Below are 144,179 nucleotides of genomic sequence, written 5' to 3'. Positions count from 1 at the left end.
AATGCGCTAGTTATGCTAAAAAGTGAGCATACGTGACAGATTAAGAATATTTAGAAATCCAGATTAAGAATATATAGAAATCCTGTATGAAGTTTATTTCTTTATTTCTTTATTGGATTTATATGCCGCCCCTCTCCGCAGACTCCGCCCAACTCTGCAGCTCTGACCATTAGTACACTCTGGCTTTTTGATGTGCTATATTTAACCCATTGATCTCAATGTCTCAGAAGTTCCCTGGAAACAGAGCAAGCTCCACAGGTTGCTATGATTGGGAGTGATCATGTAAAACTCCTTTAAAAAAAGAAGTCCTTAGTTGGATTTAGGACACTAATAGGAAAATCTCCCCAAAGTATTCAGGAATCTTTCAGAATCTGCAAACATCAATGAGTAATCCCCACCTCACAATAAGAGTTTGATTAGGTGGGATAAAACTTCACTAAATATTGGTCTGACCATGACAATGAGCGAATATCACTTTCACTTCCATGGCAACCTTTCATGTCCCAAGACAAAGACTAAAACAAAACCATGATTTACTCTAAATGTTGGACAATGTCCAATTGAGTGTTTAATAATCCTCTCATCCAAAGCTTGCTCACCCATAACAGCCTCAACATGAATACTAACAATTTTCCAAGAGCAATCATCTTAGACATTCTCCAATGCCACCCTAGAAATCACCCCAGGTGAGAAAATTGCAAAGCAGGAAACCAGCAATGTCCAAAACTAATTTATTGACACAAAAACTGGTAAAGGCCCTCAAAGTTTGCATCATCTGGAGTTTCATCTAAGTAGGATAATAAAAGCAAACAAACTGGGCCCTTGGAAAAAAAACCTGACCTTCCAATTTTGTGATGAATCATCAATAGGCAGATGAGGGTCAAAATGTAGAGAAACACTGTGCTTATCTGCTACTTTGTTAAATACAAACCTTTGTGCCAAGATGGGGGGGAGCTGAAAAGTAAAAAAATAAATACAGAATAACAAATACCTTGTGAAACAGAACCAAGATAATCACATAAATCAAATTTATCAAATAGAGCAGAGGAAGGAATACACAAGCAGGGTATGTGTGTGTGTGTGATGTGTTATAGAAACCATAATTTCAAAGTTTCTTCCCCAAAATGGTTGTGGATAAAATATGCAAGGATGCAAAATTGATTTTGCCCTGGAGCATGCTATTTTTCTCTGTGAGATGAGATGCAAAATACAAGCAGGGAAACAGGATAAAATATTAAAGTAAGGATACATTATTAACTGAACCTACTAGAGATGACCTCAAACTAATCCTAAAAATGCAAGGTTTTTCTGAACTAATTGGAAACAATAAATACAAACGCTTCAGATTTCTACCTAACTAGAAAATTGCCAAGGCAATCAGTTGGGTGCTAAAAGAAAGGAAACTTCTAAATAACAGATTGGTAAAATGGAAGTTGAAACAGAAACTTGAGGGGTCAATTCTCTATTGTTCAGGGTTATTCAAAGCTAGAAATAGAACAGCTAGTTCAGTATATGTATGTGTGTGTGCATTGCAAGAAACATCCTGCCAAACCCAATAGGTCACCAGTAATTAAGAAAAATGTCAAATTAACTATTTGATGAGTAAGGTTTATTTCCAGAAAAGTTTCCAAACAAGGAAAAAAAGAATGTAACCTTGCACAAATATGCCAATCTTCAAAATGGAAAATCTATTTGGAAGGCAATCCAAAGCTATCTTGAAGAGCTCCCATCAAAAACAACTAAACTCATCATTTCTCATCTTTCCTATCACCCATCACCTCTCACTTATGACCTTATGACTGTAATTTATTGCTTGTATCCTTAAGATTTTTATTAATAATTTCCCAATTGCTTATTTGACCCCTTTGACAATCATTAAGTGTTATACCTCATGATTTTTGACAAATGTTTATTTTCTTTTAGGTACACTGAGAGCATATCAGTTTCCGGTCACAATTCAAAGTGTTGGTTATGACCTATAAAGCCCTTCATGGCACCGGACCAGATTACCTCAGGGACCGCCTTCTGCTGCACGAATCCCAGCGACCAGTTAGGTCCCACAGAGTGGATCTTCTCCGGGTCCCGTCAACTAAGCAATGTCGCCTGGCGGGACCCAGGGGAAGAGCCTTCTCTGTGGCGGCCCCGGCCCTCTGGAACCAACTCCCCCCAGAGATTAGAACTGCCCCCACCCTCCTTGCCTTTCGTAAACAACTTAAAACCCACCTCTGCCGCCAGGCATGGGGGAATTGAGATCCTCTTTCCCCCTAGGCCTTTATAATTCTATGCATGGTATGTATGTATGTATGTTTGGTTTTTATATTAATTGATTTTTAATCATCAATACCAAATTACTATTGTACACTGTTTTATTGTCGCTGTTAGCCGCCCCGAGTCTCTGGAGAGGGGCGGCATACAAATCCAAATCCAATAAATAAATATGCACCAAAGACAAATTCCTTGTATGTCCAATCACACTGGGCCAATATAGAATTCTATTCTATTCTATGAAGGTCGCTCAGAAAGTAATGCACCACATTTTTTTTCTCAGTCTACAGCAATGGTACAAATGTGAAACTTTAGATATACATTATTTGAATTATTAGGGGTGCGTGTGTAAATTTTGTTTCTTCAGACAGGTAGCATAGCTGCAGCAGTGTTTCGAAATGGCGTCTGTGAGGTACGCTACAAGCATGTCGCCATTGAATTTCTCACTGCGGAGAAAGAAATTGTTGGGAACATTCACAAATATTTGTGTACAGTTTATGGAGAAACTGCAGTCAACAGAAGTACGGTTAGTCACTGGGCACAGAAAATGAGGCCATTACAGTGCAGAAATGGCTTCATGACCAGAGCAAGGAGTGATACCAACATGGCATACACACCTTTGTCTCGCTGGAGGAAGGCCATAGAATGGGACGGAGATTAGAATAGAATTCTTTATTGGCCAAGTTTATTTATTGCACACACAAGGTATTTGTCTTTGGTGCATATGCTCTGTGTACATAAAAGGAAAAGACACATTTGTTAAGAATCATGAGGTACAACACTTGATGATTGTCATGGGGTCAAATAAGCAATGAGGAAACAATCAATATTAATCAAACTTTTAAGAATACAAGCAACAAGTTTCAGTCATACAGTCATAAGTGTAAAAAATAAATAAATAATTCCCTCACCACTGTCAAAACTGTTCACTAAGGTTGCCACATATTAAGATTATATGGAAAAATAGGGAGTGTAGAAGAAACATCATTCTTTCTCATGTTTAAGTTTCATTCTGTTCAATAAATAATTGTTGAAGGGAAAAAATGCGGTGCATTACTTTCCGGGTGACCCTCGTATTCTAAATTCACCTCAATTATGACTGTCTGCTGTGTATTCTGCTGCTGTGAAGCCTGGGGTGATTTTTCCGAGTTGCAGGCTAAGTTTGCCTAGATGCGAGTCGCATTACTGGCTGGAAAATCACACACACACATAAAAACCAGGTTTTTGGAGATAAGGCGCAGCAGCATTTATGAGAGCTCTTCATGTTTTAATCAACTTAATGGGAGGAAGAGGAAGCACGCGCATCAGCCACAAGGTTAAGCCTTGTTTGTTTTGCATGCATTCGACAGGCAGCTGACAGTAACCGCGGGACGGGCGGGAGAGCGTCCGCGCTGGAAGTTTCCTCCTCCCATTTGAAAAAAAAAAAAAGCATCGCTGCGGCCACGCAACACAAGCGCTTCCAATTGAGAAATCGGAGGGATCGCTCCATTCCGCTTTCACCCCCCTCCCCACCTCTCACTGTCCCACGTGACTTGGGCACAAGCGCTCAAGCCTCCTCCTTCGCTTCAGTTTACAAGGCAGGGCGGAAAGTGACTACGTGCCACTCCCCACGTGGAAACAGCACCCCCCCTTCCACCACCCCCCGCGACAGATCAGCCAGAGTTGCAGGTTGGGGCTTATGTCAAGGGCGGCGGCCCAACAGGGGGGGGGGAGAGCGGCGTCCAATCAGAGAACCCAGCGACCGGGGCTCCTATCCAATCGCAAGGCTCAAAAGGAGGAGTTGGGATGGGAGCTTTCGACCAATCCGGAACCAAACCGGGAAGAGTTGGCGCTGTGGAGGCCAAGAGACGAGAGGATGGGAAGGAGGAGACCCAAGGGAGGGCGGCGGGGGCGGGGGGAGGGGGAGAAAAGGGAGCGAGCCAATCACGAGAGAAGAGCCGCTGGCAAAGGAGCTGAGAGGAACCCAACCTTATCACTAAGGGCGGGAGCACGTTCAGTGGCTAAAATAGCATCCAGCTGCAAAAGCGCGCGATCGAGCTGCCAAGGCAATAGGGAAAGGCACCTCCTTGGGAAGGGGGCGGGGTTTGCTATTTTCGACACGGGGCGGGAGAGCGTCCCTTCCCCTCGCCCCCTCCCGCTTGAGAGAGAGAGAGGCGGTCGGTTGGGATTCCGTCTCTCCTCCCCCTCCCCCCTCCCTCTCTCGCGCACGCCCAGTCATAAAAAGCCCCAGCCGCGAGGCTCTTCTACCGCCGTTGGGTACACATTTATCATGTTTGACAGCCGAGTTTTTGCAGGCTTGTTTACTTCGAAGCGATTCTGGCGGGCCTAATCTTTCCATTTCCAGCCGCGCGCACGTGGAAAGCCTGCCCTAGAAGAAGAAGAAGGCCAGGCTAAGAACCCTTCGGACGAATCCTTCCATCTTTGGGACGGATGGGTCGTGTAGTGTCGCCGTCGTCAGCGGGACAACAGAAGAAAATCCAAGTCTAAACAAACAAACAAAAAACAACCACCCCAAAATGGCAGACCTTTTAAAATGGTGCGTGGTTAAAAAGAGTGTAGCCGGTCGTGCCCGAAAGAGGCCCCCCAAAATCCCACAACTTTTCGAGAAACACGGGACGCTTTTCGGTGCCGAGCAATGCATTTTTCTGAGGGGGCAGTTTGTAGCCTTCGTCCTGAATGGCCATCCCGAGTACCCTTATTATCCCGACTATCCGGAATACTGGAAATCCTTCGATACCCGGAGGGACAGGACAGGAGTATCATTTGGCAGGCTCTTGAGTGCCGATGGTGGGGGCCAGGTACTAAAGACCCCTATTGGGAAGGAACTGAAGCCAGTGGTGAGTGGGGTCACCTCTCCTTCAGACATTTAACTTTGTCTTTCTTATTTCCCACTTCAGTGGCTTTTTATTTATTCGACTTCTATGCCGCCCAATCCGAAGGACTCGGGGCGGCGTATAATAATAATATAACTAGAATACAAATACAGTAGATACAATAAAAAGAAGTCGAATATAATCTAAAATTATAACACTCCGTATTAAAAAAGAAAGCCATTTATTATAAAGTCATAATCCCATACATACGTGCCATGTCAAATACCACGTCAAATTCCAGAACTTCAGGTTTCTTACTCCTAAGTAAGGAATAAACAGACCATAATAGGATCCACAATGCTTTTTTTTGTTGCCACAAAATCTCTGTCACTGGAAATTTATTTGTTTTATTATTCGATTTCTACACCACCCTTTTCCTGAGACTCAGGGTGGTTCACAACAAGTAAATACAAAACATGTAAGAAAGTTGTTACAAGCCAGCTTTCTCCCCCACTCCTGTTTATAACAATGCACCCATCTTTTTGTTGTTGTTGCCAGGGTTGCTGGAAAGAACTAATCTTTCCCCTTCCTCCTGGTCTATCTTTGACGATGTGCATGTGCCCTTACAACATTTTTTTTTAAGCTGGCTCCCAAACTGCCTTCATCTCATTCCCAGTTCATGAATACTGGAAGACAAGCCTAAGCCATTATTAGCTGCAGTGGTGTTCAGAGTAGGTTTTTCCCCCCCTTCTTGCAGAATGTGCAAGGGCAGCCTCAAAAATATGTAAAGCTATTAGGCTCCCACCCCTTCCTTTTACTTGAAGTCAGATGATTGGGAACAGAACTGAAAAGAGGCACAGCATTAGGGACAGCAAATGTTAGTATTCTATTGCTTTTTGCCAGCTTAGTTTGAAGGAGAAATGGATAGCACTTTTAAATCAGCAGTGGGTAAATAGGACCTCCAGGCTATGATTTGTACAGCCCTTTTCCACTGTATTTGCATTGCCAACAATTAGCCAATTAAATAAAGACAGTGCATCACTACACCAAGACATTTGTCTATCCCCACAGCAAAGGCAGACTGAGTTCCACCAAGGATTGCTAATCAGGAAGAGCTCAATGACTGGTAGAGGGCAATTAATCCAGAAACCAAAATATTTGGTAGAGTTTGAACCTGGAGGTCATTTAGTTCAATTCCCTGCCAAGTGCAGGAATCCTCATCTCAGAAAAATGATTGTCCACAACTTCAACATCCTGGGATGAAGAGCTGAACTAAAGCCTGTGAGGAGGAACTGATGTTTAAAAAAGAAACACAGAGCAGAGAGGGATGGTTATAAATATGGGTTTTCCAGAAACCTCACAAGGGGAAATTGATCTAGTGTGTCGTCGTGTTGTTTTTGCCATGTAATGTCATAGAAACATAGAAGACTGATGGCAGAAAAAGACCTCATGGTCCATATTGTCTGCCCTTATACTATTTCCTGTATTTTATCTTGGGATGGATATATGTTTATCCCAGGCATGTTTAAATTCAGTTACTGTGGATTTACCAACCATGTCTGCTGGAAGTTTGTTTCAAGGATCTACTATTTCAGTAAAATAATATTTTCTCATGTTGCTTTTGATCTTTCCCCCAACTAACTTCAGATTGTGCCCCCTTGTTCTTATGTTCACTTTCCTATTAAAAACACTTCCCTCCTGAACCTTATTTAACTCTTTAATGTCTACCTTTTCCCCCCCTAGTGTTTTCCCACAGTGCAGGGTTGAAGATCCATTGGTTGCAACAGAAATTGACTAACTGGCTAATTGAGGCAGAGATTGATTGGCTCAAAATTACACAGCTGGCTTTCATACCTAAGGAAGATTCGGTACTCTGTCTACAGCCATGATGGCAAACCTATGGTACACGTGCCAAAAGTGGCACTTAGAACACCCTGGCACTTATGCGCTGTGCCACAGGTCAGATTTCAGTGGCATTTCTTTCATGAGCTACAAACGAAACAGGAGCTCACCCAAGAAAAGAAAAAGATCTTGCCCATTGTTGTGCTGCAGGTGTTGGGATGCCTGCCTCCCGCTGGCCAGCTCTCTCCAGGTCTCTGCTGCGCATGCATGTGTATGTCTGTGCATGCACACACCTTTCAGTTTTGGCATGCGCATGCACACAGTTTGGGCACTTGGTGTCTAAGAGATTTGGTGTCACTGAACTATAGTTTCCAGCCCAGTGGTTCCCAACCTTTTTTTGACCATGCCTCACCTAAGTATCTCTAAAATCCTGATCCCCCCCATGATATACAGTATAATTCTTATTAGTCAAAAAGTGAATTCCTACTAACCTGGAGGAAGCCTAAAAGCCCATTAACTTTGTTTGAATAAGGTTACAGTCACCCCCTTTAAAAATCAAATTGCCCCCTTGTGGGGTGTGGGCCTGATGTCTTAACCACTTGACCCCTGGTTCCCAACCCCACAGGCCGGGGAGGCAATTTGATTTTTAATGGGGGCAACTGGAACCTTGTTTAAACCAAGTTAATGGACTTTTAGGCTTCCTTCACATGAGTAGGAGTTCACTTTTTGAATAGTAACAATTATATGGGGCGGGCATCAGGATTTTAGAGATACTTAGGTGGGGCATGGGCAAAAAAAAAGTTAGGAACCACTGCATTAGACCAAGCTGGCTCTCCTGTCTACTTGTATGCTTCAAAAAATCTACATACTCTAATATATCAAGTGGAGATCTCATCATGCCTTCCTAACCACGATGTTTACCACTGAAAATCCCAGAAATGAAACCTGACATTGTCTGCATATAATGGTTATGCACCGCTGAAAGCTACAGGCCTTCCCAACTCATTTTCTAATTTCCAAAGCAAAACTAGTTTGTGGCTACCTCTAGGCTAAGTATCAATACATTCCGTAAGTCAATGGCCAACTTTCCTTCACACTTTTCACCAAAGGAAAAAAATTTTTTTTTTGCCAAAATTCTGTGCTTTTCTAACAAAATGAGCATGTGCAACACAGCTGATTCTTGTATTTAACCAGTTATAAAATATTGAATGCTGCCACTAAACAAAGTACTGTATTACAAAAATCAGATTTTTGATGTCTGCCTCTAAGTTACCTAGCAAATAAAGAATTTAATAATTACTATTTCAATTACTGGAAATCTCTCACCATTAACTTTTAAGCTGTTTTACTATGTTATTTCATTGGGGCTTCTTTATTATATATATATATATATTTGACCTGAGAAGTATGTACAAAAATAAAAAAGAATCAACAAAATAAAAATAATACAAACATTAACATGGAAATTGCTCAGAAAAGTAATAAAACATATTAAAATGAATTTTTAAAAAAACAATATCTCTTATTGATCTGTTTCTTTTATTTTTAAAAATTTAGTGTAAAAAGATTTTTACTTCCAATACTTGACATTCTCTTTACTTTGTTTTAACTAATCTGGAAGACTGTTATTCCTCATAATTGGGATTTTTAGTTAAAAAGCATATACTGAATAGATTGAACGAATTATTTGATAGTTTAATACTTAACAGTAAAATACTTAATCTATGTTAACTGGTCTTGTGCATGTTTGTTTATTTATTTATTTATTCGACTTCTATGTCGCCCAATCCTGAAGGACTCAGGGCGACTAAATGTTGTCACATTTATCTAATCTATGTTCTGTGTAAAAGGTTTAGAGGTGATGTGGCCACTGCTAGTTATATAACCACAGTTAACAATGCTCTGCAAAACACCCTGAGGCATCCCTCTATTCTACAGCAAGATGGAAAGCCCTCTGTATTTCATTCAGAAAAGCCAACACACAACATACAGGATAAGTGTCAGGCTGAAGCCATTTTATTGGGGAGTTTAGGCCATTACAGTATACTATTTCACTATGCATTTTATACTGTGGGAAAATGGGAGGAGAGATTGTATGAGGTTGTTAATATGGAGCCATAACAAATTCTAGAAAGCCAAGGTCATCCTTTGTCTGTGCATCTCTGCATATGCACGGAAGGAGATGGGTGGATTCTGCCAGTATGGTAATAGGAAATTGGACGTGATGGATTTGTGGGTGTGGGGGCAAAGACTTGAACTTTCAACTAGGTGGGTAAAACCTGGAGGACTTCAGATTCGGGTTTCACCCAGATGTACCAACATGGCTCTGTTAATAAATTGGAAATTTGAGGAATACTTTACCTTGGACTGTGCTTTAATTTTGGATGCTATTTGGAACCCTGACAATAAGTGACTATTGGACAAGTGAAATTTTCTGGTATTTGATTTTTAACTATTTGATCACTGTTTTGCACTCTGCAAAGCAGATCTCTATAAATGTGAATGCTAGTAGCTATTATCTTAATTTCCTGGTACAAGAAGTGAATGGGTATCCATATGACTTGATGGCCGAAATTAACATTTTCTCTATCTCCGTTATTTGATCCTGTAAGAATTTTGCAGTCTGGTAGCCTTAGGGTTCTTGTAATATACTAAACTGATATTAAGAACATATATTTGGCGTGTTCATATGTCCCCAAACAAATAAGCTATATTATGGCCTAATGTGATAGACCAGTTCATACAGCTTTCTAAAATAAGGACTGGGTGCCCCCAATGTATCATCACCTACCCAATTCTAATAAGGCATCAACAAACGTGTTGCACATTTGCTTGCTATCAGCATGTTCTACTTGCTATCAGCAAGTTCTATTGTAAGTCGGTTGATAAATTACCGGTATATAGATCTCTACATATCTATTCACTGAGAAAGGTTTAAGTCCAAGGTGCTTTTGTAAAGCAAGTTAGACAGCAGAAAAATCAGAATACAGCCTTTGTATTCGCAACACTCTGCTCCAGTCAGTACTGATGAATGATAGATGGATGAATGTTTTTAATATTGGGAATTTGGGGTTTTAATTTTTGTATTTTGTTTTATTGTACACTGCCTGAGTCCGTCAGGAGATGGGCGGCTTATAAATTTAAATATCAGTTGCAGGAAATGCAGGAGACATGTTAAAAGCTGGAGTTCAGATATAATAACACTGTTGTATTGAGTAGTTTAGAAGTAGATATGTTAAAAAAGCTGGGGATATGTTGGAGGTTTTTCTAAGAAGGCTTCCATTTGAAGCATGGATATTGACAAAACAAAAGCTGCATTTACCAAAAGGCAAACTGCTGAGATCCCATCACCATATTCTTATCACCCAAACTTAATTCTATTGTTTTTCCAGGTAACTGGGCACTCTGCCAAAGCAATGACACTATTTACCTGGTTCACTGAATCCCAAACTAGCTAGCCTAGGTAAAATATCCATAGTTATCTATTATGCAACTTAAACTACTTGGGCTGAATAAATCATATTCAGATTAGCAAAGTATAAGCCTATCAGCCTAACCATGTACAACATCAAGACAATTTTCACTGATCTGCAAAACCAAACAAACACCCCTTGTGGGGACGTGCTATCACACATGCGCAAGTGCCCACACCCATAATTCAATGCCTGGGTAGGGCGAAAACAACTCCCCCCGCCCGCTGGAGGGCCTCTGGAGGCCAGAAATGGGCTATTTCCCAACTTCTGGTGGACCCAGTAGGCTTGTGTTTCACTCTCTCCAAGGCTCCAAAGGCTTCCCTAGAGCAGGGGGGAGGTCAAAGCGCCCTCCCCCATCCCTCCGGAGGCTCTCCGGAAGCCCAAAACACCCTCCCAGAGCCTCTGTGTGAATCAAAAATCATCTGGCCGGCACATACATGCTTGTTGGAGCTGAGTTAAGGCAGCTGCTCGTGTGCCAGCAGATATGGCTCTGCATGCCACCTGTGGCACCCATGCCATAGGTTTGCCATCACTGATCTAGGGCAATGATGGCAAACTTATGGCATGCGTACCACAGGTGTCACACATAGCCATATCTGAGGGCACGCAAGGTGTTACCCTATGTCAGCTCCATCTGATTGCCAGCCTACGTTTCAGCTGTTTTTGCTCTCCCCAGACTTCAGGAAAGCCTCCTGAAGCCGGGGGACAGCAAAAAACAGCCCAACAGGACAACTGGAAGTTCCAAAATGAACTTCTGGTTGAGCTGGTTTTTGCCGTCTCCAGGGTTCAGGAAAGCCTTCTGAAGACTGGGGATAGTGAAAAACAGCCCAATTGAAAGTTTGGAGGCTTTCCTGAACCCTGGGGAGAATGAAAAACAGCACAACGGGCTTAGCAGAAGTCTGGACGCTTCAGTGAGGCCTGTGCGTATGCACCAGTGAAGGCCTACTACCAGGACAGTAAGGTGCTACGTTCCAGTAGATATCTTGGAGATACGTGCACAGCTGTGCATCCTGATGTGCACATGTGTGCACATGTGTGAGATTTGGCTGCTGCGCAAGCACAGCAAGCAAAATCTCACAGGAAGATGCTCGTGTGAACGAGATTTCAGTGATTTTCACTGATTTTTTGCTTCTGCACATGCACAGAAGCAAAAATATCAGTGGAAATTGCCAAAATCTCTCTCTCGCATGCATCCTCACATGAGATTTTGCTTGCGCATGCGCAGCAACCAAGTCTCACATTGATAGATGGCATGAGCCTGGTGAGTGCACGCACACCCACAACATCCTCAGGGAGCGCAGCGGTAGCACTGAAGATGGCAGGCCTTCTCTGGTATGCACATGGGGATTGTGAGCATGCGGGGGGGAGGGCATTGAATTATCAGTAAGGGCACACGTGTGCATGCTATTGCACCTGTTGCACCCTGTTGGCACCCACCATCACTGGCCTAGGATGTTCAGAATAGTGTATGATAGACTGGGACGTCTTTAAAACATTCCAAAAAGTGAAAGCATTTGGTGTTGCAGAAAAAAAATACAAGAACAAAGCCATGTTGTGCCTATCCACAAGAAGGGCAGTAGAGAAGAAGCTGGAAACTACAGGCCAGTTAGCTTGACATCAGTTGTAGTTAAAATGATGGAGACTCTACTCAAAAAGAGGATAAATCAGCATCTAAAAAACAATAACTTATTGGACCCAAATCAGCATGGCTTTACTGAAGGCAAATCGTGTCAGACTAATCTCATTGAGTTCTTTGACTATGTCACAAAGGTGTTGGATCAAGGTGGTGCCGTGGATATTGCCTATCTGGACTTCAGCAAAGCCTTTGATACGGTTCCACATAAAGAGCTGATAGATAAATTAGTGAAGATTGGACTTAATCCCTGGATAGTTCAGTGGATTTCAAGCTGGCTGAAGCATAGACATCAGAGAGTTATTGTTAATGGCGAGTATTCTGAGCAGAGACAGGTTACAAGCGGTGTGCCACAAGGGTCTGTTCTGGGTCCTATTCTTTTTAATATGTTTGTGAGTGACATAGGGGAAGGTTTGGTAGGGAAGGTTTGCCTATTTGCCGATGACTCTAAAGTGTGCAATAGGGTTGATATTCCTGGAGGGGTCTGTAATATGGTAAATGATTTAGCGTTACTAGATAAATGGTCAAAGCAATGGAAACTGCAGTTTAATGTTTCCAAATGTAAAATAATGCACTTGGGGAAAAGGAATCCTAAATCTGAGTATTGCATTGGCAGTTCTGTGTTAGCAAAAACTTCAGAAGAGAAGGATTTAGGGGTAGTGATTTCTGACAGTCTCAAAATGGGTGAGCAGTGTGGTCGGGCAGTAGGAAAGGCAAGTAGGATGCTTGGCTGCATAGCTAGAGGTATAACAAGCAGGAAGAGGGAGATTGTGATCCCCTTATATAGAGCGCTGGTGAGACCACATTTGGAGTACTGTGTTCAGTTCTGGAGACCTCACCTACAAAAAGATATTGACAAAATTGAACGGGTCCAAAGACGGGCTACAAGAATGGTGGAAGGTCTGAAGTATAAAACGTATCAGGAAAGACTTAATGAACTCAATCTGTATAGTCTGGAAGACAGAAGGAAAAGGGGGGACATGATCAAAACATTTAAATATGTTAAAGGGTTAAATAGGGTTCAGGAGGGAAGTGTTTTTAACAGGAAAGTGAACACAAGAACAAGGGGACACAATCTGAAGTTAGTTGGGGGAAAGATCAAAGGCAACATGAGAAAGTATTATTTTACTGAAAGAGTAGTAGATCCTTGGAACAAACTTCCAGCAGACGTGGTTGGTAAATCCACAGTAACCGAATTTAAACATGCCTGGGATAAACATATATCCATTGTAAGATAAAATACAGGAAATAGTAAAAGGGCAGACTAGATGGACCATGGGGTCTTTTTCTGCCGTCAGTCTTCTATGTTTCTATGTTTCTATGTTAGTCATCAAGCTCAACTTCGGCAACAATTACAAGGCTTGCCATGTAAGAAAAGCCATACAGTTACATCCATGCACTATTCTCTCATTCTAGGATTGCTTATGAGGCCAGTATTTGGGCTTTGCAACTTATCAGCCTTGCTTCAAAATGTCAATAGAATTCTTTAAAAACCTGAATAAGTGAGGAACTTTATCAAAAGCCAATGAGATTGTCACAGGTACATTACCTACCCCATGATTAGAGGGTGAGGTCCTTGGAATTACAATATGTCTGCACCAAATATCAAGGCTTGATAAAGGCTTGCCTCTCAGGTTGTACTCCTTCAGTCACCTAAGTGTAATAACACAGGTTGGGTACATTCTAGTTTGTGCTTTATAGGCTAAGTACATCCTGGTTTGTGCTACCTCTACCTACAAACGCCTCTACTTACAAACATTTCTAGATAAGAACCAGGTGTTCAGGATTTTTTTTTTGTGCCTCTTCTCAAGAACCATTTTCTAGATAAGAATCCGAGCCTCCGAAATTGTAACCGGAAAAGGCAGGGAGAAGCCTCCATGGGGCCTCTCTAGGAATCTCTTGGGAGGAAATAGGGCCAGAAAAGGCAGGGAGAAGCCTCCATGGGGCCTCTCTAGGAATCACCTGGGAGGAAACAGGGCCTCCACCCTCCCTGTGGTTTCCCCAATCACACACATTATTTGCTGTTACATTGATTCCTATGGGAAAAATTTCTTTCTTCTTACAAACTTTTCTACTTAAGAACCTGGTCACGGAACGAATTAAGTTCGTAAGTAGAGGTACCACTGTACAGCCTTGAGCTTTTTTGCCTGGTTTGTTCTGGTTTTGTTCTGAAGCAGAAACTACCTGTGTTTACTCCATGTGCTATTTCTTTTGTGCTTTTCATTGCACGTGTTTTGCTCTTTTGCCCTTGATGTGCATCTTTACACTTACGCAAGTTCTCAGAGACTTTCTAGCACATTAACTACCTTTGCATGAGATTTCATTACATGTGATTCATCTAATGGACCAAATTTCAAAGAAATTAGACCAACCTTAGACCAAACAGCCTTTAGAAGAAGAGTAAAATAGAAATGCTTACACAAATATCTCACTAAGTCACTCGCTGGCTGAATACTTTCCTAAGGAGTTTTGAATTGCCTGTTTTTATTCACCAAGAGCCATTTCTTTGCTAAAAAAAGTTTTTATCATAGTCCTGAGAACTTTCACCACCGCCGCCACAGTGGTTAAGGAAAGGAACAGAAATTAAACCCACACATGTTTTTTTTTTCCTTGCAGCTGCCAAATATTTTCTGAGCCAGAGAGATCCAGTCTCAGCAGGCTGGATATATAAACGTGATGAGGGAGGGGGTCTGTGTTGTTTGGCTTGGCTCTCTCCGCTGTAAAGACACCCACACTGGAGCCAAAAGAGGGCTGAACTTTTCCTTTCCTTAAAGAGACAACATCAAGAAAGCTGGAAAGGGGATCCAGAAACACATACGCTGTTTTTTTAGATCAGTGATTTTCAACCTTTTTTGAGCCGCGGCACATTTTTTACATTTACAAAACCATGGGGCACATTGAGGGGGGGGGGGCGGTGGGGCGGCTAAAAAAAGTTTGGACAAAAAAGTTCTCTCTCTCTCTCTTCCTCCCTTTCGCTTTATTTCTCTCTCCCTCCCTCTTTCTCTCCCTCTTTTCTCTCTCTCTCTCTCTCTCTCTATCCCTCTTTCTCTCTTCCTTCTTTCCTCTTTTTTGCTCTCTTTCTCTCACACTCTATGTCCTTCTCTCCCACCTTCCCTCCCTCTCTTTCTCTCTCTCCTTCTTTCTTTCTCTTGCGCTCTCTCTCTTGCTTTCTTTCTCTCTTGTTCTCTTTCTCTCTCTCTTGTTTTCTTTCTTTCTCTCTCTTTCTTTCTTTCTTTCTTTCTCTCTCTCTTGCTCTTTCTTTCTCTCTCTCTCTCTTTCTTTCTCTCTTGTTTTCTTTCTCTCTCTGAGCTTCGCGGCACACCTGACCATGTCTCACGGCACACTGGTTGAAAAACACTGTTTTAGATGATGTCAGTTAGCGGAAGATTTACAATTTTCAGCTTTCATGGCACCCTGTACTTCCAGCTTTGTTTCCAAATACTGGCTCAGTTGTGATTGTCAGAGAGATAATTTTAATTTCTTGAAAGCTTCGGTACTGTATCTTAATAAAAGGCTTCATTTGATCCCACAATTTTGGCCTTGTCAAAACGAAGATATCATCTGATCTGCAAGACACTTTTTCTTTACAGGCCAATATGGCTATCAGTAACATTTAGTTCTATGAGAAAGCAGGAAAAATGAGATAAACACTCCGGTGTTTCCTTTGACATTTGTCTAGAGAAAATAGGAGTCCAGCACTTCATATGAGTTTTTCATATGACATTGAATCAAACAGGACCTAGACATCTTCCAGGACTCCGGCAATACTTTAATAATCCCAGCAAATCCTAGTGTGTGTTTTAAATAGATATTATCTCTTGGAAAGGAATTCTGGGATTATATGGTTTATGAATTACATTTTATGTAGCAATCAAGATATATTTTACTTTTATTCCATACCTCGATAGTTCAAGAGAGGTTGTAATAATAAACTATATAAAAAATACTTTGTAAAGTGGGCTACAGTTAGAGATAGCAGCTGACCTGATGTTTCAAAGGAAATTCAGAGCTAAATCAGTGTCCCCATAACTTCAGTTCAATAAACTATGTTTTGAACTTGGCTTATTTTAAGAAGCCATAATTAAATTTAATCATAGCCTCTCCATATTTAAATTCATAGCTAGGCCTGCGCACTGGGTAGAGTGCTGTACTGCAGGCCACTGAAGCTAACTGTAGATCTGTAGGTCAGTGGTTCAAATCTCATCACCAGTTCAAGGTTGACTCAGCCTTCCATCTTTCCGAGGTGGGTAAAATGAGGACCCGGATTGTATAGCCGCCCTGAGTCTAAGGAGAAGGGCGGCATAAAAATCAAATCAAATCAAATCAAAGAATGAATGAATGAATGAATGAATGAATGAATGAATGAATGAATGAATAAATAAATAAATAAATAAGACACCTTTGTTTATTTGTTTCAATTTATAAGCCGCCCATCTCTGGACTCAGGGCAGCTGGTTAACAGTTTAAAACTGTTTCACACTTAATATGTGAGTGCAGCAAAATCGCGCAAACTGATTACAAAGCTAGACATGATCGAGTTGCTAATTTAGTCCACTGGTCATTATGTAAAAAAATACGACATACTTGTAATCATCAGAGCACAAAGTGGAAAAAGTTACTGAAAATGAGACGGTGAAGACCTTGTGGGACTTTCGAATGCAGATGGATCGTCATCCCGGACACGACATGCCAAATATCACGGTTGTCGAGGGCCAAAGCGTACAGTGTATTGATATCACTGTACCAGGAGATGCCAAAGTCGAAGAAAAAGAACTGAAAAACATGACGAAATAGCGCAACCTGGCTATCAAAACTACAGGCTATGGATGAAACCTGTAACAGTAATACCCATTGTCATCGGGGCACATGGCACCATGTCCAAGAATTTCACAAAACACATCAAGAAATTGCAGCTGCATGCAGTAACACCAGAGGAATTACAAAAAACTGTGCTACATATATCTTAAAAAGATACTTGGTTGATACCGAGGAGGCTGACAGCAACCCATATCAACCATCAGCACCAGTCGATATTTGTGACACATTTTAAATGTTCAGTTGACTGAGTTTCGTGTTTAATGAATAAAAGAGAGAATGATAATAATTAAGGCAAGCACTGGGCAAATTTAGTATATGATGTGTGAAAGCTCGTCACATGTACTAAATCTTTAACTGAGCAAGCTAGTGTGCTACAATTAAAGTTATTAAAGCTCTGAATTTCTCTGGAGAGGAAATAATACGTTTAAGATTGGCAGTGCTTTATTTTGTTAATGTGGTTCATTGCATAGCCAACCAGATGTTCATTCTGGATTTGGCATTTTTAATACATCTATCGAGTTCTTCCCAAGGACCTGGGATAGGCAGATGTGGATGCTTGATGGTGTTTAAAGATATTGTTTGAGGGTGTAAGCTGTTCTGAGAAAAGCTGCCTTTTGCAATTGACTGATGGGGATTTTGTCAGTGCCAATGTTGTTCAAGTGGTACTTCAGTTGTTTTGGGATTGCACCCAAATCACTTATAGTACTATTGGTGCTACTTTGCATTCCTTTGTTATGGTCCTTCTATTTCTATTTGCAGGTCTTGTATTTGTCATCTTCCCCAATCCTTTCTCTTCCATTTTGCTGTCTCCAGGTATTGCCACACCCACTATCCAGATTTATTTTTGTCTTTCTTATCGACAATTGTTAACTATGGTGTGATATGTGGCAGGTGCCATTCTAAAATCCAGGGCAGTTTAGTGTCTTCATTTTCTATTACTTTCTCTACTTTCTGATCCTACCAGCTCATCTTCTTATGCTTATTATTATTTTTAGGTAAGGCTACCAGATCTGGGTGGGAAACAGCAAGCTATCAACAAACAGGCAATTGGAATTTGTTCCAGCCATCTGGTGGCCCTCTAAATGTTTACAACATAAATCTGCTGGACTATGTATCAACCACAACTAGTCACATCGTTTTTCTTTCTTCCACATATTACACAATTTTTGAATATGAGAAATAATCTAAAGTATTAATTTTATTACCAAGAAGGGTGCATCTAAATAATCTGTAAAACTACAGCGAACCGCACAAAAATCTAAAAAAAAGTGCAGAAATAATCTAAAACAAGTACCTACACACTCATATTCTGCACATTGACACAAAATGTGTATCAATATGTAAGTGTATTTCAGTATGCATAGCAACCCTTTTAAAATCTTTTTATAACAGATGATGCTTTAATTAAAATATTCAAAAATGCCTAAAATTTGAGCTTTGCAACTTAATATTCAATATCTTTTTGTGGATGTTATTGCATATTTAATGTTTAGATTTTGATGAGATCCCCATCTTGGATATGTAGAATAGGTATGAATATGAATGAACAAAAGTTCATTCTAGCATCCAGTGTCTTTACTCATACTGCTAAACATCTCTAGAACATTTATTTTAATTTCCTGAGTTAGGAACCACTTTCAATTTACCAGTAATTTCCCAATAATTCTGTAATTGCATATACTTATGTTCGGAGACATCAACGTGTATTTAAATTTTGGACTTTAATTTCAATTTATTCCATTCTGATTTAGCATCTGTTCCAGTGAGGATGCAGAATGTATTCTATCTCAGGGGCTGGCACTAGACTGTGGCATGCTAGAAACCAGGTCACACAAACAAGTGAAGCCCCATATGCTGTAGAGATGGAGGCCATGTGGAGGTTGGGTACAGCAAACTGCCTACCTCAAACAGTCCTCTCATGCCTACATAATCTCACCCAGGTCACATAGCCAGGATGATGAGACGGGCTACAAGAATGATGGAAGGTCTTAAGCATAAAACGTATCAGGAAAGACTTAATGAACTTAATCTGTATAGTCTGGAGGACAGAAGGAAAAGTGGGGACATGATCGAAACATTTAAATATGTTAAAGGGTTAAATAAGGTCCAGGAGGGAAGTGTTGTAATAGGAAAGTGAACACAAGAACAAGGGGACACAATCTGAAGTTAGTTGGGGGAAAGATCAAAAGCAACATGAGAAAATGTTATTTTACTGAAAGAGTAGTAGATCCTTGGAACAAACTTCCAGCAGACGTGGTAGATAAATCCACAGTAACTGAATGTAAACATGCTTGGGATAAACATATATCCATCCTAAGATAAAATACAGGAAAGAGTATAAGGGCAGACTAGATGGATCATGAGGTCCTTTTCTGCCGTCAATCTTCTATGTTTCTATGTTTCTATGATTTAGGACATTATCCCTGGCTGGTACGTGATCTGATCTAGGTTGTATCAACAGGATGTTCTTAAGGATTTGCTGAGATAATTCACCAATGAAAACGCTGTTGCTCTTTTCTACCTTTTGCTGCTTGGAAAAATGTATAATAAGCAATAAATACTGTGAAGGCAGACAGACATCTTAGCATCCTGCGATGACTTGTCTCTAACTCCATTAGTATGCGGGATGCAGACAGCAACCCTGAGCAAACAGGCAGCAAAAGAATCCCGGAACCCACCCCTGCCCTGGAACTTACGTTCCCCAGCATTGTTACTCCAATATTTCCTAGATATTTTACATAGAAACATAGAAGACTGACGGCAGAAAAAGACCTCATGGTCCATCTAGTCTGCCCTTATACTATTTTCTGTATTTTATCTTAGGATGGATATATGTTTATCTCAGACATGTTAAATTCAGTTACTGTGGATTTACCAACCACGTCTGCTGGAAGTTTGTTCCAAGCATCTACTACTCTTTCAGTAAAATAATATTTTCTCACGTTGCTTTTGATTTCCCCCCCAGCTAACCTCAGATTGTGTCCCCCTTGTTCTTATGATCACTTTCCTATTAAAAACACTTCCCTCCTGGACCTTATTTAACCCTTTAACATATTTAAATGTTTCAATCATGTCTCCCCTTTCCCTTCTGTCCTCCAGACTATACAGATTGAGTTCATGAAGTCTTTCCTGATAAGTTTTATGCTTCAGACCTTCCTCCATTTTTGTAGCCCATCTTTGGACCCGTTCAATTTTATCAGTATCTTTTTGTAGTTTTAGTTTTCTAAAAAATTGTTCTGTTTGGTGCTTTAAAACAAAACCAGGCTACATAAAACAGGACTTGCATGTCTCTCTATATGATCCATTGTTTATATATATATATATATATATATATATATATATATATATATATATATATATGTGTGTGTGTGTGTGTGTGTGTGTGTGTGTGTGTGTGTGTGTCTGTGTGTGTCTGTGTGTGTGTGTGTGTGTGTGTGTGTGTGCGTGCTGCGGTTCAGCCTGAGCCAGAGCAAAGACCAGCTGCATCTCTGCTGGCTCCATGCCCGGGGGAGACTGAGACCGGAGAGGAGAGTTCTTGGCAGCCAGACAGGGGAGATAGCAGTCAGGAAAGTGATGAGGAAGAAAGGCCTGGGAGCCCTGGGGGAGGGCTATCTCAAGCAAGTAGCTTGGATTCTCTGGAGTCCCTGGAGTCATTGGATGACGAAGCACAAGCTATCATTTGTATGCGACAGAGACACATAGATCAAAGGAGAAATCAACTGAATAGATATTATCAGCATTGAATGGGAACACCAGGGGGTTGGGTGTGGTCCTCATTAGCAGGGAAGGGTTTATAAGGCAGGCAAACCCTTTCGGCAGCGTGGAGTGTTATCAAAGTGGAGTTGCTGTTATCTGCATTTTCTCTCAGCGTTTTTGTTCCTGGCTCGTGGCCCAGCAGTCTTGAAGACCCGTGGGAGGTTGGTGTCTGTTAGCAACAGCCTCGTCTGTGTTGTGATTCAGCCTGAGGCTCCTCAGGGAATGGCTGGAACTCTGCCGGATCCATGCTCAGAGGGGGAGGATGATGAACAGAAGGGGGAGGACCAGGCAGAAGAGGAAGAGGAGGAGGGAGAGCAGCCTGAGACCCCGGGGGGGCCCTCTCCCCAGCGAGTAGACTGGATTCATGAGATGAAGACGCCCAGGCTGTCATAGATATGAGGCAGAGACGGGCAGCCCAAAGAAGGGGCCAATTAGCAAGGTATTTCCATCCCTGAATTGGTAACAGCTGGGTTTGGGTGTGGTTCTCCTCAGCAGGGTTGAAAAGGCAGGCCCGTCCTTACTGTATTGTGGAGAGTTATCTATTGGGAGTCCTGTGACCTTGCTTCGATTCTTGGCGTCTCTGATCCTGGCTTGTGGCTTCGAAGGCTGAAGACTTGGGGGAGGCGTGGGTTTTATTACCTCCAGTGTTGTTTTTGCCAGCAAGAATCCTGTTTTATTACCTGGCCGTCGTGAAACCTCTGTGAAGCTTCATAACGTTCCTGTCTGTAAGAACAGTTTTTGTTACCTGTGTTTGCTTTCAAATATATAAACTGCCTTTGCTTTTTACCAGTGTGTTTGGATACTCTTTTTAGTTGGTGTTGGCGTCTGGGGGGACCCAGACAGAACAGTCTGGCATTAAGAATCCTGTGTTTCTGTATGAACAATTGCCTTCGTGTATCTATTTGGAGTTCCAGTGTTTTCCTGATCTGTAAGGACATTTTCTGTTGGCTTCTTTTCTCTTTATCATTATAAAACTGTGTTTCTGTCTGACCCAGACAGAACAATATATATACAGTATCCAATCTCTTCAGCTCTGCACCAGGGAAGGGTTACATATTTTTGTGTCGAATCACCCTGGTATATTGAAGGAACATCACAGCTCCTTATTTGCCTCTCGGCCCAACCCAGGACCATTTCCAAGGCAGTTAATTTTATTGATAGCCGACAATTCTATCTGTATGTGTCACATGTACTTTTTGCGGAATTTGAAAATTAAGGGAGACTAGGATAGATCTATTTTGGCCTTATTTATAAAGTATATATATATATATAATGTGCCCCCTTGGCCTTGATTTTCTTCAGTTTGTGGATAACAGAGAAAGTAAGTGTAGTATACAGATTTCTTGTGCTATAGGGCATTCGCTGGCTGGGGAATTCTAGGAGTTGAAGTCCAAATATCTTCAAGTTGCCAAGGTTGGGAAATGCTGCTATAGGGACACTGTAGAGCACTTTCGCCTTCCTTCCTTCTCCCTACATCTTCAGGCCCAGCAACCGTAGGCTGACTTGTGCAGATCAAATGCTAAAATCTGCTCCAGCTTTAGTTCAAGTCTGGCAACGCAAGGGTTGACTTGTTCACTCCTCCTGCCCACCCCCACCCCGCTGATTTTCCTCTGTAGCTCTCCCAGCTTGAGCAATCTTGGTCAGATCTCCCCTCCCTTCCAGTTTCCTGGCTCCCTCCCAAATCTTCCCTTGCGGTTCTTGCTCGGGGACATTTGTTTGCCACATGCTAAATTGATCTCTCTCCAGAGGCAAAATTAACCCACAGCCACTGGCACAATTTTGCAAATGCGTGAGCGTATACATGCGGAGAGACACAGGCAATATGTCTTAGATTTCAGAAACACAACAATCTCCGGCGTTGGGTGAAATCCCTTCCCCAACAACCCAGGAACCTCACGCATTCTTTTCTTTCCAATGCTAGCAACAGAAAGAAAAGGAACGGCTTCTCAATTCCTCATTGGTCCGGAAGGAAAAACGATTGGCGAAGCCCTCCCAGAGGCTCTGGAAACAGAGCGTTCCCTCTGGCTCGCTTTGCTGGAATGCTACACTACTAGTCGAGCTATCTCCTGCTTCTAGCCCGCCCTGGAACAGTCTCTGCACAACAGTTGTGAAAGCAAAGAACCTCAATGGCTGCAAGGGGAGGCTTTTAATAATACTTAAAAGTTTGCACTACAGAATACCACAACTCTAAGATAGATGAGGGTACTCTGGGGCAGATATCCAAGGGCAAGGCATTTGGGTGTGGGTGTTTTTTTTTGCATGTATGAATGGTGCATGGCGTGCGCCTTTAAAACGCAGTTTACAGAGAGACCAATTGTGTGTGGGGAATGTGCCCCGCCCCAAACTTTGGCTGCTGAGCATGAAATTGTTCAGTACTATATTGCCACATGAGGATTCCTTTGCAGACATATACAAGGATATTTTTTATTAACTTTAAAATGGAGAGTGCAACTTCTTTTTTTAAAGCAAAGGCTCCTAATTTTTCTCCAAGGGCTGCAGTAGATGTGATCATACTGAGGAATGGACCCCAGAATATTGACCCCAGAGTATTGGAATTTTACCATGTTGAGTTTTTAAAGTGACAAAGAAATCACATCACCAACAGTTGACAGCTTTGGATACGAATATATTGCAAAATGGGAGAGGAAGGAGACAGGAATTCCCCTTTCCCGATTTAAAATACTCTTATGTCCACCAATTCACAAATGCAAAAATATCTATTTGGGGTTGTTTTTATGGTACTGTAAGCTGAAGAAGTAGAAACCTATATTTTTTGAATTGATGATTTAAACATGCGAGATTATTAAAAATGCACATAACTAAATCACAGTGTTCAGAATTCCCTCTCTAGCCAGGAACTGGAGCTACCAAAAGCTACTCCATCTTACTTATTTATTTATTTGTCTGTCTGTCTGTCTGTCTTTCTGTCTGTTTGTTTGTCCAATAGATAACACACATTGAAGAGAATAGATATGTAGTAATATAAATAAAGAAAAGAATAGAAGAAAAGATATAAAAGTATAGGTGAACATATTTGAAAGGAAGCAAAGAAAAATGAGATAAGGACAGACAATTGGACAGGGGACGGAAGGCACACTGGTGCACTTATGCACGCCCCTTACAGGCCTCTTAGGAATCTGGAGAGGTCAATCATGGATAGTCTAAGGGAAAAATGTTGGGGGTTAGGGGTTGACACTACTGAGTCAGGTAATGAGTTCCATGCTTCGACAACTCGGTTGCTGAAGTCATATTTTTTACAGTCAAGTTTGGAGCGGTTAATATTAAGTTTGAATCTGTTTCGTGCTCTTGTGTTGTTGCGGTTGAAGCTGAAGTAGTCATTGACAGGTAGAACGTTGCAGCATATGATCTTGTGGGCAATACTTAGATCATATTTTAGGCGACGTAGTTCTAAGCTTTCTAGACCAAGGATTGATAGCCTGCTTTCGTAGGGTATTCTGTTTCGAGTGGAGGAGTGAAGGGCTCTTCTGGTGAAGTATCTTTGGACATTTTCAAAGGTTATAATGAATAAAATGCTTAGATTTCAATGGAAACTTGTGCCCCCCCCCCTCCATGTCAACCCGGTTAACTCCTGCAGGATGTCCTTCCTGTTTTGAAGCACAGACAATATCTCAGTCTCAGAAAGGCTGATACCAAGGAAGAAGAGAGAGTACAGTACGGTATCTTGCAGCCAGTTGCCTTGCTCAAATGTTGCAGAGTCTCTTTGTGACTCAGAGCAGATTTCAGGACTTGTCCCGTAGTGTGTATGGAAGGGCAGAAGTCTCATATTACATCACTGTCAACGGCCTCCATTTGCCACTTAGCGCATAAGCTCGTACATAAACAGGTCAATTAAACCAACTGAAAAGTGACATGAAGCTGGCTGGGGCGATGGCATCCAAAGCATTTTCTGCTGATTCAGGGTAACAACATCCCCTTGTGACTAAGAGGAAGAAACACAACGGATTATAAATCCGTACGTGTGTGTAAGCGAGTAAGTGCCAAGCAGAGAATGCAACAGAGGGAGAATTGCTGTAACTGTCGCAGAAGTTGGGACATCCCATCAGGGTTAGCAGGAGCAACAGAACTGAATCATAGGCAGGATAAAGGGTAAATCCGGGAAATTTATTGCTGGCTTGCTGACTGTCTTGTTATGTCACTTTTACAAGTCAGGGACGTGCATTTTGACTGATCAGCACTCGGGACTAGGGCAGCATTCAGCACATTCATTGAATATGGGGCAATGGGATAGGGATTATCTCTTAACCTTTGTTATGGTAGAAGTGGAATTTTTACATAAAAGAGTGGTAGGAGTTGCAGTCAAACATGATAATAATGAAAAGAAGGCTGCTCAAAAAGTAGATTTTGGGCCAATTGTTTTGCATTAAATGATGTCTGGAGCATTTTCACTTAAATGCCATTGATAACATTTTCACTTAAATGCCATTGATAACATTTTCACTTAAATATCATCGATAATTTGTCTTCTGAGTAAACTATATTTTTTATAATAATAACTACAGAGTTGGAAGGGACCTTGGAGGTCTTCTAGTCCAACCCCCTGCTTAGGCAGGAAACCCTTTAAAATGCAAAAGCAGATCTCCCAATAAAAACACAAGAACCACAAACAAAATACGATGGGTTAAAAAGTGATACTTATGAAAATATATTGAAATCTATATGCATTTGAATAATATTTACATTAGCTAAGATATAGAAAATTTTAACTGTTAATTGCTATACTGATATACTTTGTTTCTTTTTTGTGTAGTGTTTTTACTTCATTGAACTCTTTTTTATGTACGGTTTTTATAAGGATTTGCATTATAATGATCTATGACAGTGATGGCGAATCTACGGCACAGGAGCCACAGGTGGCACGCAGAGCCCTATCTGCTGGCACACAAGCTGTTGCCCTAGCTCAGCTCCAACATGCATGTGTGTGCTGGCCAGATGATTTTGGCTCGCACAGAGGCTCTTGGGAGACTGTTTTTGGCTTCCAGAGAGCCTCTGGGGGGTGGGGGAAGGTGTTTTTACCCTTCCCTGGCTCCAGGGAAGCCTTTGGAGCCTGGGGAGAATGAAACATGAGCCTAATGGGCCCACCAAAACTTGGGAAACAGGCCATTTCTGGCCCCCAGAAGGCCTTTGGGGGTGGGAGAAGCTGTTTTTGCCCTCCCAGGCATTGAATTATGGGTATGGGAACTTGCGCATGCACAATAGCACACGCCCATGCTCTTTTGGCATTCAAGGAAAAAAAGATTCGCCATCACTGATCTATGAGTTTTCGGTCCCCGTCCCCCCCCCAGTAATTTTTTTTAACAGAAATAAAAAATAGCAGTTTTTGATTGGTCATGCTCTCCAAGACAAGCAACCCTTTTACAGAGCATCCACACATTCCAAATAGCCTCGCTGTCTGAAAAGGGAAACTATCCCTAACTTGGAGGATATTCCTTTGAGTTACAGAATAAGAGATAAGGTAAAGTTAGAAATTTCCCTGTCCAGTGGTGTCCAACTCTATGGCATGGTGCTCGTCTCTGTTTCTTGACCAAGGGAGCCAGAGTTGTCCAAAGAGATTTTCCGTGGTCATGGGCCAGCATAACTATATGCCAAAGGTGTAAAGCAGTGGTCCCCAAACTACGGCCCGCGGGCCACATGCGGCCCACTGAGGCCATTTATCCGGCCCGCTGGTGAGTGACAAGAGCACAGGGAAAAGAGAGAGAGAAAGAAAGAAAAGGGAAAGAGAGGGAGGGAAAGAGAAGTGGAGAGGAATGAAGGAGGGAGGGAAGGAAGGAAGGAGAAATGGAGGGAACAAGGAAGGAAGGAAGGAAGGAAGGAAGGAAGGAAGGAAGAAATGAATGGAGGGACAGAGGAAGGAAGGAAGGACTGTTTTGGGGGGGGGGGTAATTTTGTTTTAAAAAATTCTCAACATACATTCAAACAACACAGTGTTCCATCTAATTTTCCATGAATAAAATGCAGTATTTTGTTAGTAACTAATATCAATCATCAAAAAAGTTGCAAAAGTTTTTTTTCCTAATTTTGTCATCCAATTACATTCATTTTTTAAAATTAAATTTCCTCCTTAATGTTCCTTCAAAAAATGCAACACCAATTATATTTCTAACTTATTAACCATTATGCCAAAGTGCTTCCTTCTTTCTTTATACATTTTTCATAAGCCAAGAAAACCTTGTATAGCCAATCAGATGTCAACAAAAGAAAATTAAAAACAAAACATAAACATATATGAATTTCAGACCTTCTCCCCCCCTCTAAATAGTACATTCCCATTTTGTTTTTTACTTTAAAACAAGGTATGTGCAGTGTGCATAGGGATTTGTTCATAGGGTTTTTTAATAGTCCGGCCCTCCAACAGTCTGAGGGACAGTGAACTGGCCCCCTGTGTAAAAAGTTTGGGGAACCCCTGGTGTAAAGGAACACTGTCACCTTCCTACCAAAGTGGTACCTATTAGTCTACTTGCATGTTTTCAAACTGCTGGGCACTCCATTGCACTGCTCTTAGTTCATGAACCCGAGCTGTGAGCTTTACAGCTGAACCATTGCACTTCCTATGAATAAGAGATAAGACACCCCGATTATGGGATGATGAAAGTGATCTCAAACCGACTCTTGATTTTGTAATTTTTGCAACTCCCATCTAGATTTCAAATGAATTATTCACCACTCTCTCTCGGTGTGACAGATTCTCTTTTGGAAGTGGAGAAATGAATCCCCTAAGAGAGAGAAAAAAGCAGAATATCTAGCAAAAGTATAATGAAGGGCAGTTGGTCCATCCCACGCATCACGTTTCCAGTTTTAATTTTAAGAATTTTATGCAGTCTTTCTAGAAAGAGGAATAAGTCAAAAGGGTAGCTCCTATTTTATCTATTCATTTTGTTTTTTAAAAAAAGTCTTGTTCCTGTTTTTAAGTGCTCTTACCTAATCAATTGTCATAGTAATAACTGAAATACACTGTAAGTTATCTGAAGTTCATGGTACATTTTTCACTCAAAGGAAAATTTAGTTGTGCCTTTTTTGTTTTATTTTTATTTTGCTTAATGGGGGAAAATTGCTGTCTCCGTTGAAAAAAAGCAATTACGGTAGGTAATCTAGGATTATGGTAAACTGCTTTGGCAGTTGTGTGCCTATCCAAAAACAAAAGGAAAACACGAAGGCAGGAATTTAAATTGTTATTTTTTTCAGAGTTTCCATTTTTTTAAAAAATAAACCCCAGCAATATAAATACTGGTAGTTCGTAAATATGCTTATCTATCTATCTATCTATCTATCTATCTATCTATCTATCTATCTATCTATCTATCTATCTATCTATCTATCTATCTATCTATCTATCTATCTATCTATCTATCTATTGGACTTACTGGTATATGCCGCCCTACTCCCAAAGGACTCTGGTAGTTTACAACCAAATACGCATAAATTATAATATAAAACCCCTTAAATAGTTCAAAACAATTAAAACCAACAATTTAACAGTTAAAACAATTTTAAAAAACCATGTATATCTTTCCTGGTCAGATCCCAATGGGCTGCCCTCTGATCAACCACCCCAGGCCTCCCGGAAGAGCCAGATCTTTACGGCTTTTTGGAAGGCCAGTAGGGTAGGGGCAATCCGGATCTCGGGAGGTAGCTGGGATTCAAAGAGATGGAGCAGCCACCAAGAAGGCCCTCTCCCGTGGGCCTGCCAGCCAACATTGTTTAACTGACGGGACCCAGAGAAGACCAACACTCTGGGCCCTTATTAGTCCTATGCATAGTTGCTTACAATTCAGAATCAGAACCAAAATCAAATACAGTGTTCCCTCGATTTTCGCGGGTTCGAACTTCGCAAAAAGTCTATACCACGGTTTTTCAAAAATATTAATTAAAAAATACTTTGCGGGTTTCCCCCCGCCCGATGACGTCATATGTCATTGCCAAGCCCTCATCCGCCTTTAACAAATATATTTTTAATAAACTTTAATAAATAAACATGGTGAGTAATAATCTAAATGGTTTCTAAGGGAATGGGAAATTGCAATTTAGGGGTTTAAAGTGTTAAGGGAAGGCTTGTGATACTGTTCATAGCCAAAAATAGTGTATTTACTTCCGCATCTCTACTTTGCGGAAATTCAATTTTCACGGGCGGTCTCGGAACGCATCCCCCGCGAAAATTGAGGGAACACTGTATAGTCTTATGTATTTGTTTCAGTAGACATTTGTTCCTGTAGAACAGTATGGATAATTTTCTGTTTTGCCCAGAGCCAAGCATAAATGGTCTCTTGCCCAATCGTACAATTATTTTTTTCTTCCATTTAATTGTGTCCAACTCTAAGAAACTGCCTGGATAAGTCCCTGCAGTTTTCTTGGCAAGGTTTTTCAGAATTGGCTTGCCATTGCCTCCTTCATAGGACTGAGATAGTGATTTGCCTAAGGCCATCTATCTGGTTTTATGCCTAAGGCAGGAGTAGAACTCGTGGTCTCCTAATTTCTAGCCTGACTACCACACCAGTCTGGCTCTCCAGTCTTAACAATAGATCCAATCAAACAAAATATTCAAATAACTATTTCTAATTATTTACGGTAATTATATTCACAGAACATTCACCAAAGGAAAATAGCCTTTTACAGCCCAAGTTCAGAAAAGGATTTGAAATCTTTGCCTTCATTCACAAGTTTGAAATATTGATGGGATCAAGTTAAAAGTGAATAGACCCCATCCCCTCCACACACACACACCTCCCCTCTGTGTACAAATTAGGATAATACCCAACATGGCTTAACAAACTTGTAAATAGGAATCTTAAAAAAATAAATTCCTTGCCCTTTGTATGAAATTGTACCCTGGCATTAAGTAGGATTGCACAAATCTGCATCCAAGCTGTTCAGACAAACTTCTTCCCCACCATTTTCGGAGAAGTACAAGTTATATGCTGGTTAATGGTATAGAGATGGGGGATAATTGCTTCATGAAATGCTTTTCTGACAATTAATTTCTTTTTTTGCAGCTCAGAGACATATGGCTAGAGGTTTTTAGCCTGAGCTATAGCAGAAAAGATAACAAATTCAAAGTTTGTCACAGGAGAAAAGGAAAATAAACAATACCCCATGCTTTTAATTTTAAATATCCAAAATGCAAACATTCAATTCCAGGAGAATCAGTTGGAGAAAATTTATAAAAGAAGTTGCTATTTGTCCTCTACAAAGAAGATTTTTGTAACCCAAATAAAGAGAGGGGAGTTTTATTATCATCCCCATCTTTATTTATTTATTTAAGAAGTTTTATATGGCCATTCAACTCAGTCTCGATGACTCTACAAAGATAACCACAAGATGAGTTTTAAAGAGGGAAAAAATATTAGATTTTCAGGAAATCTCTGTCTGGGAGAAATTGAATCAAGTTCAGAAAGCAATCTAGGTGCCCATAGAAGGGCACATAAAACTCCATGAACTGCACTGGGCAGTGGATGCCAGTTTGCTTCCTGGTCCAATTCAAGGTATTGGTAATCACCTACCAATATAAATCCCTACCTGGCATATAGCAGATTCACATACAGAAGCAGATTCACCCTTTGATTGATTTGAACATGTACAAACAATATTATGCCAAAAAGTCAAGTGTTTCCATTTCTTTGTCCACCCCCTGTAGTAGGCAATGTATATTTTTGTGTGTCTGTGTTAATATATATGTACATATATGGCATATATACATAGAATTAAATAGTATATTTTGGATGTTCAGTAATAGTAAGGGAAATTGTATCTCTTTGAGGCAAGGAGAGGCCAGGCACCCTAACCCTAACCCAAATGCTTGACATGAGTGATGTCAAGTTAGCCATCTTTAAGCCAGTCACTTGACCTTTAAGCCACCCCCCCCAGTCACATGATCATCAAACTACTCCCACCTGGTCACATGGTTGGCAAGTCACATCCACAAAATAAGCCACGCCCACAGTGTGGTAGTAAAATTTTCTGCAGCCCTTAACTGGTTAGAGTGCAGTACTGCAAGCTACTTCTGCTGATCACCGGCTGCCAGAATCTCAGTAGGCTCAAGGTTGACCTGGTCTTCCATCCTTCCAAGGTCGGTAAAGTGAGGGCCCAGATTGTTGGGGGCAATATGCTGACTCTCTGTAAACTGCTTAGAGAGGGCTGTAAAGCACTGTGAAGCGATATATAACTCTAAATACTAATGCTAATGGCGATAGAAAAGCAAACTTATGTTTAAAATCTAGTGGCTATCTTGTTTTAAATGAAACTGGTACAGTCACACACAAAAAATCTCAATCCTTCAAATCTGTGAGCTCATACGGATTCTTCAGAGTTTCGGATGAGTCTTTTCAGTTTCATCTTATCATGCTGGGGGAATGAACTAAGGAACTTTATAGACAGAGCAGATGTTTTTTTAATTTTTAATTTATTTTGTCCAATACACAATGAGAGTTTTAGTGTGTGTGTGTGTATGTATGTATATATATATGTATATATATATGTATGTATGTATGTATGTATGTATGTATGTATGTATGCATGTATGTATGTAGATTGTTCTGAGTTCGGGTTTTGCCCCGTGTAATATTTTGAATGTCTATGCGACGTTTCGGTGAAATCACATTCACCATCATGAGGCTGAAGTTGTAAGCTTTGTGCTGCTGTAAATATAGTTTGTTTGCAACTGCCATTTGTTCCTTATAAATAGTGGTGGGGGTGGAGATTTGGTTTGAATGTAGCAAATAGATTGGGTGGCTGTGTTTTAATGATTTGATTGGTTGGTGGAATCACATTTTGTTGAAGGACTGACATGGTGATGATTATGATATGTTTTTTGTTTAGGGCTGGTTTCCAAATTTCTGGTAGGCGGGACGTGTCATCACGTTTGTTCATGCTGAGGAGGTGTTTTTCTATCTCTATGGCTTCCATGATTATTCTTTTATATACGTGTTCTGTTTTGGACAGTAATTTAGTTTTTAGGTTTTTTTAGCTTACAACTTCAGCCTGATGATGGTGAATGTGATTTCACCGAAACGTCGCATAGACATTCAAAATATTACACGGGGCAAAACCCGAACTCAGAACAATCTACATACATATATACGTGAAAATCTACGAAAACAAATATATATACATATATATATATATATATATATATATATTTATTCTTATGTCGGATCACCCTGGTATACATAACATATACCCCTCCCTGGTACAGAGCTGAGAGGATTCAGATCGGATGGGTCTAATTGCTAGCTCTCTGCTTTACAATGCAGAAGCTTCCCAGATCGAATCCCAGTAAAAGAGTGGGTGTGGCCAGCTGATGAGGCCTAATAAGGCCGAAATAGATCTATCCTGGTCTCCCTTAATTTTAAAATTCCAGCTATAAACATTTAACATATATATATATATATATACACACACACACACACACACACACACACACACACAGAGAGAGATAGTAAAATACATGATGAAAGTTATAGAAGAGATACTCATAGTAAAATATATCTATGAAAGAATAGAAAAGAAGATATAGTAATAGAACATATCAATGAAAGAATAGAAGAAGAGATATAGGAATAGAAGAAAGGTATAGGAGATATAGGAGAGCAATAGGACAGGGGACGGAAGGCACTCTAGTGCACTTGTACTCGCCCCTTACTGACCTCTTAGGAATCTGGATAGGTCAACCGTAGATAATCTAAGGGTAAAGTGCTGGGGGTTTGGGGATGACACTATGGAGTCCGGTAATGAGTTCCACGCTTCGACAACTCAGTTACTGAAGTCATATTTTTTACGTTAAAATACAATGTATTATGGATAATATACTTATGCACAAACTAGTTTGCAAGTCAGTATTGCTGCAAAGCTCTCTCTAGCATTGAAGCCCAGCATCAAAGTTTGTTGTTTTTTTACATTGTTGATCACATATCACCCTATTTGCTTCTCTGATTTCATTTTCTGTCCTCTTCCTTCTTTGTTTATCTCCAAAAAACAGTAACAAGATGTCCTCTTGTTCTAAAATTGCCCATGAAAGCTGCTCTTTCAAAACAAAGAATCTTGTCTTGGAGATGAAAAAAACCACATGTACTCATGTGCGCAGATACAAAGAGAGTGCTGCATTCTGAGAAGGGCGTAGAAAGCACCACTTATTCTTGGGTTTTTCTGGGAATTGTAGACCGGACATATCTCTAAGGCAGCATATTAAGGAATACAGTGATACCTCGTCTTACAAACTTAATTGGTTCCGGGATGAGGTTTGTAAGGTGAAAAGTTTGTAAGATGAAACAATGTTTTCCATAGGAATCAATGGAAAAGCGATTAATGCATGCAAGCCCAAAACTCACCCCTTTTGCCAGCCGAAGTGCCCGTTTTTGCGCTGCTAGGATTCTCCTGAGGCTCCCCTCCATGGGACCACCTCTGGACTTCCGTGTTTTTGTGATGCTGCAGGGGAATCCCAGTAGGGGAATCCCAGTAGCGCAAAAATGGGTGCTTCGCTGGCAACGGAAGTCCGGAGATGGGGTTTCCCAGCGAGGGGAGCCTCAGCGAAATTGCAGCATCACAAAAACACAGAAGTCCTCGAAACCCCACCTCTGGACTTCCGTGTTTTTGTGATGCTGCGATTTCGTTGAGGCTCCCCTCGCTGGGAAACCCCATCTCCGGACTTCCGTTGCCAGCAAAGCGCCCATTTTTGTGCTGCTGGGATTCCCCCGCAGCGCAAAAATGGGCGCTTCGCTGGCAACAGAAGTCCGGAGGCGGGTCATCCCAGTGGCGGCTGCTTGGGTTAGTAAGGTGAAAATAGTTTGGAAGAGGCAAAAAAAATCTTAAACCCTGGGTTTGTATCTCAAAAAGTTTGTATGACGAGGGGTTTGTAAGATGAGGTATCACTGTACTTACTATCTCTTGTCTGCATGGCAGGGTTACAATGTTTTCAGTCCTTGCAACCTGAAACTCAGGCTGTCTAACTTGTGGTTATATTCCATACCTTTATCAGTTATTTCTTCATTTACAACTCAATGGTTGATAAAAGTTTGGAAATTAAACCCCATTCAGGGCTTCCTTTGCAAAAACCTTTGGCATGTGGCTGGCAATGTGTACAAAGTACATCTTCTGCTCAGAGTAAATACAGGCCTGTTTGTGCCAGGGAAAAGTTTTCAAAAGTCTAGATATAGCTTTATAAAAAAAACTATGCATTTTAACATGAATTATGATGGGTAATTCACATCTGAAGTATACAGTAGGTACCTCCCTGCCTTACGGGTTTGATAAACAAGCAGCATCACAAAATTGGAAGGGGACATTGAAGATGTCAAACCCAGCCTTCTGCTGCAATACAAATTTAAGCTTCTCCCACAAGCAGCTTTTTTGTTTTTGCCCAGTGCTTATTTATTAACACCTTTCTCGGTCACTTGTTCTACTATCAAAATATTTATGTGAAAATATTTACTGACCCCTCGCATCCTGGACATAAATTGTTTCAATTCCTACCCTCAAAACCACTCTATAGAGCACTGAACACTGAGTCCTTCGTGATTGGAGGGCATAGAAGTCAAAATAAATAAATAAATAAAAATACCAAGATAAACTAGACACATGAACAATTTTTCCTGAACACCATCACTCTGCTAAACAAATAATTCGCTCACCATTATCAAACTATTCACTAAGGCTGTGCTACTATTACTATTAGTCTTCTCATCATTCGTATCACCCATCTTCTCCCACTTATGATTATGATTGTAATGTTACTAGTAACGTTAAAATTTATATTAATATTTATTGTTTCCTGATTGCTTATTTGTACCTCATAACAATCATTGTTGTACTTATGATTCTTGACAAATGTATCTTTTCTTTTATGTACACTGAGAGGGTAGTGTAGTGTTTCTGAATGTTTGACTTTTAAATGTTTAGCTTTTAAAAAATATTTTATATTAATCATTCTGTTAATTAGATTCAGAAGTGTTTTATATATTGTATTTTTATTGAAATGTTGTAAGCCACCCGAGTCCACGAAGATATATATAAGATGCAATATGAATCTGACAAGATCCATTCCTAAGAAATTAATGCTGATTTCTGACAGTCATCTTATTACACTACTTTCAAGGTCTCTGATTACTTTATACTGGAAAGTCAATATCTGTGTGAAAATAGGGATATTTGATTCCTTCCATTCAACTGTCATTTCACCAGTTCCCCAGACTTCTTAACAACAACGCTCAGAGGTTTTTAGTAGACCATCAGCAAGTGGCTTCAGCTACTCCAGGATGTAGTTTTCAACTTGCAGTATTTCCCAATTGTATTTCTCTTAACCTCAAGCCACAATCCTGCCTCCTCAATCAACTGCCTGATTTGGAGAGAAGACTCGGCCAAAGGAGGATATGAATATTTGTTGTGTGTTTGTATACGTGCGCATGCCTCGTGAGCATTTTGCTGGGGTGAGGTTTCCATTTATTTTGAACATACCTGGAGAAGACACTTCTGTTAGTATTAGGATTTTATTTATTTATTTATTTATTTACTTACTTACTTACTTACTTACTTACTTACTTACTTACTTACTTACTTACTTACTTACTTATTGTTAGAGTTGAAAGGGACCATGAAGGCCACCGAGTCCAACCCCCTGCCCAAGCAGGAACCCTATAGTACACCAGTCAACTGGCAGTTCAATCGTCTCTTAAAAATGTCCAGAGTGTTGGAGTTCACAACGTCCGCTGGTAGGTTGTTCCATTGGTTGATCGCTCTGACCGTCAGGAAGTTCCTCCTTATCTCCATGTTGAATCTCTCCTTGGTCAGCTTCCAGCCGTTGTTCCTCGTCCGGCCCTCTGGTGCCCTGAAGAATAAAGTGATCCCCTCCTCTCTGTGACATCCCCTCGTATACTTGTAGACTGCTATCATGTCCGCTCTGGCCCTCCTTTTCTCTAGGCTATCCATGCCCAGTTCCCTCAGTCTCACTTCGTAAGTCTTGGTTTCCAATCCCTTAATCATCTTGGTTGCTCTTTTTTGCACCTTCTCCAGAGTTTCAATGTCTCTTTTGAAGTGTGGTGACCAGAACTGAATACAGTACTCTAAGTGTGGTCGGACCAGGGCGTATTAGAGTGGTATTAAGACTTCCCTGGTCTTGGAGTGTATTCCCCTGTTGATGCAGCTTAGGATTGTGTTGGCTTTTTTAGCTGCTGCTGCACATTGTTGGCTCATGTTTAGTTGATTGTCCACCAAGACTCCAAGGTCTCTTTCGCAGTCGCTACTGCTAAGAGGGGTTTCTCCCAGGTTGTATGTGTGTCCAGGTTTTTTTTTGCCTAGGTGAAGGACTTTGCTCTTGTCGATGTTAAACATCATTTTGTTGGTGTGGGCCCACTGTGTTAGTCTGCCTAGGTCTTTCTGTAATTTGAGCCTGTCTTCTAGGGTATTGGCTACCCCCGCCAGCTTGGTGTCGTCTGCGAATTTGATCAGTTGCCCTTCTATTCCCTCGCCCAAGTTGTTGATGAAAATGTTGAAGAGCACAGGACCCAGGACTGAACCCTGTGGTACCCCACTGCCTACGTTCTTCCATGTGGATTTGGAACCGCTGAGGACAACTCGTGGGGTGCGGTTGGTCAGCCAGCTATTGATCCATCTGCATGAGTTATTTATAACATTAGAGTTATAAATCATAAATGTCATAAACGTGATAACTGGTCATAACTCATTTTTGCTGTCCCGTTGCAACTTCAAATGGTCATTAAATGAATGGTTGTAAGTCAAGGATGACCTATATGATTGCAGCCAGTCAACGGTCTCTTTTCACATTCTGCCCATTTTCATGCTTGCGTTGAGGAGATTCTGTGCAAATGGGCAGCCCATTTCAACACTCTTGCATGGGTTTTGTTGTCTCAGTTCCCCACATAACTGCTCTTTTTGCCATATTTGTATAATGGTTTCATGGGCAAAGCTCTTAAACAAACTTGACTGTGTTTTCTCAACATGTGCCAAGTCTGTATGGAGCAAGAAAGCTAAAGTAGATAATGAGAGCAAGTGTTGGCCAAGGACTATAGTAATGCTAGGAAGGACCAGATATTCCAGATGTCTCGTCCAAGCGAGGGAAAAAGGCCTTGTTGGGAAGACAGACTTGGAAGTATAGCAATGATCCTAAACCACCTTTCTCATGTTTGTGCCTTCAATGCACACATATAACTGCAATTCAGCACACCCAGAAGGGACACATTGAGAAAGATATTGTGAGGGGGGGAAATCCCCAAGGAGTTTAGTATTGTAAATTGTAAAATTCTACCCTCCACATTGGCAAAAAAAATCCGAACCTCATATATAAACTGAATAAACAAAATCTCACAGCCAACCCCCACTCAGTAAAACATCTTGGAATACTAATATCAAATGATCTAAGTGCCAAAGCCCACTGCAACAATATTGCCAAAAAGGCTTCTAGAGTTGTTAACCTGATCCTACACAGCTTCTGCTCTGGCAATCTCACACTACTCACCAGAGCCTACAAAACGTTTGCCAGACCCATCCTCGAATACAGTTCATCTGTCTGGAACCCATACCACATCTCGGACATCAACACCCTTGAAAATGTCCAAAGATACTTCACCAGAAGAGCCCTTTACTCCTCCATTCGAAATAGAATACCCTACGAGACTAGACTTTCAATCCTGGGCCTAGAAAGTTTAGAACTAAGACGCCTTAAACAAGATCTAAGTATTGCCCACAAGATCATATGCTGCAACGTCCTGCCTGTCAGTGACTACTTCAGCTTCAACCACAACAACACAAGAGCACACAACAGATTTAAACTTAATATTAACCGCTCCAAACTTGACTGTAAAAAATATGACTTCAGTAACCGAGTTGTCGAAGCATGGAACTCATTACCAGACTCCATAGTGTCATCCCCAAACCCCCAACACTTTACCCTTAGATTATCTACGGTTGACCTATCCAGATTTCTAAGAGGTCAGTAAGGAGCGAGTACAAGTGCACTAGAGTGCCTTCCGTCCCCTGTCCTATTGCCCTCCTATATCTCCTATACCTTTCTTCTATTCCTATATCTCTTCTATTCTTTCATTGATATGTTCTATTACTATACCTTATTTTCTATTATTTCCTAGATATATTTTACTATGAGTATCTCCTCTATAACCTTCATCATGTATTTTACTATGTGTATATAGATATATAGCCACTAAAACCCTCATTGTGTATTGGACAAAATAAATAAATAAATAAATAAATAAATAAATAAATAAATGAATGAATGAATGAATGAATGAATGAATAAATAAATAAATAAATAAATAAACTGAAGTCCACATGTCTTAAAGTGGTTTAAGAAACATTAGTTTAATATTGCCACACTCCAAATTTCATTGGCTTTTCCCTCTCATTTCCTGAGGTGCTGTTTTTCTATTTAAAAACTTAAATAATCAAGAAGAATCAGATTTTTATAAAATTTGGGAAAGGATTTATACATGGTTGAATAAAAAGAATACTAAATGAAGGGAATAAAAAGAAATATGTATATGAATTGATTTTCTTACAAAAGTTTTAATATATGAAAAACTTAAACAATTTTTAAAAATCTTTTTTCTATTCTCTGTATTGATCTTACAAATTCTAGTGTTTTCTTTTCTGTATTAGAAAGACTTCTATTTTGAGCGGGGCAACTGTAGCCCCTGTATATATTCGATGTTTGTTTGTCTTGTTTGTCTTTTTATGAAAAATTAATAAAATATTATTATTAAAAAAAGGTTATCCATTGTACAATGAGCCTGCACCTGCCCACAAAAATGGAAGCGCAGCAAATATTGTTTTACAAAGAATACATACCAGTGATAGGTTCCTACGGGTATGGTCAGGTACGCAGAACCGGTAGAAAAATTTTGATTTCTTTTTTCTTTTTTCCCCTTCTGGGCTCTGGGTATATTTTTCCTATCGCAGTAAATGAGTTTGAATGTGTATAATTTTAGAAGAGCTGTGCATGCGTGCGTGTGTGTACATACACATACAATTTATATAGTACATAATGTATATTTTTGTGTGCCTGTGTGTAATATGTATACATATATGGCATATATACATAGAATTAACTAGTATATTTTGGATTTTCAACAATAGTAAATAGATAGGGAAATTGTTTCTCTTTGAGGCAAGGAGAGACCAGGCATCCTAACCCTAATCCTAACCCTTGACATGAGTGACGTCAAGTTAGCCACCTTTAAACCAGTCACATGACCTTTAAACCACTCCCAGTCACATGATCTTCAAGCCACTCCCACCTGGCCACATGGTCAGCAAGTGGCACCCACAAAATAAGCCACTCCCACAGTGTGGTAGTAATTTATTTTGCAGCCCTTCACTGATACATACGTATACAAAATCACCACTGGCAGAAGTAATTGACTTTGATCCATCTCCTTAGATCCAGCAAATTAAAAATACAAAGGGGCAGATTGAAGGTTAACAAGCCAATTGGCAGTGACAAGAAATGTAGAGGGCCTCTGTAAGAACCCCTCATTGCTGCATATCATCTCCTTTTCCTATTTCATTATTCAGCAACTTATTTACTTATTATTTATTGGATTTGTATGCCGCCCCTCTCTGTAGACTCGGGGCCAAATTGTTGGCCAATCTTAATCGCAGGGCAGTAGGATTTTTCCAAAGTTTGAATTACGGTACATTGCAAATGTATGAATGAGAGGGGACTCAAATTAAAGTGTTATTTTTACACGTGTTTGTAATTCCCACCCTAGAAATAAAAGTGCCTAGCTGACAGGGTAAAATGTACTGATAAAACGATTAACAGGAGCAAGTCTAAACCTGCTGCAAAAGGTTGCTCAGGTATGACATGCTTCTGTTGAAAAGGTGTGACCATCAGTCTCTTCCAGTCTCTTCCCTTGCATTCTCTTTCGTTCTTTCTCTCTCTCCAGATTTCTCTGACCAGGGAGCATGCTCAGTCCTCATTCTGTTCAGGTGACCAGGAGGCAAGTTACTGTCACAGAGATGTAGCCCTGCAAAGTCGGGAATTCCTCTCAGCAGCTTTTAATGCATCCTTCGGTATCTCTGAAGCATGCAATCCACTTAGTACCCAGTAGCTGGATCCATTACTAAAAGAAGCATTGGCAATAATATTATAGAAGCAGTGAATAAAAAAAGCAGCCAAACAACCTGGAGGGGATTAAGAATTCTTAAATTGATTGGTGTAATGGTGCTTCCTATAATAATATTTTATTTTTATAGCTTAATAGCAAAGAGAGCAATGCAGCACGACTAGCAGAGTTGCATGGGTGGTCACCAGAAAGATGTTTCCAGTCATCAGACACAGCATGCTTACCTAAATCACCTGCAGAAAGGTGAGCAGGGATGACTGATAGGCATGAAGTTCAGCTTTTGATATGTGCTGCTCAAAAGCTGGCAAGCCAGAACAAAACAGAACAGAACGTCGTTATCTATCATGCCTTGCTCACTTTCTGTTCTGCCGGGCTCTCTGATAGGAGCCTCCCGAAAATTCAAGGATACAAATTTCAGACACACACACACACACACATTTGAAAATTCAAAACAATGTTCTTTATCACAAAATGCAAAATAAACAAAGCACTCATCCCCAAACAACCGGGGAGTCTGTACAACTACCCTTAAGCAGTCATTAAGTACTTAGCTAGCAGCTGTGAAGAAACTTCACACCCCTTCTTCCAATGAACTGAGACACACACACACACACATGATATAGATGATTGATGATATAGATGATTGATCTCCTCCTGGACTGTCTGCCAAACTCCCCTCTTCCCTGTCACTCACGCTTCCTTGGTCAGAGGAGGCTTCATCAGCAGATTCCATCGGGAGCAAAACAGGCCTGTGGCATGTGGATGTCTCCCCCACATCCACCTGCACATTCCTTGGGGCAGGAGCTGGGCCAGAGCTAACCACAAACTTTCTAGAATCCATTTAAAAAAAGAAGAAATACCATCTGCAGAGATTATATTTCTTCTTTTTTTTGGAGAATTATCTGCCTCCTGCAGATGTTGATCATAGAAAGATTAGATTACATCAGTATATTGCAGGGGTGTCAAACTCAATTTCATTGAGGGGCACATCAGGGCTGTGGTTGATCCCGGGGGGGGGCTGGGTGGTAGTGGTGGGATTGAAAAAAATTTACTACCTTTCTGTCAGTGAAGGGCTGCAAAAAATTTTTACTACCACACTGTGGGCATGGCTAATTTTGTGGGTGTGTCTTGCTGGCCATGTGACCAGGTGGGAGTGGCTTGATAATCATGTGACCGGGGGATGGCTTAAAGGTCATGTGACTGGCTTAAAGGTGGCCAACTTGACGTCACTCACATTAACGGTTTGGGTTAGGGTGCCTGGCCTCTCCTTGCCTCAAAGAGATACAATTTCCCTGTCTATTTACTATTGCTGAACATCCAAAATATACAATTTAATTCTATGTATATATGCCATAGGTGTACATACATATTACACACAGGCACAGAAAAATATACATTATCTACTAAATAAACATACATTATCTACTAAATAAACTGTACATGTATGTACACACACACACACACACACACACACACAGCTCTTCTAAAATTATATACATTTAATCTCATTTACTACGATAGGAAAAACATACCCAGAGCCCAGAAGGGGAAAAAAGAAAAAAGAAAAAAATCCAAATTTTTCTATCAATTCTGCGTACCTGATCCTACCCGTAGGAGCCCATCACTGCTTTTAGTGGATGTAGCTTGGTGAGCATGGCAGGGGAGGGATACTGTATGATCTCCATTCCCTCCCCACTCCAGGGGAAGGCTACTGCAAAATCCCCATTTCCTCCTGATCAGCTGGGAGTCGGGAGGCAGAGAATAGATGGGGGCAGGGCTAGGCAGAGGTGGTATTTACCGGTTCTCCGAACTATTCAACATTTCTTCTGCCGGTTCTCCAGAATTGCTGAATACCACCAGTGGGCGGGCAGGTGAGGCCGACTGAGTGGACATGGCTAGCTTGACACTGCTCACTAGGAATGGTCAATTGGATGGATGTGACCAATTAGGTAGGTGTGGCCAGCTTGATGCCACTCCACAAACTGCTGGAATTTTTCCTCTTTGCAATGGGTAGTCGGGGCCAAAGCTACATGGGTATTAAATAATTATTACTGGATGACAGGTGAGGTACCAACATTTGCGGAGGGCAAATGTTATTCCTACCTCCAGTAGACAATTAGAGATATCAGTCAGTCTTGATAACTGAGATGATTGATACCTTATATCATATAATGGATTGATCCATAAACACTCAGAAACAATTCACTGATAGTTTTGTCAAGAACGAGATTGTCAAACTAACTTTATTTCATTTTTAAGAAACTTCTTCAATAACGATAGATAGTGGGAATTCTGTGGATGTAATACTGTATATCTTGACTAACAAAGCATTTAATAAAATAAAAAGTTTGAAACGTTATGATCTTCAACCTATTTAATTATAGAAAAGATGGTATGCCTATTTAGTGGAACCATAACTAGCAGAAAAAAATATTTAAAGAACTTATTGTGTTATTCATCAAACTGGAGAAAGGTAAAGGATGATGTCATGGGATTCTGATTTAATAAGAATTATAAGAATAATTAATACCCAGGACCAAAAATAATGTTTCAAAATATAATATAAAATATAATTGCAAAAGTATTACAAAAGTGGGCTGAAAACACCAGATTGAAATTTAATAGAGATAAATACAATTTTTTTCATTTAAAAAACGAATCAAAATACAGGAAACCTGGCTCAGTGGTAGTATCTATAGAAAGGTGATTAGATTTGTGATGATTCACAGACTGAATGGCAGCTGGCAAATTGAATAGATTGCCAAAGAACCAAACAAAATTTCAGGTTAATTGATGGAAAGAGAGTTTATTCTACTATCTTGAGTACTTCTCCCAGTGCTGAAGCTGCGGCCCAATGATCTTTTCTGCAACCTTTCTTATTTATTTATTTATTTTATTTATTTATTAGATTTGTATGCCGTCACTCTCCGTAGACTCGGGGCGGCTGACAACAATAATAAAAACAATGTACAGTGATCCCTCTATTATCGCGAGGGTTCCGTTCCAAGACCCCTCGCGATAATCGATTTTTCGCAATGTAGGGTTGCGGAAGTAAAAACACCATCTGCACATGCGTGCCCTTTTTTTCTATGGCCGCGCATGCGTAGATGGTGGAGTTTGCGTTCCCCGCCGCCCACGCAAAGGGGAAACCCGATTCGGCTCCTCGCTGCTGCTGCGCTACCGAGCAGATCAGCTGCTGGGCGGCCGAAGGAACCTTTCCTGGGTCTTCCCCCTCTTGCTGGCGGGCGGGCGAGCGGCGGGCATCAGCGAGGAGCCGGGGTTTCCCCTTTGCATGGGCAGCCGGGAAGACCCAGGTTGGGGGTTCAGGGGGGTGCTGGGAAGCCCCCCAGGCCGGCTGCGACCTTTTAAAACAGCCGCGCCGTTTCCCAGCTGAGTCCTGAAGCCAAATGCGGAAGTTCGCCTTTGGCGTTTGGCTTCAGGACTCAGCTTGGAAGCGGCGCGGCTGTTTTAAAAGGTCGCAGCCGGCCTGGGGGGCTTCCTAGCACCCCCCCAAGCCCCCAACCCGGGTTCGGGGGGGTGCTGGGAAGCCCCCCAGGCCGGCTGCGACCTTTTAAAACAGCCGTGCCGCTTCCGAGCTGAGTCCTGAAGCCAAACGCGGAAGTGGTTTTTTAAAAAATTAATATTTTTTTAAAAATCGCGATATAGCGTTTCGCGAAGATCGAGATCGCGAAACTCGAGGGATCACTGTATAGCAAATCTATTTTATTTTATTTTATTTATTGTTAGAGCTGGAAGGGAACAGGCGGGTCATCAAGTCCAACCCCCTGCCTAAGCAGGAACCCTATAGCATCCTAGCCAAATGGCAGTCCAATTTCCTCTTTAAAATGTCCAGAGTATTGGAGTTCACAACGTCCGTTGGTAGGTTGTTCCACTGGTTGATCGTTCTGACCGTCAGGAAGTTCTTCCTTATTTCCAGGTTGAATCTCTCCTTGGTCAGCTTCCAGCCATTGTTCCTCATCCGGCCCTCTGGTGGCCTGGAGAATAGAGTAATCCCTTCCTCTCTGTGGCAACCCCTCGTATACCTGTAGACTGCTATCATGTCCGCTCTGGCCCTCCTTTTCTCTAGGCTAGCCATGGCCAGTTCCCGCAGTCTCTCTTCGTAAGTCTTGGTTTCTAGACCCCTGATCATTTTGGTTGCTCTTTTCTGCACCTTCTCCAATATTTCTCTAATATTTAAAATATCTAAAAAACCCTTATTTAAAAAGCAAGACATACACACAAACATACCATGCATCAACTATATAGGCCTGGGGGAGATGTCTCACTTCCCCCATGCCTGAAGGCAGAGGTGGGTTTTGAGGAGTTTACGAAAGGTACGGAGGGTGGGGGAAGTTCTAATCTCCGGGGGGAGTTGGTTACAGAGGGTCGGGGCCCTTATTGGATAGAAAGAGGTGGCGAGCAATCCTTTACTGGATCTGTTTAAGAAGCGGTGTTTTAATCTGGATTCCTGCACTGAGCAGGATATTGGGTTTCATGACTTCAATGGATCTGTTCAGACAGAAGTAAAATAAGAGACATAATTTCTGCTCCATAGACTGTGAGGATAGGATGGAGAGTGACTGGATTTTTACTTTTGTGGCTTATTAATATTTCCCAAATAGTGGAGCACTACTACTGCATCTTTGAATACGTCCCAATCTCTTTCTTACTCAAAGTAGTAAATTCTTCTGCATGTGCATATGAAGGGAAAATGGACTAATTACTATCCTTGATCTCGGAGGGGCTGTGGGTTTTTTTCTCAGCTCCGAATCTAAGCAGTGTCAGGTCTGTTTAGAAGTGAGACTATCGGGATACTAAGGTTTTGTATCCTAGGTTTAGGAAGCTTGGAACTACGTCAAATTAAACACGACCTAAGTATAGCCCACAAAACCATCTGCTACGATGTCCTCCCTGTCAACGACTACCACAGCTTCAACCACAACACGCAAGCACACAAGAGATAAAAACACAAAGTAAATCACTCCAAACTAGACTGCAGGAAATACGACCTTAGTAACTGAGTAGTTGATGTATGGAACTCACTACCAGATTCTGTAATATCATCACCTAACCCCCAAACCTTTACCCTTGGACTATCTACTGTTGACCTCTCCCGATTCCTAAGAGGTCAGGAAGGGGCGTGCATAAGTGCACCAGTGTGCCTTCCGTCCCCTGTCCTAATGTCTCTCTCTCTCACACACTAGTATCATGTATATAAATACTGTATTGTTACATCTTTGTATACCACCAATACTTGACTAAGGCCATAGACAAACAGACTGAAAAAAGGCAAATTAAAAAACAAAACCAAAACACTTTCCATATTGTTGCCAAGAAAACTGCATGGACCAGCCCATGAAATCAACTGTGATTGAGCACAATGGGAAGGAGTCATTTCCTTGTTCGATCAGGACAGACTTGTGACTCAGAAGCCTAGAATGCAAACAGTCGGCAAAGATACTTCTTACAGGTATACGTGATTAAACTCACCCAAACGTACCTCATTGTCAAATCAGTAGACTTCAAGAGTTCCATGTGAAATAAATATACGAGTCTACCCATTAGAACAGTGTTTCCCAACCTTGGTAACTTGAAGATATCTGGACTTCAACTCCCAGAATTCCCCAGCCAGCATTCGCTGGCTGGGGAATTCTGGGAGTTGAAGTCCAAATATCTTCAAACTGCCAAGGTTGGGAAACACTGCATTAGAAGCAGGAGATTAAGTCCAAAGTTTTGCAGAGTGACAAAAATTGCCTGGTTATGAGTATACTTACAGGAGCGTCTCCTGCCTCATGTATCCCAGAGGCCGGTCAGGTCCCACAGAGTCGGCCTTCTCCAGGTCCCGTCAGCTAAGCAATGCCGGCTGGCAGGGCCTAGGGGAAGAGCCTTCTCTGTGGCAGCTCTGGCCCTTTGGAATCAACTCCCTCCAGGGATTTGCACTGCCCCCACCCTCCCAGCCTTTTGTCAGGTTTTAAAACCCTGCTTTGCTGGCAGGCCTGTGACCATTGAGCGCTGACATCCTGCTCCAGCCGATGACATGAGTGTATAATTGTGGTAGGATGAATGTGGGGTTTTGGATTAGATTTTATGTTTGGGTTTCTTACATGTTGTATTTTGTATTTATTCTTGTTTTGTAACCCGCCCTGAGTCTATGGAGAAGGGCAGCATAGAAATCCAAACAATAGATAGATAGATAGATAGATAGATAGATAGATAGATAGATAGTTATAGTTATAGTTATAGTTATAGTTATAGTTATAGTTATAGTTATAGTTATAGTTATAGTTATAGTTATAGTTATAGTTATAGTTATAGTTATAGTTATAGTTATAGTTATAGTTATAGTTATAGTTATAGTTAATTAGATTTGTATGCCACCCCTCTCTGAAGACTCGAAGCGGCATACCCGACTCGGGGCGACTCGGGGCGGCATACAGATAGACAGACAGACAGACAGACAGACAGACAGACAGACAGACAGACAGACAGACAGATATAGATAAAGTCTGTTTTAATCAGAGAAAAATGGTTGTGTCGGTGCTGTGGTTAGCTCTGGCCCAGCTCCTGCCCCAAGGAATGTGCAGGTGGATGTGGGGGAAACATCCACATGCTGCAGGCCTGTTTTGCTCCCAATGGAATCTGCCGACGAAGCCTCCTCTGACCAAGGAAGCGTGAGTGAAAGGGAAGAGGGGAGTTTGGCAGACAGCCCAGGAGGAGATCAATCATCTGTATCATCCTTGGATTCTGAACAAGAATTAATGACACATCCACGCATGCGTAGAGTGATGCATAGGAGACAACAACTGAAGGATTATTACAAGAGAAAATGAGGCCACCTGTGGTTGGGTGGGGCTGCTGTAATTAGTGCTACAGACAAAAAGAACAGCGTGCTGGTTTAGCCTTGTTTATCTGATTCATTGTTTCATCAAGATCGTGGTTTTTGTGCTGTTCAAGATTGTGTGTGGACTCTCTGGACTTTAGAATTGGACTCAATGTCCCAGTTATTGGGTGAGCAATTCGATTGCATTTAATCTGTGCCTTGTGTGTACCAGAAAATCCCTTTGACATTTAAAAAGGGAGCTGTTTCTGTTTTTCTGTTTATAAAAACTTTTGGGGTTTTCCTTTTATCGTGTGGTCTGTGTCTTCCTGGACTAATTACCCTGTAATTACGGGTGGTTGAGACACACCGGCAGAACAGGCGGGAGGAGGGAAACCCAGCTTTTAGGGCAAAGGTGATGAGGCCACCCGCTCATCTCACTTTCAGCTCCTCTTCCATGCCAGGCTTTCCATTCTCAATGCCAGCCAACCCTCAAACAGGCAGCAACGTCGGGGTTATCCCGGAGTCCTAATTCTAAATGCTCTCGCTTTGTTCTAGCCCAGGGCTGGCCAGTACATTAACATAGTGTTCTTCTGTTGCTTTAGAAGACAGATAGCAGCCAGTATTCAGAAGTGTTGGGAGGGAGAGGGGAAGTAGGGCAGAAGACAATATCCTCTTTGATCTCGGAGCGATGGGACAAGAGTAACACTGCAAACTGAAAGCAGTTGGCTTTTCTACGCACATTTTATTCTTGAAGTGCATCTGAAAGGGGAATGGGGAATCTTTTTTACTCTTTTTTCATAGTAATTTTTTTCAAATTCTAAGTACCCAAATACGAGGGTTGCTCAGAAAGGAATGCACCATATTTTTTTCCCTAAGCCTACAGTAATGGTACAAATGTGAAACTTTAGATATAGTTTATTTGAATTGTCAGGAGTGCGTGTGTAAATTTTGCATTTCTTCAGACAGATAGCGTAGCTGCAGCAGTGTTTTGAAATGGCGTCTGTACGTTACAAGCAGTGTGTCGTCATTGAATTTCTCACTGCAGAAAAAGAAACTGTTGGGAACATTCATAAACGTTTGTGTACAGTTTATGGAGAATCTGCAAGCGACAGAAGTACAGTTAGTCACTGGGCACAGAGGGTGAGGCCATTAGGCATGCATGGAAGCAAAAAAAATTGGCAAAATCTCTCATGCGCACATCCCCTTGCAATATCTTGCTTCCTGCAAAACATGTGCACAAACGCAGGACAACAGGAGTTGCGCATGCAGTGCACTGGTAGCAGTGAAAACGGGAATCCGCCCCGGGGAGGGGTATGCGTAATGTAAAACAGTGCGGCCCAACTTGGTCAACTTTGAGATGTATGGACTTCAATTCAAGTTTCAAGTTTCAAGTTTAATTGGATTTTATGCCGCCCCTCTCTGAGGACTTGGGGTGGCTCATAGCATATACAAAGAGACAGTAGTAAAACAATCCAATTAATACACATAAAAACAATGCTTAAAAAATTATAATTTTAAAAAACTTCCATTAACATTCATTCAGCAAATCATACTAGAAAACATTTGTTGATCAGGGGGAAGATCTAGTAACAAAGATGAGTTTTTAAACTTTCGGAAGGCAAGGCGGGTGGGGGCAGTGCGAATCTCCAGGGGGAGCTGATTCCAGAGGCTGGGCCCCCCACAGAGAAGGCTCTTCCCCTAGGACCCGCCAGCCGACATTGTTTGGTCGACGGGACCCTAATGAGACCAACTCTGTGGGACCACACCAGTCGCTGGGATTCATACAGCAGAAGGCGGTCTCGGAGATAGTCTGGTCCTATGCCATGTAGGGCTTTATAGGTCATAACCAACACTTTGAATTGTGTCCGGAAACAGATCGGTAGCCAGTGCAGACCGCAGAGTGATGACAAGATATGGGCATGTCTTGGAAAGCCCAAAACCGCATGCACGGCTGCATTTTGGATGATCTCAAGTTCCCAAACACTCTTCAAAGGTAGCCCCATGTAGAGAGCCCAGAACTTTATCATTGTTACTAGCCAATTATAACAATTGTGGCATTTGTTAACATTATAGGAATCGCTCTTGTGTGGAGCGGTCTTGAGGCTTTCGAGCATGAACAGTCTCCTTATGATTTCCTGCAAATCTCTAGCCTAACAGCACATAAAGAAGGAATGTCACCAAGAATAACCAAGAAGAATCAGAATTTTATGATATTTGTGGTATCACAAATTTGTGATACCTTCTATTTGTGGCAGAAGGTATATACTTGGTGGGAAACAAAGAAAAAGAGATAAGTGTGTTGTTATATTACTTTGAATATTTGAATTTAGTTGTTAAATTGTATTAGATGGTGATTATTTACAATATAAATGTAAATTCTTCCTTCTTCTCTTAAAAATTTCTATATATATTTTCATAAACTTTTATATAGGCTTATATTTACTATTTTAAAATTGATACTTTCACATAGTTCGTAGACGATGTTAAATAACAAAACGACTCTTTTTTTTTCTTTTTTATTACAATGACTTCCACTTTGAGCGGAGCGACTGCAGCTCCACTAAATGTTGTATGTCATGTTTGTTATGTTTGTTTTTGAAAACTAATAAAATATTATTTTTTTTATAAAAAAGAAGGAATATCACAGTAGCCTCTTCCCAGAATTCTTTCCCCATGCCTGGGAAATTCTGGGAGCTGAAGCCCACACTTCTTGAAGCTGTCCACGTTGGTAAACACTTATTTAACCTCCCTCGGGCAGATAGATTCCTTCTTTCAAAAGTGCTCTGGGAAAAGATCTTTTTCACCCTCCTAGATTGTCAAGTTGGAGGCATCTTAAACTTTGAACTCCAGACTTGGCCCTTCAGCACAGCTCTAATCTTCCCACCCCCAAGCTTAGATATTAATTATTTATCTATTTATTTATTTATCTATCTATCTATTTATCTATCTATTTATCTATCTATTTATCTATCTATTTATCTATCTATTTATCTATCTATTTATTTATCTATTTATCTATTTATCTATTTATCTATTTATCTATTTATCTATTTATTCTTTATCTATTTATCTATTTAGTTATTTAGTTATTCGATTTTTATGCCGCCCTTCTCCGTAGACTCAGGGCGGCTTACAACATGTTAGCAATAGCCCTTTTTAACAGAGCCAGCATATTGCCCCCACAATCCCGGTCCTCATTTTACCCACCTCGGAAGGATGGAAGGCTGAGTCAACCTTCAGCCGGTGATGAGATATACTAAACTTAAAAATCATGAAACACAAAAGTGTTCGGAAACTTCAGATCGTGCAAAATGCAGCTGTGAGAGCAGTCATGGGCCTACCTAGGTATGCCCATGTTTCACCAACACTCCGCAGTCTGCATTGGTTGCCAATCAACTTCCGGTCACAATTCAAAGTGTTGGTTATGACCTTTAAAGCCCTTCATGGCACTGGACCAGAATATCTCCGAGACCGCCTGCTGCCGCATGAATCCCAGCGACCGATTAGGTCCCACAGAGTGGGCCTTCTCCGGGTCCTGTCAACTAAACAATGTCGGTTGGCGGGCCCCAGGGGAAGAGCCTTCTCTGTGGCAGCCCCAACCCTCTGGAACCAACTCCCCCCGGAGATTAGAACTGCCCCTACTCTCCTTGCCTTTCGTAAGCTCCTTAAGACCCACCTGTGTCGTCAGGCATGGGTGAACTGAGACATCTCCCCCGGGCATATACAATTTATGAATGGTATGTGTGTATGTATGTGTGTTTAGAAAATGGGTTTTTTAAATGTTTTTAGTAGAAATTTAGATTTGTTGTGAATTGTTTTTTTTTTTCACTTTGTTGTGAGCCGCCCCGAGTCTGCGGAGAGGGGCGGCATACAAATCTAAATAAATAAAATAAATAAATAACTCTATGATCATGTAGTATTGCACAAGCGCAAAAGACCAAAAGTCCCTTCTAAAACCAAGAAAGCCAAAGACAAATTTCATTACCAATAGGGAAAATAATCACACAGAATTAGCTAAACTAATTTCTGATTATCTCTTGGATTAAGCTCTTGGATTTTAGCACATGTTCATTCCCGAGGGGACATCTGGGCCTCCTGCTTCTATATTTCTAGACAGACCCTCTGTGTTCCTTCTTCCTCTATCCACAATCCCATGAATCCAGAGTTTTATATAAAGAGGAGGATGCAAATGTAAGGCCATCTTTTGGGGAACAGTGATTGTTCATTGCCTCCAATGCACTTGTCTGTGTTTTTGTGGGTTAGCCACCAAAATAGAAATTATTTGGGAACTAACCACACCTTCCTTATGTCCTTTGGAGGAATTAAAAATACCCAATCTAGTTTTCATCAGTTCTGCTTTTCTATAAATGGAATTACATGTTTCTGTTTCAGGAAAACTAAGCAAGAAGGTAATTTATTATGCTTTAGGAGGCATAATAATTGTGCCATAGCAATGCAAAGAGCAAAACTCTTCATTTTTATAGCCATGAGATACTGAGTTATCTTCAGTTATCTCTTCTCTACTAAAAGTATTGCTATTAACCATACATGAGTCTAGCCAACCATCATCTAGTTAGCTACCCAGCTAGAAGAATGATTAAATTGTTCATGGGAAATAGCTCTTCCCTTTTAATTTTCTAATTCTCACTGAAATTGTTTTTTCTCTGCAGCGTACCCCTGAAAATTTCAGGTACTAGTCCCAAAGATCAATTTTAACTGAGAAATATTCAAGTAAAATGCAATGTTTTATTTATTTGTAAGGTTTATATAGCTCATCACTCTGATTGGCTCAAAATGGCAAACGGTGCTTCTGAGCAACAGTAGCAGATTACCAGCGTTAATATCAATAAAACAGCACGTAAAGCATCAGTGTTTCTATTAAAAACAAACCACATTCATTGCCAGTGCCAATGTATTTACAAAAGCCTTCTGAGGTGGCCTTTTCTCTCAAATAATAGAAGACCAGCACGTTGAATGAGAAGGATTTTCCCTGAGAAGTTTCATTCGAAAAGAATAAAACCACAACAGAAAGTTCATGGTTCAATTAAATACATAAGCCCCCACCTATAATCAGAAGGGGTACAGTTCAGTCACAGGTCACCAGGACATCAATGAGAATTAAGCCTTGAACAGCTGATCGCTGACACCTGTTGTGAGAGTACATCAGTACACAAATCTCAGGAGATTAGTCATATTAAAAACATTAATTCCCAAAATACATAGCCGACAAGGATGAATATTTGGCTGGCTGCTATTTCATTTCCACATTATGAATTAGTCATGATATTCAAATAATTACATTATACGTCTAGGCACTGAGAGGGAAAGGGAGAGTGGGGTGGAGGAGATAAAAATGCATCCAATCTCTTGAAGATGTCAAAACCAGGCTGTTCTTGTTTTCTAGGTACATTTATGCAACACACTCTGGAAATTGCAATAGGTTCCACCCTTCTGCTAGGTGGAATCACACTGTCAATTTAATGTGAGAAGATCAGAGAACAAGGCATAGTTTGCCCATGTTACTCCAACACTCCGCAGTCTGCATTGGTTGCCGATCAGTTTCCGGTCACAATTCAAAGTGTTGGTTATGACCTATAAAGCCCTTCATGGCACCGGACCAGAATATCTCAGGGACCGCCTTCTGCCGCACGAGTCCCAGCGACCAGTTAGGTCCCACAGAGTGGGTCTTCTCCGGGTCCCGTCAACCAAACAATGTCGCTTGGCGGGACCCAGAGGAAGAGCCTTCTCTGTGGCAGCCCCGACCCTCTGGAACCAACTCCCCCCAGAGATTAGAATTGCCCCCACCCTCCTTGCCTTTCATAAGCTGCTTAAAACCCACCTCTGCCGCCAGGCATGGGGGAACTAAGATACACTTTCCCCCTAGGCCATCACAATTTTATGTATGGTATGTTTGTATGTATGATTGGTTTTTATATAATGGGTTTTTAACTGGTTTTTTAGTATTGGATTTTGTTGTACTGTTTTACTGCTGTTGTTAGCCGCCCCGAGTCTGCGGAGAGGGGCGGCATACAAATCAATCAATAATAATAATAATAATAATAATAATAATAATAATAATAATAATATTCCATAGTTTACTAGTCTGCTGCCCCAAAATATCAACGTCTTTAGTATAAGCTATAGAGTGGTATGTCTATCCTCTAGAGTCGCTAATATCTAGGGCAGGGGTAGGCAAAGTTGGCTCTTCTATGACTTGTGGACTTCAATTCCCAGAATTCCTGCTAGCTCTGGAATTCTGGAAGTTGAAGTTCACATGTCATAGAAGAGCCAACTTTGCCTACCCCTGACCTCTGACCTCTGATCTAGGCATTTCATAATGTCAAGTTTGAAGGCCTCTGTATTGGGGAGTGAAAGAATATACTGTAGCAAGCTATGCCTTGTTCTCTGATCTTCTCACATTGAATTGACATTTTATTTATTATTATTTATTTATTATTTTGATTTCTAGGCTGCCCTTCTCCGAAGACTCAGGGCGGCTTACAACACCGCCTAGCAGAAAATGGAACCTAGCAGAAGATTCCACTTAGCAGAATGGTGGAACATATTGTAATTTCCAGAGAGTGTTGCATAAATGTATCTAGAAAATAAACATATCTAGAAATTGATGCAGAAATTAAGTAGTGTGCCTTCCACATGCAGGAGGTATATTGTGTCTTTGGAACAGTTATGAATTCCTGGGTGATACAGCCCCACACCCCATAATAATTGGGAATGGTGTGGCCTTTAAACTGTATGACTAAACAAACAACAATCAAGCTACTGATGGTATTCAAGTCCATTTTAATTTTATTAGCTGCCTTGATTCCTTTGTCAATGCAAAAAGTGAAGATAAGTTAGTTTAAAAAAATAGATTAAATACATATTTAAAACACATGAAATAGATTTGATGTATCTGGAATATTACAATTTGACAGAATGCAAAATGTCCCCTATCATTTGTATAATGCAGTTTCTCATTTGAGTGCGCAAAATAATTACCCAAAGATGTAGTTAATAGATTGTATGTTCCAAGACTGAGAAATTATTTCTTCCCTCTCCCCTCTTTAAGAGTTCTGGGAATTAAATTATGGCAGAGTGTTGGACAATTCTGAACATACATATTCAAACAGGAGAGCCACAACTGAGCAGTGATATAAAATCTCACATTAAAACTTCCTGGCTTAGAGTTACTTAAAACTACTTTCCCCAATCCTAGTCTTTTTGGGTATATGCTAATACATATTTTACTGTATGCCAATGTCATCATCTGGGTTATATTTGCAGATTATGGAAGGTTTGGGATTATAAAACCTATAATCCCCAGTATATTCTCCAAGAAAGAACCCAGATTTTGGGGAGTCCAATATCTAACAGTCTTGGAGACCTCCATAACCTTCACAGCATCCTCCCTCGTGGAAATGATAGAGTCGTAGTCACAAAAAGTACCAAGTTGGTAAAAAAAAACCTGAAATTGACTGCTTCCCATCTTGAATGTACAAATCACTCTTACTTTCTATGAAGCTGTAAACTCCACCCACTACTAATAACAATCCTGCTCTTTCCTTAATTGCAAGATGAAAGACAGGTGAGTTTAAAACATAGTTATGCTCACAGTTGTTCAGTCCTTGTCAGCTTTCTTCTAAAACACACTTTCCGCATCCATCAAATTAGGGGTTGAAATGAGTTCAGGGGAATTATCATATGATGGACATTATCTACACACCACAAAGCTAAATTGGTTTTAGCCCCTTTCCCCAGGGAAATCAGAACTTTGTATTAAATTTATAGCCAGTTTTACTATACAGAATTTAACTTTAATAATTTTTACTTTTCACTGTTTTGTTCTGGCATGCTGCTAATAATGTCAAAGTCACCTGGGTCAATTATAGCAAGTGCACATGTTCTGCAATACTTCCCACAAGTTGTTCCCAGTTCAATATTGTTGCCCTTGTAGTAATGCATAATAGTTTTGGCCAATATAGCACAGCACTCAGTTTCTGACTTTCTCAAAGCAGGACAGTTATTGATTAGGATAACTAACTTGGCCTTTGCCCTGCCAAATCATTTTCAGGGTTTGTTTATATCCAAGTACATATTTAACACTTTTGGTAACCAACTGAAGTCTTGAGTTTGTTAACTCTAAAGACCTCTTCATCTTTTGGGTGGCCACTGTCTTGCCGGCTTTACATTGGCCCTGCCGTTGCCAGAAGAGCGCTTCCAAATTGACCGGGCAATGAGAAAAAAGGCCGAGAATTGATGTCAGGCTGGGAAAAAGTGTTTGCTACAAAAGTGGAAGAAAAAGGTAGAACTTTCCACTACCAGGATTTTGGGGAAGAGGGAAAATAGTAGCAAGTTTGAATTTTTTTTTTAAAAAAAGCTTAGATTTCAGACAACTGTTTGCTAGCACATATATACCACAGTGTTTTATGAATACTGTATGAATATATATCACTGACTTTTTGACATAATGGATGACACTTAAAGTTGCTTAAAGAACATACAGTACACCTTTCAGTTTAGAAAGAGATGCAGCTACGAGCTCCCATCCTGCCCCTCACACACAACCTTCAGGCTTTCATAGATGTGCTCAAAATGCTTTTCTGGAACGGGTGGCGGTTCTTCCTCTTCCTGTTTCTTAGGCTGGTCGCGATTTTCAGGTTGCACTGGCTGGGATGCCTTGGTTCGCTTGCACACTCGCGCATACATGGCACTTAGTCTCCTTGAGTCGGGCTCAAGCTGAGCCTGTGGGGCCTCTTTCTCAGGTGGCGTTTCCTGCAACTGCCCACATGACTCCTGGCCGGGTTGAGCTGGAGACAACTGTGCATGCACCTTGATGGATCTTGGGACTTCAGAATCTTTCCCACCGAGTGCCACAGGCCTTGCTCCAAATCCATGAGTCACGGCACAGATGGAATTATCATTTGCTTCCATCAGACAGACTGTTTTTTCTTCCAGCCGATCCTTGCTGTATAATTCCTCTTCTTTGATAGCAATGCTTTCGTAAACTAGGTTGTCTAGGTTATGGGTCAGTGGTGACATTGTAGATAGGCAGGCCTCTTTGGGCGTCGCAGGGAGTTTCCTGAAGTGCAGTGGACTTGGGGATGATACGTTGGAACCTGGTGCTTCTGGACTTAGGTTTCTCCGTTGGTTCGTGTTCGGTTTCTCCATCGTTTGTTGGCTTGAGATAACTACCTGTGTGTATTTTGGAGAATCTGCCTTTCCTTGCTGAAGCTCTGAAGGAAATCCATTTGATTGCTCCTGTGCTTGGTGACTAGGCAAAGTGTTACCTGTAGAGAAAAAAAAATATGACTTTAATTATAGATTGCTTGAGATGCTTTTGCAAGAGATGGGTTAGGCAATTTCATACACATTAGAAGTGCACTGTCCTCTGTCCCAAAGGATCCATCCCTCCTGCAACAAACTCAGTCAGCAGACATGTGTGGGTTGGCTTTGATAAGCACATTCAAGAGACCAGCACAAAATGAATAAAATCTTGTTAGGCCATCCATAACAGTCTTTGCTGCCATGAATGAGAAAAGCTTCAACCGCAATAACACAAGAGCACGCAACAGATTCAAACTTAATACGAACCGCGCCAAACTTGACTGTAAAAAATATGATTTCAACAATTGAGTTATCGAAGCGTGGAACTCATTACCGGACTCAATTGTGTCAACCCCTAACCCCCAACACTTCTCCCTTAGACTATCCACGATTGACCTCTCCAGGTTCCTAAGAGGCCAGTAAGGGGCATACATAAGTGCACTGGTGTGCCTTTCATCCCCTGTCCAATTGTCTTTCCTTTCTTTCACCTATCTTATATATTCTCTTCCTTTCATATATCCTCTCCTCTAAGTCCACTTTCACCCTCTTTTATATTATCACATGTCTATTTTTCTTCCTATGTATTTGTGTATTGGACAAATGAATAAATAAAATAAATAAAATAAAGGATATGTCTGCGGAGAAGAGCGGCATCAAAATCTAAGTAATAAATAAATAATAATAAGTATGGCACAAAGGGAGGGAGCCATAAACTGGATGAGAACCAACTTCCTACCAGTGGTGGGTTCTAAATTAGATTGCCGCCAGTTCGTGCATGTGCTTACGCATGCGCAGAAACATCGCGGGTGAGTGGGCGGAGCCTCCCGTTGCTACCAGTGTTTTTAAAAAAAATAATATTTATTAAATTTCTACAAATAAAAAAAGGCAAAACAAACAAAACATACAAAGAAAAAATAAGAATGAGAAATGAGAAAAAATAGACAGACAAATCAGCTTAGAACATATAAAACGTTTGGTTTCAAAGGTGTTCGATATATGCACCTATAAAAGACATAATTTGTCAACCGTATTGTTGACTATCACTATCAAGTGACCTGATATTAGGTATTTGTGTCTAGTATGTGGAATTGTGTGTTTATTTTCTTTAGTTCTGTATACTATATTTGTATTCATTTTGGATATTTCTGAGGAAGGTACGAGTTCATTTTTAGGGGTTTTATTTTCCATCAATTTATGGTGCAGTGTTTCTATATTTTCATTATGTTTGGGTAAGAAAGGAAAACGTGTCTAGTTTTACTTTTCCATTAGGTTTTTTAATGTATTTTTTTCTGTTTGAGCCATTTGTACCAACTTTCCCATATTTTGTAAAATTCGGATTTATCTTTTTCCTATAATTCCAAAGTCATTTTGGTCATTTCTGCATATTCAGGGAAGCTTTAAGCTTAAAGTTGTGGGGGCTGTTTCTGTTTTCCAATTTTGCGCATATAGTAATCTTGCCGCCGTTATAATATGGAGGATTAAGAATTTGTCTTCATTTTTAAATTTCTGCCTTGCAATACCAGGAAGGAAAAGTTCAGGTTTTAAAAGGATTGTTTTAAGAACCAGTCCGAACTGGGAGCAACCCACCGCTGCTTCCTACTACAAAGTATCAGCAAACTTTAATTACTAAGAGCATCTCTCAAAAGATGACTAATCCCCAAGTATAAGATTTAGATTTTTAGTTTTAGAGTCAGTTGGGAGGGATTTATAGGGATTCTATTAGATAACTGGATAGAGAAGAGGAATGTGGACAGATATGGACTACAGCGATCCCTCGAGTATCGCGAGGGTTACGTTCCAAGACCCCTCGCGATACTAGATTTTTCGCAATATAGTGGTACGGAAGTAAAAACACCATCTGCGCATGCGCGCCCTTTTTTCCATGGCCGCGCATGCGCAGATGGTGTTTTTACTTCCGCACCTGGGAAGACCCAGGGAAGGTTCCTTCTGCTGCCCAGCAGCTGATCTGCTCGGCAGCGCCGCAGCAGCGAGGAGCCGAAGATCGGGGTTTCCCTGCCGCCCACGCAAAGGGGAAACCCCGATCTTTGGCTCCTCGCTGCTGCCGCGCCCGCCGCTTGTCCGCCCACCGCTTGTCCGCCGCCTGCCCGCCCGCCTGCCCGCCACTTGTCCACCCGCCGCTTGTCCGCCGCCTGCCTGCCCGCCGCTTGTCCGCCCGCCGCTTGTCCACCACTTGTCCGCCCGCCGCTTGTCCGCTGCTTGTCCGCCCGCCGCTTGTCCGCTGCTTGTCCGCCCGCCGCTTGTCCGCTGCCTGCCCGCCCGCCCGCCGCTTGTCCGCCGCCTCGCTTGTCTGCCCGCCGCTTGTCCGCCACCTGCCTGCCCGCCTGCCCGCCGCTCGGTGCACGAGAGAGGGAAAGTGAGAAAAAGAGGGAGAGCAAGAGGGGGAGAGATAGAGAAAGAGAGAGAAGGAAAGAAAGAAAGAGATGAGAAAGGAAGGAAGAGAGTGAGAGAGAGGAAGAAAGAGAGAGAGAGAAGAGTGGAGTATTTTTTAATTAATATTTTCTGGAAAATCGCGATATAGCGTTTCGTGAAGATCGAGATCGCGAAAATCGAGGGATCACTGTATTTTGATAGGCTGATAATAAATGAGAAAAGGATAGAATATGCAGGAAAAAGGAAACTATAAGGAAAATTTTGACCAGGATGGAAATTATATTATTACAACACTGCCTAGCAATGTCCAGCAGAGTAGTAAGCCAGAAGAGGCAGCACAATCAATTGTTAGAGACAGATATAGAAATAGCCACCAACTCTGCTTTTATTTTAATTTTAAACCTTGTCTACATTCTTATCACACTGTTTTATATAATTCGTTTTTGATTATTTAAATGTGTTTTTCGTGTTTATTTTAAGATAGAAATTACCAGTAATTTATGGAGATTACAATGTTGAAACAAATAAAAATCAATAAATAATCTTCAGATTGATACTAGTCTTCTACTTTCAGCATCATTTAAACAGTTAGCTACTATCAAGATTAGATATAGACATTTTGACTTTCTGTTTAGGCACCTATAAATATCTAGCAATGCATAGGGAAGTAAATATACTGCTCAGAGGTGGGTTTTAAGCAGCTTATGAAAGGCAAGGAGGGTGAGGGCAATTCTAATCTCTGGGGGGAGTTGGTTCCAGAGGGCCGGGGCCTCCACAGAGAAGGCTCTTCCCCTGGGTCCCGCCAAGCGACATTGTTTAGTTGATGGGACCCGGAGAAGACCCACTCTGTGGGACTTAACTGGTCACTGGGATTCGTGCAGCAGAAGGCGGTCCCTGAGATAATCTGGTCCGGTGCCATGACACATCCTAGATCTGAATGAATGAAATATTCTCATTGAATACTTTGTACTGTACAAAGTTGAACGTGCACAACAGCATGTGAAATTGATTGTCGATCAGTGTTGCTTCCTAAGTGGACAGTTTGATTTCACAGAAGTTTGATTTACTTGAAGATATATTGTGTTGCTTTAAGTGTTCCCTTTATTTTTTTTGAGCAGTGTACAATGGCCCTTAAGGGGAAAAAAAGTATTAAAGCAGGAGAGCTATTGCGATGAGCATCATCCAGGAAACCGAGGCACAGAGCAAACCTTGGGAAGGGAAGCTCAGATCAAGAGAGGAACAACTAATGTATTTGTAAAGTATCCTGTATACCTTTTCTCCCATTGAGCAGAGCATCAGTATGATAAGAGTCAAACTCTGTTTTAAGGGGCTTTTGAGGTGGGGGGGGATTAAAATCCAATGAGGCAAGCCACACGATCCCCCCCAACTTGAGTGGGGTCTTGTCTACATTGTGCTTCTGTGCCAGTTAACACATGCTTCAGGAGGCAGGCAAAAGAATTAGCACAGGGCAGAATCTGGGCACCTTGTGTGTAGCTTGTCAATTCTCCCTGCACCACAGCGGCCAAGCACATTTGGCCGAATGCCAACACTTGTAATGAGTTTGTTCCTTTTGTTAAGTACTTAAGCGAAAGAGCAGGTTTCAACACTGTCTGCAGAAGCTGTCAAGAGACTTGCTGAGCAGGTTTCTTCTCCTAAAGATAAAATAACTAAGAGCATTTGTGTCTAGCAGGCTGGCCTTGAATCAGTCAGACTCTAAAGGCTGTTCCTGTATTCCTCCTCCCCCCCAGCCCCACAAGCTTACAGCAGCTGGCCTGGGGTGGAGGGTGCGGGGTGGAATAGGGAAATAGTGCACGGGGAAAGCTCTAATCCAGTCCAGCAGCTCTGATAAAAATCAGAATTTGACATTTCCCTAAGTCAACACAACATTTGAGAAGATTCTACCATGCCTCACTGTTGCTGGAACGGTATCTTGGTGTTTTCTGCCTTTGAGTATCGCCCTCTGTTTTTTTACATGTGAAACAGTGAAAACTTAAAAGCATAGTAAAACTCTTCTACCGTCATTCCGTCTCTAGTTACTTAACACTTATATTTCATACACACACATCAGTACATCAAAGGCGGCAAAGTATGTCTATATTTTGCTCCACAAATGCCAAAAATGTCCTTCTTCCTAAACTGGTAAAACTATTATGGGAGGAGAAACAGGATAACTCAGTAGCTAGCTGCAATTCACAGAAAGTATCTTAAACGGTAAGATACCAAAAGAATAATTCATGTTTATTTGTGTTGAAAGTCACAGGTGGCTTTTTTTTTTAAAGAGTAAAAGAATGTTGTACCACACAGGTTTCTAATAAAAATAAAAAACAGATGATGTGGTAAAATATCATATCAGAAATCACATCTTCATGCAGCAATTGAGACTTTACAAAATATTGTTTTATTTTTTTAATAGTAATATCAATATATTGCTCAAAAAAAATAAAGGGAGCACTCAAAGAACACATCCTATATCTGAATGAATGAAATATTCTCATTAAATACTTTGTTCTGTACAAAATTGAATGTGCACAACAGCAGGAGAAATTGATTGTCAATCAGTGTTGCTTCCTAAATGGACAGTGTGATTTCACAGAAGTTTGATTTACTTGGAGTTATATTGTGTTGTTTAAGTGTTCCCTTGATTTTTTTTTTTTTAGCAGTGTATATTACTTAAGTCACCCAACTTTATCATTTTATTTAAAGTTTTATGAAAGAACATTAAAAACCAATAATACAAACTAACATAAAGAAAGGAAAAAAGATAAAATCAAAGAGAAAGTTACAAGAAAGAAAAAAATTAAAAGCAAACTATAGAAGAAAGAAAAAATATACTGTGGCTTCTGATCTTCTTTAGAACACTTATAAGTACAATGATAAATTTACCTCTTTCTATAAAATTGCAACATCTCTCTTCTTTTTATAATCTATCCCAAGGATGTCAAACTTGCAACCCACAGGCATCATGGTGGCCCCACTCCCGCCCAGTTTAGCTAAGTGGGGAAAAATCCCGATACGTCATGTGACGATGCCGTGATGACACAAGTTTGACACCTCTGATCTATCATAAAAAACAAAAATCACAAGGTTTCTTTTCTGTTTTATACATAAAGTCCGTAAGAAGTTTCCAGTCAGCAATAAATGTGGATATTGTTTTTTTTTAATTAAAAAAGCCAATTTGTCCATCTCAGTGAATTCCATCTTCATCAAACATTCCTCCATTGTGGTACCTCTACTTATGAACTTAATTCGTTCCGTGACCAGGTTCTTAAATAGAAAAGTTTGTAAGAAGAAGCAATTTTTCCCATAAGAATCACTGTAAAAGCAAATAATGCCTGTGATTGGGGAAACAACAGGGAGGGTGGAGGCCCTGTTTCTTCCCAGGAGATTCCTAGAGAGGCCCCACGGATTCTTCTCTCTACCTTTTCCGGCCCTGTTTCCTCCCAGGAGATTCCTAGAGACGTCTCACAGAGGCTTCTCCCTGCCTTTTCCGGCCCTGTTTCCTCCCAGGAGATTCCTAGAGAGACCCCACAGAGGCTTCTCCCCGCCTTTTCCAGCCCTGTTTCCTCCCAGGAGATTCCTAGAGAGGCCCCACAGAGGCTTCTCCCTACCTTTTCCGGTTACAGTTTCGGAGGCTCAGTTTTTGTAAGTGAAAAATGGTTCTTGAGAAGAGGCAAAAAAATCTTGAACACCCGGTTCTTATCAAGAAAAGTTCATAAAGAGAGGCGTTTGTAGGTAGAAGTACCACTGTATTTGTAAATATCTCTCTTTGTGCATACAATAATCTTGTTGCAGTTATGACATACAAAAATGCCCCGCCCAGTTTAGCTAAGTGGGGAAAAGTGCAATATGTCATGTGATGCCACTCTAACAATGCAAGTTCGAAACCCCTGATCCGGGCGCAATTCAACCTGTTGGTCATACCTTTAAAACCCTACATGACTTAGGGCCAAACTATCTTTGAGATCGCCTTCTACCATATAGTTCCCAGAGACCGATAAGAGCCCATAGGGTTGTGTCTTCTCCGGGTCCTGTCAGGTAAACAGTGTAGGCTAGCGGGTCCACAGGGGACGGCCTTCTCTGTGGCTTATCCAACTCTCTGGAACCTCCTGAGACCTGGACTGCACCTACCCTACTGGCCTTCCGGAAAACTGTAAAGACCTGGCTTTTCTGGCAGGCCTGGTGCCGTTGATGGGATGGTGTATCATTGAGATCAGGTCATAAATGGTATGTATGTTTTTTAATGCTTGGATTTAAATTGTTTTTAAATTGTTTTTAGAGATTTTAATATTATCTGTATGTTTTAATTATATATATATATATATTCCCTCTCTGTTTCTCTCTTTCCATCTCCCTCTCTCTCTTTCCATCTCCCCATCTCTCTCTGTCTCTCTCTCCCTTCCTCTCCACCCATCTCTCCCTCCCTCACCCCCCTCATCTCTCTCTTTCTCCCTCTCTCTTTCCTTCTCTGTGTGCTGAGAAACGATCACCACTTCCGGCTTCTCTTTGAGCGACCCTCCTCCCCTTCTTGCGACTCCCTGGCTGGCTGTTGTGCATGTGGGTAGACCCTCCTCAAGATGCACATGGAGGGCTGGTGGTGGACATCTGCTCGCTTAAGGAGGGTCTTTGGATTCAGCTTCTCTCCTGCCCTAAGGATCCGGCCATTGCCTTGTAAACCCTATCCCGTTCCTCCCCTGCAGGTCTTTGGCTGAGCAGGGAGGGTGTGAGATTCCCCCTGAAGCAGCAGGAAGCGAAGGCTGCCTTATTTATTTATTCATTCATTCATTCATTCATTCATTCATTCATTCATTCATTCGATTTTTATGCCGCCCTTCTCCTTAGACTCAGGGCGGCTTACAACATGTTAGCAATAGCACTTTTTTAACAGAGCTAGGCTATTGCCCTCACAATCCGGGTTCTCATTTTACCCACCTCGGAAGGATGGAAGGGTGAGTCAACCTTGAACCGGTGATGAGATTTGAACCGCTGACCTTCAGATCTACAAGTCAGCTTCAGTGGCCTGCAGTACAGCACTCTACCTGCTGCGCCACCCCGGCTCATGCACAAGTGTGGTGTGAAGGCACCTCTAGGACTGCTTCTCTCCTGTCCTAAGGATCTGGCCATCGCCTTCCCATCCCCCCAACACCCCGCATGAGAGAGAAGGAGGGGGAGGAGGGTCATCAGAGTGAAGGCAGACTTTGTTTCCTGCTGCTTCGGGCTGGAGCTTACGCCCACCCCCTTGGCTAAAGAGTTACAGAGGGGATAGAACAGGACACAGCAAGGCAATGGCCAGACCCTTAGGGTAGGAGAGAAGCCGCATCCAAAGGCCCTCCTTAAGCGAGCAGCCGCCCATTCTCTGGGCACACCTTCACTGCATTTTGGCACACTCCTGCCCCCGCCACAGCTAGCCAGGGAGTCACAAGAGGGGGAGGAGGGTCGCTCTCGCGGAGGAGGGTCGCTCTCGGCCGGGGGTGGCTATGTTCTTCAACCAGTGCCAGAAAATCATGCCCAGCTGCTTCTCCATTCACGCCGTTGCCCTAACCTCCCCAGGCCAGGTGAGGGAGGGGAGAGTGAGGCCAACCAGTGATGGGACAGGGAGCCACAGCAGGGGCCCCAATGTGCCGCATGTGGCTCCGGAGCTGCGGGTTGCCAACCCCTGGCCTAGGTAATGGTTCTCGCACATTTCTGTCAAGATCATATTTCTTACTTTCTATTCCCCCCCCCCCCCCCCGCGCCTTCGTTTTGTTTCCTTTGTGTGTATGGATTCTCTTCTCTCCTCCAAAGGCAATTTCTTACTTGACGGGAAAAGATTTGTTTTCTCTGGGCTTCTTTCCACGGACAAATATAGGACACCATGCAAACAAACCAAAGCCAAAAAGAGCTTTTCCCACTTGTGTTTTGTGTTTATTTCTAAAATATATAATGGCCTTAGCTGAGCAAACTAGACCGGCATTTCAATATGGAGTTTTTGATAGTTTCTCAACTGTCTCATCTCCCCTGATTCATGTGACTCTGTCTAGCATTACTTTGATATGCTCATTTCATTTGGCAGCTCCAATACTTTCGCTCCTCCAGCGTGCTTTTAAGCCTGCAGAGGAGGGAGGAAAAATAACTCTTTCCTGAGCTCCTTGGAATTCCTGCCCCTTAGTCAAGATTTCCTCACTCCCACAACCACTGGGGTGGATTGCTATTAGAAACATAGAAGACTGATGCCAGAAAAAGACCCCATGGTCCATCTAGTCTGCCCTTATACTATTTCCTGTATTTTATCTTAGGATGGATATATGTTTATCCCAGGCATGTTTAAATTCAGTTACTGTGGATTTACCAACCACGTCTGCTGGAAGTTTGTTCCAAGCATCTACTACTCTTTCAGTAAAATAATATTTTCTCACGTTACTTCTGAACTTTCCCCCAACTAACTTCAGATTGTGTCCCCTTGTTCTTGTGTTCACTTTCCTATTAAAAACACTTCCCTCCGGAACCTTATTCAACCCTTTAACATATTTAAATGTTTCAATCATGTCTCCCCTTTCCCTTCGGTCCTCCAGAGTCCAGACTATACAGATTGATTTCATTCACAATTTCATTGTTCTCATACTTATCTGCCACTTGTACACCACCTAATATAGGCAGTATCGTGGTAAAAGAACGGATGCATAGAAGGCAGCATTCATTTGAGTTATTGTTGGGTTCAGTGCAGGGGGTGAAATGATCCCAGTTCGGGTGTGGGTGGTCGGAGAGCCGGCACCGATGGTAGTGCAAGGCTTCGCCCACCCGCCCGGACACCACCATTTGGGTTCTTTTACATGTGCAGAAGGCTTTGCGCATGCATAGAGGGTAAAAGAACCCAAATGGCGGCGTCTGGGCGGGTAGGCGAAGCATCGCACTGCCATTGCTACAGGCTCTCTCACCGGCAGGTATGCCCGAACTGGGAGCATTTATCTCCTGGTTCAGTGTGGTTTGTCCTGATAGATGTTGCAAAATTCCCTTCATTTTAGCTGGCGCTGCTTTGAATCCCAGCGAAGGGAGCCTCAGGGAAATCGCAGCATCGCAAAAACACTGAAGTCCGGAGGTGGGGTTTCCCAGCAAGGGGAGCCTCAGGGGAATCCCAGCAGTGCAAAAATGGGTGCTTCGACTGGCAACATAAGTCTGGAGGCGGGGATTCCCAGTGGCGTAAGGCAAAAGGGTGAGTTTTGGGCTTGCAAGCATTGTTTGCTTTTACATTAATTCCTATGGGAAACATTGTTTCATCTTACGAACTTTTCACCTTATGAACCTTGTCATGGAACGAATTAAGTTCGTAAGACGAGGTACCACTGTACTGACATATTTAATATATTAATATATTTCATGTATTTAATCTGTATTTGACCAGATTGTTCTTGTCAGATCTTCAGCTGCAGATATCTCCTCCAATGGTGCCTGAATTCACAAAGCATTTCAGTCCGTGTAGCACAAATACAACACCAGCTACATCCAACAACCTCTACCGTTACCTGAAAGATCTGCCTTTAATCTGGATGCCCCTTGCTAAATTAGGAAAGGTTTGTTTTCGGTATTTGTATTTCTGTATTTTTACAAAAGGCAATTGGGACAGGGGTGGATTGCTATAACCACTGCTACCAGTGTGCGCGCGTGCAGCTTTGGTCTCTTTCGCGCATGTCCTAATGTGGTTTTGCTTCTGCGCATGTACAGAAGGCGAACCTTGCGAGGGGACACACATGTGCGATTTTAGTGATTTTTTTGCACATGTGTACAAAGCAAAAATACAGAAAAATTATGGTGGTGCCCATAGAACTGTAGTGGCCACGTGCAAATTGCGCAATCTGACGGCCGCTACGGTTCACCATCTCCTACTGTACCAGTAGCAACCCACGACTGAATTGGGCCCACTCCTCGGCATCATAATTAGGCAGGATTTGTATGGTTTGGACAACAGACTAAGGTTACAATTCTCTTCCAAATCACAGCATCTTATTTATCACAATATTATACTCTATAATGCTGTTTTGTTTTTGCATTTTTAAAAAACTTGTACACTACTAAGAAGTGGTCAATTGAATAGTTTTTTTTTTTTAAGGTTAATTGCCAAGACAAAAACAAATACAGAAAAAAAACCTTTCCTAATTTAGCAAGGAGCATCCTATCTCTTAACCTTCACCACTGAAATGAGTAACAGCTACACAAATTCTATTGGTGATGATGGACTTGTGGGGACTTGTGCTTAATCATTTACTTAATAATATACTCTGTGCACAAATGATAAAATTTGGGAGAGCAAGGCTGTTAATATCTAAAACTACTTGCTGCGCAGCAGAAAGAGAACTCACTAGCCCCTAGAATTCACAAACCATCTTAGTAAGTTTAAAGAGAGGAACACAAAAGAAGTAGATTCCCACCATCTGATTGACCCAGCCTGTTATTAAGAATATAAACAGGAGACGGATGTCCATGACGGAAGGAAGGCAGGGAGGCCAAGAGGCTCAGAGGCTTCCTTGAAGGCCAAGATGTTAGTTGTGCCAACTGGCCAACATCAACTTCTCCCTTCACTGCTCACTAAATGTCTCCTTCTCCTCACTATGAAACATTCCTGAAGGAAAATTCCCACTGCAAATCTGCTTTATTGCTGCAAGAACTGAAACTTATAAGTGTTTCTTTCTGTTGTTTCTTCCCCTAATCACAAAATCTTCAACCTTACGTTATCTACAATAGACATCTCCCCTTTTCTAAGAGGTCTGTAAGGGGCGTACATAAGTGCACCTTTGTGCCTACCATTCCTGTCCTAATGTCTTTTTATCTTTTCTATCTCTACTTTATACTTATAGCCTACAAAACTTTTGCCAGACCCATCCTTGACTACTGCTCATCTGTCTGGAACCCATACCACATCTCAGACATTAACACCCTAGAAAACGTCCAAAGATATTTCACCAGAAGAGCCCTTCACTCCTCCACTCGAAACAGAATACCCTACGAAAATAGACTAACAATCCTGGGTCTAGAAAGCCTAGAACTACGGGGCCTAAAACACGATCTAAGTATTGCCCACAAGATCATATGCTGCAACGTCCTACCGGTCAATGACTACTTCAGCTTCAACCGCAACAACACAAGAGCATGCAACAGATTCAAACTTAATACGAACCGCTCGTATTGACTGCAAAAAATATGACTGCAAAAAATATGACTTTAACAATCGAGTTGTCGAAGCATGGAACTCATTACCGGACTCAATAGTGTCAACCCCTAACCCCCAACATTTCTCCCTTAGACTATCCACGATTGACCTCTCCAGGTTCCTAAGAGGCCAGTAAGGGGCGTACATAAGTGCACTAGTGTGCCTTTCGTCCCCTGTCCAATTGTCTTTCCTTTATCTCATATATCATATATATTTTCTTCCTTTCAGATATATCTTCTCCTCTATTTTCACTTTTATCTTTATATATATTAATTACTTCATGTCTATTTTCTTCCTATGCATTTGTGTATTGGACAAATGAATAATTAAAAAAAAATGTTAAACATACTACAATACAATACTATATTTGTATGATAAACAAACAAACAAACAAATAAATAAAAGTGCTATTGCTTAGGTTCGATACTGAAGTTCATTTGGTCCTATAGCTAAGTACTCTGATAATGTATAGCAGTGTCCCCCCAAATCTTTTGGGGACCAAGGACCAGAGAGAGGTTTTTCTGCAGACCATAGGGAGAATGCTTTCATGTGCTGCCAGCATCCCGTAGATGGGGCTTGGCTTGTTTGTATGGCCTGGTTTCTGGCATGCCGTGGTCCAGTGCTGGTGCACGTACCAGGGGCTGAGGATCCCTGCACTATAATATTGGCCAGATGTAAGTTCAAATCTCACTCCATTTGTTTGCTTGTTTGCTTGTTTGTTTGTTTGTTTGTTTAGTTTGTATAAACATAGCATTAGAAAAAGTACTGATAAAAAGTAATGATAAAAGACAATAAGATAGGACAGGGACGGTAGGCACAATGGTGCACTTATGCACGCCCCTTACAAACCTCTTAGAAAATGGGAACGATCAACTGTAGACAATCTAAGATTGAAGATTTTGGGGTTTGGGGAAGAAACCACAATCAGGTAGTGAGTTCCAGGCGTTGATCACTCTATTGCTGAAGTCGTATTTTTTGCACCGGCTCAAGGTTGACTCAGCCTTCCATCCTTCCAAGGTGGGTAAAATGAGGACCCAGGTTGTTGGGAGCAATATGCTGATTCTGTAAAGTGCTTAGAGAGGGTTGTAAAAGCACTATGAAGCAGCATATAAGTCCAAATGCTATTGCTATTGCTAACTCCCCAGCACTTCCCACGCAGGCCAGGTTGGATGGGAGAAATTCAAAGTGTTGGTTATGACCTATAAAGCCCTTCATGGCATCGGACCAGAATATCTCCGGGACCGCCTTCTGCCGCACAAATCCCAGCGACCGATTAGGTCCCACAGAGTTGGCCTTCTCCGGGTCCGGTTGATTAAACAATGTCGTTTGGCGGGTCCCAGGGGAAGAGCCTTCTCTGTGGCGGCTCTGACCCTCTGGAACCAGCTCTCCCCTGAGATTAGAACCGCCCCCACCCTCCTTGCTTTTGGTAAACTCCTTAAAACCCACCTCTGCCATCAGGCATGGGGGAATTGAAACATCTTCACCGGGCCTATACAATTCATGTATGGTATGTTTGTGTGTATGTCTGCTTTAATAACGGTTTTTAAAAAATGTTTTTAAATTATTAGATTTGTCTTGAATTGTTTTATTGTTGCTGTGAGCCGCTCCGAGTCTACAGAGAGTGGCGGCATACAAATCTAATAAATGAATGAATGAATGAATAAATAAATAAATGCATGGGAAGAGCTCCAGTGCCACGATTGCCCATGTGCTTTCTTTGCAGACCAGGCCGGGTGGGGAAAACGCACAGGAAGAGCTCTGGTTCCAAAATCTCCCATGTGCTTCCCTGGCAGGCCAGGTGGCTGGGAGAAACGCATGGGAAGAGCTCGAGTGCCACAATCTCCCATGCGCTCCCTTCTCTCTCCCTTCCCTCTCTGCATGCATCGATCCACCCGCTGCTAACACCCCTCTACCAGCTCTCTCTCCCCCACCCACCCTCCCGCTAGCCTGTGCCCTTCTACCTTACCTTTCCCAGCAGCAGTGAGCAGAAGAAGTACGCGGGGCAAGAATCTGCAAGTAGTGGGTGGGCGAGGCAAGCAAGCATTGGGCAGCAGGGGAGCAAGCTTTGGGTTGGGCAAGCGAGTAGGGATCCATTCGGGGGCATGGCCAGCCAGAGATCGCTACCAGTTTGGGGAACCATGCCAAATTTCTGCTAACAGTTCTACCGAACTGGTAGCAACCCACCACTGCTTTTCTGGTGCTTTCAGGTTCATCTTGACTCCTGGAAACTGCCTGGCCAAATCCCTGCAGTTTTCTTGGCAAAGGTTTCCACAAGTGGCTTGCAGATGCCTCCTTCCTAGGGCTGAGAGAGAGCAACTCACAAAGGTCACCCAGCTGGCTTCAAGCCTAAGGCGGGACTAGAACACATGGTCTTCCTGTTTTAATTCTGGTGCTTTAACCTCTACAGCAAACTGGCTCTCATATATGTAACTTGACTCCAACTGGATCTGGCCACTAAACGAGATGGTTTTTTAATGGGTTTTAGATTATTTTTATATTTTTTTTACATATTGTACGCTGCCCAGAGTCCAGAAGGAGTTGGGAAATATAATTAATAAGTGTAATTAATAATATATACTGTTAAACCATAAAACCACTGTTGATAATCCACAGTGGCTGGATTCACATACGGAGAGGGGCGGCATACAAATCTAATAAATAAAATAAAATAAATAAATAAAAATAAATATATCTGTAAAACTGAAATCAACAATACAAGCCTAAACAATAAGATGTGTGTGTGTGTGTTTAAATTGAGTAACAAAACACTACACACTGGTGTAATGCCTTATGTGCACAAATGAGCCCTCTCTTCATTGCATCTCTGTTACCCCAATCACTTGTTCTGTGAAAGTTGAAGCATACTGTCTCTTTTATTATCTTTGAACAATTCTTCCCATGCTGTTTGTTATTTTATCAATCTTTCTTCACTGGCAGCACCAACTTTTCTCCAGAAGCTTAATCTGCCAAAGTAAAGCCTTAAATCTGGGTAGGTCAGGAACTGTTAGGATTCAAAGCGGAAACTTCTGAATCTGTAACTTCCCTATGCCCCGAGTGTTAGAGCTTAAAGGAAGAGGAATGCACAATTAAATATCCTCAGCTCCAAGCCAACTCTTCTCCAGTTTGGCCCATGGACTTTCTGGACAAGCCAGAATACCTAAAGGTCTTCCAGGACATATTAACTTTTGCTGAGCAATAAAATCTTTCCCAAGCGGGTTTCTTCTTGGTTTGACCTCAGCTGTGACCCATGCCTTGCTCTTAGATGCTAGTTTTTGACTCTTCCCTCAGCTGTCTGTCTGTCTGTCTGTCTGTCTGTCTGTCTGTCTGTCTGTCTGTCTGTCTATCTATCTATCTATCTATCTATCTATTCCAATACGCAATACATATTGAAGAGGATAGACATAAAGTATTATATATAAAGAAAAGATATAAAAGTAGAGGAGAAGATATATGAAAGGAAGAAAAGATATATGATACCGTGTTTCCCCGAAAGTAAGACAGTGTCTTACTTTCTTTTTATCCCCAAAAGCCCCACTATGTCTTACTTTCGGGGTATGTCTTATATTGTTAAACGGGCACTGACAGCTAAAAAAACTGTGTAAAATGTGTTTTTTTAGTGTATATGCATTTTACCTTCTGTGACGGGCGGGGGGGGGGGAGGTTTCTTTGGAGTAGGGACGTGCCCGAGTAAATTTGCAGAGGCGACAGTGACAAGTGCAGGGGACGGCGCGGCGACGTATGGAGAGGGGGACGGTGCGGACGTGGGCAGGAGGCGACGCGCAGCTAGATGAGAGGGAGGCGGCAATACCCCCCGTGTTTCCCCGAAAGTAAGACATATGTCTTACTTTCGGGGTATGGCTTATATTAGCCGACCCCCCTGAAACCCCCGATACGTCTTACAATCGGGGGTGTCTTACTATCAGGGAAACAGGGTATATGAGATAAGGAGAGACAATTGGACAGGAGACGAAAGGCAGGCTAGTCACTTATGTACGCCCCTTACTGACCTCTTAGGAACCTGGAGAGGTCAATCGTGGATAGTCTAAGGGAGAAATGTTGGGGGTTAGGGGTTGACACTACTGAGTCCGGTAATGAGTTCCACGCTTCGACAACTCGATTGCTAAAGTCATATTTTTTACAGTCAAGCTTGGAGCGATTAATATTAAGTTTGAATTTGTTGCGTGCTCTTGTGTTGTTGCGGTTGAAGCTGAAGTAGTCATTGACAGGCAGGACATTGCAGCATATGATTTTGTGGGCAATACGTAGATCGTGTTTTAGACTTTGACTTCCTGCCTCAGTTCCTTCCTGGCTCCTTTCTGGAAGAGCCCCCAAAATGCAGCTCCATCCAGCCCTTTCCAATATGAATCCTGCCCCTCCCTTTATTAGTATCACAAGTATCAGCCTGTCTTCTCTCCTCCCTTTCTGCCTCTTTGCGCTCCAACTGGTCTCCTTGAGATTTCTGTACGGCAAGGGTTGATTTTCCCGCAGCAAGTGGGATGTTTGACTTCCCTCCCTCCTCTTCCGTTAAAAGGGGTGAGCTGCGCATTGTGCCAAGTCTTCATTCCTGCTCTGCAGCCAGGGTGGGGAAGTCATGTCACTACACAACACCTGGTCCAAGCCAGGACCATTTGCCCTAAATTTGTTGCCTGTTTTAACTCTCCCAAAAACCTGGTGTCTTCTCAGCCAAGTTGCAAAGAAATACCACAGTGACTCATCAGACTTGGCAGAGCTTTGTGCCTTGGGTGTCCAAATACACACACACACACACACACACGCACACACGCACAAACGCAGAGTCCACTCCACATCTGAATCCTACAAATGACACACTACAGTTTCAAGGCTTTGGAGCCACCCTGTCTCCCCATTTTCTCCCCTCACATGCAGAACAAGGAGTTGGAGGTTCAGCCCTGCTTCAAAGTAGCTGTCCCTGCTTGTAGTTTAAGGCTGGGGATTGAGCTGGCTGCAAAGCTGGTCTCAGAGGCCTTGCGCTGTTTAGCCAACAGCAGTTTGGTGTTAAGTTACTCTGGACATGTAGAAGTCTCTGGGGAAACAGTAGCAAAGAAAGAAACACGCTCAGCCCTGGAATAGAACATTAACTCTTTCTAGAAAGTATAAGAAGTAAAGAAGGGAGGGAGGGAGGGAGAAGAGTAAGTAGAGAGAGAGGAAGGAAGGAAGGGAGGAAGGAGAGGAAGGGAGGAAAGAAAGAAAGAAATGAAAGAAAAGAAAAGAAAGAGAGAAAGAAAGAAAGAAAGAAAGAAGAAAAGAAGGAAGGAAGGAAAGAAAGAAAGAAGGAAAGAAAAGAAAGAAAAAAGAGAGAGAGATAAAGAAAGAAAGAAAGAAAGAAAGAAAAGAGAGAAAGAAAGAAAAGAGAAAGAAAGAAAGAAAGAAGGAAGGAAAGAAAGAAAAAAAGAAGGAAGGAAGGAAAGAAAGAAAAGAAAGAGATAGAGAGAAAGAAAGAGAGAGAGAGAAAGAAAGAAGGAAGGAAAGAAAGAAGGAAAGAAGGAAGGAAAGAAAGGAAGGAAGGAAGGAAAGGAAAGAAAGGAAGGAAGGAAAGAGAGAAAGAAAGAAAGAAAGAAGAGAGGGAGAAGGGAAGGGAAGCAGGGACTTTGTATACTCCACTTAATACTTGAACTGGAATATTAATCAAATTTCAATACTAGTGATGGGCTTGGATTCTTTACCGCACCTAAGGTGGCAAACTAATTTTAGAGTTCATAAGAGATTGGAGGGCAAACAACTTCAACTTCTAGCATAGGGAGGCAGCTGGAGAAATGGCTTTGGTTAAGTTGCTTTTGAAAGGCAGTGTTTTAAAGTACAGGATGAGGAAATTACATATTTTACATTGTACAACTTTGCTTTTTAAAATTGCTCCCCTGTGGGACAACAGCCTTTCCTGGAAAAAATCCCCCACAATTCTCTGGCTGATAATTGAATTTAGTTAGTTATACTCCCTTAGCCTTTTCTACTCCTAGAGATAACGTTGTGGGAGATTTCCAAGCATTCTGCCTTGAACTTTCAGAGGAGTTGAATGGAAATGCAATAAAATAAATAATAGATAAGCAGAGCACGGCAGATGTATCAGAAAGAATAATTAGGATGTTATTAAAACCACAGAAAATGAACATTCAACTGCCAGTTTCACACATACGTGTTAAAGGATAAATTTCACGAAAAGCAAGACTTTCTCCAAAGCAACGCATGGGGTTAAGTTGTATTTTTCTCCTATACCTGAAAAAGAGGCACTACTTAATTTCTCTACTTCCAGCCCACACAAAGTTCAAATGCAGGACTTCGGGATATTGAGCCAGAGTTGTTGTTGTTATTGTTGTTGTTGTTGTTGTTGTTGTTATTATTAATTAGATTTGTATGCCGCCCCTCTCCGTAGACTCCACAGCTGAGATCTACTCAGAGTAGGAGGGCTAGTGACATAAATCCATTCCCAAATTTCAACTGATTGGAAAGGCTTACCAAAGGAGTAAACCTTCTCCTTCTTACTTGATGACTTTCTTCTCTAGCAACATCAAGCCAGTGACACATTTTGAAACTACCCTTCTACTATTATCAAACTATTTGGACCGTCTTCTTCCTCACATGTCTCAGTGACCGATTAGGTCGCACAGAATTGACCTTCTTCAGATCCTGTCGGCAAAACAATGCTGACTGGTGGGTCCACGGGGGAAGAGTCTTTTCTGTTTTGGCCCCAGCCCTCTGCAACCAACTCCCCCCCGAGATTCTTACAGCCCCCACTCTCCTCACCTTCCGAAAAGCATTAAAAACACATCTATGGGAGCAGGGCGATGGCTTCCGCTCCTGCCAGGAGTATGAATGAGAGATGACTGATTGTTTTTATACTGGGTTCTATTTTTTACTTCTCTTAATTTTACAATGATACTGTATTATTTTTATCCTTGCTAATATTTTATTCTTGTAAGCCTGAGTCCGCGAGGATAAGGGCAGCCTATAAGTCGAACCAAATTGAATCAAATCAAATCAAATCACAAATAAACAACAAATAAATAAATAAATAAACAGCCAGCCAAACAAACAAACAAATTTAACAACCACTAGCTTGTCCATGTGTCTGAATTGGTATGAATGATTAGCATGTATGCTGTTGAATTGTCTTAAGTTTTAATTAGGATTTTAGAAATTAGTTTTTTTCTTGACTTCTTTTTATTGTTGCTGTTATTTGTAATTTTAGAACTGTTGTAAGCCGCCCTGAGTCCTTCGGGATGGGGTGGCATAAAAGTCAAATTATATATATATATATATATATATATATATATATATATATATATATATATATATATATATATATATATATACACACACACATACACACACACACACACACACACACATACATACATATATATATATATATTTGTTTTCGTAGATTTTCACGGGTATATGTATGTAGATTGTTCTGAGTTCGGGTTTTGCCCCGTGTAATATTTTGAGTGTCTATGCGACGTTTCGGTGAAATCACATTCACTATCATCAGGCTGAAGTTATAAGCTTCATGCTGCTGTAAATATGGAATATATATATGAATGAATGAAAACATGCTACAACGTCAGGTTTCCTTCCATAAAGGACTGCAACTCTCAGGATCAGTTCTGTCATTAGTCAAGAATCAGGAAACAGAGCCGGCTATGGGTGGCGCTAGGGATTCAAGTGGAGGCCTCTCCCTTAGTGTACTGCTGAAATACCAAACAGGGCAATGTGTGTTTGCGGTGGTGGGGAGTGCCATGCCATGTGGTCAAGGCCTAAAGGTGTTAAGCAGAATGCTTGACAATCACATTTAAGTACACATCCAGATCATCCCTAGGTCTGGTATAAGGAAGCATGAAAAAAAATCCTTTATTTATTCATTTAAATATCTCACAGCAGCTCTGGGAAGCTCACAATATACCATATATTTTTAACTACAAGATGCACCGGTGTATAAGACACACCAAGATTTCAAAGAGGTAAGTAAGGAAAAAAAGGTTTTTTTTCCCGGCCCCCCAGGAGCACTTTGCAGGCATCCCAAACTCTCTATGCACACCCCATTTTTTGCAAAAACGGGTCTGTTTTCACCCATTTTTGTGAAAAATGGGGTGTGCAGAAGGTTTGGGAAGCCTGTTTTTCACAAAAACATGGGTGTTTTTCCTTCCCTCAACCCACAGAAGCACTCTGCAGGCCTCCCAAACCTCTGCGTACCCCACTTTTGTGGGAAATTGGCTCATTTTTCACAAAAATGGAACACGGGGCAGGGCTTCAGGAGGCCAAAAATGGCTGTATGGTGATACCTCTACTTACAAACTTAATTCACTCCGTGACCAGGTTCTTAAGTAGAAAAGTCTGTAAGAAGAAGCAATTTTTCCCATAGGAATCAATGTAAAAGCAAATAATGTGTGCAATTGGGGAAACCACAGGAGATTCCTAGAGAGGCCCCATAGAGGCTTCTCCCCGCCTTTTCTGGCCCGGTTTCTTCCCAGGAGATTCCTAGAGAGGCCCCACGGAGGCTTCTCCCCACCTTTTCCAGCCCTGTTTCCTCCCAGGAGATTCCTAGAGAGGCCCCACGGAGGCTTCTCCCTGCATTTTCTGGTTACAGTTTCAGAGGCTCGGGTTTATAAGTGGAAAATGGTTCTTGTGAAGAGGCAAAAAAATCTTGAACACCCAGTTCTTATTTAGAAAAGTTTGTAAGTAGAGGCATTCTTAGGTAGAGGTACCGCTGTATTTGGTGTCTAAGATGCACCAACATTTCCACCTTCTTTTGGGGGGGGGGGAGGTGTGTCTGATTCTCTGAAAAATATGGAATCAGAAGTTAAAAAGTGCTAAAAACCCATTATAATGAGAATAAAAAGATTAAAAGTTAAGAACCAAGACGATGGGTAACATGGGGGCTGCCCCTCATCTTGGTTCTTGTTTGAATTTACTCTTCCCCATCGGCTACCCCCAATGTAGCAGACCACTGTCAGGGCCCAACAACAGATTAAAACACCTCTTGGTTTCTTTTAGCTTTTGCTGTTGTTTTTTAATTGACTTAGCATTGCTTTTACTTTTTCCATTGCATTTTGTCTTGTAATCCTTTACGTTTCTCCATTATACTGAAAAAGCATTGCTGTACACTACATTGTTTGAGGATAGGAGAGAAGCAAAAGTAGGAGCACTGCATCAAAGCATCTCTAAACTGTGAATTATTTATTCTTATTGAAAAACCTGTCCAATCAAAGCAGATCACTGTTCGAGTTAGCAGTGTAATTTATAGGCCGTATTTATTCAGCAGATACTACAGAATTTATTTCTAGAGATTCAGAGGGCTGCAGCCTCGGTCAATGCTATAAAAATAGCACTGTAAAACCTGAGCTGTACAGTTAAGCATTTCATATAGCGAACAAGGATACAACCAAGTTTATCTAAAATAGTTCAGATCTCTTTACCTACAGTACAGAGGTCAGCTATCTTGTGGCTCTGGTTTAGCTATCTTTCTTTTGAATTAATTTAATTTTTTTCCCCTTGCAAACTTTTAACAGGAGATGCCTTCATTTTTAGACTGATTAGCCTGGAGATGTGAATCTGCCTTCAAATGTGTTTGCTTTTAATTTCCATTTAAAATATGAACACACACACTCACACCTTGTTTATGAAGGAGTTTTGCTTCAAGCAACAATGGTGGAGGAAAGATCGTACTTTCCCATTTTCCAAAAGTTGGCAAGCATATAACCTGAACACCCAGTTCAGATCTGGAAGGGAAGGATATATATCTCTGTGGAGCATTCCCTTAAAGGCATAAGGCTATTCACGGATGAAAAGCTATTGTTTCGGCAGGAAAGTGAATTTCCCCTTTCACTGCTGGCCTGCACTATTGGCCAAAGGCAAGGAGGGAAAACAATGCTTTCTCACGCTCCTGTGGAAAGTGAAATGCCGTACAAGTCCAACACAACCAACACTTATTTTAGAAGCCAATAAAAGTTTTCTTGGTCCCTTCAGCGTTGAAAGATGGCATTTAAGGAGTGACTTGATCGAAGTGTATAAAATCATGCATGGGATAGAAAAGGTGGATAGAGAAAAATTCTCTATCACATAATACTAGGACGAGGGGGCACTCTCTAAAGCTCATTGGTAAGAAAGTAAGGACAAATCAAACTTGACTGTAAAAAATATGACTTTAACAATCGAGTTGTTGAAGCGTGGAACTCATAGTGTCAACCCCTAACCCCCAACATTTCTCCCTTAGACTATCCACGATTGACCTCTCCAGGTTCCTAAGAGTAAGGGGCGTACATAAGTGTACTAGTGTGCCTTTCGTCCCCTGTTCAATTGTCTTTCCTTTATCTCATATATCATATATACAGTGATCCCCCGGGTATTGCGATCCCGATCATTGCGAAACGGCTACATGGCGATTTTTCAACCCGGAAGTCAAAACACCATCTGCGCATGCGCGCCCTTTTTTTCTATGGCCACGCATGCGTAGATGGCGCCGGGCAGATCAGCTGCTGGGCGGCTTCCCTGGGTCTTCCCCCTCTTGCTGGCGGGAGGGCGAGCGGCGGGCATCAGCGAGGAGTTTCCCCACCGCCCACGCAAACTCCTCGCTGCTGCCGCGCCCGCCGCTTGTCTTGTCCGCCGCCTGCCTGACCGCGCGCCCGCCGCTCGCCCCGCCCTTCGCCCGCCCACGCCGTTCGCTCGCGCCGCTTCCCAGCTGAGTCCTGAAGCGAATTGGCTTCAGGACTCAGCTGGGAAGCGGCGCGAGCGAACGGCTTGTCTGCCGCATGCCTGCCCGCGCGCCCGCCGCTCGCCCCGCCCTTCGCCCGCCCACGCCGTTCGCTCGTGCCGCTTCCCAGCTGAGTCCTGAAGCGAATTGGCTTCAGGACTCAGCTGGGAAGCGACGCGAGCGAGCGGCGCGAGCGAACGGCTTGTCCGCTCGCCCGCCGCTTGCCCGCCCTTCACCCGCCCACGCCGTTCACTCGCGCCGCTTCCCAGCTGAGTCCTGAAGTGAATTGGCTTCAGGACTCAGCTGGGAAGCGGCGCGAGCGAACGGTGTGGGCGGGCGAAGGGCGGGCGAGCGGCAGCGAGGAGTTTGCGTGGGCGGTGGGAAAACCCCAATCTTCGGCTCCTCGCTGCTGCTGCGGAAGTAAAAACACCATCTGCGCATGCGCAGATGGTGTTTTTACTTCCGCAGCGCTACTTCGCGAAAAACCGGTCATTGTGAGGGGTCCTGGAACGGAACCCTCGCAATGATCGGGGGACCACTGTATTTTCTTCCTTTCATATATCTTCTCCTCTATTTTTACATATTATCTTTATATATATTACTTCATGTCTATTCTCTTTCATATGTACAGTATTGTGTATTGGACAAATGAATAAATAAAATAAATAAAAATAAATATTTCTTCACCCAGAGGGTCGTTTGTTTATGGAATTCACTTCCAGAAGGGGTCACGACAGCTGTCAGCCTTGATAGCCTCAAGGCAGGATTAGATGGATTCTTGGATGCCAAGTGTATCGGTGGTTATTGGAACGGATGTCCATGTGCCGCCTCTATGTTGGTTGAGGCAGGCAGGATTCCCTTGAGTACCATTTGTTGGGGGTCAAGGGAAAGGGAGGGTTTTGCCTTCTCTTTCTACTCAAGATCCCCATGTACAATTGGTGCAGTGATGGGCTCCTACGGGAACGGTCAGGAACGCAGTTCCGGTAGCAAAATTTGGAGCTCCACCCCAGAGCAACCATTTTGCACTGAAAGATGTTGAAACAAAATGCATAAGCCATGCCCACAGTGTGATAGTAAAAATTTTGGTAGCCCATCAATGAATTGGTGGGCCACTGTGTGACACAGAATGCTAGACTCGATGGGCTTTGGCCTGATTCAGCATGGCTCTTCTTATGTTGTTTTTAAAAGGAATCAATTTGGGGAAGCATCACCAAAGCCCTCTGGGTCACCGATTATTCTTGGTAAACTTTCAGAAAGCTTTTCTCCACAGATCTCTTAAATTGCTCTCTGCTCATCCTTGAGCCAAAAGAACTAAACCGGCATTAAAAAAATCTACTCTCTACACTGCCCATCTTTCTTTTCCTCTGTGGTTCTGACTTACTGCCAGATAACAGTGTCTTGGGTGTGCCAGAGCACGTTGAATGCAGCTGTTGGTTAAAAATGTGGTCTTACTTCCCTCCCCTTTTCTTAATATCACTATCACTAGCCAGAAGGAAACATCGCAACACTGTTGTGATTAGTGGATGGTTTGGCAAATGGCTAGATGCTTCAGTTTTGCCAGCTATCATACTCTGATAGAGCTACAGGCATTGGATGGTTGACATGCGTAGTGTCAGGGCTGTTTGTAAAACAAGGCTGGCTTTGGTTTTTAATAGACGGTTTCTCCAACCTATCAGCTGCTGAGTGGACTTTCCAGTGGATCTTTTTAGAATAGAATAGAATAGAATAGAATAGAATTCTTTATTGGCCAGGTGTGATTGGATACACAAGGAATTTGTCTTTTGTGCATATGCTCTCAGTATACATAAAAGAGCATAAAAGAGTGTACATAAAAGACAAATATACATTTGTCAAGAATCATGAGGTATAACACTTAATGATTGTCATAGGAGTCAAATAAGCAATCAAGAAATAATCAATATTAATAAAAATCTTAAGGATACAAGCAACATGTTACAGTCATACAGTCATAAGTGGGAGGAGATGGGTGATAGGAATGAGGAGAAAAAAATAGTAGTAGCAGTAATGCAGAGTTAGTAAATAGTTTGACAATGTTGATGGAATTATTTGTTTAGCAGAGTGATGGTGTTCAGGAAAAAAAACTGTTCTTGTGTCTAGTTGTCTTGCTCTATAGCGATGTTTTGAGGGTAGGAGTTGAAATAATTTATGTCCAGGATGTGAGGGGTCAGTAAATATTTTCACAGCCCTCTTTTTGACTCATGCAATATACAGGTCCTCAATGGAAGGCAGGTTGGCAGCAATTGTTTTTTCTGTAGTTCTGATTATCCTCTGAAGTCGGTGTTGGTCTTGTTGGGTTTTAAAAGGCCACTAAACCAACACTCCACTCTTACTAGTTGGCCTCCTTTACAAATCAAGTGCTAGGTTTGCAGGCATTGGGTATTAGCTGACAAATCAGCTGTTTTGTTCCCAAAGGAAGCTGCCCAAAAGCTTGTGTGTGCATGCATGAAGATGCTATCAGGTAAAGCAGTCTTGGCAATGCAACATTTCCACACCATATATTAGCTGCCTAGCATTTCTAAGGAGCTTTAGGTAAGAAGCACCTGATAGTTCTCACCTGTTCTATCTCCCTCCAGAAGAAAAATGATATAAAGGACAGCCGCCTGGGCTCCACGGGAGGAAGTATATAAAATACCAGTCTAAATGACAAGTGGTGGGCCATTCTGCCTTCCCTATGGGCCATCCCTAGAAGACAAACAGGAAACAAGACGTATTGCCCTCACCCTTAAACTGCCACTAGTTGTTGCTCACTTAAGAGGAAAACAATATGTTAGTTCCAGTACAGCTAACTACAAAGAGGCTACCTCAAGTTTGAGCTAAATAATAACCTTTTTTCTTTTTTCTTTTGAAGGGCAATTAGTATATGATAAGGGTAAAGAAATTTTTAAGATTGAAAATAACCACTTTGGCCTAAATGTAATAAAATTTAATAGATAAGTGAAGGCAAATAGATGAGATGTAATAGCAAATAGTATTGTAAGTTTGTATAATGATATTGAAAAAGTTTATATGAAAGTTTTCCAGGTGATAAAAGTAAAGGAGGCTGCATATTATTGGATGATACATACCGAATATAAATGTAAATTCATTGTATTGCATTGAAGATTGAAGGTATATGATATTGCACTGTTTAAAAGTGGAGAAAAATAAAAAAAAGATTTACCCACAAGTTTGAGCTAAGGCATAATGGCAGAATAAAAGATGTTGCCAGAAAACGTTTGAATGATGCTAAGGAACGAAGAGAGAAAGACCCTTAGGGAGATTAAATGGAGGAGTCTGAAACTCTGCCAAAGCAGTGGGCAGTTCCTAATAGAGATAATTCAGCCTGCTAATCTTCAGCGTTTTAGTTTTCAACTCCTTAGGCTTTGCACGGCCGGCGTCCACAGTAGCACATGCTTATCCTGATCTTCAGTGAAGGGCTGCGAAATTTTTACTGCCACACTGTGGGCGTGGCTTATTATGTGGGTGTGGCTTGATGGTCATGTGACCAGGTGGGAGTGGCTTACCGACCAAGATAAGTTTTCAAATAGGTGCTTGGACTCTTTTTCAGTTGATTAAGTCACATTATTTGAATAGCCACAAAAAGGACAAATGATAGACAGCATTATTTGTTGAGGACCACAGTAACATTTTAGGGTTTGGTACTGAACCCACAAGGCTCAATATGATAACAGGTTAGGCAAGTAGCTCAATTTTCTTTGCTATAAAAGTTCAGTTCTAGCTAATGGTTAAAATGATTAAATCGTTTATGGGTAAAAACATACTATTTAAATATTTCCTATTTTAAAAATAATTAAGGATCATACTAAGGTACTAGAGAAGGAAGGACGATAAAAAACTATTAAGTATTCAATAAATGGTGCATAAACTTACTACCCCACTACGTCCCCCTCCGTGGAGGCAGCAGCCCATCACTGCTGATCTTGCTTCCTATTACTATATAGAACAGAGGTCCTCAAACTTTTTGAACAGGGGGCCACTTCACAGTCCCAAAGATTGTTGGGGGGGGGGCAGACTGGCTAAGTGGATGTGGCTTGGTAGCAATGTGTAAATTGGCGTGGCCAATTTAACAGTCCATTTTGCCAATTTAGCTGTCCATTAAATAATACACACAAATTAAATTTTAATTTGTTTTGCTCCTGGGGGTGTTTTATTTGCTTTTGCTTGACTTTTCTTTTTACTACATCGTTTTTAAAGTGGTTTACGAGTCTAGTGGTCCACTTCAGAAAATTCAGTTTTGCAACAATTCTTCTCAATTCTTGTAACCCAAAGAGGTTATGATCAACATCTCTCAAATCTCCCTCCCTCCCTCCCTCCCCTACATATATATATGTTTTTTAAATTGATTTGTTTCTTCCCGTGTAGGATTTAGAGATTTCAGGCGATGTTTCAACAAGGTCCCACTCATCATCTTCAGGCTGGTGCTTCTGTCCTTGTTCTAGGGCGAACACCCCTAGAACAAGGACAGAAGCACCAGCCTGAAGATGACGAGTGGGACCTCGTCGAAACATCGTCAGAAATATCTGAATCCTACATGGGAAGAAACCCGAATACGCCAAGACCTGTACCCGTGAAAATCTACGAAAACACACATATGTATATATATATTAGATTTGTATGCCATCCCTCTCCGAAGACTCGGGGCAGCTCACAACATAACACTGATACAATGCATTACAAATCCAATAGTAAAAAATAAAATCAATTTAAAAAACATTAATAACATAGTAAAATCCCTAACTATACAATCATATACATTCAACCTAATCCGTCATACAGTAAGGCCGAAAACGTAACAAAAAAGGGGGAGATGGGGGTAATTATCCCTACGCCTGGCGACAAAGGTGGGTCTTCAACATTTTACGGAAAGCGAGGAGGGTGGGGGCTGTTCAAATCTCTGGAGGGAGTTGATTCCAATAGCAAATGGGGGTGGGAAAGAGAAACCTTCCTGAAGTCCCATTGGGAGTGGGTGGCATAGAAATTGAATGAATGAATAAATGAAAAAATGAATGAATGAATGAATGAATAAATAAATAAATCCATTGTATTTATTTAATAAATAAATTCCATTCCATTCCCATTCCGTCCTATTGCTATTGCTATTCTATCCCATCCCATCCCCTTCCATTCCATTCCTGTTCTTATTCCCATTCTGATTCCTATTCCATCCTCTCCTATTTCCATTCCATTCCAGGTTCAAAGACCTGTTATATATCAAAGAAAAAAAGTATGCTAGCAATTGGAGAAGAGAAACCAGGACAGGGAACATTTGATGGATACAGAGATGAGACTGGCTCCTGGAGCATCTTCTGCAGGATCCCCTTCAATCCTGGCAGTGCCCTGGGATACCTGCTGTATTCCATTCCCTTCCCATTCCCCCTCCATCCTATTGCTATTCCATCCCATCCCATCCTATATATATATTCCCATTCCATTCTCTCATATTTACATTCCATTGCATTTCATTCCATCCTATTCCCATTGCCACTTCCACTGCATCATATTCTCATTGCTATTCCATCCCATCCCACAGGCTGCAGTTTGAGGATGCCTACTATAGAACAGAGGTCCCCAACCTTTTTTGCACCAGGGACCGGCTTTAAGCTAGACCAGTTTTCCATGGCCCGGTGGGGGGGGGAGCTAGCTGTCAGTGGCGCCGTAAAAGGGGCGATCAAGAGAGGAATGGGTGAATGAATGGACGGAGGGTGGGAAGGAAGGAAGGAAAGAGGGAAGGGACAGGAACAGAAGAAGGGTGCAAAGGAAGCAAGGAAAGGTGTGAAAGGGGAGAGTAAGAGTGGAAGGAGTGAAAGAAGGGAATGAGGGAGGAAAGAAGGGAGGATGGAAAAGGAAAGCAAGAAATGGAGGGAGGAAAGGAAGGAAGGAAAGAAAGAAAGAAGGGGGGAAGGGACAGGAACAGAGGAAGGAAGCAAGGAAACTTATGAAAGGGGAGAGTAAGGGAAGAAGGTAGGAAGGAGAAAGAAAAGAAGAAATAGAGGAAGGGAAGGTAAAAGAGAGAAAGAAAAAGAGCAAGAAAGAAAGCAAGAAAGAGAAAGAAAGAAAGAAAGAAAGAAAGAAAGAAAGAAAGAAAGAAAGGCAACTTCAAAGAAAGGCTCACTGAGCATCTCTCACTCTCTCTCTCTTTCTATCCCTTTCTTTCTTTCTCTTCCTTTCTCTCTCTCCTCTTCCTTTATCTCCTCTCTCTCTCCCTCTCTCTTTCTCTCCCCCCTCTCTCCCCTTTCCCTCTCTCTTTCTCTCTCTCCCTCTCTTGCTATCTCTCCCCCCTTTCCCTCTCTCTTTCTCTCTCTCCCTCTCTTGCTGTCTCTCCCCCCTCTCCCTCTCTCTTTCTCTCTCTCCCTCTCTTGCTATCTCTCCCCCTCTCCCTCTCTCTTTCTCCCTCTCCCTCTCTTTCTCTCTCTCTCCCCCTCTTTCTCTCTCTTCTTCTCACTTTCTCTCTCTTGTTTTCTTTCTGTCTCTTTTGCTTTCTCTCTCTCTCACTCTTTCTTGTTTTCTTTCTCACGCTCTTTCTCTCTCTTGTTCTCTCTCTTGCTATCTCTTTCTCCCCCCCTTTCTCTCACTCTCTCTTTCTCACTTTCTCTCTATCTTGCTGTCTGTTGCTATCACTCACTCTCGTTCTCCGTTCTTCTCAGCGGTGACGCGCGCACGCCCTGCCCGCCTCACCTTTGCGAGAGCACTTTCGCCCCGGGCTCTCAGCAAGGGGGTTTGCAGGAGAGGTGGGGCCGGCGAAGGTGATATTCAATGTCGGGGGCGCACAGGCGGTTGCACGCGCTCCCTATCTCCCTGCTAGCCCACTCGGAATATTCAAAATAAGAAAAGCCTTCGCCGGCAAAGGTTTTTCTTATTTTGAATACTCCGAGTGGGCTAGCAGGGAGATAGGGAGCGCGTGCAACCGCCCGTGCGCCCCCGACATTGAAGACCTCCGCTGAGAAAAGCCTTTGCCGGCATTTCCTCTCGGCATCAAGGAGGTGCAGCGGCGGGCGGAGAGAGGGAAGGGGGGGCAGCGGCGTCCCTCCTGGCCTTGGCGGGCCGCCCCACCCTCCCTACCTCCTGCAAACGCGGCGGGCGGTGGGGGGAGAGCGAGGAGCCGGTTCCGGCGGGCGCGGGGCTTGGCTGGCTGGCGGGGGGAGCGCCGCTGGTGGTGCGGAAAGGCCGAGGGGGCCCTGGCGCCGCGGACCAGCTGAAAACCCCCAACGGCCCGGTGCCGGTCCGCGGACCGGCGGTTGGGGACCTCTGCTATAGAAGAATGGCTTTGGGGACTGTGGGTAGGAGGAGAGAAGAGAAGAAAAAAGATTCTGAGAAGAGGCCATTTAGATTCCTCCAAAAAACGAGCCACATAGTGCACAAGGATTCAATACGTGTGAGCCAACTCAGTAAAAGTCAGTTACAAACCAAAAGTATGATTAGCCTTCTATTCAGGTGGCCAAAAGACTGGCTCTTGTTATGGAGAAGTCTAATCTCCCCCTGCCCACTTTGCATCCTTCACTTCCAGAGCTCATGGGAAAAGAAGCCCTAATTACTTACAACAACACAACAAAACCCAACACAAACCCTAACCCATCTTACTGTTTTGTACTTTACAAACATTATAAAGAGATTACAGATGATTAGCAATGGGAAGGACAAATGCTTGCTAAACAACAGGAAGATATAATCAATCTTGATCCTCTGTCAAGGCTCAGGCACATTCCAATTGTCAGCTGTCTTGCAGTTGCAAATAAAGGGTTTGCCTATTCCTGAGCCCTGGGAGTCTTACAATGAAGCCAAAGCAATCTCAGTAGCAGAAACACTGTGTTGTAAACAGGAGAAAATTCTCGAGACAGGTCATGCTTCTGGTATACAGTACATGGAAACTGCACAGAGGCTGTGCAACCGCCTGCTACCGCACAAATCCCAGCGACCCATAAGGTCCCACAGAGTTGTCCTTCTCTGGGTCCCGTTGACTAAACAATGTCATTTGGGGGCCCCCAGGGGAAGAGCCTTCTCTGTGGTGGCCCCGGCCCTCTGGAATCAACTCCCCCCGGAGATTAGAACTGCCCCCACCCTCCCTGTCTTTCGTAAATTACTTAAGATTCACTTATACCGCCAGGCATGGGGGAGTTGAGACACCTTTCCCCAAGGCTTTTTTATAGTATTTTGTTTTATGTTTGGTATGAATGTTTTGTTTTGTTTTTAAAATATGATAGGGTTTTATATGGTTTTTTAATATTAGATTTGTTCTACTATAATATTGTTTATATTATTGTTGTGAGCCTCCCCGAGTCTTCGGAGAGGGGCGGCATACAAATCTAATCAATTATTATTATTTATTAATTATTAATAGATTAGGTAGCCTAGAACCTAGATAGCCTAGAACTTTGTCACTTTTGATCTGACCTAAAGGTAGTTCACAAAATCATTTACCACAATATCCTACGTGTCGATGATTTCTTCAGCTTCAACCACAACAATACACAAGCACACAATCGATTCCAACTCAATGTAAACCGCTCCAAACTTAACTGCAGAAAATACGGCTTCAGCAACAGAGTGATCAATGCCTGGAATGTACTACCTGACTCTGTGGTTTCCTCCCCAAACCCAAAAAATTTAATTAAGAGAACATTCATGTGAACCCCATTATAGGAAATGTTCATTCAAAGTTCAGATGGCCCAATTTCCCCCCCCAGAAAATTACTTTTCTGGCTATTCTGAAGAATTACACATTCTTTACCAAAATTATTGTAGGGTTTCCTGCCTAAGCAGGGAATTGGACTAGAAGATTTCCAAAGTCCCTTCCAACTCTGTTGTTGTTGTTGTTATTAATTTTGATATGCACATCTAGTTTAATGCTATGTTCTTTGCATTACCATGGACCAAACAATTATATATGGGGCTCCTAGCTTCTTTCATAGAGCCAAGGTGGCACAGCAGGTAGAGTGCAGTACTGCAGGCCTGTAGATCTACAGGTCAGCGGTTCAAATCTCATCAGCAGCTCAAGGTTGACTCACCCTTCCATCCTTCAGAGGTGGGTAAAATGAGGACCTGGATTGTGGGGGCAATATGCTGGCTCTGTTAAAAAGTGCTATTGCTAACATGTTGTAAGCCACCCTGAGTCTAAGGAGAAGGGCAGCATAAAAAATTGAATAAATAAATAAATAGTCAAGAAAAAATATTTATTTATTATTTATTTATTTATTGGATTTGTATGCCGCCCCTCTTCAGAGACTCGAGGCGGCTAACAGCAACAATAAAACAGTGTACAATAGTAATCTGATATTAGAAATGATTAAAAATCCATTAATATAATAGTACATACATACATACATACATACATACATACATACAAACATACATACATACGATGCATAGAATTGTACATACATACATACAATACTATTTGTATGTACAAATAGTACATACAAACATACATACATACATACATACGATGCATAGAATTGTAAAGGCCTAGGGGGAAAGAGGATCTCAATTCCCCCATGCCTGGCGGCAGAGGTGGGTTTTAAGTTGCTTACGAAAGGCAAGGAGGGTGGGGGCAGTTCTAATCTCTGGGGGGAGTTGGTTCCAGAGGGCCGGGGCCGCGACAGAGAAGGCTCTTCCCCTGGGTCCCGCCAGGCGACATTGCTTAGTTGACGGGACCCGGAGAAGACCCACTCTATGGGACCTAACTGGTCGCTGGGATTCGTGCGGCAGAAGGCGGTCCCTGAGATAATCTGGTCCGGTGCCATGAAGGGCTTTATAGGTCATAACCAAACACTTTGAATTGTGACCGGAAACTGATTGGCAACCAATGCAGACTGCGGAGTAGTCTATAGTAGTAATATGCCTTTAACTCAGTAAGAAGCCGAGTATCAGATAGTCCTCATTAACGACAACTCATTCAGCAACCATTCAAACTTGTGGCTGTGTTGACTGAGTGGTAGTTACAATGGGTCCTTAAAATCCTGACTGTGGCAGCAACACCCCACAATCACATGGCTGTGAAGCAAGCACTCTGCAGCCCGCTCATAATTCTGATGGTTGCAGCTCCAGTCACAGGATCGTAATTTATGACTTTCACAAGCAAAGTCAGTGGGGAAACCAGCAGAAAGCCGAGATCATGTGAGGGGCCTCATGTCACAGCCGCCCCCGCCCCCATCCTTGCTCAATGATGGTAAGTGGGAAATACCAAAGCAGCTGTTGCTAAGCAACATGGTCTTGTAATATTACGCTTCACCTTGCTTAGTGACAATGTTCCCAGTCCTAATTGGCATCATAGCCAAAGCAACACAGAGATTTCAAAAATGATTGCCAAGATGCCCTCCATCACAATAAAAGTGAGGTTTATGCACAACTAGATAGCATCTATTTTTGCTCCAGTTATTGCAAAATTTTCCCACTTGTAGGTCAATCCTATGCGTGGTTATGCAGAAGTAAATCTATTACATGTGTTTGTTGCAATCTTTGATTTGTTATTGTAACCCACACTTCCTTAAGACAAGCGCACATTCAGTTTAGTTCCTGCCCTTTTCATTCGCATTAACAACTTCGTGGATTCAGACTGAAAATAATAATAATAATAATTTATTGGATTTGTATGCCGCCCCTCTCCGCAGACTCGGGGCAGCTAACAACAATAATAAACACAACATGTACAATCCAATAATAAAAAACAACTAAAAACCCCTATTATAAAACCAAACATACACACAAACATACCATGTATAACTTGTAATGGCCTAGGGGGAAGAGCTATCTCAACTCCCCCATGCCTGGCGGTATAAATGAGTCTTGAGTAGTTTACGAAAGACAGGGAGGGTGGGGGCAGTTCTAATCTCCGGGGGGAGTTGGTTCCAGAGGGCCGGGGCCGCCACAGAGAAGGCTCTTCCCCTGGGGCCCGCCAAATGACATTGTTTAGTCAACGGGACCCAGAGAAGGCCAACTCTGTGGGATTCGGTCGCTGGGATTCGTGCGGTAACAGGCGGTTCCGGGAGGTAATCTGGTCCATTGCCATGCAGGGCATAACTGTTTCAAAACACACAGGAGCTTTAACTTAATATTCCTTACTGTGGGCTTAGGGAAGGAAAACACTCATTTTTATCAGAAACAAATCTTGGATATTTGCAACACTGTGCTTTCCGGAGTGAATGACATCTACTCATATAAGGGGCAAAGTTCACTTAGGGGAAGTTCAAGTTACTGCCCATTTTCCGGTGACCAATACTAATGAAGCTCACGCTCCTCTCATTGTATTTTAAGGAAGTCTTAATACAGAGAAAAATAAAACTCCTGAGAAAATGGGGTTACTTATTGACCTGTTGAGAAAAGAACGGAGGCAGAAAGAATATGTGGATATCTCTGATGTTTGAATCGTAATAATAATTTGGGAGAGAAGTTGCAAGTCAATGAGATTCCTTGTGCAATATGTATTGCAAAAAGAGTAGATATTTACATACATAGTCTGTTTTAAGTATCCAAAGCATTCCATGTCCAGCCATCTTACCTTTGTGCAAACTTTGATCTGAAAGAAACTCCCTTTGTGGAGGGGACCCATCTTCCAGTTTTGTCTGTATAAGAAACCAAACAGACTAATGAGTCAAGTTATAGATCAGTGACGGCGAACCTTTTTTTCTTTGGGGGCCGAAAGCGTGTTTGCTTGCGCTATCGCACATATGCAAGTGCCCACACCCATAATTCAATGCCCAAGGAGGGTGAAAATGGCTTCCCCTGTCCCCCCCCCGGAAGTCCTCTGGGGCCCAGAAACAGCTGTTTCCCAACTTCTGGTGGGCCCAGTAGGTGTGTTTTTCATCCTCCCCAGGTTCCAGAAACTTCCCTGGAGCTGCCCACCACATAGAAACATGGAAACTGTTCTGTCGAGCTCTCTGGTAGAATCCTCCCAAAAATGCACAGATACAATTTCAGACACACACACGTTTGAAAATTCAAAACAATGTTCTTTATACCGAAAAATGCAAATAAACGAAGCACTCTTTTTGTATAGCAAAGAGCACTTGTCTCCAAACAAATTGGTAATTTGTACAAGTCCCCTATCAGTTCTGTGATACTTAGCTTGCAGCTGTGAGGCAATTCACAGTCCTTATTCTTTCACAAAGTGAAACACACTTTGCTCTGGTTTAGTTTCAAAGGAGGGGAGGAAATCAGCACACAAAGATCAAAGTCAGCAAAGCAGGCATGAAACACAACGATCAGATAATCCTCCACAACGGCCAAACCCACAGGCTCCTATTTATAGCAGCCTCACTAGTTACCACAGCCCCACCCAACCACAGGTGGCCTCATTTTCTTTGATAATAATCTCTCAGTTGTTGTTGCCTATGCATCGCTCTCCGCATGCATGGCTGTATCATTAATTCTTGTTCTGAATCCAGGGAGGAGCTAGATAATTGATCTCCTTCTGAGCTGTCTGCCACACTCTCCTCCTCCCCTTCACTCATGTCTTCTTGGTCAGAGGAGCCTTCATCAGTACACTCCACTGGAGGCAAAACAGGCCTGCAGCATGTGGATGTCTCCCCCACATCCACAGTCCTTGGGGCAGGAGCTGGGCCAGAGCCAACCACAACAGAAACATAGAAGATTGACGGCAGAAAAAGATGGCCCATACAATCTGCCCTTATACAATTTCCTGTATTTTATCTTAGGATGGATCTATGTTTATCCCAGGCATGTTTAAATTCAGTTACTGTGGATTTGCCAACCACTTCTGCTGGAAGTTTGTTCCAAGCATCTATTACTATTTCAGTAAAATAATATTTTCTCACGTTGCTTCTGATCTTTCCCCCAACTAACCTCAGATTGTGCCCCCTTGTTCTTGTGTTCCTATTAAAAACACTTCCCTCCTGAACATTATTTAACCCTTTAACCTATTTAAATGTTTCAGTCATGTCCCCCATTTTCCCTTCTGTCCTCCAGACTATACAGATTGAGTTCATGAAGTCTTTCCTGATAAGTTTTAGCTTAAGACATTTTTCCACCATTTTTGTAGCCCATCTTTGGACCTGTTCACCTGTTCACAATAATAAAAATAGTAGGACAGAATTCTACCTGAAGTTAATTTGGAAATGTTTTTGAGCCCAGGATAGACCAGCTTAGAATTCTTCTATGCAACATCTATCAGGACAAACCACACTGACCCAGGGGATAAATGCTCCCAGTTCGGGCGTACCTGCCGGTGAAAGAGCCTGTAGCAATGGCAGTGCGATGCTTCACCTACCTGCCCAGACACCGCCATTTGGGTTCTTTTACCCTCTATGCATGCGCAAAGCCTTCTGCACATGTAAAAGAACCCAAATGGTGGTGTCCGGGTGGGGGGGGGGTGAAGCCTTGCACTACCATCGGTGCCGGCTCTCCGACCACCAGCATGCACGCCTGAACTGGGATCATTTCACCCCCTGCACTGAACCCAACAACAACTCAAATGAATGCTGCATTCTATGAATCCATTCTTTTACCATGATACTGCCTATATTAGGTGGTGTACAAGTGGCAGGTAAGTATGAGAACAATGAAATTGTGAATGAACTCAATCTGTATAGTCTGGAGGACAGAAGGGAAAGCGGGGGACATGATCGAAACATTTAAATATGTTAAAGGGTTAAATAAGGAGGGAAGTGTTTTTAATAGGAAAGTGAACACAATAACAAGGGGGCACAATCTGAAGTTAGTTGGGGGAAAGTTCAGAAGTAACCTGAGAAAATATTATTTCACTGAAAGAGTAGTAGATGCTTGGAACAAACTTCCAGCAAACGTGGTTGGTAAATCCACAGTAACTGAATTTAAACATGCCTGGGATAAACATATATCCATCCTAAGATAAAATACAAAAAACAGTATAAGGGCAGACTAGATGGACCATGAGATCTTTTTCTGCCGTCAATCTTCTATGTTTCTATGTGAAAAGGAGAGGTAATCCTCCTATAAAATTGAAATGGATGCATTGCTGTTTTATTCCAGAGTCACATGGAGATAAGCTAGTTGGCTAGTTGCACATATCCTATGATGTATTTTTAAAAGTTGGAGGCTTTCTTCCTGTGCTCTGATGTAGCAGGATGGTCATATTGTTGAGTTTCTATTGCCATCTAGAGGCTAGTAATAGTTCCAACATGCCTTTCTGAAGCGTGGAGCAACTTTTAGAAGAGTCTACATTGGTCATTGCTTGGCCAATGAGAGGAGCAGCCTGGAAATTGAGCACAGCCACGTTACTTTAGAGAGCTTACTAGTCTTAGCAACACCCAGGGCACCTCTGAGACCTTCTTGGCTCATATATTTCGCTGGGTATACTGAAACATTGTAGAGAGATAAACATTTCTCTGCATTTAACATGTTACAAATACAGAACTGCCAAGATTGCAGGCTTGTAGTAAAGAATAACAGGGAATGCTCTCCACAAAGACTGAATGTACTATTAAGGATACAGAATAATAGAGTTGGAAGGGACATAGAAACATAGAAACATAAACCCCATAAACCCCACAAACATAAACCGCCCCGAGTTTTCGGAGAGGGGCGGCATATAAATCCAATAAATGAAATAAAAGACTGACGGCGGAAAAAGACCTCATGGTCCATCTAGTCTGCCCTTATATTATTTCCTATATTTTAACTTAGGATGGATATATGTTTATCCCAGTTATGTTTAAATTCAGTTACTGTGGATTTACCAACCAGGTCTGCTGGAAGTTTGTTCCAAGCATCTACTACTCTTTCAGTAAAATAATATTTTCTCACGTTGCTTCTGATCTTTCCCCCAACTAACCTCAGATTGTGCCCCCTTGTTCTTGTGTTCACTTTCCTATTAAAAACACTTCCCTCCTGAACCTTATTTAACCCTTTAACCTATTTAAATGTTTTTATCATGTCCCCCCTTTTCCTTCTGTCCTCCAGACTATACAGATTGAGTTCATGAAGTCTTTCCTGATAAGTTTTATACTTAAGACATTCCACCATTCTTGTAGCCCATCTTTGGACCCGTTTACCTATTCAAGACCTTGAAGATCTTCTAGTCCAACCCATTGCTTATAATAATAATAATAATAATAATAATAATAATAATAATAATAATAATAATAATAATAATTTTTATTGGATTTGTATGCCACCCATTTCAGACAAGTGACAGGCCAGTCACTTCCTGAAAGCCTCCAGTGAAGAAGCACCCACAACTTCTGAAGGCAAAAAGTATCATGACTACTACTGTGATCAAAGGAACAACTGAACAGTTTCACTATATATGTCCCTACGCTACAAAGGGAAGATCAGCTTAAAAAATTAATGAAGAATCTATGTACACTATAATACTGAAATATCTACAGGTATGTGACTGATGCTTTCCTTGAGACACCTGGAAATAAAATTTCCATCAAGAAAACTTGTTTTTATCTTTTCGATTTACAAAAATGGTCATTAAAAAAGAGCCTTTTTGATGGTCTATCCTTTCTACAAAGATATTTGCTAGCCATATATATTTTAATTCTCCACGATTTTTAAAATGTATCAGCAGAACATGTTTATCCAACTCTTATTATTGAGATTGTATTCTGCAAAGACTTTTTGTTATGATATTATTCTGAGGGATTTTTTTTCATTTTTATAGATATATAAGAAATGCATTGAGAAACGTATTCTGTAATTTTGAGTCTGCAATCAGCAAGATCCTGTTTCTTTATACAACTGTTATAACTTCATTGCAATACACAGGAAAACAGCTCCAATCAACCAATTACTTCTAACCAGTATGAGATGAATTGGAGTATTTACACTTCTAAAATGATGGTAAATGTAAGAATCAAATGTTATAATAATTTATTAGATTTGTATGCTGCCCCTAGATAGATAAATAGATAGATACTTAGATAGATAGATACTAGATAGAGCAGCAGATACTTCATCTCAGTGGCAATCCATTATTTATCTGTCTGTCTGTCTGTCTGTCTGTCTGTCTGTCTGTCTAGGGGCAGCATACAAATCTAACAAATTATTATAACTTTTGATTCTTACACTTATTTTGCAAAATAAATCTGCAAAATACAGTAAATGTAAGAATCAAAACTTCTGATCAAAAAGCAAGAATTGTCACCATCATTTAATAAGTGTAAATACTCCAATTCATCTCATACTGGTTAGAAGTAATTGGTTGATTTGTTCAATCAGCTTTTAATACTAGTCTCAGAAACACTCACCAAATCAATTAGTTCAGACATATTTAAGTCGTTCTTCCTGGTTCTGACTGAGAAGCGATGCTTTTTCCTGAATAAAAATACGAAAGTTTGATTATGAAGGGACTGCATAATAACAGAGAAAATGTACTTCACACCTTAGCATAAAAAACTGTAATATACAAGTCAAAGCATTGGTCCAATATGTTTCTTGAGCAAACACTGAATCTTCTATTTACTTACCGTATTTTTCAGTGTGTAAGACACACCTTTCTCCTCCCTAAAAGAGGCTGATAATTTGGGTGCGTCTTATACTCTGAATGTAGCTTTTTTTTCCCCCTTTCTTTTTTTTTAAGCCCTAACTAGCTGCTAACGATCTTCCCAGCTCTTACCTTGCAGGCTCTTTCATTGTTCCTCTCTGCAGAGAATGTTTTCCAAGTCCTAAGTCTTTGCAGGGTTTTTTCCATTGCTCTATTTGCTCCAAATGTTTCTTTCCAGGTGCTAATGATGTTTCCAGCTCTTATGGCTTGCAAGCTCTTTCATTTTTATTCTTTCAAAATATTTTTTTTTAAAGCCCTAACCAGGGGATAAAATAATGTGCTGGCTAAGGACGCTAGCCAGATGAATACCTGGTAAGCAGATTCTTTTCCCTATTTTCCTCCTCCAAAACTAAGGTGCGTCTTATACTCCAGTGCGTCTTATACTCTGAAAACTACAGTATTTAAATTTACAGTTTTACAGTAGCAATATTTTCCAGCCTAACAAGAGATTCAGAAACTGAATTACAAACTTTCTCCATGCAAAGATTTCCCCCTGATGTTGCATTTTTGTCTTACTCAAGATATTCATCAAGGGCCTACTAACTGTACAAGTTTAATCACTTGCATGATGCCCAGAAAAAGAGTTCTAGAAAGTGTCCTAACAATGCTTAGCAAAACCGAGCGGCAGATACTTCATCTCAGTGACAATCTATTAAGGCAGGGATGTCAAATTTGCAGCCTGCAGGATGCATCATGCGCTGGCTATGCCCACCCCCAGTTTAGCAAAAGGAGAAAGTTGTGATACGTCACATGACGATAACGTGATGCTGTGAGTTTGACACCCCTGCACTAAAATGTCATGAATATTCACGTCACTCTTGAGACAGTCTGGTTAAGACTTTTAAAAGTTACATAGTCTGGAGCAAAACTTCCCAATCTAGTGGTTTCTACCTGTGTAGATTTCACAATTAACAGTCAGCATGGCCCATTAATCCAACACATTGAGAGAGAACAAAAAATTCTGCTAGCATCTATTTTATCCTAGATGCAACATCATTGGTCTTTAAGTTCGCGTGCTGTTTCTAAGGTAGAATGTGGCTCAAAGAAGTGTGCTTCTTAATGCGCTAAATCCCACCTTTTTGTGGGATACACATCAGAATGCACAAACTCTGTACAATAATTTTATTGGGGAAGGTGATACAGTTCCTATCTCCACATCACCTGATTGAACAAGAATATTCTAATTATGGAGCTACCAGAAAACATGGTCCAAAATGCTGTCTCTTGAATATAGGGCCACACTGCTGTGGTTCCATATTTAATTTAGCTAACAATGAAGGACATCTTTTTTTCATTCAGACCATTATTGAGATAATAATGCAATAAAATATTCTTAATGCAACATTTGTCGCATTATAGTATAATTGCCAATTGACATGTTTATTTACTTTTTGTTTTTTTCTGGATGTTTGAGTGCTGTTATGTTGCACTCTTATTGCTCGGAATTCAATTCCTGGGTTCTTTTTAGAGGAATGGTACAATATTATTAACAAGGTATACAAATAACTGTTACAAGAAGGAGAGTCCCCTCTAATTTATAATTGGGGTAAGCAGAGAATACAAAACTAATTAGCTCTCTGAGTCAAAATTTGTTTCATTCATGATATGAATATCTGAATGGGTCCAAAATGATTATGCACAGCCGTCCCCTGCTTCTAGGTTGAAATAAAATTTTAAAAATGAAAGCAAGGTAAGAAGCAGATAACCTAACCATTATCTCAGTAATGCACATCCTGCCTGCCAATTGTCTCTTTCTCCCTTCTCCACCCATGAATCCCAAGACAGTCACATACTTTTTAAAGGGAAAACAGAGAAGCAGCAGCAGAATCATGAGTACGATGGGAGCAACAGATCCTAAACTTTTGATGAGTTGGGAGGATGGGAGTTTGAAGAACGATGTGAGCTCCATGTTCTCTTTCAGGTGAGCAGCCATAAATCCACAGAGGGAAGTGAAACTGAAAGAAAGGAAACAATAAAATAAACAAAATAATTTGTAGGGAAGTATGTGTGTGATGCACGTGGTGCATTTTACAATAAGAAATGAAATTCATAGAAATCCACTATCGTATATTTGCAGAACCTATTCTCACAAATTAAAACTTTCTCCATTGTGGTTTTCAGGAGGCCCATGTCTCCATGGTAGAAGTCCTATGGTATCTCAGGACTCCTCCACAACTGGATTACTGCATTCCTGTCAAACAGGCAACAAATTGTCAAAATTGGTAGCGCCATCTCCACCCCCGTCCCTGTCATAAGTGGTGTTTCCCAGGGAAGCGTACTAGGTCCTACTTTCTTCATTCTCTACATCAATGACCTCTGTGACCATATCAAAAGCAATTGTGTTCTTTTTGCCGACGATGTGAAACTTTTCAACACCACTGACAAGACACTCACTCTCCAAAAAGACCTGGACTTTGTGTCAGACTGGTCTAACACCTGGCAACTTCAAATATCAACCAACAAATACTCTACCCTCCACATCGGCAAAAAGAATCCAAACCGCACATACGAACTGAATAAACAATCTCTCACTGCCAACCCACACTCAGTAAAAGACCTTGGAATACTAATACCGAATGACCTAAGTGCTAAAGCCCACTGCAACAATATCGCCAAAAAAGCTTCTAGAGTTGTTAATCTGATCCTACGCAGCTTCTGCGCAGGCAATCTCATACTACTCACAAGAGCCTACAAAACTTTTGCCAGACCCATCCTAGACTACTGCTCATCTGTCTGGAACCCATACCACATCTCAGACATCAACCTCCTTGAACATGTCCAAAGATATTTCACCAGAAGAGCCATTCACTCCTCCACTCGAAACAGAATATCCTACGAAAATAGAATAACAATCTTGGGCCTAGAAAGCCTAGAACTATGGTGCCTAAAACACGATTTGAGTATTGCCCACAAGGTCATATGCTGCAATGTCCTACCGGTCAATGACTACTTTAGCTTCAACCGCAACAACACAAGAGCACGCAACAGATTCAAACTTAATACGAAGCGCTCCAAACTTGACTGTAAAAAATATGATTTCAACAATTGAGTTATTGAAGCGTGGAACTCATTACCGGACTCAACTGTGTCAACCCCTAACCCCCAACATTTCTCCCTTAGACTCTCCATGATTGACCTCTCCAGGTTCCTAAGAGGCCAGTAAGGGGCGTACATAAGTGTACTGGTGTGCCTTTCGTCCCCTGTCCAATTGTCTTTCCTTTCTCTCACTTATCATATATATTCTCTTTCTTTCATATATCCTCTCCTCTAAGTCCACATTTATTTGTTTGTTTGTTTGTTTATTTATTTATTTGTTTGTTTGTTTGTTTGTTTGTTTGGTTTTTATGCCGCCCTTCTCCTTAGACTCAGGGCGGCTTACAACATGTTAGCAATAGCGCTTTTTAACAGAGCAAGGCTTATATATATTACTACATGTCTATTTTTCTTCCTATGTATTTGTGTATTGGACAAATGAATAAATAAATAAATAAAGTCATCATTTGCACACAGAAAGATATGATTCAGCTCCTGAGAACCTGCTGGAAAAAGCCACTGCTACAGGTAAGGCCAAGAGCCTTCTGCCAATCAGAGTAGACAATCCTGGGTTCAACAGTGGGGGGGGGGGAATCAAGATATAGAGGCAGACCTCGACTTACGACCACAATTGAGCCTATTTCTGTTGCTGAGTGAGACATTTGTTAAGTGAACTTTGCCCCATTTTACGAATTTTCTTGCCACAGTTGATAAATGAATCACTGCAGCCTGTTAAGTTAGTAGCACCAGTAGTGGGCTGCTGCATGGACCGTCCAGTGCGCAGCCCCAGTTGGGAAAACAGATGTGCAAGCAACTTTGTGTTCCCGATGTGCACCTGCACACGCCCATGTGAGGTTCAACTTCTGTGCATGTGCAGGAAAACAAAATCTCATGCGAAGATGCTCATGCGCATGAGATTTTGCCGATTTCTGGGTTTTTCTTGCTTCTGCGCATGCATGTGCGCAGAAGCATAGAAATTGCCAAAAATGGGCAAAATCTCACACGTGCAAGCATCCTCAGGTGAGATTTGGCTTCCTGCGCATGCGCAGAAGCCAAATCCCACATGCCCGTGTGTCCACGCCCGTCGCAGGGAGTGCACCAGTGACAGGCAGCCCATCACTGAGTAGCACAGTTGTTAAGTAAATCTGGTTCCCCATTGACGTAGCTTGACAGAAGGTTGCCAATGATTATCATATGACCTCAGGACACTGCAATGGTCGTGAATCAGCTGCCAAGCATCAGGTGACCACGGGGATGCTGCAACATTCATAAGTGTGAAAAACAGTCATAACTTATTTTTAAGGTGTAACTTTGAATGGTCACTAAATGAACTATTGTAAGTCAAGGACTACCTGTAAAGCATCTTTCTCCAATTCTAACAGCAAAAGTTCTGATGGGCTCCATTCATCCTCTTACCCACTGATCATTTATTTTCTCTATGTCCCCTATTCATTTATTTGGTACCTAGGGTTTAAAAGTACCCTTCTTCTTTTCTATAATGATATTTGTTCTAGTCTTAGAACAGAGGGTCAATGACTAAGGTGAGCCAGGCTTAAGGCTAACAGTTTATTGTTAACAGGTTATGGCTAACAGGTTGCCAAACGCGCCAACTAATAAACACATTCTCTCAGCTAAAGGCAAGAGCTGAGACCTTGTTTGATAGTTCCTTTTAAACTTTGCTGTCAAACAGCCGACCAATCAGAAACAAGTACAGTGATCCCTCGAGTTTCGTGATCTCGTGCTTCGCGAAACGCTATATTGCGATTTTTCCACCCGATGATGTCATACGTCATCACCAAGTCACTTCTCTGTCTCTTTCTCTTTCTTTCCTGTCATTCTCTGCTTCAATCATTTTCTCATTTCTCTTCCTTCCTTTCTCATCTTTCTTTCTCTCTCTCTTTCTCTATCTTGCTTCTTCCTCTCTCACACTCTCTTCCTCCCTCTCTCATCTCTTTCTTTCCTTCTCTCTCTTTCTCTATCTCTCCCCCTCTTGCTCTCGAGCGGCCGCCTAGCAGCTGATCTGCTCGGCAGCGCAGCACCAGCGAGGAGCCGAAGATCCGGGTTTCCCCACCCGGATCTTCAGCTCCTCGCTGGTCCCCAATTCCGCCAACATCAGGCTCTCCACACGCCCTTTCGCCGTAACACGAGAGCCTTCCGAAAACTCTTTCCGAGTGCCTCAGAGCAGCACCCCCACCCCTCTTTGATTCCCTCAACCCGCCCGGCCCCTCGCTCCCCTTTTCCACACTCCAACCGAGAGAGGAGTCCGCGCTGCTCCGGCTGCCGTGTCTCCTTCTCCCTCCTCCTCCTCTTCTTCCCTGCTCTTCCATCCTCCGCCGCCGAGGTCGCCAGGAAGGGAGAAGAGAGTCAATGAACGGCGCCAGCCACCGCCTCGCCCAACGCAAAGCGCGAGAGCCCAGACCCGGAGGCAACCCGCTCGCTGTCCGCGGCGCTTCGAGTTTCTCCTCCCGGAGGCGCGCTTGGCGCTCGCTGCAGCGGGGGAAGACCCAGGGAAGGTTCCTTCGTCCGCTGCCCACGGAAAGGGGAAACCCGGATCTTCGGCTGCAGCGAGCGCCGAGCGCGCCTCCGGGAGGAGAAACTCGAAGCGCCGCGGACAGCGAGCGGGTTGCCTCCGGGTCTGGGCTCTCGCGCTTTGCGTTGGGCGAGGCGGCGGCTGGCGCCATTCATTGACTCTTCTTCTCCCTTCCTGGCGCTCGCTGTCCGCGGCGCTTCGAGTTTCTCCTCCTGTATAGCGCCCCTGTTGTAGTTGGACCAGAGGGAAAACTTGAAGACACAGCAATATTATTCTAGCTGTGATTTGAATAGCAATAGCATTTAGACTTATATACCGCTTCATAGTGCTTTTACAACCCTCTCTAAGCAGTTTACAGAATCAGCCTATTGCCCCCAACAATCTGGGTCCTTATTTTACCCATCTCGGAAGGATGGAAGACTGAGTCAACCTTGAGCCAGTGGTGAGATTTGCACTGCTGAACTTCAGCTAGCAGTTAGCTGAAGTAGCCTTCAAGCGAGTAGCTACAGTATGAGTGGCAAGATACTATTTAACAAAGCATTATTGCTCATTTATATATAACAGGGGAATACCCACTTCTCCTAAAGATCTCCATGGAACAAGGTAAACATGGAACTACATAAGAACAATGTTTTATTGAGCTCCATTCAATTCTTCATTCCTAGCAAATCAGGGGTGCCCGAGTAAGGGGCGTATGTCAGTGCACTGATGTGCCTATCGTCCCCTGTCCAATTGTCTTTCCTTATCTCATATATCATATATATTCTCTCCTTATCTATATATACTGTATATCATATATATTCTCTCCTTATCTCTTATATCATATATATTCTCTCCCTCCCATCTACTTCTCTTCTTTTTACTTTCTATCGTTATATATATTACTTAATGTCTATTCTCTTCCATATGTATTGTATATTGTATATTGTATATTGTATATTGTATATTGTATATTGTATATTGTATATTGTATATTGTATATTGTATATTGTATAAATAATAAATAATAAATAATAAATAATAAATAATAAATAATAAATAATAAATAATAAATAATAAATAATAAATAATAAATAATAAATAATAAATAATAAATAATAAATAATAAATAATAAATAATAAATAATAAATAATAAATAATAAATAATAAATAATAAATAATAAATAATAAATAATAAATAATAAATAATAAATAATAAATAATAAATAATAAATAATAAATAATAAATAATAAATAATAAATAATAAATAATAAATAATAAATAATAAATAATAAATAATAAATAATAAATAATAATAATAATAAATAATAACATGTGACTTCAGAAATTTTACAGGAATCTGGAGAAGTGTGTGTGTATGTGTGTACATACACTTTAAAAGAAAAGCATGGACATGATAAAAGAAGGAGGCTTTTCCAGTCTCCTAGCCAGGAATTAATAACAGGGTCCTACAGTTTCATACTTGAGATCAGGATGAAAAAGACCCAGAAGACAATGCTAGGACATGATGTTTGAGTCTCACCACTGGTCTGTTTAAAAATAGTGGCACATTCTCCCAAGAAAGAGATTAAACACTCCCATTAGCTAGCTGTCTGTTCATTTTAATTTTAAAATGACAGACAATTAAGAAAATTAGTACTGGAGGTATAACAGAAACAAGGTGGCACAGATGTAACACATTAGAGCAACCAGCATTCCTCTGGGATTGGCATTGCTTTTAAAAAGCTCTTTTTAAAAAAAAAAAGACACTGCTCGTCCAAATGTTCCGTACCAGAATGCAGTACAATACCGAGAGACCACCAAGAAGAAGCTGCTGGAGTCACTCTAATGGCATGTGTTGTAAATGACAAACAGGACAAGCCAGTTTGGGTGAGCCAGAGGGAGCAATGCAGGAATCCCAGCAGGACAGACTTGATTTAACTGCCCCTCCCACTTGTGGCTTGCTGAGCAGCAAGCTGAGAAGGAAGGAAAATGCAAGCAAGGAAGAGAAGGAACTTTTTATTGGCATCGGGGTGGAAATTAATCAGTCAATTAGATTTATAGATGGCTATATAGCTCAGTGGAAAAACAAATACTTTGGAAGAGAATGGCTCATATTCTACCCTGTTTATCTCTACGTAAAGTTAGAAAGCTGCTACTAATCCATGTTGGAAATCTGGAGTCAAATGATCCTCCATCTATCTATCTATCTATCTATCTATCTATCTATCTATCTATCTATCTATCTATCTACCTACCTACCTACCTACCTACCTACCTAATTTAGATTAGATTAGATTAATTAGATTTGTATGCCGCCCCTCTCCAAAGACTTGGGGCGGCTCATAACAGCAAAACAGTACAAATCCAATAGCTAAAAACAATTTTAAACCCTTAATATAAAAAACAATCATACACCTCAGACAAACCATACATAAAACAGAAACAGCCCAGGGGAATCAATTTCCCCATGCCTGACAGCAGAGGTGGGTTTTAAGGAGTTTGCGAAAGGCAAGGAGGGTGGGGGCAATCCTAATCTCCGGGGGGGAGTTGATTCCAGAGGGTCGAGGCCACCACAGGGAAGGCTCTTTCCCTGGGTCCCGCCAGATGACATTGTTTTGTTGACGGGACCTGGAGAAGGCCAACTCTGTGGGACCTAACCAGTCGCTGGGATTCGTGTGGCAGAAAGCGGTCCCGGAGATATTCTGGTCCGATGCCATGAAGGGCTTATAGGTCATAACCAACACTTTGAATTGTGACCGGAAACTGATCGGCAACCAATGCAGACTGCGGAGTGTTGGTGTGACATGGGCATATCTGGGAGAGCCCATGATTGTTCTCGCAGTTGCATTCTGCACGATCTGAAGTTTCCAAACATTTTATCCAATACACAATACACATTGAAGAGAATAGACATGTAGTAATATATATAAAGAAAAGCATAGAAGAAAAGGTATAAAAATAGAGGAGAAGATATATGAAAGGAAGAAAAGATATATGAGATAAAGGAGAGGCACACTAGCGCACTTGATGGTGATCCTTTTTTTCCCCCAAGGGAAAAAAGGTTTGCCCTCACTAGGAAATCAAATTTTCCCTAAAGAGGTTTAGACTGAAAGACCAATTCTTTATGAAATATAAATCTGGCAGTCTTATTTTATTTAGCAATTAAATTTGAATGCTGCTCAATTCCCCATGACTCTGGATGGCTCATAACCGAAACAAGGAAAATACAATAACCAATTTAAAATAATATTAATAATATAACAAATAGGAGATGGCAAGGCTGAAAAGCAACTGGAGAAGAACAAAGCAAACAATCTTCACACCCCTTTGCCAAAAGCCCCAGTGAAGAGCTAAGACTTTAAGGCACATTAAACCACAGCATAGAAGGATGATTCATATCTTGGAGGAAACCTTGTTCTAGAGGGCAGGTGTTGCTACAGGAAAAGGCGTTGACAGACAATATGCACAAAATACAATGGAAGACAGGGAGCCCTTCAAGAAACAAGTCCTTATCTTCTATATATTTATACTTGCACAATTTCTTTACTGACCAGAGGGCATATGCATTCAGGTTTCAATAGCCTCTCATTTCCTGGTTTTGTCAATGTTGAACCAACCTAAGACTCGGCCCTTAAACCAAACACACCTATGCTCACTGAGCTGTTTTTTCAGAAAAACAAATTTAGTAATACAAATTGGCAGGTTTACTCTTTGATGAATATGCCGGTAACTGAATTTGCATTCTTCAAAATCAACTTACATGACTAATCTTAATAACACAGATTTTTAATAGTAATCGTAAAATTATTTGAAGATGCACATTAAATGTTTTAGAGGTACACTTTAAATGGATAAGAAATGCAGTCAAATATGTATTCTAATTAGAATTTTTAAAATTATAAATGGTTATTGCGTTTTAAATGGATAAGCAAAAGATACAAACAAGCAAGTCAATCATTTAAAATATTCAGAATATTTCTATTTATTTATTTATTTATTTATTTTATTATATTTGTCAAACAAGTATAGAATTATAATTTGTATTAACATAACAAAGTATAAAGAAGTAATAAAAAGCATAATAGGACAAAAGGACAGGGATGGTAGGCACAATAGTGCGCTTATGCACGCCCCTTGCAGACCTCTTAGAAAAGGGGAGAGGTCAACAGTAGATAATTTAAGGTTGAACATTTTGGGGTTAGGGGAAGAAACAGCAGAGTTAAGTAGTGAATTCCAGGCATTGACTACTCTGTTGCTGAAGTCATATTTTCTGCAGTCAAGTTTGGAACGATTTACATTTAGTTTGTATCTATTATGTGCTCTTGTGTTGTTGCAGTAGTAGTGAAGTAATCACTAACAGGAAGATATTTATATTAATAAATAAATAAATAATTATTAATAATCAATATTAATACTGAGTTATAATTTTAAAAAGTAGAATCAGTTTCCCTCCTAGAGTCTCAGTTTAAGCTGAAAGGTACAGTTTACAAATGTAGAGTGCGATATTATTTTGATTTACTAGACAAAAAATTCCATTGATAGAGCTGTGGTGGCGCAGTGGTTGGAATGCAGTATTGCAGGTTATTTCTGCTGACTGCCAGGAGTTCGATCCTGACCAGCTCAACCTTGACTCAGCCTTCAATCCTTCCAATGTTAATAAAATGACCCAGATTGTTGTGGGTAATATGTCGACTCTGTAAAACGCTGAGAAAGTGCTGTAAAGCACTCTGAAGTGGTATATTAATCCACAAATCTAATAAATAATAATAATATTAATCCAAGTGCTATTGCTATTGCTATTACTAGATCAAATACAACTTATTCTATAGTACAAAAACAGAAAATAAGAATTCTCTATGAACAAGCCCATCCTTGACCTTCAGGCTTTATTTCTAAGAAAAGTACACTGAACTGAACCTTATTTCAACTATTGAGTTGTATATTCCTATTCTTGCTTTCAGAAGAACAACATTTAAATACTTTTCTCCCCTTTCTGAGTAATGTTCAGATTAAAACATCAATCCCCTTTCCTCTTTTGTCCTGCCAGTAATTCATCCAACAGATACCTAGTCTACAAATGTCATTTACTAACTCTATCACTATGTAAACATCCTCTGGCTCTCTCCCATCACCTTTATCATATAAATGTAAATGAAAAAATATGATTGTATGCATCATCACATAATTAGGCAGAAGTTCGACAAGAAGGCTATCCCTCTAAGCAACTGAACTTGCTACTGATACTATCCAGATAGGAACTCTGCTAAAAACCTGGACATAGTCTTGACATTAGAAACACAATAAGTTAGAACTCCAACATTGGAGGAGGGGGGAAACCCCATCATTCATACATTTATCTTTCCTTCTACTTCCCAATTGGACACCAAAATGGAACCATGAATACAGAAAGGGAGAGACCTTAAAATGTTGATGAAATTCCCCAGGTATGCAGAAATATAAACTCACTAATCTATTAAATCTACCCTTACTGAAGCTCATGGAGGGATGCTAGGAGAAGTGGAAGAAACAGGAAACAATGTCAACCAGCTTGCTTTATGTTTTCAAGACCTCTTTATTGAGGAGGCTGTCCAGAGTCTGTTTTCGATATTTCTCCATGAAAGGACTCAATATGGTTTTACATCGTGCTAAAACTCAAAGGAGGGCTGAGCCAAAGCGCTAGCTTTTTAGGTTATGTTTTTTACAAACCGAGACGTGAATATCCAACCTTAAATATTTTACCATCGAACTTTCTAGATTATTGTTAACTTACATGAGCACTTAGGGCAATGTAAAATTGAAAATCTTTTTTAATTGGCTCTTTTGTAATATATTTAAATAGCAATGATGCATTAGTATTTTCAAGGAAAATCTCCCTATTTTTCTGAATATCAAAAATATGTAAGGCAGCCATGAAGGCACATGAGCAAAGGTATCTATTCTAGGATACACAGTAACCCTTAGATAAATTGGTGAAATTTGAAAGAATTTCAGAATGGATATTCGGGGGGAAAGACTCCAACAGTTTAGATAACTCTTAAAACAAAAATTCAGAAGTTATTGTCTCAGTATTTTACTCCTTAGGTGGGAACGATCCAGTCCTCTTAATTTCTGGAAGAACAGATGAGCCAAGAGTTGAACAACAGTGTAAGAAATGTCAGCCTTTCCTTACCCATCCCTACCTATCTCCAAGATGGGACTGTTTTTCAACTGACATTCCTTTCCAGAATTGCATGGGTCTTCTCTGGCTTCCCACATCACTGTCAATCTTGAAGGAGTTCAATTATCTTGAGGGCAAAACATTAGTTTAGCAGAGTGCCAGTGCTGCTATATGTATTGGTAGCAGCTTCTTCAATTGGTTTGGTGACATGAGCCAGGGGTGGAAATGCAGCCCAAAAACTCACTACACTCATTGCAGTGGTCCATGCTAACCTTGTTTGGACAACAGGAGAGCCCAGCCCTATTCCTAAATCACAGTAAACACAGGCTATGGGCCATGTATATCAACACCTCTTCCTCCCAACCTAACAATTGGAGGAAAGCACATGAAATAGTTGTTTGAAGGAACCCTTCAAAGATTCCCTAAGGAATCCCAGCAACCAGTTAGGTCCCACAGAGTTGGCCTTCTCCTGTCGACTAAATAATGTCGTTTGGTGGGACCCAGGGGAAGAGCCTTCTCTGTGGCGGCCCCGACCCTCTGGAACCAGCTCCCCCCAGAGATTAGGAATTGCCCTCACCCTCCTCGCCTTTCGTAAGCTGCTTAAAACCCACCTCTGTCGTCAGGTATGGGGGAATTGAGATATTCCTTTTCCCCCCAGGCCTATACAATTTATGCATGGTATGTTTGCGTGTATGTTTGGTTTTTTAAATAAGGGTTTTTAGTTATTTTAAATATTAGATTTATCATATGCTGTTTTATTATTGTTGTTAGCTGCCCCGTGTCTACGGAGAGGGGCGGCATACAAATCTAATAAATAAAATAAATAAATAAATAAAGGAACCTGGGAATTCTGGTAATATCTGGTCCCTATGTATATAGGATAGGAAAGGTTGAGTTACATAGAAAAATAGAAGATTGATGGTAGAAAAAGACCTCATGGTCCATCTAGTCTGCCCTTATACTATTTCCTATATTTTATCTTAGGATGGATATATGTTTATACCAGGCATGTTTAAATTCAGTTACCAACCATGTCTGCTGGAAGTTTTTTCCAGGCATCTACTACTCTATTTACTCTTTCAGTAAAATAATATTTCCTCACGTTGCTTCTGATCTTTCCTCCAACTAACCTCAGATTCTGCCCCCTTGTTCTTGTGTTCACTTTCCTATTAAAAACACTTCCCTCCTGAACCTTATTTAACCCTTTAACATATTTAAATGTTTTGATCATATTCGATCATGAGTTACAGAATATTTAATTTAATTTAGATTAAGCCTGCAGGAAAGTAAGAAAGCGGGCTGTTAGCCATTGCTCTACACCAGCAAGTAATTTTTGGATTAACTACATTTTTATTATTTGTAAATCACTGCACTACATTTACACTTTTTTGATTAGCTCAACCCCATGGAGCTTTCATCAGTTGTGACAGTCTATCCAAGATTCAGACACATTCTCCACAAGTTTTTGGCTAAGAAAATCATGGGACAAAGCAACCCATCTGTAAAATGAAGGGGAAAGTATATTTTATGACCCTTCCATACTGTGATTTTTATTTGGCATGAAAATTCCCCCTCCAAAACATGTTATTAGCTAATTTTTAAAAAAATAATAAGAGTTTAATGTACGACAACTTGGTGTCTTCTGTATTGAACTACAACCCCGCTATACTCTGGCAGATTGGAAAATTAATTTAGGCAGAAAAACACTACCAGTTGACTAAATAGCAATTGGCCAAGATAATGTTTTGTTCTCATGAAATTAATCCATGATAAATTAATCCAAAGATTACTTCAAGTATGCAGAATCTGAAATGTAAACCAACCACACAGGCCTGGTTCATACAAATATTAGTTAAACTCTGATTAGTTGGCTAGGTGGTGAACAGCATATCTCATGAACCTATCCAAACCTACCACATTTTCATACCCTGGCAGCATATTACTAATATCTTTGGGACTGTCTTTTGCCTCATGTATCTCAATGGCCAGTTGGGTCCCACAGAGTCAGCTTTCTACAGGTCCTGTTGGCCAGACAATGTCAACTGGCGGGGCCTAGGGGAAGAGCCTTCTCTGTGGCGGCCCTGGCCCTCTGGAACGAACTCCCTCCAGAGATACATACCATCTCCTCCCTCCTGGTCTTTCGCAAAGCCTTAAAAACCTACCTCTGTTGGGGGGCATGGGAGCTGTGAGTGATGAGATTGTCTCCGGCCAATACTAGATATGATTGGACTGGATGAATGTGTGTGAGTGTACATGGGGTCTTTTAAAATATTTTTTTTTTTAGTAAATTTTCATAATTTTTATAGTTATTTAGATTTATCATATATTTAATGTTGTACGCCGCCCTGAGTCCACTCGAGAAGGACGGCATAGAAATCTAATAAATCTATTATATATCCCGTGTGTGCCTTGCAAGGCGATCAAACCAGTCAGTCCTAGAGGAGATCAATCCAGACTGTTGTTTAGAAGGCCAGATCCTGAAGATGAAACTCAAATATTTTGGCCACCTAATGAGAAGGAAGGACTCACTGGAGAAGAGTCTGATGCTGGGCACGATTGAGGCCAAAAGAAGAAGGGGACAGCAGAGAATGAAGTGGCCGGATGGAGTCACTGAAGATGTAGGCGTGAGTTTAAATGGATTCCGGGGATGATAGAAATCAGGAACGTTGTCCATGGTGTCACAATGGGTCATACACGACTTCGCGACTAACAACAAAAATTATGTATATCTGTGGAAGGCTGTCAACTGCCTCTATCCACAGCTGGTAGCTGCAAGAAACAGAAGGTAAAACTGGGCAATTTTACTTCCCTACAGCCTGCCCTCTCACGCCACCTAGTATGAATACAGATTTTATCATTATCTTAATTATCCTGATTTTATCATCTTGTTTTAATTTACAGATTGGTTCTATCTTGGGGGGGGGGGAGAGAGAGTGTGTGTGGAAAGAGTGTCGGGATGGATTGGGAATGACTTGAGTTTCGGGGAGAATGAATGAGCCGGAGGCAAGGAATGGAGCCCCCTCTGCTGAGAGTGTAAACAGAAGCAGATGGGGACCCAGCTATAACCCTCCGCTTGGTATGAGTGGGGACCCTGACCTGCCGGGAAGGGATAGGGTCATAGATGTGGGGGAGAAGATCTCTAGGGTGTTTGAGAGCCAGAATATTACGGTCGTAACTGGGAGAGGTAGATATGGCGAACAAGGGGTAGGCCGTTCTCTGGGAACTAGGATTCGCTGTTTCAAAGCAATTACTTGTTCAGGCCCCTCTCGTATACCTGGTGACTTGGGATGGCAGGGCCCTGGACTCAGGCTGCTGTTGTTTAATGTCCGGTCTGTTGTCAACAATCACCCCCCCCTTCAGGTTTAATTCTAGAAGAGGGAGCTGACCTGGCATGCAGCACTGAGATCTGGCTGGGCCAACAGGGGAGTGTTCCCCTCTCAGAAATCTGCCCGGATGGGTTTCAGGTTTTACATCAGCCACAAGTCCAGGGAAGAGGTGATGGAGTGGTAGTCATTGTCTGGAAAAGTCTTTGTCCTCATAGGATCCCTGCCCTGGAGATAGTTGGGTTGAGTCTCTCCACTTGAGGCTGGATTCAGGGGTTCAGTTGAGCTTGTTGTTAACATATCTGCCTATTATTATTATTATTGTTGTTGTTGTTGTTGTTGTTGTTGTTGTTATTGTTATTACTATTATTATCACTACTACTACTACTACTACTACTACTACTACTACTACAGTAATTATTTATAACTTATCAGGAAAGATTTAATGAACTCAATCTGTGAAGTCTGGAGGACAGAAGGGAAAGGGGGGACATGATCGAAACATTTAAATATGTTAAAGGGTTAAATAAGGTTTAGGAGGGAAGTGTTTTTGATAGTAAAGTGAACACAAGAACAAGGGGCCACAATCTGAAGTTAGAAAGAGGGAAAGGGGGGGGGGAAGCAGAAGCAATGAGAAAATATTATTTCACTGAAAGAATAGTAGATGCTTGGAACAAACTTCCAGCAGACGTGGTTGGTAAATCCATAGTAACTGAATTTAAACATGCCTAGGATAAACCTATACAGTGGTACCTCTACTTAAGAACTTAATTCATTCCGTGACCAAATAGAAGTTTGTAAGTAGAAGTAATTTTTCCCATAGGAATCAATGTAAAAGCAAATAATGCGTGCAAACCCATTAGGAAAGAAATAAAAGCTCAGAATTTGGGTGGGAGGAGGAGGAGGAAGAAGAGGAGGAGAACATAAAAAAATGAAAAGAGGGACTCTGAGGTGCCTCCCATACACTGCACCAGAGAGAGAAACCCAGGCGAGCGAGAGGGTGGAACCTCCCACTCCTTTGACCGAAAGGTGGCTGCTGCTGCTGCTGATGCTACCTGCTTCCTGTTCCTTGTGATGCTGAAGGGCTCCCCTCTTCAATCATTAGCTCGCTTTGTAGTCGGCACATTTTCTTCACTGTGGTGACTCCTTGGTTTGGCTGAAGCTGAGTTGATCCATCCGGTGCGAAGCGCCCCCTTTTGCCTTTCGGCTCCCAAATGCTCTGGGAGGCAACCTCGCACCGGATGTATGGGAGGCAGCGCAAGGGATTCACCACAGTGAAGTGGTTTATTTCCTCTCCAAGCACCCAGAGAAAGGAAAATGCTCCGTTCACTCTGGGCTGCCTAGAGCAAAGGGAGCGTTTCTTTTCTCTGGGCGCTGGCAGAGGTTTATTCCCTCTCCAAGTGCCCAGAGAAAGGAAAATGCTTCGTTCGTTCTGGACTGCCAAAGCCTCCTTAAGTGCCACCGAAAGGCTCCTCTGGCAACCCAGAAAAGCCCAAGATGGTCAGGATTAAAGGGGGAATGGCAGAAAACTGGCCAGGCATTTGTGCCACTCTCAAATTTCCTGGGAAATTTTCCAGCTGAAGTTCTTAAGTAGAGTCTACGGAGAGGGGCGGCATACAAATCCAATCAATCAATCAACAAACAAAACGAAACGAAAGGAAACGAAAGGAAACGAAACGAAACAAAACAAAACAAAACAAAACAAAACAAAGCCAACCAACCAACCCAACCCAACCCAACCCAACCAACCAACCAACCAACCAACCAACCAACCAAACAAACAAACAAACAAACAAACAAACAAATAAATAAATAAAATGGTTCTTAAGTAGAGGCAAAAAAAATCTTGAACACACCGTTCTTATCTAGAAAAGTTCTTAAGTAGGGGCGTTCTTAACTAGAGGTACCACTGTACTGCTCAAAAAAAGGGGGGGGGACACTCAAATAACACATCCAAGATCTGAATGAATTCTCACTGAATACTTTCTTCTGTACAACGCTGAATGTGCACAACAGCATGTGAAATTGATTGTCAATCAGTGTTGCTTCCTAAGTGGACAGTTTGATTTCACAGAGGTTTGATTTGCTTGGAGTTATATTGTGTTGTTTAAGTGTTCCCTTTATTTTTTTTGAGCAGTATATATCCATCCTAAGATAAAATACAGGAAATAATATAAGGGCAGACTAGATGGACCATGAGGTCTTTTTCTGCCATCAATCTTCTATGTTTCTATTATTATTATTATTATTATTATTATTATTATTATTATTATTTAGTACAGTATTAGTATTATTAATATCATCATCATCATCATCATCATCATCATCATCATCATCATCATCATCATTGATTCCCCACAACTCTCAGCTGGTAGAGAAGCTGTAGTAGCCCACCACGGAGCTTTCTCCAACGCGGAGAAGCTAAGTAACCTCCCAACCCTCAGCAAGGTTCGGAAGCGGACCGAGATCCTAGTGGGCGACCCCGTTAGGGAAAGCTGACTTCGGTGAGGCCGGGGCCAGCTGACGCGGGGCGTTCATTCGTCTCCCTGGAAGCTGCAGGTGGCGGAAGAAACGGCAACACTCACCACCAGGGAGGAGGCGAAGGATCCTCCGGGCTCCCCGAGCGTCTCGTTTTAGCTAGCGAAGGGGGGGCGCGCTTTCTTCCGAGGGCCGGGGTCTGAAATTTGCTCCCTACGAGCAACCAAGGAGACGGCGGGTGGCGGGCTCCCTCTTCTTAATAAGGCAAGGCGGCAGTTACTTCCTGGTTACTTCAACTTTCTACCTCAGAAATGCTCCGAGGAGCCACCTGCCCGTCTCCAGACAGGTAAGAAAGAGCGACGGCTAAAAGTTCCCGCCCCGGCACTTGTAGGCCGCCGTCGCGTGAAGGGCGCGGGGAGAGGCTACTTAAGGAGGAAATTTGCACCTTAAAGTCCCGCCAAAGCCCAGTGAAAAGCACCGGGCCGCCGGCGAATCTCGCGCCTTTGACGAAGTCGAGGGTGAGGCCGGCGAGCCCTCGCCTTGGCCTTTAAAAACAGCCGACCGAGCGGCCGGATTTGGGAACCGAGGTTGCGGCGCTTTGCGTTGCCGTTTAACTTTTTCGCCCTGAATTTTTTTCCCCAACAGGTTGAGCCCTGTGGGTTGTGTAGGCGTGAGAACTGCAGTCTTACTCATTTCGTATGTGATTTAGCTAAAGTGCTAAATCAGACAGACAGACAGATAGATAGATAGATAGGTGGAAATGCAAATTTTTATTTATATTTTTATTTATTATTATAATTTTTGTACCAGTCCTAATATAGAAAATAATGTTGGTTCATGGGATACATAGAAGTTATTACAGTAAAGCATTTGTGATTAAAGCATATGACATATAATAAATTTCCCAAAGCAGTTCCTCTAGCTTCCACGCCTCACATCCTCAAAATAACTTTCCCAGGAAAATCAATGCAGTTGTTGGGCAGATTCTACTGGTAAACTGCAGTCCTGAAGGAAATTTTTGGCAAGGCCTGAAGAACTTGATTTAAGACCAGCACTTTAAATTTATTTAGCAGCTTATAACAACAACCAAAGTTTATTGTATTTCTATTCTACTACAATTATACAGAAGTTTGTAGAGTAATGTAATTAAGTAATATGGTAACACCTGTTCTCCAAGATGGCACCCATGACGGCTACCTTGGTGAAATGCTCTCAAGTGGTTTCTTTATTTTCTATTATTCTCTGTGATTATGTACACTAAGAGTATGTGCACCGAGACAAATTCCTTGTGTGTCCAACCAAACTCGCTCTCTATTCAATCTTTACACGTTTATAGTTTTATAGATTCAGTAGTTCATGGAAATCAAATGATTACCTTTTTTTTAAAGTCAAAATACACTGCTCAAAAAAATAAAGGGAACACTCAAATAACACATCCTAGATCTGAATGAGTGAAATATTCTCATTGAATACTTTGTTCTGTACAAAGCTGAATGTGCACAACAGCATGTGAAATTGATTGTCAATCAGGGTTGCTTCCTAAGTGGACAGCTTGATTTCACAGAAGTTTGATTTACTTGAAGTTATATTGTGTTCTTTAAGCGTTCCCTTTATTTTTTTGAGCAGTGTATAATACAAAATTTCATATCAATAAATTATAAAATTAATAGGTAAACATCTATTTACCTATTAATTACCTAAGGATGGGGTAACTCTGGTCCTCTAGAACTATCAGGGGTCTCCAACCTTGGCAACTTTAAGCCTGGGAGACTCCAACTCCCAGAATTCCCCAGCCAGCCTTGCTTTACTGACTAGGGAATTCTGGGAGTTGAAGTCTTCCGGGCTTAAGGTCGCCAAGGTTGGAGACCCCTGTGCTAGATGATGCTGAACTACCACTTTCCGCATTCATCAATGACTCCCCCTATTGTTGAATAACATGTATCAAACACATTTTATTTGGTTTTTGCATTACATAATATTTACAGTTGCCAATGCAAATGATAACTAAACAAACAGTGAGCAGTTTCATGTACTTTATAACAAGGCAAAAGGGATTAGAACTATCTTGCATTTAACTTTATTTATTAGATTAACCACACCCGTGATACTGTGAGCCAAAACAAGGCTGGAATGAGAAATACCCAGGTGCATCCTGGAATAATTGAATGCTTGGCAAGAGAGAAAAGCAGAGGTTTTTTTTCCCTTTGAGACTCTGCTACAAGACTTGGCCCTTCTGCCCAACAGCTATCAATCTTCTTTGCAACAAAGCATCATTCTTACATGTGGCAATACTGTGAATAATTTCCTGAATTTGGCTGGCCCTCATCAGGAGCAGCCCATAGTAAAGCTTAAACAAAAGGTTTTAAATCAAAACATAGCTAGGTCCCTTGAGCAACTTATGGTCACAGATACTACAAATGTTTTACGCAGGTGCAGTTTGATACCTTATCTTTGACCCTTAACATTTAAGAGCTTGCCACATACAGCTTTTGCTAGGATGGGAAAGAAAGTCCAACGTTCCATATATCTCTCGTATCTGAGTCATAAAATACTGGGATAACCAGAGAAGGCAGCAAAGATATATGGAACTAATAATTATCTGCATTTCTGTAACCCTGATATGGTAACTCAGATCCAATAATAGGAAAAATAAAAATAAGTAGGAATAAAATATCTTTTAAAGTCACTAATTTTCAGGTCCTTCAGATCCCTTTTTCAGGTCTTTACACTATCTATCTATTTACCTACCTACCTACCTACCTACCTATCTATCTATCTATCTATCTATCTATCTATCTATCTGTTGTGATTCCGTCTGAGGCCCCTCAGGGAACGGCTGATCCTCTGCCGGCTTCCTGCTCAGAGGGGGAGGATGAGGAACAGGAGGTTCAGGCAGACGGGGAGGAGGAATCTCAGGCTGAGGGAGAGGGAGGACAGCCAGAGTCCCCCGAGAAGGAGCTCTCCCCAGCAAGCAGCCTGGATTCCTTAGATGAAAATGCACAAGCAATAATCGATCTCTGGCAGAGAAGAGCAACACAACGAAGGGGACAATTAGCCAGGTACTTTCAGCACTAAAGAGGCAACAGCTGGGTTTGGGTGTGGTGCTCTCTGGAAACGCTGAAAGGGCAGACCCACCCTTCCTGGCTTGTGGAGTATTATCTTTGGGAGTCCTGGGACCTGGCTGTGATCTTTGGCGTCTTGGAATTCTGGTTTGTGACTTTGAATACTGAAACCTTGGGGGGAAAAGGTGTGGGTCTTATTCTCTACAGTGGTGGGTGTGCCAGCAAGAAGTCTGCTGTATTGTCTGGCCATCAGGACTCTGCTGTGAAGTCTCATAGCCTGCCTGTTGGGAAGAACAGGTTTTTCTCTGTGTTTATTTTTCAAACTATAAAGTGCTTTTGCTTTTACCAGCGTGTCTGGCTGCTTTTTCCAGTTGGTGTTGAAGTCTGGGGGCACCCAGACAGAACACTATCTATCTATCTATTTATTGTTAGAGTTGAAAGGGACCATGAAGGCCATCGAGTTCAACCCCCTGCCCAAGCAGGAACCCTATAGTACACCAGTCAAGTGGCAGTTCAATCTTCTCTTAAAAATGTCCAGAGTGTTGGAGTAACGTCCGCTGGTAGGTTGTTCCATTGGTTGATCGCTCTGACAGTCAGAAAGTTCCTCCTTATCTCCACTATGTAGCCCTAGAACAGAGGTTCTCAACCTGAGGATCAGGGGGGTTGAGCGACCATTTCACAGGGGTTGCCTAAGACCATGGGAAAAGACAAATTTCCCATGGTGTTAGGAATTAAAGCTTCTATTCTGGCGCCTTGGAACATATTTTTACAATGCGACCAATCAGGCATTTACAGTGGGGGTGACCCTCTGACCTTCTGCTAATCAGACCCTCTGACCTTCTGCTAATCAGCTTAAAACTCTGTTGGGAGAATTGGTGCTAGACTTATGGTTGGGGGTCACCACAACATGAGGAACTGTATTATGGAGAAAGATTGAGAACCACTGCCCTACAATATATCAGGCATTGTCCTGCTGAAACTGAATCTGTCCATCCAGTCCAATCATTTAGAGATCTGTTGAGAGTCACCCCAGTTGTAAGATACTGCATATGGGGTGTTGTAGGGAACCATGGAGAACCTTGGAGAAATCATCCAAAAGACACTAATGCAACAACAGGTGCAAAAGAGAGGAGGGAAGAGACTTAAATTGGTTCTCCCCAATTTCCTGGGGGAAAAGAAAATAAGGACAGAAACAGGCAGATTTTTTTTAATTTTGTTAATAGCTTGCCTCAATAACACATTATCCTTGTCTTCCAGTGGAACTTGTTACCTAATCTATTTCATGCAGCTAACAGGTATAAACATGATTTTCCTGTGGTTGTGGTCAAATGGGGTCAAGTAGGGGCCACATCACAGACAATTTAGTGGTGTTATTTTCCAAAACTACATAGTAATAAAGCAGAATATTTTTAGCTCAGGGTTGAAATGAAGGATCCTTGGTGCTCTTTGAACCAAGTTGTGAGAGCACAAGGACCACTCAAAAATACATATTTATTATTTCTGTTCATCATTCAGAGTCCATTAGGATTGAGACAGAACTATTTTGTTAAGAGGTATGTGAAATATTTTTTCATAAATAAAAATTGGATGGGTGAAAAAGACTGATACAAACACACACAGAGTGCAAACTTCAGGCTAATTCATTTAGTTCTCTAGCTATATGGTCAGAAATTCAGTGTTTAATCAAAATGAAACTATATTTCTTGTATACACTAGATGCCTAATTATCCCATTGTATAAGTAGAAAAAAAATTCTTTTGCCCTTTAATTATACATTATTCCTGTAACATTGCTACTCCCCCCCCCCAATCAATTATGTAGCGAAAGCTTCAAGATACATAGTAATAGAAAGGAAGAAATTTAAATGTTATATAGATTAAATCTCAATGTGTTGATCAACAAAAACTCCTTTGAATGAGATAACTCTATTGGGAAGGAAAAGGGGGCTTCTATTCCTTATTTTCACAGAATTACTGAAAATACAATATTGTGTTTCATATTAATAACATTATAGGATAGGATGAAATAATTTTTCTTATATCAGCTGGTCACACAGTGATTACTAAATCATTGCTGTTTAGAAGTGGTGGCGTAGAATTCCAGAAAGGCATCCTACAGTCATTATTTATTTTATTTATTTATTTATTATTAGAGTTGAAAGGGACCTTACAGGTCATCAAGTTCAACCCCCTGCCTGAACAGGAAATCCTACATCACCCCAGCCAAATGGCAGTCCAATCTCCTCTTGAAAGTGTCCAAAGTTGGAGAGTCCACAACCTCCGCTGGCAGGCCGTTCCACTGGTTGATCGCTCTCACTGTCAGGAAATTCTTATCTCCAAGTTGAATCTTTCCTTGGTCAGTTTCCAACCGTTGTTCCTCGTCCGGCCCTCTGGTGCCCTGGAAAACAGTGTGTCCCCCTCCTCTCCGTGGCAACCCCTCAAGTACCTGTATACAGATATCATGTCCCCCTAGCCCTTCTTTTTACTAGACTATCCATGCCCAATTCCAGCAACCTTTCCTCGTATGACCTGGTCTCTAGTCCCTTTATCATTTTAGTTGCTCTTTTCTGCACCCTCTCTAGAGTCTCTATATCTCTTTAAAAATGTGTATAAAACTCCTCAGGCTTGTCACTTGTTTACAAAATGGCATACAGTATCTAGTAGCTTCATTAGCCAGTTATCAATGCCACCTATAAATTAGGATTTGTTAGTCCATATTATTAGTAACGTAGCAACAATGACAGTTTATTAAATCATACTGCACACATCCTATTCAGGGCCCCAGAATTCCTTTTGGGAATTGTTTGATGATGCCAAAAGTAGATACGAGTTAGCTAATATCACACAAAGTAACAGCAACTTATTTCAATGCCTTATTTCCACAATTTTAAGAGGCCCCAAAAGTAGACATAGCTATCTCTTCTAGTCCAAATTGGACTAGAAAAGACTGATTATAGAATTCGCCATCGAGAAATGTAGAAGCATGTTCACCTTTCAGGGTTTATTGCAATGCCTTACTAAGAGACTTACAATGACTTACCGTATTTTTCAGAGTATAAGACGTGTCTCCCCCCTCCCCCCCAAAGGGACTGAACATTTGGATGTGTCTTATACTCCAAATGTAGCTTTTCCAAAGCCTTTTTCCCCAGCTCTAACAACGTGCTCACAATCTTGCCAGTTTGTTCTCATTGCTATTCCCTCCAGAAAAAGTTTTTTTTCAATTCTAATGTGTTAATGATCTTCCTGGCTTGCAGGATTTTTTCATTGCTTCTCCCTCTGAAGATTTTTCCAAGCCCTAAGTCTTTGCAGGCTTGTTTTCATTGCTATTCCTTCCCAAAAAAAGTTTTCACTCTAACCAGGGGATTAAGAAATGTCTGAAACTAACCAGACTCAGGACGCTAACCAAATGAATACCTGGTAGGTAGTTTTTCCCCCCTATTTTCCTCCCCAAAAACTAAAGTGCTGCTTATACTGCAAACATGCTAAAGGTTTGGATTTTGCTTGTTACTCAAATGAAATCATGAACCCCACATAAGTTAGATGAAAAATGTGAGGAATCATTAGAAAACAGAAATAAAGCTACCAACTGGATATATTCAAACCTAAAATGTAGGCCTTTGAACGGGTTCATAGGTGCAAATTGCCCTCATTTCTGAAGCTGGTAGCTCATGCCTTGTCATATACCTGGAGTGATTGTAAGCTGCCTAGAGTCACCTTTGGCAAGATGGGAAGCATCAAAGTTTAATTAAGTAAAGAGAACCATTGCTACAATTAATTCTACATGGGATTGCCTTTCAAAATATTTGGAAGTTGTAGTTAGTCCAGAGTAAGGTGGTGTGGGCAGTTCTGACCTTTTCACATTGTGCTAATATAATACCACTGCTTTACAGGCTGCACCAACTTCCAGTAAGCTTCCTAGTTCAATTCAAGATGCTACCGGTAGTTATTATCTATAAAGCCTTCCCAGCAAAATCACAAGATATTTGCTGGCCCTTCTCTCTTTAGTTGTTTCTGCCTGTATCAGAAGAATCAACAGGCTGGGTGTGTTCCAGGTTTCTTTCATTAAGCAATGCCATTTCGTGGAAACCAGGAGTTGTGACTTCTTTGTTGTGCTGCTTGCTCCAAGGGAAAGCATCACCTGGAAATCCAGATGGTCCCACTCCTGTTGTCTTTTATGAAGCACTAAAGACCTGATTCTTCCTTCAGGCATTTGGGCCAAGGTGTGAAATGAAGTGCACAAATAAAGCAATGACAGGCAGAAAGCAGGTTGCCTTGACATAAACAAGGTGCTATAGATTTGCAGAGAGAATTATTATTTGTATTATCCTGCCTGAACAAGTTTAAGGTGGTTTATATTACAGCATAATAATGTTAACTTTTAAAAGAGACTAAACAGGTTAAAACTCATAGTGATGGAAAGCCGTTAAAATTATTAAAAACACAGGCAGAAAGGGTGAATCCTTAGAAAAGTTTTAAGAAATTCTAAATATGAATGAATGAGTGAGTGAGTGAGTGAGTGAGTGAGTGAGTGAGTGAGTGAGTGAGTGAATAAGCAAAATCACATCAGATACCTCTAAAATTAGAACAGCCCCCCACCAAGGCTGTGTACTCTCACCTCTTCTCTCTATATATCAAAGACTGCATCTCAAACAATCTGTTAAACTATTGAAATTTGCAGATGATACAACAGTGATTGGTCTCATCTGAAACAATGATGAAACTGCATACAGACGGGAGGTTGAACAATTAGCCTCATGTTGCGACCGGAACAATCTGGAACTGAACACACTCAAAACTGTAGAAATTGTGGTAGACTTTAGGAGAAACCCTCCCATTCTACTACATCTTACAATACTAGACAACACAGTATCAACATTCGAGACCTTCAAATTCCTAGGTTCTATCGTAACTCAAGATCTAAAATGGTCACCTAACATCAAAAACATCATCAAAAAAGCACAACAAAGATTGTTCTTTCTGTACCAACTCAGAAAGCTCAAACTGCCCAAGGAGCTGCCAATACAATTCTACAGAGGAAGGTGATGAAAATATTTACTGACTCCTTGCCTCCTGGACATAAATTGTTTCAACTCCTACCCTCAAAACGACACTATAGAGCATTATACACCAAGACAACTGGACACAAGAACAGTTTTCCCCCCGAATGCCATCTCTCTGCTAAACAAACAATTCCCTCACCACTGTCATTAAGGCTGCATTACTATTACTATTAGTCTTCTCATTGTTCCTATCACTCATCTCTTCCCACTTACAGATTGTTAGTACAGGGTACATGGTTGTTAGGGATTGCCATTGTAAACTGCATATTGTACACTTGTACCAAACTTGTACTTAAAGAGTTAATGTGCACTCAAAGGGTTAACTTATACTTGAAAAGTTAATATTCAAGGCTGTTTCGTCACTTCCTCATTGAAGCTATAAAAGCTCATTATTTTGCTCGGTCATTTCTGTTGTATCCTGAAATGGCTACCTTGTAATTCCTGTAAATAGTTTGTTCCTCTTTCCAGCGCTGTCTGAGCCGAAGCAGGAAGTCGCTCCTGATTGGCTCAGACGCGGCCGGCTCTAGCTTTGGCGGGAACCGCAAATGTATAAAAGGAGCGGTTTCTCCAGGCAGAGTCAGTCGGTACTCGCTGAATTGTCACTTTACCTTGCTGAGCTGTCACTTGTTCTCTGAGCTGAATAAAAGTACCGATTGCTTGAACCTCGCGTCTGGGTCTACTTCACTGGCGACGAACGGACGGAAGAAACATCGCGTACAACATGAACAAAGTCCAGATCGGCCAGGCTCCGGAACTTTTCGATCCCGAAAAAACGTCCTGGGACGAATACATGGCCACCTTCGAGATCTTCCTCGAGGCGGCGGGAATACAGGACGCCGAAGCCGATCGCAGACGGGCTATTTTTCTTAATTACTGCGGCCCAGAAATCCGTGGCCTTGCCCAGACTCTCACAGACCCGCAGCCAGCAAGAACCGTAGCTTGGGACGTCCTACAGGAGAAGCTAGCGAGCCATTTCAAACCGACCAAACCAGCCATGGTTTTTCGGCATCAGTTTTCCATGATGGCTCAGAAGGAAACTGAGTCAATCAACCAGTTTACAACGCGACTTCGAACGGTACTTGCTCAATGCAAGTTTAAAGACCCGGAAGCTCGCCTCACCGACGCCCTGTTTTCGGCATGAAAAGCGCCACAGTGAGAAATAAACTCCTCACCGAAGAAGAGCCGACTCTACAAACCGTGATTAAACTAGCGCAAACCGCAGAAGCCGCCGACGCAGCAGCTAGAGAATTGAAAGAGCACGGAAGGCGAGAACTCATTGCCAAGATTGACTCCGCGTCTCCCCGCGCCGTAGAATCAGACGACCCCAGCCAACCAGCTCACAACGGGGACAACTGCTTCCTGGTACAAGACCAGCCGAGACACCACAGAGCTACTCACCCAGCCCCCTGCGCGGGCTGCCGGGGAAACCACCAGCGCCATCGATGCCCTTTCCGAGACGCCACATGCCACCGCTGCAACCGTCGAGGCCACATCACCATCGCATGCAGAGCAACGGCACCAGAAGAGACATTCGCCACACCACAATACCAACGACCACAAAACCAGACCCCCCAATCGCGAGAAAAGAGACCGTTCCGCAATTCGGGTCAAAGAAACTACTCAACCGCTAACCGCGACTACTATAGAGGTAACTCTCAATTTTCCGTGAATAACACGGCGACAAAAAAGGGGGCTAAAATTGTTATTTCACTGTTACTAAATAACCAGCCTTGCTCAATGGAGCTTGATACGGGATCTAGATATACCATCATGCCTTGGGAGAAGTTTAAGCTGTATATGCCTAATATGTCTAAAGCTGATCTGAGTCAAACCTCTTTAGTGATCAGAGATTTTCAAGGGGGGGTAATCTTGGTCCTGGGAACAGCAAATGTACCTATTGCATTCAAGAATGTTAAATGTACCCTTCCCATGCTTATTGTAACGGGGGCTAAGCACTCTCTTCTGGGTTTAGCTTGGATGGAACCGTTGGGGATCGAAATTTCGGGTGTGTGTAATGTAAACTGTGATAATATGCCTAACTTTGTGAAAGAGTTCCCTGAAGTGTTCAGCCCCACCTTAGGATTGTATAAGGGGGCCCCTATATCATTCTCTATTGACCCCAAGGTCCCACCGGTCAGGCTAAAACCTCGCAGGGTCCCCCTTCCGCTTCTCCCCAAACTAGACCTGCAGCTGGATAAACTCATAAGCCAAGGTATTTTGGTCCCTGTGGAACAGGGGCCATGGGAAACTCCCATAGTTACACCTCTGAAGCCAGATGGTTCTTTAAGGGTTTGCGCTGATTACAAATCTACCCTGAATAAGGCACTCCAACACCACCCCTACCCCATCCCGGTTGTACAACAACTTCTACACTCCCTGGGGGAGGGGAAAAGGTTCGCAAAGATCGACCTTGCGCAAGCTTACCAGCAACTCCCGGTCGATGAACAAACAGCAAACGCACAAACAATTGTAACGCACAGGGGGGCGTTCAAATGCACGAGGTTACAGTTTGGGGTAAGCATAGCCCCAGGGATATTCCAGAGCATTATGGAACGCCTATTGTCAGGGGTTAATGGGGCCATTCCATACTTTGATGACATCTTAATTGCAGGGGAAAACCAGGAACAAGTAAACAAAAGAATAAGGGAAGTACTTAAGAGGTTACAGGACAAAGGTTTACGAATCAAGCCTGACAAATGTGTCTGGGGAACCAACAGTATAGAATTCCTAGGATATAAAATAGACAAAGAAGGTATCCACCCCACTACAGAGAAGCTGAGAGCCATTAGGGAAGCCCCAGAGCCACGAGATAAGAATGAGCTGCAGGCATTTTTAGGCCTCCTTAATTTTTATTCCGTTTTTTTAAAACAGAAGGCAACAGTAGCAGAGCCTCTTCATCGTTTACTCCAGAAGGAAGCCCGCTGGACCTGGGGGGAAACTGAACGTGAAGCTTTTTTTCAAATAAAGCAATTATTAACTTCTAAAAGTGTAGTAGTCCAATATAGTGCTTCACTACCCATTAGGCTCACGTGCGACGCTTCGCCGTACGGCATAGGAGGAGTCCTAGCTCACGTTCTACCTAATAAGACAGAGGCCCCAATAGCATTTTTCTCAAGAACCATGACCAGCACAGAGAGGAATTATAGCCAGTTAGACAAGGAGGCTCTAGCTTTAGTGGCAGGGGTAAAGAAATTTCACAATTATATTTTTGGAAGAAGTTTTGAACTAGTCACTGACCACAAGCCCCTACTAGGTCTGCTAGCCCCCAACAAGCCCACTCCGCCTTTTATGTCTCCAAGACTAATCAGATGGGCTCTTTTCCTCTCAGGGTACCAGTATGATCTCACCCACAAGGGGGGGGAGGAAATCAATCACGCAGATGGCCTCAGCAGGTGCCCCATAACAGACTTAGTGGAGGACCCTGTTCCTTCCACAGATGTACTAATGATAGAACTCGAGGATAACCCACTAACCACGGCCAAAGAGGTAGCTGCACACACGCAGCAAGATCAAATCCTTAAACAAGTGGTGAACTGTGTACTAAAGGGATGGCAAAATGATGCTGTGAAACCTGAATTGTGTGATTTTAAGAACAAAAGACTTGAGTTATCTTATGTAAAGGGTTGTCTGCTGTGGGGAGATAGAGTGATAATCCCCAAAAGCCTAAGGGAAAAGGTACTCAAAATGTTACATGTGGGTCATCCTGGGATTGTCAGGATGAAGAGCCTAGCAAGGGGGCATTTATGGTGGCCAGGTCTGGATGGTGACATTGAGAGTTGGGTTTCAAAGTGTGAACCATGCCAAGAGTCTCGGCCTAGTCCCCCCAAAACAACTCCGGCTGAGTGGGAGCAGCCTGCTGGTCCTTGGTCAAGAATCCACATTGATTTTGCTGGTCCAGTGGGGTCCCAGTATTTTTTAATAGTGGTTGATGCTTTCTCCAAATGGGTGGAAATAATAGCAATGAGCAACATAACCACAAGTGCCACCATCAAGGTATTGAGTAGACTGTTTGCATCCCATGGTTGCCCAGATATCTTAGTGTCTGACAATGGGCCACAGCTAACAGCCAGGCAATTCGAGTTGTTCCTAGATGGCCTAGGGATCAGGCATGCCCTCATCTCGCCTTATTCGCCCTGGGCTAATGGATTGGCAGAACGTTACGTTCGTGTGGCAAAGGAGGCATTGCGCAGGTCAGGCCCTGGGGATGTACAACAAAACTTGGACCAATTCTTACTCACCCAACACATTACCCCTAACTCGCACACACATGTAAGCCCTGCGGAGTTATTGATGGGAAGGAAATTGAGGTCACCACTAGACAGGTTGAACCCAAGGTTCTGTGTTAATAATAACCAAATGTGTGTAAAACCTGAAAGAGAAATGTATTTGGGACAAAATGTATATGTAAAAAGTTTTGATGGAAATGTAAACTGGATGAAAGGAATTGTTGTTAAGCAAAATGCACCAAAGACTTATATTGTAAAACTAGAGGATGGTCGTTTGTGGAAACGACACATAGACCACATTCGGAAGCGAACAGAAAATCAGTTGACACAAACCGCTGACATGGACTCTCCCCCTTCAACAGACTTTAGCACATTGCCCGAGTTAAGAAACACGCAAAGAGACTTATCGGGCCAGGGGGAACCATCCAGCGACGCCGAGCCATCCTCGTCCTCCGAAGTCTTCGTTGGGCCCGCCAGGCCAAGTCCGCCGCGCCGGGAGAACAGCGGCGAGCCATCCTCCACAGTCGGTGTCGAAGGAGAAATTGAACTGCGCAGGTCAGCGCGAGCTCCACAGAGGCCCCACCGATTGGACGACTTTGTCACATGGCTTTCGTGATGGATGTGTCCAACTATGAGGGGAGGGGTGTTGTATCCTGAAATGGCTACCTTGTAATTCCTGTAAATAGTTTGTTCCTCTTTCCAGCGCTGTCTGAGCCGAAGCAGGAAGTCGCTCCTGATTGGCTCAGACGCGGCCGGCTCTAGCTTTGGCGGGAACCGCAAATGTATAAAAGGAGCGGTTTCTCCAGGCAGAGTCAGTCGGTACTCGCTGAATTGTCACTTTACCTTGCTGAGCTGTCACTTGTTCTCTGAGCTGAATAAAAGTACCGATTGCTTGAACCTCGCGTCTGGGTCTACTTCAATTTCCTTTTCACTTTGCCTGAGAGAAGGGGGAGTTGTGTTTAAGCTCCGTGCTTGTATAAGCTTCGTGCTTATTATCTATATTGTATTTTGCTCAGTGCTTATTATTCTGTATTTGCTTTGTGGTTATTCTGGATTGTTTATATTTTGTTTATATGAAAATAATACTTATTTAACTAAGTCTGTGTCTTGGCTTTATCACACATCCACGCTCTGTTAAAATTCTCTGCTCGGTATTGTCGAAGGTTTCATAGCTTAGCTAACTGAGACAAGCCAACACGGATGTATGACTGTAACTTGTTGCTTGTATTGTTACGATTTATATTAATATGATTGTTTCCTGATTGCTTATTTGTACCCTATGACAATCGTTAAGTGCTGTACCTCATGATTCTTGACAAATGTATATTTTCTTTTATGTGCATTGAGAGCACATGCACCAATGACAAATATCTTGGATGATACAGTCATAAGTGGGAGGAGATGGGTGATATAAACAATGAGAAGACTAATAGTAATGAAGCAAACTTGAGTTAAAGATCTATCTTAGGAACAGAAGCCATATAGGTGACTTCAGGCCATTTGGGAGGGAAAGCCAGCCAGTGGTCAGCATGACTTCTTTTCCTTTACTAGAAAGGAGGTATTGGACCACACCCTTATTCCAATGATAAAAGAAAGATGCTGAGCGAGTATGAGATAGAAGTGGATTCTTTTGTTGAACATCAGGGAGGAAGAATTTGTTGCTGAGAGGATAAAGTGTGGCTTAGCAGGTGATTGATGGTGAAGGAGGAAAGGGCGTGGATTCCAGGAAATCAACAGCAGAAGAGCTGAAAGTAGAAGCAGAGCCTAGTAGCCCATCCACTCCATCAGGGATGCTAACATCCCGCAGCTATTCCATGTACCTTAATTCTGCCCTCTCTCAACACAGCCTGAAAGTCTGTAAAGCCAGCATTTCGCAGCAGTTCAGAATAGTAAAAGACAGCACAGAAGCCAACTAGCTTCAGGGTGGCTAAAGTCTTTGTTATAGTTTCAAAAACTATGTAACTACAATATATCAGCCAAGAACGTATTAAAACTTTATTATCGGATACAGTTTCCAGGACTAAGATTAACATGGAAATGATTCAAAGATCTAACTACCCAGGAAAACTCTGCTAGATGTTAGTTTACAATGAAATATCAGCAAGTAAAATTCCTTAGAACTAAGGGAAAAGGTTCCTCACAGTTAGAACAATTAACCAGTGGAACAGCTTGCCTCCAGAAGTTGTGAATACTCCAACACCAGAAGTTTTTAAGATGTTGGATAACCATTTGTTTGAAATAGTGTAAGGCAGTGATGGCGAAGCTTTTTTTCCTTGGGTACCAAAAGAGCATGGGCACACGCTATCGCACATGCGCGAGTGCCCACACCCATAATTCAATACCTGGGGAGGGCAAAAACAGTTCCCCTTGCCCCCAGGAGGTCCTCTGGAGGCCAGAAACTGCCTGTTTCCCAGCTTCTGGAGGGCCCAGTAGGCTCGAGTTTCACCCTTCCCAGGCTACAAAGGCTTTCCTGGAGCCAGTGGTGGGTAACAACGCCCTCCCCCTCCCCCTGGAGGCTCTCTGGTAGCCAAAAATGCCCTCCCAGAGCCTCTGTGCAAGCCAAAAATCAGCTGGCCGGCACACACATGCACGTTGGAGCTGAGCTAGGGCAACATCTCATATGCCAGCAGATATGGCTCCACGTGCCACCTGTGGCACCCGTGCCATAGGTTCGCTATCACTGGTGTAAGGTTTCCTGCCTAAACGGGATTGGACTAGAAGACCTCCAAGGTCCCTTCCAATTCTGTTGTTGTTGTTGTTGTTGTTGTTGTTGTTGTTGTTAAGTAACACAAATGGCTCTGTACTGAATTTGTACTGTGTTTTGCTGAACTTGAGATAATGGAGCTACTTTGCTACTTAGGTTCCCACAGTTCTTTCGTATCACCTGGTGCTATTCTGAAGCAAACTGAAGATAATGGATTAGAAACAATCATGTCTATTACCTTGTAGCAGACAAATGAACTCCAAGAGTGAAAGGCTAGATGTCTCAAACCTCCTTGCTCAGAAGCCCTGTGGAAATTCACATTGCCCCACTCCTCCTATTTTAGGGTTAGTCCGTGGCTGTTTCTGCTGCTAACATTTATCTCCTAGGACACGGGTCTCCAACCTTGGCAACTTTAAGACGTGGATTTCAACTCCTAGTATTCGTCAGCCAGCTGGCAAAAAGAATCAGAATACAAAATACAAACTTGGAGGAAAACAACTTGTAGATGACCCTCACTCTGTCAAAGACCTCTGGAGTACTCAAATCCAATGACCTAAGTGCTAGAGCCCACTGTAACAACATTGCCAAAAAAGCATTAAGAGTTGTTAATCTAATCTTGTTAGACTAAATCACCAGTCTGGAACCCGCATTACATATCAGACATTAATACAGTCAAGAGTCCAGAAATATTTCACAAGAAGAGTCCCTCACTTCTCTGCTCGCAACAAAATACCTTATTCTACCAGACTTGAAATACTGAAATTAGACAATTTACAACTACATCTCCTCTGGTCTGATCTAACTATAGTTCATAAAATCATGTCCTTCCTGTTAATGACTACTTCACCTTCAACTGCAGTAATACATGAGCATGTAATAGACTCAAACTAAATGTAAACCACTCTAAACTGGATTGCAGAAAATACGACTTCAGCAATAGAGTGATCAGTGCCTGGAATGCACTACCTGACTCTGTGGTTTCTTCCCCAAACCCCAAAAACTTTAATCTGAGATTGTCTACAGTCAACCTCTCCCCTGCCCTACTGTCCTCTTGTCCTCTTTTATCATTACTTTTTACTTGTGTTTATACAAACTACTATCCTATACATGTTTGACAAATAAATAAAATAAAAATAAATAAAGTCTTAAAGTTGACCCCAGTCCCAAGGGAATTTCAAGTAGCATCCTCCCCTTTACCCTGGTGTGCGATAGGACTGCCTTTCCAGCAATTAAGCAATAAATATATGGAAAATTTCTTCAGTGCTCTTGGCTACATAGCATAGAAATTTGAATAAAAAGAATTTCACTCCTCTTTGGAAGACAAATTGATCTCTCAAGAAATAAAAGCAAACTTTATTTAAAAATAAAGATTAAAAATTGGAACACAGAACGACCTAGAAGAGAATCCAATGCTCTGTGCAGGAAAAAAAACAACGCAGTGCTGTTTTGCTACACAAGTGCTTTGCAATAAAATATTTACAGAGTTTCTTCAGAACTTCAAAATTATTATTATGAATCACAATATTTTAGAAGAAAAAGGCTATATTTTCAGATATACCGGCATTACCGTATCTGAAAAAATGAATTTGCATGCAATTGCTTAATTTATACTGTACAAAGAAATAAAGAATATTAAATTTAGCCCTGAACACACTAAACATAAATCAGCCTGATAATAGCATAAATTCCTGGGTAGAATATTTTTTAATTTCTTCAGAAAGAAAAGACTCTTGAAATAGGTCTTACATACACTTCAATTATTTGGGTGTTTCTTCCTTCAATACATTAATTTGGAGGCTACTGGAAAAATGGACAAACTCTATATGTTGCTGTTGCAAATTTTGATTATGAGGTCTAGGGACAGTCATAAAGGTAAAGATCAATCATAAGTTACTTTTGACTTATGTAACTTCAACCAGTTCTAAACAAGTGTTGTAAGTCGAGGACTGCCTGAAGCAGGTCTGCACTATTGAATCCTACAACCCGGGTGACCTCCTAAAGAAAAAAGGTCCAGATTTAGCTGCGTGATCATGCCCCATGCAGCTATGTCTCAATCCGAACCCCAAAGGCTGTTTAGTTGCAATTACATACATGGATTCATTCCTTCACCTGCTTTTTCCTTTGCTTTCTTCCTCCCAACTTTTTTCATTTCCACAAGGGAAGAAACTAAGGAAGGGCCGAAAGGGGGAAACTGCTTATTTTAAATGTGTAGGCTCTAAGATTCACTGACTGCATTGTATAATATCCGTATGTATTTATATGCTGCTTCCTATGCCTCCCAGGAATTTTTGTGGAGTCAAAAATAAGAATGAAGGGTCAAACGCAAAAAAAGGAACCACTGAAGTTTGATTTGCAAAAGCATCAGGCGCAAGGTAGAGTAAAACCAACTCAGTTAACTCATTGCAGCGTCTCTAAGAGTCTGAGAGGGAAGAGGAGATCTGTAGTTTCTCTTTATGGAATAGATCTTAAGAGAAGCCTCCCATTTATCAACCCAGAAGTGACAGAAGTTCATTTTCATAGAGGCCAGCTTGGGGATTTCTCCCGAAAGGAAGGAGAGAAGGGAGGGAAGGGGCTGGAGTGAAGTGCTGACTATTGTCTCCAAAGTGCATCTGCAACAGATTTGCTCAATTCCATCCAGAATTGAAGGGGGGAGGAAATAGTTCCAGATGTTCAGATGAGCTGCAGAGCCAAGAGCAGCAGCAGGAGAAAGGCAGCCTTCCTACCCACTCTTCCTTGTCATTTGCCAAGCAAAGCACCTACTCTAATCTTCCCCAACCCGAGGCCCTCCAGATATGTTCAGCTTGCACACATATGTATTAAATCCTCTATAACCTTCATTGTGTATTGGACTGAATGAATGAATGAATGAATGAATGAATGAATGAATGCATGCATGCATGCATGCAAATGGGTAAATTTTGAGAATTTTAATCCCAGAACATCTGAAGATATCAGCTTGGGGAAGATAGATGTACTCAGCACAGTGCATAAGAATTCAGGATGGGATGGGATGGGATGGAATAGAATTCTTTATTGGATAAGTGTGATTGCACACACAAGGAATTTGTCTTTGGTGCATATGCTCTCAATGTACATAAAAGAAAATATATATATGAGATATTGGAGATATTTATCTACTTTTGTTCTAAATATTCCTAAGAGAAAAGTTTCTGGTTTAAGTTCTATTGTCTGCTTGGTTACTTCCTCAACCCATTTTTCTATTATTTCAGTGATTGCTGATTAGATACAGTGAGCAACCCGTATCAATCATGGCATCTACCCTTCCCCTCCTTTCCTGTCTCAGGCATTTTAATCTTTGTCTTTCTGAGGAACGGGTGAACTGCTTCACTCACCATTGGGTCATCTTCATCACTGTTTCCTTCCTTATTTCATATAAAGACATTTTTAATACAGACCAGTGACCATTTTGAAAAGGACATTTTATAGCTCTATGAAAACTCTGGCTGAGAAATACAGACAGGTTTTTGTGCTATAGAGAAATGCATGGCAATATTAAACTGTACTATCTCATTTTATTGACTCAGATGTGAATGAGCCACGTATTCACAAATACCATCCCATTCCTGCTCCATCGTTTTTATTTTATTTTAATAATTTTTATTGACAGACAAAACAAACATACATTTAACATACTTAAGGGGCTACAGTTGCCCCCGCTCAAAATTGAAGTCATTCTAATACAGAAAAGAAAAACACTAACGTTTGTAAGATCCTGCTCCATTTAAAAAGTATTCAATTCTATTCTATTTGAAGAATTAAAATTCCCAGCTTTTCTATAAACCTCCGTCTTTAGCAGCTGCCTAAATTGAAAGTGACCCTTCCCCAAACACAACTTTTACAGACTTCTTTTTAGCAAAATTTAACCTGATCCTACGTAGCTTCTGCTCCGGCAATCTCACACTACTCACAAGAGCCTACAAAACTTTTGCCAGACCCATTCTTGAATACAGCTCATCTGTCTGGAACCCATACCACATCTCGGACATCAACACCCTTGAACACGTCCAAAGATATTTCAGCAGAAGAGCCCTTCACTCCTCCACTCGAAACAGAATACCCTACGAAAATAGACTAACAATCCTGGGTCTAGAAAGCTTAGAACTACGGCGCCTAAAACACGATTTAAGTATTGCCCACAAGATCATATGCTGCAACGTCCTACTGGTCAATGAATACTTCAGCTTCAACCGCAACAACACAAGAGCACGCAACAGATTCAAACTTAATATTAACCGCTCCAAACTTGACTGTAAAAAATATGACTTTAACAATCGAGTTGTCGAAGCGTGGAACTCATTACCGGACTCAATAGTGTCAACCCCTAACCCCCAACATTTCTCCCTTAGACTATCCATGATTCACCTCTCCAGGTTTCTAAGAGGTTAGTAAGGGGCGTACATAAGTGCACTAGTGTGCCTTTCGTCCCCTGTCCAATTGTCTTTCCTTTATCTCATATATCATATATATTTTCTTCCTTTCATATATCTTCTCCTCTATTTTTACATATTATCTTTATATATATTATTTAATGTCTATTCTCTTCCATATGTACTGTGTATTGGACAAATGAATAAATAAAATAAATAAAATTTATTGAGATAAACACATTGTAGTTGTGTGTAGTTATAGTGGTAGCAGCTAAACTCTTTTCAATTTAGGACCAAAATCCTAATGCACAATAGAGCAAAGATGTTCTAGTATTCTTCTGAGATAGTGATGAACTCAGTGATGGCCTCGGGTGGGCTACAAGCCAGAACGCTAAATTGCGCTCACTGCCACGGCTCAGAAGTTGTTACGGGACCAGCGCAATTTTGCTGCTGCGTCTGTGAAGGTAGCAAAATTGTGCACGGAGCCACAGGTAAAACCTCGCTGAAACACGGGCACAATTTTGCTACCTTCAGAGGTGCAGCAGCAAAATCGCGCTGGTCCCGCAAGAACTTATAAGCCGCCGTGGCAATTGCAATTTCGCTTCCAGCTCGTAGCTCATTGCTGGATGGCCTGCTACTGGAATGGTAAGGTGCTATGTTCCGGTAGCGATTTTTGGGACGCATGCACAGTTGTGTGCCCTTGATGCATGCACATGTGCCCCCACACGAGATTTGGCTTCTGTGCATGTGCAGCAAACAAAATCTTGTTTGAAGACGCTTATGCAAGTGAGATTTTGGCAATTTTTGCCAATTTTTTGCTTCTGCGCATGCACAGAAGCAAAAATATCAGCGAAAATCACCGAAATCTCAGTCGCGTGTGCCCTCATACAATTTGTGCATGTGCAGAAGCCAAATCTCACACTGACCGGTGCACACATGCCCGCTGGATGCACATGCACCCGCAACGGCCTCGGAGGGCACATTATTACCGCCAAAGATGGCAGGCCTTTGCTGAATGTAATGGAATGTGTGGGTGACCCTGGGAAACGAGGGGAAGAGATGCTGCTAGGAAATGATCACTCAAGACAGTGGTGAAATCCATTTTTTTTGCTACTTTTTCTGTGGGAGTGGTGTTGAATATTCATTAGCGTGATGTAAATAGTTGAGTCATAGAATGTTGAATGGTGATTGGTTTAAAATGCTTGGGAAGTTCAAATATGCGTCAGTTATTTTGAGCGGGAAGAAACAATGTATAAAAAGCTGGAAAGCCGATACCATTGCAGTTCGCACCTGGGTTACAATCGTATAGCAACTCTGTTTCTGCTATGCCGAGAATAAACGTTACTTCAAATTGACTCCAGCTTCAGTATTTTTCATTGGCAACGAAGGAGGTCTTACCCACGTACTTCAAGAATGGATAACCTGCCTGTGGGAAAAGCACCCGACCATTTCGACCCTGAGAAGTCTTCCTGGGACGAATACATGGGGGAATTTGAGGTCTTCCTTGAGGCGGCAGGTATGATGGGCATAGCAGGGGAAGGATATTGCAAAATCTCCATTCCCACCCCACTCTGGGGCCAGCCAGAGGTGATATTTGCTGGTTCTCTGAACTACCCAAAATTTCCACTACTGGTTCTCCGAACTACTCAAAATTTCCACTACTGGTTTTCCAGAACCTGTCAGTACCTGCTGGATTTCATCTTTGACTCAGGATAGGTGGGAGCCCCCAGCACCTTAACTAAGAAGAACCTATCCTGATGGGCCGAGTAACAAGTGGCAAGAGGAGGTTTGTACTTTCAGACTTTCAAAATTCAATCAATATAGTCTTACAATAAAGTAGAATTAGTTCAGCTAGTCCTGTCTCCTATCTGGAAATACCTTCTAGGGCTGACAATCAGCAAGGAGGTGCATCCTTTCAGTGATAACAGGGAAATTTGCAGCTGGTAACAGTAGAAGTAAGTGTGGGTGGTTTTTTTAATCTTTCTAATTATGTGGTTCTATGGCTACATGATGTTTTGACGTATGTATCCAAATATACTTATGAAAAAAGATTTCAAACTGGATTGTTTTTATGTGAAAAAGTAAAAAGTTGAATTCTGAAGTTTATCTCAAAATACTGCCAACTATCCACCATAAGCCACAGCACTGCCAAATAATTGGCATGCTAATATCATCCCACTGCTATTATATACTTGTGTCCTGTGATCTGATGCAAGTTTCCATATTTTTGTGATGATATTCTTCATGCTTTCTTCCCTTTCCAAACAGTGGTAGAGTTTAATATCTTTGAAATTTACAAATGTGGGGACAGGGAGGATGAATCAATGCTTGCTACATCCTAGGGAAAATTCAAGATTCAAAGTAGTGCCCAATTAAACAATTTCTGAGTGGCTTCAGACAAAAATGTATTGGTTGGATTCATATACTGCACTAAGCCACCATTTTTAAATTATACTTTATTGAGTAACTGGCTGGGTTCCACTAATAAATCATCATTTACAAACTATAAAGATAAGGTTTTCTCCACACACTAAGCCAAAAACCAAACAAACTTCTGCCTTATACTTCATGTGAACTTTGTCACTTGACTGTTTTCAAACAGCCCTGTTCAAATGGCCCACCTTGAAATGCTGACAGATAATAATCCAGTCAGTGTTTCTCCTCCAGCTGAGGAACGGGAACATCAAAAAATGATTTAATCATTGTCCCACCAAAGCATTGCCACCCTGTAGCAATATAAAAGCCATTCAGTATGTTCTACACAGATGAAATCCTACACAAATTGCCGGTACTCTTCCCCTCGATCCACAGTTTCAAAAATTGTGAGATTGTTTAGTCATGTGCAGCACCATAATAACAAAAACTGTCATTGCCTCTGAGGGTTCTTGGGAAGTAATCAGACATTTAGCCCTAAAACCTTGTGATTTAAAAAGAAAACCTGTAATATATGCAAAATAATATCCATTATCTGTGTCACTAGTTTTACAGCTGCCTTCCCTTCATAGATTTAAGTAAGGGCATTAATTACACTTGGCTGAAAATCTCTCTTGACTTCTTTATTTCTTCAGCCTTCCCTTGGGTCAACTAATCAAAGAAATCATGTCTCTCAGCCCTCTTTCCTTTTATGTTTTGCAGGCTACTAAGTGGTTTTCTTCTGGAGTGCTCTGGATACACCAGCAGTTTTCAAAAGCTCGCTAGTCCAACATAATTCATCTTCTCAGTGAAGGGCTACCAAAATTTTTACTACCACACTGTGGGCGGGGCTTATGCATTTTGTTTCCATATCTTTCAGTGCAAATTGGGTGCTCTGGGGTGGAGCTCCATTTTCGCTACCCCACTGTGTTCCCCCCCCGTCCGGGCAGTAGCCCCCCCTGATTATCTACTATATAAAGTATATGTACACACCCGCACGCATTAAACCTCATTTACTGTGACAGGAAAAACATACCCAGAGCCCAGAAAGGGGAAAAAAGAAAATAATAATAATAATAATAATAATAATAATAATAATAATATAATATATTATTATTATTATTATTATTATTATTATTATTATTATTATTATTATTATTTTCTTTTTTCCCCTTTCTGGGCTCTGGGTATAATAATAATAATAATAATAATAATTATTATTATTATTATTATTATTATTATTATTTATTAGATTTGTGTGCCGCCCCTCTCCGCAGTCTCGGGGCGGCTCACAACAATAATAATAACAATGTGACTATGTAACAAATCTAATATTAAAAAAGAATCTAAAAATCCATCATTTAAAAACCATGCAACACAAGCATACCATGCATAAAACTATATAAGCCTGGGGGAGATGTCTCAATTCTCCTGTGCCTGGCGATACCGATGGGTTTTAAGTAATTTGCGAAAGACAAGGAGGGTGTGGGGGCAGTTCTAATCTTTGGGGGGAGTTGATTCCAGAGGGCCACGGCTGCCACAAAGAAGGCTCTTCTCCTGGGGCCCACCAGACGACATTGTTTAATCGATGGGACCTGGAGAAGGCCAACTCTGTGGGACCTTATCGGCCGCTGGAATTCATGCGGCAGAAGACAGTTTCGTAGGTATTCTGGTCCGATGGCATGTAGGGCTTTAAAAGTCATTACCAACACTTTGAATTTTGACCGCGAGCTGATCGGCAGCCCATGCAAGCCACGGAGTGTTGGAGAGACGTGGGCGAATCTAGGTAACCCCACGATAGCTCTCGGTCTGTGTACCTGACCAAAATTTTGCTACCGGTACTGTGTACCAAACCGTACCCATAGGAGCCTATCACTGCATCTTCTCTACTCCTCTACTCCAAGTTTTAACTCACTTTTCTCTTTTCTCTTCCTGTCAACAAATCAAAAACCCTTTTTACTTCTTCTTCTCAGTGAGACAGCTGTTATGTCCCAGCCCGTGTTTATTAAAATAATGCCTGAGTTGTCTTGTGGTAGGATAGAGGGCAGTATTCAGTCATTATTATTTATTACTTATTATTTATTAGATTTGTATGCCACCCCTCTCCGTAGTTACTGTATACTTTTATAATAAGGATAATACTTTTATAATAAGGATAATAGTTGCAATAGTGAAACCTGTGAAATAGTGAAACCTTCGAATGCTGGCTGGGGAATTCTGGGAGTTGAAGTCCAAATATCTTTAAGTTGCCAAGGTTGGGAAACACTGGCCTAGATAACTAGTGCTTAATTCCTCCTATACTAAAATCTTGTTGATGCTGCAAAAATGATAGGATGCCATAACATTAGTTTTGTTCCCAACCATCACTTTGCTGTAGCAACAAATTAGGAGATTATTGTGTAGTGGGCTTCAGCAGGCAAGAAACAGATGATAATAGATAGAACAACATTTATTGACTGAAAACTCGAACTGAGGAACTGCAGGCAAAATCCCTGTAATTTATACTCTGGGCCAACAGGGCCTTAACCATTCATAATACTTGAAAAAGCCTACCCAAATATAAATGTTCTAAGTTTCCCTCTAAAACAGTTGGACTTAGGTCATCTGAAGTTTAGTTTCACTTTAGCAGGGCTTAACACAACTATATATATTCAATTATTCTTTTTTTCCTTTTTGTTAATGTTTTATTTTAAAGGGCAATTAAGATAGAATAAGGATTTAGAGATGTATATGAATAAATAAGGACATATGAAAATTGAAAATTAACAGTTAGAGGTCTCTTTGGCCCAAATGTATTAGATGAGTAAAAGTAGTTGATTAGATGTATTAGCTAATGGTGTTGCAAATTTGAACAAGGATGTTGGAAAACTTCATATTTGATTTTTCAAATGATAAAAGAAAAGGAGGCAGCACTTGTGGGAGGATAAATACCAAAAGTAAATGGATAATTATTGTATTGTAATGCAGATGGAAGGTATATGATATTGTACATGTTTATTGAGTGGAGAAAAATAAATAAAAATTAACCCAAAACTATATACAGTGTTCCCTCACTTTTCGCGGGGGATGCGTTCTGAGACCGCCCGCGAAAGTCGAATTTCCGCAAAGTAGAGATGCGGAAGTAAATACACTATTTTTGGCTATGGACAGTATCACAAGCCTTCCCTTAACACTTTAAACCCCTAAATTTCAAGTTTAGGAAACTTGAAACTGAGTGGATTTCAAGCTGGCTGAAGCGTAGACATCAGAGAGTTATTGTTAATGGCGAGTATTCTGAGCAGAGACAGGTTACAAGCGGTGTGCCACAAGGGTCTGTTCTGGGTCCTATTCTTTTTAATATGTTTGTGAGTGACATAGGGGAAGGTTTGGTAGGGAAGGTTTGCCTATTTGCTGATGACTCTAAAGTGTGCAATAGGGTTGATATTCCTGGAGGGGTCTGTAATATGGTAAATGATTTAGCGTTACTAGATAAATGGTCAAAGCAATGGAAACTGCAGTTTAATGTTTCCAAATGTAAAATAATGCACTTGGGGAAAAGGAATCCTAAATCTGAGTATTGCATTGGCAGTTCTGTGTTAGCAAAAACTTCAGAAGAGAAGGATTTAGGGGTAGTGATTTCTGACAGTCTCAAAATGGGTGAGCAGTGTGGTCGGGCAGTAGGAAAGGCAAGTAGGATGCTTGGCTGCATAGCTAGAGGTATAACAAGCAGGAAGAGGGAGATTGTGATCCCCTTATATAGAGCGCTGGTGAGACCACATTTGGAGTACTGTGTTCAGTTCTGGAGACCTCACCTACAAAAAGATATTGACAAAATTGAACGGGTCCAAAGACGGGCTACAAGAATGGTGGAAGGTCTGAAGTATAAAACGTATCAGGAAAGACTTAATGAACTCAATCTGTATAGTCTGGAAGACAGAAGGAAAAGGGGGGACATGATCGAAACATTTAAATATGTTAAAGGGTTAAATAGGGTTCAGGAGGGAAGTGTTTTTAACAGGAAAGTGAACACAAGAACAAGGGGACACAATCTGAAGTTAGTTGGGGGAAAGATCAAAGGCAACATGAGAAAGTATTATTTTACTGAAAGAGTAGTAGATCCTTGGAACAAACTTCCAGCAGACGTGGTTGGTAAATCCACAGTAACCGAATTTAAACATGCCTGGGATAAACATATATCCATTGTAAGATAAAATACAGGAAATAGTAAAAGGGCAGACTAGATGGACCATGGGGTCTTTTTCTGCCGTCAGTCTTCTATGTTTCTATGTTTCTATGTAATTGCAATTTTCCATTCCCTTAGCAACCATTTAGATTGTTACTCACCATGTTTATTTATTAAAGTTTATTTAAAAAAATATTTATTAAAGGCAGACGGAAGTTTGGCGATGACATATGACGTCATCAGGTGGGAAAAACCGTGGTATAGGGAAAAAACCCACAAAGTATTTTTTAATTAATATTTTTGAAAAACCGTGGTATAGACTTTCCACGAAGTTTGAACCCACGAAAATCGAGGGAACACTGTATATTCAATACACAACCGAGATGGTAAGACAAGAGGAACATAACCTCAACAGGCTGCAGGATTATAATTTACTAATGGCATATTTCCATTCCCTGGAATAACCAAAATCCCTTCAATAACTACTCCATACAAAAGGAGAATAAAAACTCCACATATACAGGGACTTTTCTTTTCCAGTCCTCCCTTGTATAGAGAAGAGGGAAATTAACATAATAAATTTCACCCTGATAAGTCACAAATCATCATTCCCTTAAACTATCTGCTAAGTCAACCCAAGTTCAAGAGCTTAGGGAAAAGCTAGAGTTCCTCCACAGATGGGGAAAAGGGCTGCCTACAAGCCTTGCAAGATTTCACTGTTAAAAAAACCCCTCTAGTATGGTATGTGTTAGGGAAAAATATGTTACATTGCAGTAGAGAAAGAAATAATTTGACTCAGCTGCTGAGTTTAACCAGTTTTTGTTCCCAATGAGGTCCAGAGTTTTTTTCAGTAATTGTTTCAAAAACAATTACTGCCAACCTGCATTTCATTGATACTGCAGGAATCAAAAAAAGGGTCGTGAAAATATTTACTGACCTCTCACATCCTGGACATAAATTGTTTCAACTCCTACCCTCAAAATAATGCTATTGAGCATTGCAAACCGAGACAACTAGACACAAGAACAGTTTTTTCCTGAATGCCATCACTCTGCCAAACAAAAAATTCCCTCACCACTGTCAAACTATTCACTAAGGCTGCATTACTATTACTATTAATCTTCTCATCATTTCTATCACCCATCTCCTCCCATTTATGAGTATATGACTGTAACTTGTTGCTTGTATCCTTACAATTTATATTGATTGTTTCCTGATTGCTTATTTGAACACTATTACAATCATTAAGTGTTGTACTTCATGATTCTTGACAAATATGTCTTTTCTTTTATGTACACTGAGAGCAAATGCACCAAAGACAAATTCCTTGTGTGCTGGATCACACTTGACCAATAAAGAAATTAATTCTATTCTATTCTGAATCTAGTTGTTTAGCTCACTTTTTATGGGAGATTACTGATTGGTATGAAAGAATTGGCTATAATTATTTTATTTATTTATTTATTTATTTATTAATCAAATTTGTATGCTGCCCCTCTCCGCAGACTCGGAGCAGCTAACAACAGTAATAAAACAATATAAACAAATCTGATATTTAAGTTAATTTTAAAAAGAAACCCCAATTTAAGAGACCAATCATACATACAGACATACCATGCATAATTTTTTTATAAGCCTAGGGGAAAGGAATATCTCAATTCCCCCATGCCTGATGACAGGTGGGTTTTAAGGAGCTTACGAAAGGCAAGGAGGATGGGGCAACTCTGATATCTGGGGGGAGTTGGTTCCAGAGGGCCGGGGCCGCCACAGAGAAGGCTCTTCCCCTGGGTCCCGCCAAACAGCATTGTTTAGTCGACGGGACCCGGAGAAGGCCAACTCTGTGGGACCTAACTGGTCACTGGGATTCGTGCGGCAGAAGGTGGTCCCAGAGGTATTCTGGTCCGATGCAATGAAGGGCTTTATAGGTCATAACCAACACTTTGAATTGTGACCGGAAACTGATCGGCAACCAATGCAGACTGCGGAGTGTTGGTGTGACATGGGCATATTTAGGAAAGCCCATGATAGCTCTCGCTGCTGCATTCTGCACGATCTGGAGATGTTCCCAATAGGGACTCTCTAGATACAATATGATTGTGGTTTTCAGAATTTCTAGTATTGGTGCATCTAGATAAGGAACTGCAGTCTTAATGTATCTTTGTGTTCCTACTTGAGTAGGCTAGTTTATGGGATTGATAGACCAGACTGTAAAGTAACACATATTGTATACAAAGAAGGAACACATCTGGACATCCTTGATTTCCCCCAACTAAGTTATTTTTTCCATCTGGGTATCCAGCCTCAGAAAAAAAACAAATTTCCATGCATTTTTCGTATTTTGAATTCTCTAAAGAGCATCTATAATAGCAGGCTGGAATAGGTTAATGACAAACTTAATAAAGAACTATCCATTATTCAAATGCTGGCTGCAGGCAGCATTAATGACACCCAGGCATAGCCAAAATAGAGAAACTCAGAGAAGCCAGAACAAATTCAATGCTCCTCCTCAAATTCTTGATTATTTCCATGTCTCAAGCTCTGAGTAATGCTTACAATCAGCACATTTCTAAACAGCCAAAGCTTAGAAGGATGATGAAGTTGGCAAAGTCTATAGTTATAATGAGGCAATACTATATTTTACTGTAGATAATAAGAAATACGTAGGACATGCAGTAGTATTCTAAATCTCATAATAACTTGATATCAACTTTCCCCAGTCTAAGACTTTCTTTCCTAATGGGCATATTTGGAGGATGAAACATCTATGAGTAAAAAGCTAAAATTGAAGCCAAACGTATTCTGTCTAGCAAAAGCTCTGCTTATTTAGACTAGCATTAAACAACAATTGAGTAAGCAAAAGAGTCCCAATGACAATACCTTATTTATTTATTTATTTTGTCCAATACACAATACATATTGAAGAGAATAGACATGAAGTATTATATAAAGAAAAGATATAAAAATAGAGGAGAAGATATATGAAGGAAGAAAAGACATATGATATATGAGAAAAGGAGAGACAATTGGACAGGGGACGAAAGGCAGGCTAGTGCACTTATATAGGCCCCTTACTGAGCTCTTAGGAACCTGGAGAGGTCAATTGTGGATAGTCTAAGGGAGAAATGTTGGGGGTTAAGGGTTGACACTACTGAGTCCGGTAATGAGTTCCACACTTCGACAACTCAATTGCTAAAGTCATATTTTTTACAGTCAAGCTTGGAGCGATTAATATTAAGTTTGAATTTGTTGTGTGCTCTTGTGTTGTTGCGGTTGAAGCTGAAGTAGTCATTGACAGGCAGGACGTTGCAGCATATGATTTGAATATTTGAATATTACTTTGAATGTAAGTGGGTTAAGAAATACAGATTGCTACCAGTTTGTGAATGCACATGCGCAATGCTTCTGCGCGGTCCCAGGTAGGTGGGCGGAGCCTCCCACTGTTGCTGCTACCAGTTTTAAAATCCGGTCCAAACCAAGAGCAACCCACCGCTGATACCCTCCCCCTAACCAGCAATAGTTAGTGGTTTTGTCTCTTTTATATAATACATCAAATCACATGGAACCCATAGTGCTGCATTTTAATATAGTTCTAGTTTATTTTATGTATAAAAATAAAACATCAATATTTTCCTAATATTACCTAAAATAAAAAGAAAAAAGAACAGATAGTAGACACCAGTTCTATAATTATCAAAATTATGATAGCTGATCTTTGTTTACAAAAAGATTATTTAGACTATAATTTTGACTGTGCCTTGTTCAAATTGTTCAAGTAGGGAATTAATATTGATAAATACTGAGAGACCGACAATTTCTGTTTACAAGAAGTGACTTCATATACAGATGCCTGGAAACACCACCATGTCTTCAGGGATTTGCAACACAATTGAGGCTAATCAGATCTCTCGATAGTTTCAGTACTGTAATTTTACTATAGGTTATTCAAAGTTTTCGTTATATTTTATAGCCTATAATTCTAAGTTGGATGGTACGATTTGTACTTTGAATTCCAAGGAGGAACCTAAATTCTAAGGAGGAGTCTAAACTTTTAGAAGTGGAAAAAGATGGGAGGTATAGAGAGTAAGGAAGTTAGCCCTGATGAAAATGGATATTCATCTAACCTCATAAAGTGCCTGGCCACTCAACCTAATATAGCACAACAATACAATCTGTGAAAAGGATAACTGCCATAATCAAAAACATCTCAGACACCACCAACAGACTATTACAACCCCATGGCATCACCATGGCACACAACCAACTAAAGCCCTCCCAAACATTAACCAAAAGACCCAGCAGTCTCAGAAGAAAAATTGGGAGTCATCTACAACATTCAGTTCAAGGCAGAACATATCCATTAAAACTACGTAGCAGTGAGTAGACATGATGAAAACTCTTTAATTTCACAACTTATACTTGTATAATGAGCAGTGGCTGTCTTTACTACACTTGATATCAACCTCAGTGATATCAGTCACTCACACCCTCATCACCTCGAGATTCGACTACTGTAATGCTCTCTACATGGGGCTACCCTTGAAAAGTGTTCGGAAACTTCAGATCGTGCAGAATGCAGCTGCGAGAGCAATCATGGGCTTCCCTAGGTATGCCCATGTCACTCCAACACTCCGCAGTCTGCATTGGTTGCCGATCAATTTCTGGTCACAATTCAAAGTGTTGGTTATGACCTATAAAGCCCTTCATGGCATCGGACCAGAATATCTCCGGGACCGCCTTCTGCCGCACGAATCCCAGCAACCGATTAGGTCTCACAGAGTTGGCCTTCTCCGGGTCCTGTCGACTAAACAATGTTCTCTGGCAGGTCCCAGGGGAAGAGCCCCATACTCTCTGGATCCAGCTCCCCCTTGAGATTAGAACTGCCCTCACCCTCCTTGCCTTCCGTAAACTCCTTAAAACTCACCTCTGCCATCAGGCATGGGGGAATTGAGGCATTCCCCCTCCCTCCCCCCGGGCCTATATAATTTATGTATGGTGTGTCTGTGTGTATGTCTGGTTTAACAATGGGTGATTTTTAAATGTTTTTTAAATTTATTATGCTGTGACCCACCCCGAGTCTATGGAGAGGGGCGGCATACAATTATTATTATTATTATTATTATTATTATTATTATTAATAATAATAACAACCTCTCTAGGTAGGCCAGACTAGACAATTAATTCTACAAGAACGCTGAAACTGTTTTACTGAAATTGGTGCAACTTTTATTGAGATTGGTTCTTACAAGAACCTTGTAAGTAGGATTGTAGCGCACCTCCTCTTTGTTTTGTGAATTAGGGAGGCCTCTGAGCCATTTCTGAATTTTATCCTATTAAAAAAAAAATATTTTGGCTAGTTTATGGTCCTTGCATATTTTGTTGGAAAATGTTGCATAGATCTGTTTCCTTTTTCTGATGTTCAGGTTGCTGCGGTATGTTTGTGTTCCTCTAAATAATGTCCTTAAACAACTTATCCTGTGGGACCTGGGGTTGTTATTTAGGTAGTGGAGTATTTGGTTGGTTTGTGGTAGTCTTGTGTTTCTAATTTCTCATCACTGCCTCTGCTGATGAAGCTATTCAGAAAAAGTATTTGGGTTTCCCCCCCCCCCTAATTTTATTCCTCTGAAGATGTTATTTCATGTGTGTTCTCTAGTTGGTCCTTTTTTATTACGACAAATGTGTCTCGTGTGTGTGTGTGTGTGTGTGTGTGTAACATATTTTTGCTGATAATGAAAAGGAAGGGACACTACCAGAGATCTATTTCAGTCTTATTTGCCTTCATCAGGTAGCCCTTACTGGCATTTGAACCTGGGGCTATGCCTTGTAAGGCAGTGGCCTTAGCCTCTAGGCTACATGCTCATCTCCTGTATCAGCTTGTACCAGGGAAGGGTTGTTAAATATTCATGAAGAAGGTTCCAGAGTTCAGAATCTGCATGGAGCCTCTTAAGCCGTCCTGATTGGTTGCTTCATTTGGCGGGAGACTTGTTACCATGTCAGATAGAGTTTGTTACATTATGAACCCTATAAATACAAAGCCGTGGCACT

General features: G+C 41.5%; 1 protein-coding gene and 1 pseudogene across 1 annotated transcript; both read right to left on the bottom strand.

Moving 5' to 3' along the window:
- Positions 1-53,304: 53,304 nt before the first annotated feature.
- LOC139157765 (large ribosomal subunit protein eL30 pseudogene) lies at positions 53,305-54,798 on the bottom strand (annotated as a pseudogene).
- LOC139157764 (uncharacterized) lies at positions 53,305-112,744 on the bottom strand. Its single transcript, XM_070734877.1, has 5 exons — positions 112,570-112,744; positions 96,413-96,574; positions 94,324-94,390; positions 89,631-89,694; positions 53,305-55,807 (listed from the first exon to the last, which is right to left on the bottom strand). The coding sequence occupies exons 2-5, from the start codon at positions 96,550-96,552 to the stop codon at positions 55,053-55,055; spliced, it is 1,026 nt and encodes a 341-aa protein (XP_070590978.1). The 5' UTR covers positions 96,553-96,574; positions 112,570-112,744; the 3' UTR covers positions 53,305-55,052.
- Positions 112,745-144,179: the final 31,435 nt, after the last annotated feature.

The sequence above is a fragment of the Erythrolamprus reginae genome, chromosome 1 (assembly GCF_031021105.1).
Source record: "Erythrolamprus reginae isolate rEryReg1 chromosome 1, rEryReg1.hap1, whole genome shotgun sequence".
NCBI lineage: Eukaryota > Metazoa > Chordata > Lepidosauria > Squamata > Dipsadidae > Erythrolamprus > Erythrolamprus reginae.
The sequence above is the reverse complement of the archived record's forward strand: the minus strand, read 5'-3'. Positions and strand labels throughout refer to the sequence as shown.

Bases quoted from the DNA above. Each gene is read 5' to 3' on its own strand.
- LOC139157764 (XM_070734877.1), bottom strand. From the start codon at position 96,552: ATGGCTGCTCACCTGAAAGAGAACATGGAGCTCACATCGTTCTTCAAA. The intron at 94,391-96,412 runs GTATGTGACTGT...ATTTTTATTCAG, and splicing joins CTCTGTTTTCCCTTTAAAAA to GAAAAAGCATCGCTTCTCAG. The intron at 89,695-94,323 runs GTGAGTGTTTCT...TTTCTTATACAG, and splicing joins TGTCTGAACTAATTGATTTG to ACAAAACTGGAAGATGGGTC.